General features: G+C 39.4%; 8 protein-coding genes and 2 long non-coding RNA genes across 16 annotated transcripts in view; 5 read left to right on the top strand and 5 right to left on the bottom strand.

The window, feature by feature from the left end:
- myo1cb (myosin Ic, paralog b) overlaps nucleotides 1-45357 on the bottom strand; it is a 46540-nt gene extending 1183 nt beyond the window's left edge. The window contains exons 1-32 of one of the 6 annotated variants that reach the window (XM_082180470.1): nucleotides 45201-45357; nucleotides 44930-45108; nucleotides 18729-18884; nucleotides 18523-18638; nucleotides 16701-16899; nucleotides 16114-16194; nucleotides 15679-15858; nucleotides 10943-11041; nucleotides 10701-10814; nucleotides 10488-10559; nucleotides 9871-9990; nucleotides 9538-9617; nucleotides 9006-9111; nucleotides 8606-8686; nucleotides 8424-8515; nucleotides 8227-8321; nucleotides 8038-8084; nucleotides 7850-7930; nucleotides 6622-6727; nucleotides 5667-5784; nucleotides 5160-5273; nucleotides 4971-5047; nucleotides 4731-4884; nucleotides 3470-3629; nucleotides 3298-3381; nucleotides 2756-2849; nucleotides 2580-2635; nucleotides 1393-1528; nucleotides 987-1057; nucleotides 795-892; nucleotides 558-657; nucleotides 1-473 (exon numbers count right to left, since the gene is read on the bottom strand). The exon at nucleotides 1-473 is cut by the window's left edge and continues 1183 nt beyond it. In XM_082180470.1, the coding sequence (XP_082036596.1) occupies nucleotides 447-473; nucleotides 558-657; nucleotides 795-892; nucleotides 987-1057; nucleotides 1393-1528; nucleotides 2580-2635; nucleotides 2756-2849; nucleotides 3298-3381; nucleotides 3470-3629; nucleotides 4731-4884; nucleotides 4971-5047; nucleotides 5160-5273; nucleotides 5667-5784; nucleotides 6622-6727; nucleotides 7850-7930; nucleotides 8038-8084; nucleotides 8227-8321; nucleotides 8424-8515; nucleotides 8606-8686; nucleotides 9006-9111; nucleotides 9538-9617; nucleotides 9871-9990; nucleotides 10488-10559; nucleotides 10701-10814; nucleotides 10943-11041; nucleotides 15679-15858; nucleotides 16114-16194; nucleotides 16701-16899; nucleotides 18523-18638; nucleotides 18729-18884; nucleotides 44930-45022 (3207 nt within the window). In that variant the 5' untranslated portion in view covers nucleotides 45023-45108; nucleotides 45201-45357 and the 3' untranslated portion in view covers nucleotides 1-446. Of the gene's footprint in view, nucleotides 474-557; nucleotides 658-794; nucleotides 893-986; nucleotides 1058-1392; nucleotides 1529-2579; nucleotides 2636-2755; nucleotides 2850-3297; nucleotides 3382-3469; nucleotides 3630-4730; nucleotides 4885-4970; nucleotides 5048-5159; nucleotides 5274-5666; nucleotides 5785-6621; nucleotides 6728-7849; nucleotides 7931-8037; nucleotides 8085-8226; nucleotides 8322-8423; nucleotides 8516-8605; nucleotides 8687-9005; nucleotides 9112-9537; nucleotides 9618-9870; nucleotides 9991-10487; nucleotides 10560-10700; nucleotides 10815-10942; nucleotides 11042-15678; nucleotides 15859-16113; nucleotides 16195-16700; nucleotides 16900-18522; nucleotides 18639-18728; nucleotides 18885-20471; nucleotides 20715-25815; nucleotides 27553-41437; nucleotides 42184-44929; nucleotides 45109-45200 lie in introns of those variants that run through there. The other 5 variants (XM_082180473.1, XM_082180468.1, XM_082180472.1 and 2 more) reach the window with 5 other exon arrangements.
- A 2438-nt stretch (nucleotides 45358-47795) lies between these two features.
- On the top strand, nucleotides 47796-61324 carry prpf8 (pre-mRNA processing factor 8). 2 transcript variants are annotated; one of them, XM_082180457.1, is made up of 42 exons: nucleotides 47796-47942; nucleotides 48562-48693; nucleotides 49122-49290; nucleotides 49379-49543; nucleotides 49994-50212; nucleotides 50293-50505; nucleotides 50582-50707; nucleotides 50788-50893; nucleotides 50982-51172; nucleotides 51420-51539; nucleotides 51636-51945; nucleotides 52027-52161; nucleotides 52260-52389; nucleotides 52488-52684; nucleotides 52773-52979; nucleotides 53082-53245; nucleotides 53338-53464; nucleotides 53570-53762; nucleotides 54229-54416; nucleotides 54548-54786; nucleotides 54876-55022; nucleotides 55110-55320; nucleotides 55402-55518; nucleotides 55632-55879; nucleotides 55994-56173; nucleotides 56254-56389; nucleotides 56494-56663; nucleotides 56836-56965; nucleotides 57081-57227; nucleotides 57413-57573; nucleotides 57713-57904; nucleotides 58035-58272; nucleotides 58381-58509; nucleotides 58613-58726; nucleotides 58840-59013; nucleotides 59117-59310; nucleotides 59423-59662; nucleotides 59749-59890; nucleotides 59992-60132; nucleotides 60239-60378; nucleotides 60484-60686; nucleotides 60788-61324. In XM_082180457.1, the coding sequence occupies exons 2-42, from the start codon at nucleotides 48573-48575 to the stop codon at nucleotides 60940-60942; spliced, it is 7029 nt and encodes a 2342-aa protein (XP_082036583.1). In that variant the 5' UTR covers nucleotides 47796-47942; nucleotides 48562-48572; the 3' UTR covers nucleotides 60943-61324. The 2 variants fall into 2 exon arrangements, with proteins under 2 accessions (XP_082036583.1, XP_082036584.1); XM_082180458.1 differs by having other exon boundaries at nucleotides 47809-47942; nucleotides 48565-48693.
- Nucleotides 61325-62585: 1261 nt separating this feature from the next.
- rilp (Rab interacting lysosomal protein) lies at nucleotides 62586-74366 on the top strand. The gene is made up of 8 exons (XM_082180553.1): nucleotides 62586-63300; nucleotides 64812-64935; nucleotides 66066-66187; nucleotides 67712-67906; nucleotides 69184-69344; nucleotides 69437-69559; nucleotides 69636-69725; nucleotides 72036-74366. Exons 1-8 carry the CDS (start codon nucleotides 62947-62949, stop codon nucleotides 72178-72180), a joined length of 1314 nt encoding a protein of 437 aa, XP_082036679.1. The 5' UTR covers nucleotides 62586-62946; the 3' UTR covers nucleotides 72181-74366.
- A 223-nt stretch (nucleotides 74367-74589) lies between these two features.
- Nucleotides 74590-89479, top strand: scarf1 (scavenger receptor class F, member 1). Its single transcript, XM_082180506.1, has 11 exons — nucleotides 74590-74852; nucleotides 75347-75405; nucleotides 75581-75682; nucleotides 83573-84104; nucleotides 84194-84415; nucleotides 85143-85271; nucleotides 85355-85458; nucleotides 85542-85650; nucleotides 85746-85870; nucleotides 85978-86106; nucleotides 87365-89479. Exons 1-11 carry the CDS (start codon nucleotides 74752-74754, stop codon nucleotides 88438-88440), a joined length of 2688 nt encoding a protein of 895 aa, XP_082036632.1. The 5' UTR covers nucleotides 74590-74751; the 3' UTR covers nucleotides 88441-89479.
- Nucleotides 77632-80019, bottom strand: LOC309506676. The gene is made up of 4 exons (XR_014208885.1): nucleotides 79930-80019; nucleotides 79397-79453; nucleotides 78825-78899; nucleotides 77632-78734 (listed from the first exon to the last, which is right to left on the bottom strand). It is a non-coding gene; the product is annotated as an uncharacterized lncRNA (long non-coding RNA).
- sarm1 (sterile alpha and TIR motif containing 1) lies at nucleotides 89399-103958 on the top strand. The gene is made up of 9 exons (XM_082180589.1): nucleotides 89399-89487; nucleotides 95251-96494; nucleotides 97801-98419; nucleotides 99084-99296; nucleotides 99410-99501; nucleotides 99980-100303; nucleotides 100754-100943; nucleotides 101196-101317; nucleotides 101526-103958. The coding sequence occupies exons 2-9, from the start codon at nucleotides 96037-96039 to the stop codon at nucleotides 101668-101670; spliced, it is 2163 nt and encodes a 720-aa protein (XP_082036715.1). The 5' UTR covers nucleotides 89399-89487; nucleotides 95251-96036; the 3' UTR covers nucleotides 101671-103958.
- Nucleotides 91323-94550, bottom strand: vtna (vitronectin a). The gene is made up of 8 exons (XM_082180532.1): nucleotides 94423-94550; nucleotides 94225-94344; nucleotides 93740-94132; nucleotides 93087-93226; nucleotides 92764-92920; nucleotides 92473-92625; nucleotides 91946-92398; nucleotides 91323-91859 (listed from the first exon to the last, which is right to left on the bottom strand). Exons 1-8 carry the CDS (start codon nucleotides 94475-94477, stop codon nucleotides 91738-91740), a joined length of 1593 nt encoding a protein of 530 aa, XP_082036658.1. The 5' UTR covers nucleotides 94478-94550; the 3' UTR covers nucleotides 91323-91737.
- Nucleotides 96353-97143, bottom strand: LOC309506689. The gene is made up of 3 exons (XR_014208898.1): nucleotides 97100-97143; nucleotides 96920-96949; nucleotides 96353-96462 (listed from the first exon to the last, which is right to left on the bottom strand). It is a non-coding gene; the product is annotated as an uncharacterized lncRNA (long non-coding RNA).
- Nucleotides 103327-108331, bottom strand: slc46a1 (solute carrier family 46 member 1). The gene is made up of 6 exons (XM_082180544.1): nucleotides 107825-108331; nucleotides 106092-106483; nucleotides 105551-106011; nucleotides 104558-104641; nucleotides 104303-104459; nucleotides 103327-104227 (listed from the first exon to the last, which is right to left on the bottom strand). Exons 1-6 carry the CDS (start codon nucleotides 108110-108112, stop codon nucleotides 104164-104166), a joined length of 1446 nt encoding a protein of 481 aa, XP_082036670.1. The 5' UTR covers nucleotides 108113-108331; the 3' UTR covers nucleotides 103327-104163.
- A 20023-nt stretch (nucleotides 108332-128354) lies between these two features.
- On the top strand, nucleotides 128355-141623 carry foxn1 (forkhead box N1). Its single transcript, XM_082180525.1, has 9 exons — nucleotides 128355-128519; nucleotides 133716-133853; nucleotides 134612-134935; nucleotides 135253-135360; nucleotides 136165-136283; nucleotides 137255-137351; nucleotides 137820-138027; nucleotides 139220-139684; nucleotides 141100-141623. Exons 2-9 carry the CDS (start codon nucleotides 133734-133736, stop codon nucleotides 141366-141368), a joined length of 1710 nt encoding a protein of 569 aa, XP_082036651.1. The 5' UTR covers nucleotides 128355-128519; nucleotides 133716-133733; the 3' UTR covers nucleotides 141369-141623.
- The last annotated feature ends 1462 nt before the right edge of the window (nucleotides 141624-143085 follow it).

Below are 143085 nucleotides of genomic sequence, written 5' to 3'. Positions count from 1 at the left end.
GGTCCGGGTAAGTTTGGATTGCAGGATCCATGGAAAAGCAATCACGGGTGAACATAAATAGAACCGAAGCGAATAACTAAAAATTATGAACCCTGATTTTCCTCGGTAACATGGCTGAGGTCACCTTCTCTAACAAATCAATCAACATTCCCCAAAAAAGCTAGATAAAGACAGAGTGCAGGAAAAATGCACATATATTTATATATATATTTTGTTATTTCTTGGCTTTGACGTATAAAATCATAATATTCATATAACAGTATTAAACCCCAAAACATAAATAAGTCGCTAGATTTTCACAACTGAAAGCGGAGGCCTTTGGTGCAGCTGGCTGGCGTCTCGTTGGCAGAGATAAGCTCCGCCTGTTGTCATGTGATTGATGAGCTAATAAGCATATCTGGAAGATCATGTGAGAACGCAGGAAGTGCTTGGTCATGACTCGTCCATCATCTTGAGTTGAGGCGAGGGGCAATCTGAGAAATAAAAACACACCTGTTAATTGTTTCTAATAGAAATAATTTGGATGCATTTCAATTCATTTCGTCAGCAATGCTCACCACAGAAAGGTGTCCATCCTTAGCCTTGGCTATCAACAACTCTGAGCCAGATGTGAAATCTATGATCCCTTCTTTTCCTTGAGCCACGTTGAACTTTATACTGTCCATGAGAGGGAAAGCAAAATCTTTTATTCATAAAAGTATAATAATTTCATAATCTGAGTTTCAAGACAGATTTATGTAAATCACAGAATTCAAAGTATTTTACACAATGATAATTTTGCGCCTGCAACTCACCTTCCCTGGTTAATGTTAATGCTGTTCATCTTGTCAGCACAGATGGCCACTTTGGTTAACGTCTCGATCACATGCTCATTCTGAAGCACCACGTCACCCTGTGACACCGATACAGTTCATATATTCACTCTGACAACAGGAAGTTTAGCACTTAAGGTAAATAAAAAGCAAATAATCGATCTTTAGACTTACTTTCTGCTTATTGTCTTCACAAGCAACATGGAGAACGAACATGCCGTCACTTAGAGAGCTGACAGAAATCCCTACAGATAAAACAGAAGAGGTCAGTGTGTCACTTTTTTGAGTTGTTTTTGATTCTTCTTTTTTATTTGTCATGGCTGTCTGAAATCAAAAATTCAAGTCTGCTTGAAAACGCATTACAATTCATATGACTGCAATCTGTTCTAACTGGCAAAAGTGAGCCGTTAGCGATAGCAAATAAAGTATCTTTGCAGAATCTTTGCAACTAAACAGGTAAAGCTAGTACTCATGGTGGTACACACATTGATAACGTAATGTGAAAATTGGAAGTAACGGGAACTCTGGTTCCAACCAAGCAGTCAAACAAAGTGTAAGAACAGTTTAAGACTTATTTCACCTTTCAGTGAGCTGTAGTCGATCCGCTGTTTCAGTTTGGCCTCCTCCACAATAACGGCGCTGTTCGCCGTGAGCAGGAGCTGTCGGTTGCGAGCTTTGTATCCTTTTCTATCATATTTAGTCACTGGAACAGCATACTGTGGGGAAGGACCAATGACGTTTAGATTACATTAGGAGAAGACACAATTGTTACATTCCATCTATTATCACAGATGCTTCACAAATTGTTTGGTATGTTGCCTGAGAAAACACCTCCAAACACAGTTTATCACATATTCAGTCATGAAAAATGACAGACTTCTGGCTTCTTTGGAGAGACTGATGAATGGATTTATACAAAAAGAGTAGCGAATCATAGTCTGAACTAGCCTGGGAAAACCCAGACAACTTCCGGCAAATTTAGATTTGCTCTGCAAGTAGTCTGGCAAAGAGCTCATTCAAGCCCATTTCCATGCCGTCGAAATCGCGGCACCAATCAGAAACGTTGAGGCGGGCTTTACACGATGATGATCGCTCAGATTGGTTTTAGGTCTATCCAATTGCACCCAGAGGCATTTGAGCGACGTCCACTCCGTTGGTGAAGCGCACAAACTTTTATATGCATTATTATATTCAAATTGCAAACACATGAGGACAGTCTCCATGAAAGACCCACTGGCAGATGAACGTGCTACTACATTTCTCTCCGAAACGGTAGGAAATTAAATTAGATTTAATAGAGGATTTTAACTGTGACAAGATGATTGACAGGGCAGTTTACGTGACAGGATGCACGCGACAGATCCGTCCGATAAAGATGACGAAGTAGTATGTCCCAAAGCTTGCCTACTTTTTTTGCTACACATTCAAAAGTAAATACCTTTTCTTCACAAAAATGGCGTAGTGTAACTTAGGCGAATTGGGACGCAGCATATGGCTTTACACGATGCCGATCGCTCTGATTGGTTTTAGGAGTTTTAGGTCTATCCAATTGTGCCCAGAGGCATTTGAGCGACGTCCGTTGGTGACGCCCCTTTGGAAATGAGTTATTAAAGAAGCTTTGCCAGACCATAACTCAGTTTCTACTGAGAATGGTCTGGTTTTAACCATGCTAAGTCTGATCCACATTAAAGAGAGATTTTGCACAACCCCCCCCCCCCCCCCCCCCCCCCCCAAAAAAAACCCCCACTAGCCTAGAATTCAACCCACCTTCATCTTGTCATTTCCCAGAGCCTGTAGCACTTTAGGATTGATGTCCTCCCCATCTTTTGAACACACACACACACACACACACACACACACACACACACAGAGAAAACAATTAGAATATACAGCATAGAAAATGAGTCTACAAACTGAGGCTGAAAAAGAGGACGAAAACTCACTGAGCCTTGTGCCCACAAAAAGTTTTGGGACACTTTGAGGGTAGTTGTCCTTCTTGTCCTTGAAGATTTCACTTGCTACCATCTTTTGCTCCAACTGCAATAACAGATAATAAAGCTTCATTTCCAGTAACCCAAAAATCAAGTGTATTAATAAATCATTTATATAACAAAAATGTAGCTAATGATAATTATTAATAAATTATAATAAAATAAAACATTTATCTGTGTAAAACGAAATTCTTCTATTCCAAGTTTAATCGTTATTTCCAAGAGCCCATCAAGTGAATTAATAAATATTATAATGTAAAAATAAAGAATAAAAAATGGACGAATAATAAAATATAATTAAACAAAAATAAACAAAACAAAAATAAAATAAAACTATGTAAAACGTGAGAGAGTGGTTCTGGGGTGAAGCTTAATTTCCAGTAGCCCAACAATCAAGTGAATGAATAAATAATATAATATAATATAAAATAAATAATACAAATGGACTAATAAAAAATTTGAATTAATAATAAATAATAATTAAAATGTCACACCTGGTGCTTCCATTCGGTGTTGATATTCTTGCAGTACTTCCACACCATGTTCTGCATGCAGAGTTTGCGGAGGTTCTCTGAAGCCTGTGAACAAAAGGAAGGCATAATCTCTCAGTTTATAGCCCTCAGGTCTAGAGGAGTTCATGACTGTACTGAATGACTGATATCTCACCTCGATGAGGGCGGGAGGTGGCTTTGGCCAACTCTTATCCAAAACTGTTTTGGGCAGGCTCCTGTGCAACTTCATTAGGAACGAGTAGCGAACGTAGTCCAGGAAGTACTCGTTCTCTGGGCAACGTGGCTGGTGGCGGTAGATGAAGCCTTTTATGAACCTGTAACAGTGACCACAGGCAAAAAAACAAAACAAAAGTGAGCATAAGCCGCGTTTCCACCGCAGGAACTTTCCCCAGGAACTAGGAACTTTGGGCTGGTACTCGATGTGTTTACACCGCAGGAACCAGGGGTGGGACTTGTGCGCTGCACAATCTGATTGGTTGTGTTCACGCCGCATTTTGGTTGGATGACACCACGCAGCATTTATTTATTTTTAACCTCCCTTTTTAAAAAATCTATTGCGGTTCGTGTCGTGGCTTCATGCAGTAAGAGATGTCTGTCTGCAAATATGGAATTTAATAAAAAAAAAACTGGTGGACTGGCGACGAGTTTCAGGCTTTATTAAGGGAATTTGTGGAAGAGAAAACTTTCTGCGCGTTCGTCCCAGCCATCTCACGGTCAATGTCCGCAATAGCTGATAACATAACGTTATATCTAACGTTAGCATTACGAGCTACTGAACACGCTTTATCAGTGCTCGTCTCTTTTCTGCCACAGCTTTTATTATTAAGTCATTATGTTTACACATTGCCATCTTATTGCAAGGCACTCCAAACCATGTTACAAATTTACTATAACAGGATTGAAATACAAGACTATTCACTATTTATGATTGATAGACGGGGTTCAGGCTTTTTTTTAAGCGTATTTGCGAAAGAGGAAATTTTTGCGCGTTCGTCCCAGGCATCTCACAATAACTGATAACATACGTTGTCTAATTTTATACGCATACGAGCTTTCTGAACACGCTTTAGTATCAGTGCTCGTCTATTTTGTTGTGTTAATTACCTCGTTAGTAAACCAACACATAACTGCACCACAGTTTGAATCTCCTCCATACTTATTATAAATGTGGCGCTCAAAACTGATTACTGTCCGTCGCAGACTGGGAGGAGCAGTTGCGCACAGTTTACCTTCCCGGTACTTTAGACCGCGGTGTAAACGCAGAAAGCAACCGGTCTGGGGCCAAAAAAGTTCCTGGGACAAATTGTTCCGGGTAATTTCGGTGGAAACGCGGCTATAGCCTCTCTCACTGGGCAGAATCAGATCGCATGTGATGCCGTATTAACTATTGTACAAGTCAAGTCATGCACACAGACCTGCGGATGGTGTTGGCAGCCTCTCTTCTACGCTTTGCCTTCCTGCGGGCCAGAATACCTCTCCACCATGCTTGGATCCGGATTGCTGATTGTTTCATTTTACGATATTTGGTTTTTTGACTGTAGCCTTTCCAGGATGACTGCAGTTTGGTAGCTGTGCATAAAGAACAGATTGTGGAAGTTGAGGAGCACAGCAGAGCATCCAGTTACTCAAGATATGCATTTTAATATGGCTCATACCAAGGCTGTGTTTTTTTACTTCTAGTGCATCTTCGGTTGCAAACAAGGTTTTGGGGAAGCGGATGAAGATTTTGGTCCTGTAAAAAAAAGGAAAGGTGCCTTCATCTTTTCTGGTACCACAGAAAGAATACTGATTTATTAATACTAATAAAATAAGAGTTGGCATTTTAGAACATTTGTGTAACCAACCTGCCGAGTTTGTACTCCTCGGGTTTGTAGCCAATGTGCTTGACGAGCGTGGACACTCCATCGACCAGGCGGCCATTCCAGGTGGGCCATGTGTCTGGACACAGGGATTTATACCTGAAACAGGAAACGTCAAGCAAGTTAGTTAAGTACAAACAGGAATCCTCGCTCCTTTTGACCTTCATTATCACTGAAGTCCACAGGAAGTGCTGAGCTTTTAAAAGAGGATCAGAAAGTGTGAAATGTAACAGAGTTTAAAAATATAAGCTTTTTTTTTTAGAGAGCCTAGCTGAAAAAAGCCTAAATCAGCTACATTGGTTCAGATGGTTAAGGCTAGTATAAACGACAAGTTCAAGCGTATTGCGGGTTACCACTATGAAGTATGTTCGGTCACCCAGCAAGGCTACACTTGCAACAATGACCACGTTGTGCCAATATAAGACCAGCATGAAAAAAATGGTTAAAATGGGTCTAAATTGTGTGTATTTTTTCAGTCATGTAGATGCCAACCTCTGTAGGAAGGTCTCGTAGCGACGGCGATATGCAAACCCAGCTCTCCTCACCCGAAGGTTTTCCATCAGACCAAGATACTTTACTTGGTGCCTGATGAGGACTTCATCAAAGCGCCCTATAGAGAGAGATTTCAGTTTAATAAATTGTAAAATCATGCATGTAGTGTGTATAAAACCAAAGATTTGCCGATATTTTTGAGTATAAGAGCTTATTAACGAACAAAAGATGCTAACAAATGACAAGAGCAAAACAAAAGAGCTGATGAAGTAAGAGAGAATCAGATTGAGGGAATGAATGACTGCAGTTTGAACAATGAATCCATTAAAAACAGTTGGAGAAGAAAAAAAAAATGCACAAACTCAAGATTTGAAATAAACAACCCTAAGACATCTCGTTTTAAAAAACAGGGTTTTTATTTTATTTTAAGTAATAACAAAAGAAGTACAGTTTCACTTGTTTTTATATTTTAAATTTGAATTCTAGAAAATAAAATGTTTAGCTTATTATTCATTTTAATTTAGCCAATTTAGCTTCATTTTTCCTAGACTTGTATAGCACTTTGGGTCATGTTCTGTTGTTTTTAAATGTTTAATAATGACTGTTTGACGTCAAGTTTGATGGCTTGACAAGAAAAAGTATAAAAATTCAAAGGTATTACCATATTCCGTTCAAAAAACTATATTACTAATATTTTTTATGTCCTATTGCAACACTATGTCCTAGAACTACACACATTTTTCTACATACCTTGGAGTACCAAACAAATACCATGGTTTGTAAATATGGCAATAATCCAGAACAATGGAATAAATACAAATGCCATACAATACCATACTAATACTGTCCCACAGAAAGGGAACAGTTAAAAGGAATGAGCACAAGTATGAAGTATAACGATTTCTAAGAGATAAACGGCACTAAAACTCAAGAGTATAGAACATTTCTCACAAACCTGCTTGCTTGGCATCATTAGGCTTTATGCAGCGCACGTAAGACGGTTCCTTAGACATCAGTATTTCCATCAACTTCGCCAGGCTGGTCTTGAACTGGGTTGCTGCCTGGTTGCAGCGAGCCAACGGAGCGAGGCAACAAGAAAAAGAGATGGAATAAGCAAGAACACAAGCGACAGTGTGCAAGTCCAGCCAGGCAGTGACAATGTGGGAGAAGCCAGTGGTCAACAATGAAAGCAAACAACTAAACAGCAGCCCACCCACACTCAGCCAATGGAGCTCTGTGGAGTGGGCACTGGGATCGGGGTGGGGGGTGATGCACACAGTCACAGAGTGTAGGGGGATCAACAGTGTCAGGGAATTCCTCACAGTGTAGGTGGCAAGCAGAGATTCGCTATCTCATGGACTGAGGCCAAGCTACTGAGGTTTATGTATAAATGCTACTATGAATGTGGAACTGATTCACAAACAAATTTTTGTTTTTTACAGTTCTGTGTAAGCATAAACAAACAAAAAACTGACACAAAATATGTAACCTACTAGCAAAAAGAGCAATAAATGGCAGGATGGATGGATGGAACAGACAGACAAACAAACAGATAGATAGATATACAGATAGATAGATAGTAAGACAGAGAGATAGATATATAGATAGATAGATAGATAGATAGATAGATAGATAGATAGATAGATAGATAGATAGATAGATAGAGAAATAGATAGATAGATATACAGATAGCTAGATAGATAGACAGACAGAGAGATAGATAGATAGATAGATAGACAGACAGACAGACAGACAGACAGAGAGATAGATATATAGATAGATAGATATACAGATAGATGGATAGATAGATAGAGAAATAGATAGATATACAGATAGCTATATATACAGATAGATAGATAGATAGAAAGACAGAGAAATTAGATAGATAGAAAGACAGAAATAGATAGATGGATAGAAAGACAGAGAAATAGATAGACAGATATACAGATAGAAAGACAGAAATAGATAGATGGATAGAAAGACAGAGAAATAGATAGACAGATATACAGATAGAAAGACAGAAATAGATAGATGGATAGAAAGACAGAGAAATAGATAGACAGATATACAGATAGCTAGATATACAGATATACAGATAGATAGATAGATAGATAGATAGATAGATAGATAGATAGATAGATAGATAGATAGATAGATAGATAGATAGATAGATAGATAGATACCGTCTCTGGACGCTTCTTGTCTGTGAGCTCCTCTCGGTCAAAGCAGTGAGTGAGGATTTTATTTTCGGACATACACATGACCTGAACATACAGACACATTAACATGTTTAATCATTGGAAATTTGAGAACAGATAAAGTGTGTTTTTCTTATAATATTTTTTTTCTTTTTCTGGGCCTGTTCCCTCACCTCCTTCAGGTTTCTGAAAAGGAGATCATTGTTCTTGTCCAGGAAGCCTAGAAGATGGAAAATACACAATGACGTCAGTCAGCGCTCAGCCTGGGAAAGATCTGTGGGCATAAGAGCCTGCTCTTGTTCAATGACACGCTCTCTTTTTGTTTCTTAATTTTTTCTCTGCCCCTCTGTTCAATAACTGACCGTTGACATTATAGTTGACTTCTCCTGCATAGTGGCTCAGTCTGAACTCCTCACGACCCATCACTTTACGGGTTTTTCCATCAGCCAGCTTGTGACTGTAATATAGTAATATTGTATATATTGGTCTTTATATGCTCAGGATATGATTTTAAGCATGATATTAGATAGAATGACAAAAGGAAGGTGGCGCGACTGACGTTACGAAGTGGGCATGGCCACCGACAGTGTCCTCAAGCTTCTCCAGGAAGGTGATGTCACTGGCATCTCCAGGACGGAGACACTCTTCATCCTATAGAAAAGAGAGGCGAATAATAGGTTGAAGCAGCTTAAGACAATATTTAATACATTGTTAATGAAAGTAAACAGAAAGCATTCTCACCAGGATGGAAATGATTCCTTTAAACTTCTCCTCCACAAGATCACAAATGATCTTGTTGTTAAAATATTGCACAGGCTCCCACTAGAGAACAAAAAACATGGAAAACATTCAAGATTTGTGATGTTGTTTTTGCTATAAAATTCAAAGAACTCAAAATCAAGAGCATTCCCAGCCCACCCGCGAATCATGGCCACAAATGGGCTTTCTTTAACAGTGTATGCGTCAAAATGTTTTATCGGCAGTGTGAGAGGTCAGCATTACCATAATAACAGCATGAAATAAAGCCCACTACACATGTTTGCCCATAATGTGCCCATTGAGCTGTGATTAAGACCCCGTTCCACCACCCCGCACAAGAGTCACACATGCTGAGCTGTGTATGTGTATATGGGATTCTCACCGTGATTCCCTCAGCTTCATATTCCTCCTGCTCCGACTTCAGAGTCAGTTCAATGAAGAGCTGCTGCAGCTTCTCATTACAATAGTTGATACAAAACTGCTCAAAACTAGACAGACAAAGAGAGGCAGATTGAGATATCTTTGAAAATCAAAGTCTTCCTATATACTTGTGAAAAAAAACAAAAACAACGTTAACCATAATAACCAAAATATTAAAGATAGATTTAAAAAAATGTGTGTGTGTGTGTGTATTATAATGTATGAAATATTATAAAAAATACTAAATATGAATCTATATTAAAAAAATTATTTAAAACAATTACAATATTTACATTTTTAATTAATATATTTGATTAAATATGATTAAATATAACAATATTAATGGCATTTAATTATTTATTTTAAATATTTAAATAACATTAAATTATCATAGTAATATAAAATAAATAGTGCATGCATTATTATAATATTAAACATCATATAAATTGTTAAATTGTATAACATAAATATTACATTTGATATATTTACTTTACCTGTTGATCTGAAAGACTTCAAAACCATAGATGTCAAGCAGACCAATGACAGAAGCGTTCTTACTGTTAAATGAATCATCCTGTGAAATATTAAGAGCACAGAAATATTCAGCAACAGCTGTGGGAGACCATTCAGACTAAACATCCACAGACTGTAACATCATATGGTGAGCATGTGTTCCAATAACTCCCATCAGAAAACGGGAGTAGTTATATTGTGTCATTTCTTAGCTTTCTCCACGTGGGGGCGCTAAATATTCACATTATGTAAAGGACTATCAGAGAAAGCCATATGGAGCTGATAATATATTTATTAGCAGAGTAAGTCCATACCTTGAAGGCCAGAGAGTCATTAATTTTGTTGACCAGCCAAGAAAAAGTACGACCGTATATGGCTTTAGATAAGGCATCCCGTGCTGAAGAGGCCTGCTCTTGATTTAAAGGACTCATCAGCTACAACCCAAACACAGACAGTGGAATTATGGGAAACATTCATAAACAATTATTACATATTATACACATACAACTGTGAAACGGGGAAAAAATTAAGCAACACTACTATTTTATTAAAGATGGTTTGAATACAAGCTTTGAATGGAATGTGATTTGACATTCTATCACGTTTCAAGATTTTCACATTATTAAGAAAATGTTAGTGGTGCTTTCGTATGTAATACCTGCCAGCCACCTGAAAGTCTCTATGATATTTTGTTCCTTAGAAATGACTGAGATCCCTCATATAATGTAAATCTATAGGATTTTTTTCACCCTTTTTATCATCTGCCAGTCAAAAATCATTATTATGATTAATGATTCAAGAGTAATATCACACCTCTCCTTAAACAAGTTTAGAAAAATCCCATGTCCAAGTATAAGCAATAGAAATAGTGATGTTTGTCTTAACAAAAGGACAAATCAATATTTTCCAATCTAAATGAATGGGAACATACCTCTTCTCCTTTGGCAATGATCTTTTTATGCGTAAGAGCCTCTTTAAGAACAGTGCCATCCACACCTAACAACTGCAATATCACAAATACACACACAAGCACAGTCAAAAACAACCCCCTGACATGAAAAAAAATTGCTAGAGGTTTTAACATAAACAAGAGGTCATGCACATGTGGTCATAGCCCAGTGATATAAATAAACTGTCCTATTACCCTGGCTAAGTATTTAATCTGTGTTTCTGTAGTGATATAGGCACTACCACTGTCCTCTCCTCCGTACTGGACATTCCCCAAGTGTAGTACACTGGCAATAATGTTCAGAAGCTCCTGTGGGGAAAGAGACGGGAGTGAATGAGACGAAAGATTAAGATAAAGAAGAAGAACTTTCTGTTTCTAAGAGAAGAACATTGACTTATAGTTCATAGTGTCTGTGTATTGTGATTGGTCGGTCATACCTCCACTTCATCATCAGTGAAGCCAATGACGCTGAGGGCTTTCCTCACCATCTTCCAGTCATTGCGGTCATTTATAGAGCTCACTTTGGGACAGTTGCCCTGAAAAACACACACTCACTCAGCACAACAGAGGAAACCAAGGGAGGAGGGGCTCCTCTTGACTTCCTCTATTAAACACCAGGGGAGCGAGAGGAAGGGACATTCCTGCATACTTGTGGGAGAATTTATGATGCCATTTATGATGAATACTCATACACAGGTCCAACATAAATGTATGTGGTACACTGAGCTGGACATTTTTGGGGGGCTTTATTGACATTTTTATTGATAATGAAAGCCTGTTTCCACCTAAGAGTAAAAAATAAGACAAAATGTGAAATATGAATCACATTTTTTGAAATAGTCGTAGCAGAAAATAACGTAGCAAAAGCAAGAAATACTTGCAACTGAGATAGTGGCAATAACGACAAATAAAATAAAATAAATTATGAGAAACAAATGTGACATTACCAAAGTCGCAATAACAAGAAATATAAAAATATTTAAATATTAAAAGTCACAACTGTTAGATATAAAGTCGCAGTAATATGAAATAAAGAGTCCCATTGCAAGAAGTAGTCACAATGTGAAATATATATAAGCATTGGAATAGCATTGGTTCTGGAAGTATTTTTTTCTATTAATTTCTCCCATAGAGATTTCAAAAAAGCGTGCCGAGTCCAGACGGAAAGAGACGCAACGGAGGCCACATTCTGCATACATATGGACTGACCATTAGAGCAGTCCTACATATGGAAGAAAGTAGGTCCTACCTGGAAAGGGATGGAACTACTACATTCCTTGTAGAGTGAGCTCTAGCTCCAAAGGGGCACAACATGTCTTGAGTTTGGTATGCCAAGGCAATGGCATCCACTATCCAATGGGCCAACCTCTGTTTGGAAACAGCCTTTCCCTTCTGCTGACCTCCAAAGCAGTGCTGCTCAGAGCTCCTAAATCTCTGTGCATGTGGTCCACGTAAATGTGCAGGGCACGAACAGGGCACAGCAACGAGGGTTGGGTCTACCTCCCAGGGGCATCACTTTCAAGTTCACCACCTTGTCCCAAAAAGGTGTAGTGGGAACATTGGGCACATATCCAGGGCGGGGTCTCTGGATTACATGAGAGTCAACCAGCCCAAATACCTAGCGTGGTCAGGAGCACTATCTTAAGGGACAGGATCTTAAGCTCCTTTGACTCTATCGGCTCAATGGGCACTCTGGGGATGAGGCGTGCCCGAGGAGGATTTCGTCTCCTGGTGCCTCTCAGGAACCTGATGATCAGGTTGTGCTTTCCCAAAGACCTACCATCCATTGAATAGTGATGTGCTGTAACAAACACTTTCAAGGTGGAGGGAGACAGCCTGCGCTCCAACCTCTCCTGCAGGAAGGAAAGCACAGAGCTAATCGGGCATTTACAGGGGTCCAGGTGGGCCAGTAAGACGCAACCATTCATAACCTTGCACAGTGTTTGTACAAGATGGCTCACTGGGGGTAATGCATATTTGCGTAGGCCCCAGGCCCAGCTGTGTGCCAGCGCGTTCGTGCCAAGGGATGCCTCTGTCAGGGAGTAAAAGAGCAGGAAATGGGAGGATTCCTGGGAGGCAAACAGGTCTACCTGTATGTGCCCAAATCGACTCCAGATCAGCTGGACCACCTGGGGATGCACGATTGGGCTCACCCGGAATATAAAAAAATGAGCAGCTGTGCTCGCACAACAGATCTCAAAAGTGATCGTCGAGATAGTTGAGAATACGGATGCCCACTTCCCTTAACGGGGCAAGGGCACCCTCCACGACCTCCATAAAGGTGCGGGGAGACAGGGACAGCCCGAAGGGGAGGACCTTGTATTGGTATGCTCGACCCTCGAAAGGAAAAATGTAAATATGGTCTATCAAGGCAAAATTAAAACATGGAAGTACGCGTCCTTCAGGTTGATCTCTGCATACCAGTTTTTGGGGCGAATGCACTTGAGGATGCATTTCTGCATTAGCATCTTGAACGAGGGCCCGGTTCAAGACTCGCAGTTTCAACACCGTCCATAACCCATTGCCTTTCTTGGGTACGATTAAGTACAGGCTGTTAAAACCCTGACTTCGTCTTGGCTGGAGGGTTCTCTTTTAATGCTTTGGGCAGATGGACTTGCAAGAGGGCCATAGCATGTAAGGCGGAGGCAGCCTGTCCAGCGGCACTGTAGGCCTTGGCTGCAAGCACGGCAGAGAACTTGCAGGCCTTGAATGGGAGACGTGGGCGATTCTGCCAGGTGGCAGCACTTTACAGGCAAAAATGCACCGCAATTGCATGATCCACCTGTGCAATCTCCACGTATCCTTTGGCTACCCCACCATCGAGGGTAGTGAGTAGTAGAGAAGCGGCTTCAGGCAGTAAAACTTCCACAACCCTCCTCCTCATGCACCTCCGGGAAGAAAGGTACCGGGCAGGACGATGCTGTTAAGCATGCCCCGCGCTGAGAAATTGATCGGCATCTGAGACGCTAGGTGCAGAGAAACCAGAACAGGGAATGATGGAGGGGACTTTTTGAAGGTACTCGAGTCTCAACTGTCATGTTCCCACAGTGAGAACACTGCCTCAGCGTGTTGACGGCCCAGACATGCGAGCCAGTGATCGCGGCTGTCAGATGGGGCCAGGAAGCGACCACATCCAAAAAACACACGCGTGGAATGCGAAAAAGACGCAATGTCACCTGTGCTTTGCACTTTTAGGGAAACTGCTTTTGTGTTGAAGCGTCCAGAGGTGAAATCGCTGCACTTATCTGTGCACTCATGAGGCGAAACCCCGCTGAATGCACATTTTCTGCAACGGAAGAGCATCTCCTCTCTAGCGAAGGTGAATGGCAGAACGAGTAAAGACAACCGCTCGGCTCCGAAGCAAAAAGCTGAATGAGTGACTTGCCGGCCTTATATACCCGTATGTCCAGGGGGATGGTTTGGCATGGAAATCTCACTCGTCAATCTTCATTGGCCCATTTTCTTACTACCCTTAGGTGATTGGGATCCAAAGTGAGACCAGTCTCAACTAGGCTTGCTCCGATAGTCGTGTTGACGTGTTACCGGTCTTCAAAAGCAACACCGGTTACATCACAAGCCCACCACGGCACCGCCCCCCACTGTTGATTAGATTTTTTTTTTTATAAAATAATTTAGTTCAGTTAGAGAACAGACACTACAATTAAAAACTGAACGTTTCTGCCAAGCGGCAACATTCTAATCTGAAAAATGAAGCCGACCCGGAAGTGCGAAAAACTGCAATACATCGAAAATCCGCTAGGGGCAGGTCCCAAAAGGGAGCAAATGTCCATACACCCCCATGTTAAAATGTCCGTTTTCACAGCATAAATTCATGTTTTTACAGGTTGGTCCCATGAACTTTTATTGTATTTTTCGATAGGTTCCGAGTGCCTGACAACTGTGAGGGGGGTGAATTTTTTTCTAACTCGTTAGTTTAGATCGTATTTAGATATAAAATGTATAACAAACAAGGGCGCGATTGACAGCTTGATTGACAGCTGACAACGAGCATAGGCTGCGGCGAGTGGAATTCCTGAAATTTTACGTCTCGGCCATGATCTGACACAACACATCATACTTGTAAGTTATCCTTTCTGAACATTTGTATTGAAATATGGCGCCGCCCATACCCTCCATAAACGGCCTCAAAACCGTTCTTCAGAAGTTTATGGGTGACGTCACAGACGCTTTGTCCATATTTTTTACAGTCTATGGTTTCTGCTTAATATATCGTGAGCTAAACGAGAGTCGCAGCACAGAGCAGCAGCAGGAGTCAGATTTCATTTATCATGAGATTGAGGTGCTGACTGACAAGATGATGGAGCAATATTTGGTGTCAAATCGAAATGTAAAAGCGCTTATTTATGCGAATTTGTCATTGTACTGTTTTGTTGTTTTTCATTAAGAATAATAGGCTAATGAACTCACCATTCAGGCAATCCGCCCCAGAATTGGCTCTAATTTGAAAGCGAAACTAAAATGCGCACGTGTCCACGGGCACAGAGCGAGCAGAACAGAGCGAGCGTTTTCAGTTCATTACTATGGAAAAACGTTCGCTCTGCTCCGCATTATTATGAATGCCCATGCGGACGTGCGCATTTTACTTTAGCCTTCAAATTAGCGATTTTCAAGCCCCCGCCGGTGATACCGGTATTACCGGTGGTGTCACACTTCGATTAACCAGTGGGAAAATATCCTCACCGTCACATCCCTAGTATCAACGTAACGTCGAACGTGACTGACTGAAGGGGAACGACAATCTCATGAAGCATTAACGTTATTTCTTAGAATAATGCAGGGTAACAGCTTCAACAGAAGCAAATACTATCAATTAAAAACCTCGTAGCTCACAGTAAGGCTCTCTTTATGTTGCCTTTAAGTTATTGTTAAAAATCCATTTTATTTTATTTTTTTAACTCTGAGGTAGAAACAAGCTTTCATAATTAATGGAGGGACGACAGACAGAGACATAGACATGGGAGCTAGACATAGACATAGACACACAACATCAGATTTTAACCAGCATCTTTACTTGACCAGCATGACCCAATGTGTCTGAAGCATGTGTGCTAACTACTAAGCCACAGCTTTTTCTTAAATGTACAGCTGTCTTTCCATCTCAGACTAGGTCATCTGCTGAAACCATAACAAGTGTGTGAGGTCTGTCTCTCACCTTCACCAGATACTGGTACTGTTGGGCATTCTTCTCCAGGCCCAGCCTCCTCAGGAGATCTTCCTCTCCTCCTTCAATGAGCTGATAGAAGATGTGGAAGTTTCTCTCGCCATGGCTCTGGTGTACGACGCGTGATTTCTCCAGCAGGTAATTCAGGATGTGACCCCCTACTGGAGCACCCTGCCAACGGGGACACCCAAAGGGAGAAGCAGAGGGGATAATACCGGGTTTCTGACACGCATGCAAGCACGCATAATTTCACACAAACACAAGCACGTAAACACGCAGGTGGATGCAGCCAAATCCCCAACCCAAGAAGAGAATTGTAGGGGTAAAGGTGTATCGACAGAAGGTGGATCATAGCAATTGAGATGTGAGCTTTGCTTGATGATCATGTAACAACATTAATATTGTTTAACAAATGATCAAACTCACCTTGAAGTCAAACTGAATGTCCATGTATTTCCCAAAGCGACTGGAATTGTCATTTCGTAAAGTTTTTGCATTTCCAAAGGCCTGAGAGAAGAGTTATTCAAAGGAAAACAAAGAATATGTGAGGGAAAAATGATGAATATAACAATTCACTACAGCATACAGAAAAACAATCTTTATAATTTACACAAATACGCTTATACACACACTACTAGATCCACACACACTGCTATTTTACAGGACATCTGCGAAACATCTGGCAGAACGGCAGTCTGCGCTCCTTCCGTTGGCCTTCCATTTTTAGACGTCCTTCATGTATGCCCCAGTCTTATCGCACAGATAATAACAGTGGCGTATAATTACTGGAGAGATTTATACTGAAACCAGGACAACAAACTGCTCAGAATAAACTCTGCTCTTTTCCTTGGCATCACTGAGAGTCATTCAGAGCATTTTCCGCTATGACAGCAGTCCAGGGCAACAATTACAGCACGTACTGATCTCACCACTATACACTGGCATTTGGAGATTAGTAAAATTGTATGTCTTGATGAAACATGTTAGTTTAGATGTGCTGTGTACATGTTTACCTCCAGCACAGGGTTGGATTGTAGCAGGCGATCTTTGACGGTCTGCACATGCTCACTGGCAGGGCAGGTGAAGGCGTAGTACTGCAGAACCTTCTTGGAGGCTTCTGTCTTTCCAGCACCACTCTCACCTGAGATGAGGATGCACTGGTCCCGTCTCTCAGTCCGCATGGAGCGGTACGCATTATCACCCACGGCATAACTGTATAGGGAATATGTCAAGATCATAAATGCTTAGTTACAGTATGTAGATTTCATAAAGTAGTTTTTTTTTTTTTATGTAACAAAATAAGATTACAATAATAATAAATAAAAATTATAATTAATAATCTAAACAAATCAAGTATTTCAGTTGCTAAAGTAGATCAATAAAAATTAAATATTTATATAGATTAAAATTTGCATATTTGGAATTAAGAATTTATTTGACACATTTTTATTTTTAGTATTTTAATTTCATTAATTCAATTTTATTGAATTCACATTTACTATAAGCAAAAATTAAAGTACAATAACTAAATAAGCAATAATGTAATATTATTGCTTTATTAATGTATTTTATATTTTATTTTGTTTTTGACTATTTAAATTTGTCACAAATAGTAATAAAGAATAATACACACAAAATAATAATAATAATAATAATAATACTAAACATTAAATTCATGTTTTTTCACACTGCGCTTATCCCTGGGGTTATTGTCGTTCGAAACACCGCTTCTACAATTTAGAGGCAGGGTTATCACTGCTTTTGCGGTGCCAAACTTGTACAGTGTGAAATGATGCGGCGTTAGAATGTTACAGCTAGACGTTTAGCAACAGACAACCAATCGCATACTCATATTTGCGTGCTTTAGACAGTCACGGAAACACTGCGCAACTGATAAACAATAAATTCAGCATTTGAGAAAAATGGAAAATGTCCAAAACATTGGAAAAATGTCAAATGCTAACAAAAAAAACACAACAATTTGAGTGAAGAAGAGACCATTTGTTTCTTATCTTTAAAGTCCGAAATGTCCATTCAGTATAAACTCGATAGAACAGTCGGCAATAAAAGGATGCGCAATGCTATGTAAACAGGTTGAGTGCTGCGTTCATCCAAACAAATGACAGTGACACTGCAAATATGCAAATAAGAACGTTAACCCAGGGTTAAGGAATGTACAGTGTGAAACATCACCTTATGAATACCCAGGATTAATCGTTAACCCCGGGTAATTTATGAGCAGTGTGAAACGTGAAGCAAGATAACCCAGGATTCTGTTTACCCAGGGTTTAGAATGACCCAGGGTTAACTATTTTAAGTGTGAAAAGCCCTTATGTTATGACTGAATGAGAACTTTAGTTTACAGTCCTCAATATTCCTTACAGATATTCCAAGGGAACTACTTCTTCACTAACAGAAGGCAACAAGAAAGATTAACTAGATCCACCAAGTCCATAAAAATGCAGATTAGGCATTTTTCATATTTAATTAGCATTTTCAAGCTATTGGTTCCCTCCGGAATTTTTTCTCTGTTTTATTAATTAAATAACATTCATTCATGTTTGGTTCTACAATATAAATTATACACAGTCACACCTCAAATGTTACTTTGAAGCTTCTACCGATTTTTATTTATTTTATTTTTTAAACAGGTTGCTAAATAAGAACAACCACCACAAGGATGTGAGTTTACATGGTTGACAAATCGGACAACTGTTGTAGTCCTTATTTAGCAAATAAAAACCATTAAAAACCATTAGCCTTCCCATTGGCGTACTCTACACACTAGAAGAGAGCAGAACAGTGGGTAATAATGACTTCTTGCTGATGCCTTACATGTGAGGTGAGACTTCATAGAAATTGACGCCCCTGTATCGTTCCATATGCTGTTTAGTGTAAATCTCCAGGTCTTTGTAGGGGTTCACTGACACCAGCACTGAGCCAATGTATGTCTGTGGGAGAAAGATAAATACAGAGGGGTCACATCAATAGTCTGGGCTTTGAGCTTTAAGGGTGAATAGAACAGGAACAACAGCTCTTACATAAATAAGGTTCTCCTTGAAGCGCTTGCGGAGGTTCTCGATGAACGCCACCTCGCTGGTGTGGTTCTCCAGCAGGACAAAGTCCTGCACGCCCACCCGGTCCCTGGCTGTCAGGGCGCTCTCCATCATGACCCGGATTCCGTCACTGCCCACAGCCTGACAGAGAAAGAGCAGATCTGAGAAACAGAATCACACTTGCAGCCTCTAGAGACAGAGCAGCTCGAGGTGATATATAAACACTGCCACACACACACCCTCTGAGAGCCTTGACTCAACCACTCCATCATAACTTCTCCCATTTCATATCATACCCAGACTTCAGCTCATTTGAAACCCAGCTAAATAAAGCTTTTTATTTAAAGCATTTGTATGAGGTATTTCTCACTGAACCACACATGCCATTGTGAACAAGATGTCACCATCTGAACAATGGATTTGTGTCAAGCACAATATCAGGTTGAGGTTAATACTCTAAAACACTAAAAAGTACCAGGAAGTACAACCATGACTTATTTTTAAAATAAGGTACCACACTAATACCATGGTTTTTAGAGTTTAGAATTACAATTTGGAATGCAAGAGACACTACTATTCACAAGTTTGGGGTTAGTGAGATTTTGTGAGAAAAATATTTATCAATGTTTGCAATGTTTTCAGCATTGATAATAATATGGAATATTTCTTGAGCAGCAAATCAGCATATTAGAATGATTTCTGAAGGATCATGTGACACTGAAGACTGAAGTAATGATGCTGAAAATTCAGCTTTGCATTACAGGAATAAATTGCTTTTTAAAATATATTCAAATAGATAACAGTTATTTTAAATTGCAAAAATATTTCACAATATTACTGTTTTTACTATATTTTTTATTAAATATATGCAGCCTTAGATGGTGACTCCTTTGTGGAATTGATGGACATTGAGAGTATATAGACAAGTAGCCCATGTTATTGCTGTATGTTTTTTTTTTATGTTTTTTTTATTTTATTTTTATCCAGTTGTAATGGAAAATGGAAATGCTGTTTAAACTTGTGTGACAATTTTTGACAAATAAAATTGTTGTTTCAAAAATATATATATATGCAGCCTTTGTCAACATAAGAGACTTCTTTCAAAAACATAAAAAAAAAATTAAAAAAATCTTACAGACTGCAATCTTTTGAACAATAGTGTATATTGGTGCCATATCATGTATAAGCCGATATTAAATATTTTTTAAATGTTTAAAATATTGGTTGATATTGGATATAAGCAGGTCAATATAAGATCACTAATTTGTCATGCTCATTTACCCAATTTAATAACACTGTTAAAAGTAATTCTTTAGTAAATCTCAAAATGAATATCCGTTTTTCATGCATGCATTGGATTTTAACATCAGCCATTCATTGTATTGGCCAAAAAGTTAAAATTGCACATCCCATTGTTTGAAATACCATATAAACACTGTTGTAAAGCCTATTAATACAGTAATCATCATAAGTATCATGGTACACCTGTATTTAAATACCATAGTATTACTATCTGATCCCATCATCGCTCCATGGCACCACCACAGGACTATTTATAAGGGTACAAGGCTGTTTTCTCTATCATTAACTTGATTACATTACCTTTACAAAGAAACAAGAAGCTCTAAACCAGAAATGTTCACACTTAAACCACATCTGCGGCTACATCACTGCAAACTCCACCCAAACTCAAGTGTGCTGTGAAAACAGAAACACCATCATACTCACATTTATTACCACATCTGTATCTTTAAAGTGAAAACCCTTCTCCACAATGGCGGCCTGGGTTTTCCGCATTAGATCACCAATATTTGAAAAATCCATGGTGTCGATAAAACCTAAGCTGTCGATCCTTGTCCAGAGATGCTCTTTAGCTCAGGCATAAATTAGTAGAAAACAAAAATGTACTAATTTCTAGCAGGTCACTTGTCATCTGATCAAAGAGGACTATGGGTGACACTTCCCAGCTTGAAACAGAAAAGCGCACTTACACCCACTCACACACACACACAAACACCCTCAGATGAACAAATGTGTGATTATGCATTGAAATACACACAGTCACATTGTGTGAACGCACCAGCTGCCACGGCTGTTGTTTTGCTATTGACACAGCAGCGGCCGTCCCCTGGAGGGAGAGACAGAGAGAGAGACAGATACAGCACACCTGAGCAAGCACTTTAATTAAGGTGATGTACAACAACTACAACGAGAGGGAGGCTAACGGTGGGAAAAAACAAGCAGTAAGAAAAACATAACAGCCGAGCGGGAACAGTCGACAAGTTTAGTGCCAGGAAGTGACTTCATTCCCAATCCGTCAGCCTGCTGAATGCCCCAACAGAGCTGGATCAACTCTGAAAGTCTGACACAGCTTTGCAAACTCTCGCTCTTGTTCCCCATTAGGCCGGTTTTTAATTTCAAGCTCAAATCTAGACCCACATGGAATCTAGTTTTCACAAATTAGACACAAACCACTTTTAAATGCTCTGTCTCCTGCATTTCAATCAGAACCAGATCGAAATTCAAGTGTAATTCATCATTCAGGACAAAACCCGGACAAATGCAGAAAAAATAAGCAGTGTTAAGGTGTTCAGAGAGAATAGATCATAGCTATGCGGTTGCTAGGGTGATCTGGATGGTTGCTAGGTGGTTACTTACTGGCTCAAGTGTAGTAGTGTACATATTCGATTCAAATTAACAAGAGTGCAGACACTCATTCCCAACGATGATATTTGAAAAACAAATTAGAGCAGTGTGCAGTGAACATGCGACACACTTAATCTGGTCTTAATCACATCTACTTGTTATTTGTCTGTATATTTACTGCAGTGACACAGAACTGACAGATAATAATTGGTGGTGGAGTCATAATCAAAACTAAACATGCTGGTTAGACAGACCATGACATCATCAGCTGGCCAACTCAAGAATAATATGTCCAGCCCAAAGCTTTGTTTACAAAAGAAATAACAGGTTAGCTATTAAAATGTTACATCACAATAATGGAAACATTTAGAAACGTGCCGAATGAGAGAGGTACATGAGCCCATAAATTTAAACACAGAAATATGACAAAATGCCCAGCTTGGTGAGTATTTGCTTAAACGCCGTCGGTTATGTCTTAAGTGAACATAAACAGTTGAGAAAAAGTCATATGTGTATCAGTATATTGGATCCATGCAATCGTTATTAAAGTGACAGCAGCCTAATATTCCTGCTGCCGTCTGTGTCATTAATGTTAACAAGAAAACACTCATTGCTGTTTAGTAGATTTAGTATGATTCATCTATATTTAATTTATACAGTGAAGACTATGCAGTGTTGTTTTACATTTGATTACTTTGTTGACTGTTCGTTTTTTTTTTTTATTGTTTATTTCACTGCTATGTTAAGCTCTAAGCGGTTCCTAATCACCTCAGAATGTATTATGCATGTTTCTTGCCAATAAATAAAGAGTTGTCAATTCATGATACTTTCTCATCTCTTCATTTTTTTATACTTAAAATATACTGTTGTTAAGAATAATATTATATATTTCGGTGATCGGTATCAGTGATCGTATCAGACAATATTGTTTCTACTGATATCGGTCCCAAAAATCCTGATCAGAGCACCCTTAGTTATCTGGGCATCAGATGTAAAATCCCTGTGAGCTGCCAAAAGCCAACACAAATGAATCCAACCATTCATTTACACCAATAAATATGCTATAACCAGAAGGCTTGTCTCACCAAGTCTCCTTCCTATGCTACTTTCTCAAGAAACAGGCGTCATTACACCATTGTTCTTCTTTATGGATTTGTTTTCCTGCTCCTACCCCTGGTCCCCTTCCCCATGCTTGCTGGTCTTTAAGGCAAGCTAAGACCCTTTGCCATGTGCTCATTTTTTCCAAATGCTGATCTTAAAACAAAACGACTGTGGGCAAATTATTCATTATCCATTTCACTCTAACCTTCTTTAAAAAATAAATAACAAGAAGGGAGAGATTTGTGCTTACAAAGGCACTGGGAAGAATCGAACAATAATTGCCTTTTGCTCGACCTTCCAAAATCCTTGCGATTTGCTCGGTTCTTGTGAGCAGAGCTGAGTCAGGGAGATCTGCCGAGTCAAGCTGCCTTCGTCAGCACTTCTCACATTGCAAGAAGACATTAGCAGTCTTCGGAAACAGACTGATAGGGACCAGAGCTATGATTACAAAGATCGATTTTTTGAAAGAGTGAACGAGCAAGTCAAACACTCCAATATTTATTTTCTCTAAGGGCAAGTCAGTGATTCTGTACAGTTAACAACTCCTGGTCGATGAACAAGAAGGGAATGTGTTGTGCATTTTTTTCATAGTTAATGAAGGCAGTGGATAAAGGGCACATTCCTAGATATCCAGAGCAAAGTCATGTGCTCCTCCCCTTTTCACTGGGAATGGTGAAGAATGGCGAAAAGTAAATCTTGTCTGCTTGCTTATGATTTCAAGCTTTTGAAGTTACCAACTGTTTCCATCCTGATTGAGTCATCTGGCACACTTGTTACCTCACTCTTCTTTCCTCTCCTGCTTGGCAGAAGGAAAGAACAAGGGGTGGAGACACAGAATTTTGTGGAGAGGCACAGCTACATTAAAAACGATGATAGATTCATAAAGGTGTTTTTCCAAGTATGGCCATATTACTGTCCCAGCAGAATATTAAAATATACAAAAAAGTCAACTTTTTGTGTTTATTATATTATTAATAATTATTTAATTCAATATATATTGTGTAAAAATTATTTCTTGTGTGACATTTTTTTTACCCCAATACAAAAGTATAACTGCCAAGTTAGTAGTTTAAGTTAAAATGTCATTTCCACTCCTAAGATGTCAAATACGAGGAAATGACACTGTAGTGGAAATTTGTATGATACTTCAAAATTGACAGATGCAAATTAAATAAACTGGTCAGAGTATGAAATGTTTTAGGAAACTTCATTTACTAAAATGTGCACAGGGGCCAAAGGTGGCCATATTTAAAGAAACACTCAAAGAGGCTTCCCACAACATTAAAACCAATGATGATACGTGCGAGGAGGAGTGTGGGGTTTCTTGTTTGTTTATTTTCCTTTTTTGTTTTTTTTGGAAAGTGCAAAAAGATCAGACTCCTGCGACGTAGATTCATGCAGCTGGTCAGAGGGGGAAAAACATATTTAGCACTTCTCCAAATGTAATGCAACTTTTTTGCCCCTGTTTTGCATGTCAACAATAAAGAGCTTGTTCATAGCCATGAAACTGATATGAAACACTTCTAAGTGCTTAAAACAATCAAAATCTGCACACAGAGACCCCAACATGTCATAAACATATCATCCTTTAATCAAGCCGTATTCATCAACAAATCTTCACAGAAGAGGTCTTACAATGCTCATTTAATTACCACCACCCAGATGATGAGAAATTCCATGGGTGGCATTGTAATTCACGCCAGTCTGCTGAGTCGATGGCTGTCCTTGTGTTGAGGGGCTGGTTTGGAAAGTCAGCTGGTGGCTGTCAAATCTCCAGGGGGAAAGTTGACAGACAGGTGTGACTGGCTCTGTCCAAACAGGTGAAGAGTCTTACATCACATGCACCCCCTCCACATGCCAAACTCACTAACATACTTTTTGACTTAGAAAAGATAAAGTGACCGGTTATCCTTCATTTCAGCCTGCCGGACAATGCAAGGCATTCATGTCCCGAGGGCATTTGAAGAGCATGAGTCGGGAGAACTGTAAACTGCTTAAGGGACCGTCGCAGTATTTCCGGCTAGTTTCATTCTTACAGCTTTTCCTGCACAATCATATTTAGATGTATAGCTATGGCCTTCCTAAATATCTCAAGACTAACCATTTCAAATATCCAAGGTCACTCAGAGCAGCATGTCAACATGTAAACTTAATTTCCTCTTCCCGAGATTTGGATCTTCCAGTGAGCAGTGCAGCTGTTTAGCAATTCAATGGAATCTCGTGTGAAACTGCACCAGATACCATAAATCTAATGTCAGATATTCATCAACCCTCTGCACTTATTTGCCTACGACAAAATGTGCACAGCTAAAGTACTGCCGACCGCAAGGTGTGTTTATTTGAATATGAAATGATGCTCTGCAAATGACACTCGTAGCGTTTCGTGACATTGAATGGGTGAAAGGCTCAATCTTGAGTGCTTGTTTTTGAAGTTTCTGTTGGTTTTCAGATGAAGGTCGTGGATGACACAGACAGGAAGAAATGTAGTAGAGTGGAATGGCTCGATGACAGACGCCAGTTTCAATATCTCTCTCACTCTCACTCAGAAAGATAGCCTGGAATTTAACAGTGACTGCTGCTGGTTCAAAGCCAGAGATTGCTTCACTGTGAGACGACACTATGGCATGAACATAGATACTGACTGTCAGAATGTTCAGCATGAAAGAAGGTCCCAAGATATAGGATAAGCACAAGTTAAGATAAGCATAAGTTGGTTGTTTGGACCAACAAAACTCAAAATCCTTCTTTTCAGAGGAAAAGTGATTTTCACTATTTATATCACTATTTCACTACATGACTGAGACTAGAGATTGGACGATATTCATGCCTGCGTTGTCGAAGTTACTCTTCTTTAATGAACAACCTAGACAATGGATAACACATACAAAACTGTACTTAAAAAGGAAAAAATGGTTTAATTTCAGTGAAATATCTAAACCTCAGGCGCTATAAATTACTATAACAAATTGGTAAAACTATTTACTGTATCACACATTTATATCTCTATACATGTGTGTGTGTGTGTATATATACATTACACGATAGATAGATAGATAGATAGATAGATAGATAGATAGATAGATAGATAGATAGATAGATAGATAGATAGATAGATAGATAGATAGATAGATAGATACATACATGATTCCCTGTGTGTCATACTAGCATTCCAGCCATGCTAGCAAAGCATTACATATTCTAAACACGAAATAAATTGACAACTCTGGACCAGAATCACATATTTCACTTTCATAAGACCCTCGCTGACATTGCAGAATCTCTCCCAGCTGCTTTTGTTTAGTATGGAGCATGCTGTGGTTCTTACCATGCCTCGATACTTCATCTTCCCGTTCTTCCCAGCTTGTTGCTGTAAGTGTATGAATTATTAGTATTTCCAAAACAGCGGCTCTCACTTGAGAAAGTGTACAGAGTTTGTTATTTTAACTTTGTCTGCACCATGTGTGGGAGCGTCCCAGCTGCCATTTCTTCAGCTTTAACTTTCCTCTCCTTCCCTTCGTCTCGCTCTCTCTCTCTCTCTCTCTCTCTGCCTACGGAGGCACAAGTCAGTCCTTCTGAAAAGTGACACACTCCCCCTCTCTGCCTTCCTCGACTCATTTGCTCTATCCTCCAGAAATGGGATTTACAGTGAAAGCTAAAACTTTCCAGCCCCCCTGTAGTAACCCTGCACGTGCCTGCCCTTAAAAACCATCCTGTGCCTCTTTAAGAAAATATTACAAACAAAATGTGTACGAAATAATATAGGAAAACACGTTGTCTCATGCTGACACTTCATGAGAATTCAGGGATTTGGTATTTGGAACTCGGGAAAGCTCTGTACCTAGCATTGCATGTTGGATGATATGCAGCTAACTGATTTTCCCAAGTGAATTTTCCTTCCCCTCCCTCCTTCCATGCTGCAGCAAATCTGAGGCAGATTTCAGATAGGGATCCGTCAAGGAGGTAATTAATGTGCTCAAACGTGGCTCAGTTGCCCGAGAAAGAAAAACAGGCCAAGTGCACTTCATAGTGCACAGATCACAATCACTTATGGTGCTTAACTTTTAGTTTATAACCTGATGTCACTCACAGGCATTAACACACAGATGATTTATGGCTATTGTTTCTGTGAGATAAACAGATAGTACAGATAAAATGAAGGATAAAACCAAGAAGAAAATGATTTATATTCAGCTAAAAAATATTCTGTCAAAGTGTTACGAAAGCTCTCTGCAAATCAGCGTAATGAGACTGAAAAAATGGCTATGCATCAGCACTTTTCCAGTGTAGGGCAAAGGGTTAATGTATGAAGACACACCCCATTTTCTCCTCTCCACCCAGTAAGAACACATCACACTACCTGTTCAGTCCACACTCAGGTAAAACCTTAACCAAGGTCACTTCCACTGACCATAATCAAAGCAGCGCCCTCTACTGGACACTCCAAATGACATAACTGTGCGCAGGGAAGCAGGATTTAATTTAAGTTGCAAAATATAGGAATGCAGCATTGCACACTGTGATTCATATAAATCCTCCCCTATTCTTTCGGTCCTATCAATCTCTCATTCTCTCGCTCGCTCCCTTTCCCACTTATGCCAACATAATCAGAGACCCCGCCTGCAGGAATCTAAGTAATATATTCCAGACGTATGAGCTGCTCTCTCTTTCTCTCTGGGAACATTGACATTACAGGTTCAGCGTGTAAGAAGAGCGGGCACAATTATGTCACTGGACATTATATTTGCTCTCGATCTGCATGCACACGCTTTTCTATCAGTATGTGTGCTCTTAAAAACTTTATGAATTTATGATGAGTGGCTGCAGTCAATGAATTACAATGGTTGTCTAAGGAACAGGATAAATAAACAGCGGCTTCTAAATCAACCCACTGTCTGATCCGGGTTGCCTTGATCCATCTTTCAAAAGCGGTCTTAACGCCATCCTTTAATATCGGGCAATAAGGCAATTTGTTAGCGCTCCACCTTACTGTACCTAGAACTGAGCCAAATATGATAGTGCAAAGCTCTACTGATAGAGAAGAGATGGACAGAACTTAAAGCAATTGTTGTTTTTTCTCTTACATCCCACATGAAACAAAATGCTGTTTCTTCCATACAACAAAAGCATATACGAGTCTGCTAAACGTAAAAAAATTATCTAAAAACGTATCATCTTTTATTGGAAAATTAACAACATTTGATCAAACTTTGATAATTGCCATAATCTTCTAAACAACTGAGAAGATGGTGATCAAACTACTTTTTTTTTTTTTTTTAAATCACCCGTCAAGTTTATAATATACATTGCATCAGCATATGAAAGTCAAACTGGACGACTACAGGAACTCATCTCAAGAACACTCATTTAACAAAAAAAAAAAAATCTGTCAAATATAGAACATATTCAAATCAGGATGTCAAAGAATGAAAACATGTCAAAACCAATCATGTTGAACGGTGTTCACTAACCCAGTGAAGTTTTTCAATTGGATTGGTGTTTATTCTCTTTAGCATGCAGTGTGAAGTATTTCACTCAGTTCCCTGATCAGTCCGATTCAATTTCGGCGAATGAAGAACAAATTTATACTCGCGTACATTATGCATTATGTACTTTGTTGTCTCTGACATGTTGAAGCCACTCAAGCAGCCATTTTCACCCACTTCTCGGAAAGCGATAATGTAGCCAAAACATCCGGTCTATATGCGTGTTCTCCCTGGACCTCTGTTTCTCGTAAATACTACCGTGTATTGTGTACATTATTTTTTGACAGACATCAATGTCATGCTATCCAAATTATGTGGATTTGAAAACAGATGGATCATAAGGTAATAAGTTCTTAGCTGGCAAGTATTCAGTGAAGTGATTGATGCCGATTAAACGACTGCCAGCCTAAGCTTTTGACGGACATGATAACGAGCGTGAGGGGTGAACAACGTTTGATTTTTGGGTAATTATTAGGGTTGTGCCGATATCATCGTCCATCGTGATTGGCTGACCGATGGAGAGCCACCATCGTGATGCCACGTCCCCCACACCGTCAGACCAGCCCAGTCTCACGGCAGTTCGTGAAATGGTCACGTAATTTAATCTATTGATCCGTGTACACGGACACATTTATCTGTTTTTTTTCCCGTGATGGTCAGCACGATTCCGTAGCATTAAGAGCGACTACGGTAGTGAGTAGTATGAAAGGCCGAAAATCCGGTTGGTTGGGGTGGTGGATGGGTCAAACAACACAGGGCTTTCACCCAGGAAACCAGGAATCATGTCCCGCGTGTAAAGTTTCCTAAACACAACCGACCCGTTCTTTTTTTCCTAAACCCAACCGTCCCGTTGTTCTTTTACTAAACCCAACCGTCCTGTTCTTTTTTTCCTAAACCCAACCCGTTGTTGTTCCGCGTGTCCTTTTCCTTAACTTCCGTGGGCCCATCACGGAATTTTCGGCGATTGCCCTGCTGCAGCCCGACTGGCAGAAAGAATCGTGCTACTTTTTTCCCCTTTACGTGCAACCTATTGGAAAGCCCGGATGAGTAATTAGTTGGGTTAGTAAAATAACGAAATTATAGTTAAGTAGAAAAAAATATTTATGTAAAGAGATATAGGAAAATAAAAAGTGCTTACGATATCATCGTCCATCGCGATGTTTTACTGTAAAACCGCCAATTTTTGGCAACCCAAGTAATTATAAAACGTTACTTGTCAAAAATGTTACATTAGGCTGGCGCAAAAATTTACTTTTGAGAATCAAGTAAATTTTTTACCACGAAAGGATTGATTTGATGCACAACGTTTTTTTTTATTGTCTTAGAATTATTTATTTTTTTAAACCCATGAAAAAGCAAATCCTGTTGTAAATAATACTGAAAAAAAAAAATCACTTTTTAAATCAATTGTTCCATTATTACCCCTCATATTATAATATATTACATTATAATTAAAGACCTGATAAATGTAATAATTATTATTAATTTATCGAATACATTATAAAATCATTAAATGCACATTTGATTAAATTAAATTAAGATACAATTTCCGCATTGGACCATTTATGCACTTATTCTTATTGGGGCAGTTTATTTATTTAGTTAGATATTATTCACATTACTTCATTTAGTTATTCAGTGTGTTGATTACATGTACGCAAAACAGCTACTTGGACATTCTGTAAAATATCTTCTTTTGTGTTCCTCAAAAGAAAGTCAGTCATGCAGGTTTGCAACGACATAAACAGATAATTTTTGAATTAACTTTTCCTTTAAGAGACGGCATAAAGCATCAACCACTGTGTCAGACTGAGTGTGCCAGACTCTCTGAACTCAGAGTCTTCCTTCAGGTCACTGTAAAAGCAGGACTCAGACATCCTCACATGGCGTTTTGGCGGAGAAACAAACACTCTGAGGTTTTGTTTGTTATGTGGAGCGTTCTATTCCTTAAAGTGGTCAAATGACATCCGTGGGAAATTAGCAATGGAAACTCTTGCTTTTTTCCCTGCATGCCTGTCGCTTATACTTGCATTTTAGGCCACTTTCAGGGTCAATGCCCTTCACTTCCTCTCTCTTTATCACTCAATCAACAGAACACATTCCGCATGGAGAATTTACTCATTTGCAGAATTTAAGTTTGCATATTTATAGCCCACTATGCTCTAAAAGTATTTATCTCACTTGTGATGGCATAAGTACACAACACACTTTTTAGTTTGACTTACACTACTGTTCAAAATGTTGGGGTCGGTAAGATTTTTTCAATGTTTTTGAAAAAAGTCTCTTATGTTCACCAAGGCTGCATTTATTTGATCTAATATTGTGAAATATAATTACAATTTAAAACGGTTATCTATTTTACCATATTTGAAACTGTAATTTATTACTGTGATGGCAAATCTGAATTTTCAGCATCATTACTCCAGTCTTTAGTGTCAGTGTTTGAGCGTTTTCTAAAAACCCTCTTAAGAACTGGAACGACGGGACAACAATTAATAATGTAAATCCTAAAATACATGACTTTTTTATTTAAAAAAAAAAGGGAAGTCTTGTACATACAGCCCAGCACATGTTTCCCCCAGTGCAGACGGCCTCTCAGAGAGGAGTCATAGTTAAGTCACTAGACTCTATGTTTGCCAGCCTCCTCTGAACCTCCCGCCAGCTCTCAGGAACCCATGCACAAACAAATCAAGTTTCAATCCCTTTTGTCCCAGACCACAATCATCTGTCCACATCATTTATTTGGAATTGGATCCTGGTCAGGACCTAATGATGTGGGCGAGACAGGCATTTTAATTCAAATTGTGTGTAATGAGACTTATGAAAATATTTGGTCTTTGTACTTGCTCAATCCATTCCCACCTCCTTTACTTCTTTTTTCTCTCTCTCTGCCCCTCCCTCCTTCTCTCCGCCTACTCTGTTACAAGCCTATTTATACTCTCACACTAGGACAGGTCTATTTGTAGAAGCGGTTGTGTCGGCCAGAGGATGGTACAGAGGGGCAGAAGATCAAAGCTATAAACTTTGATTGCCGTGTTATCCTTCAACAATATGGCCAGCGTTGAAGTAAAGAAAAGACCTGAGTGTACTGAATGAACTTCAAAAAAACCTAGTTGGGTTTAACTGGAATAAGCAACACACCTCCTCTCTCTTCTGGTTGACCATTCAAACAAACTAACTCTTCACCTGAAGGCGGCTGTTATTTGCTTTCTTGTGATCTTGCTTTCACTTTTCACATTTGTTCATGACTTAAAGGGATAGTTCACGCAAAAATGACCAGAAATGTCTCTCTTCCGTGGAACACAGGAGGATAAATTTTGAGCACCGTCCTGGTTGCACTTTTTCATGCAATTGCAATCAATGGGGAACTTTCAAGCTCCAAAAAAAAAACCACACAAAAAAACACCATAAAAGTAGCCCTTCGATAGGTTTGTGTAATAACCAGACCTAATTTAAGTCACTATTCGTTCACATTAATCATATAAGTCACTGACATGTTTGGGTGAACCATCCCTTAACTGTCCCTTCCTTACTGTGACTATCCCTGAGAATATGGCTGCCAAAAAATCCAACAATGACAATAAGTCCTTTTTGTTTACTAATGTGTCAGCGCCTTGAGCAATGAATGGGAGTGGTGAGAAAAGCCTGATACTGGGAAAAGGCCTAAAGTATCATGGGAAGTGGAGGATGGGAATGACATGAGGGCTGGTGAGTGAATAAAAAAATAAAAATGGAAACATTTTTACATTTATGAAACCTGCAGAGGGAAGCAGACACATACAAAGTAAACCAAGAAGTGACCTACACATTAAACATGCTATTTGAAAGGCAGTACATGAGGAAGGGAGGTGTATGTTGGAGGAGGAAAAGCAGAGAGAAAGCTGATAGTGTGTGATGTCAGAACAGAAGAATGTAATGTGGGTGTTAAACAGTTAGCACAGCACTGGGGACAACAAGAGAAAGAGAGAGTGAGAGGTAAAGACGGGGGGAAACCCATACCGTCTCACCAGAATGTAGAAATCAATGTTGTGACATAACTAAACAAGGTCACTGTGGCAACGTGCGTCAGGAAGTTGTTAGTTGACAGAGAGTGAAGCTCACAGCTTCATTTACTTCTTTCGTTTCCTCTCATCCCTTCTTCATCTGGGCTTTTTGAGTCATAGAGTACCTCACATGGTGGTGTAAAGCTTGCTCCACTCAACAGGACGAACACATTTCCAGACAACCTGGAGGCTTTAAAATGATGTGTTTTCTGGACAAGAAGGAAGGTTCCTCTCCAAAACCCAACCGGGCTCATGTCCATGGCACATTAATCATTCAGATGATTTGGAAAACCCATGGATTCAGTGTTCTTTATACAAAAGGATGCACGTTTTTCCACTTAAAAATCATACAGCTATGTTTTTTCAGATATATATTTTAACTATGTTTCAAAATATAATATAAAATATATATTCAGCACATTTGAGTTATTTATATTTTTCTCATCTTTTTTGGCCAGCTTTATATATTCAGTACGTGTATATATTATTTTATAAAAATAAGTAAGTAAATAACTAACTAACTAAATAAATGTATTTCATTGAGCCACACTGTTTACAATAAAAATTTGGTATATGTATGAAATATCGAACATACTTTTCAATCCTTTGCCGTACAAGAACAGAAGCAGGCATTTCTTTTAGGTTTTCATAATGAAATAATCCATCAAGGCTTTCCAACAGAAGTGAAATGATCTATTAGGGAAGAAATCTCTAGTGAAAAAAACAATCAATCACACTTTTCTAGCTCTCTTACCAACACATTTAGCCACCAAAAACACGCCTACTTCTGCAGCAGCCAACCGGTTATAAGGGAGGAGAAGAGGAAAGGACAAAGCATTACTTCAGCACAGCCTTAATTTTTTCTCACCAAAGAAGTTGCAATGAGGTACGAGTGGACATGACTGTACTCGTCAGAGGAACTCCAAACATCCTACTCATGCAAAAGCCCTGTACCCAACCCCCAAGCGGCCCTTCCTTTTTCCAGGACTGGTCTGGAAGCACAGCATAGCGGCGCTGCTTAGGGCCAGCTGGATCTCCCATTGCTTTCATATACAGCAGCTGGGTTGGCAATGCTTAAGTCTCCTCCTCCAAGATCTTAGAATACCCACAATGCCTTATAAGGGCAGGTTATGCTTCTGAGCGTGGGACAGGGGGTTCCCACAAGGGTTCCTGTCTCTATGCAATGCTGAGCGGATGGAGGATGGAACAGTGATGACACCGTCACCTCCTAGCTCTGTCTTTCTTTCTTTGGCCTCTAACAAGCTGTTTTAAGGGCACCTGCATCAGCCAATAGGAGTCCGTAAGAAAAGTAACTTATTAAAATTCTATAGTTTTTTTTTTTTTTTTTATTTAAATAATTGAAAAATTAAAAAAAATTCATTTTGAGGTTTGCTAAATTAGTGTTTAGAACAAGATTAATCTAATCTAAAAGAAAATCTAATCTAAATGTAAAACTAAGGGAAATGAGCATTAAATATCCAACACAGTCCAAAATGATAAGTGTAAAAAGCCTCTAATATTAGCTGCTAATCGACATGGTACCAATATATTGTGCATCCCTAGTAGTGTGCTCTAGTGTTGAGTATAAGATGTGATGATCTGAGATCTCTTCCTCTACTGACAAGTCAAGGCAGTTGAGCTGTCAGTGGTCAATTAGAGATGTTTCTATTTCATTTTCAACACCACATCCACTGGAAATGGACTGCATAACAATCCTTGAAAATACAGATAACGGACCTTCCTGTTTTCCGCTTCTTCGGGGATCTGCGACAATCAGACTGTTTCTGACAAAACACAAAGCGCGATTGCAGATTTCAGAGTCCGACGGCCTACAGTTGCCCCTCTCACCTCAAAGTGTCCCACTCAAAGGAATGTGTTTAAAACAATTATTCACTAAAAGTTCAATAGTTCTCTCAAGCACTGCAACGCTGCTTACACTACTGGAGCCAAACACCATCAAGCAACACTCAAACTTAGTCAATCTGGCTTTAGTTTAGCCAAACAAAATGATTGTATGAATAAATAAAAATACAAATAAATAAACTTCCTTACATTTCATTACAAATCTGCATCCTGTTTGTTACATCGATACAAATTTAATTCAAATTCAGGAATTTAGAAGTCATTCTCAACTCCATTCTGAATGGTGTAAAAGCATGGAGGTCGCTATGTCACAGACACCCAAGAAAGCCTGACTTACTCAATAAATGCAAAATAAATCAAATAACTTCATGAATGTTTGTATTGAATTATTGAAACCTAACATTAAAGGAGGGGGAAAAAAAGTTCACAATTCCATTGTGAAAAAATATTCTACTCCACAAGGAAAACACTGAAAAGACAAGATGGCCTATTACAACATCTCAGCTATGACACTATCATTTCATTATCCTGCATTGCTCAAATGCAAGTCATGGGGTGAGGTCAACACAATGTATCTGTGCATCGTCTAGTCGTGGACCATTTGGCACGACGGCCAGCTGCTGACCAGACACTCAGCTGCTGCACAAACGTGACAGTTCTGTGCACAGGGACCAGAGAGTCACCACACCCATTCCACACATTACAGCCATAATTATGAGATACCAGCGGTTCCTTAGGGAAGTGCAAAAGGACAAATAATTTACTTTTGGCCAGTCTTACAGCTGACCTAGTGGGACTGTATGTAGACAAACTCAGAATAGGGATGGGCATTTTAGTCATTTTGTCTAACTTTTCCCCCCCATTTTGAGTACTCAAGAGCAGGGGGTGTTAACTTGGGGGGCTATTTTTGCACCAGACAAACCTTTTTTAGCATCTTATACTCTACTGTTCAAGTGTTTGTGGTCAGTTGTTTTTGAAAGAAGTATTTTATGCTCACCAAGGCTGCATTTACTTGATGCTTAATATGTTTCAGGAAACCATGATAATCTTGTGATTTTTTGTTGTTGTTGATAAATAGAAAGTTCAAAAGCACAGCATTTATTTTAAATATAAATCATTTGTAAATGTCTTTACGGTCACTTTTAATGAATTTAATGCATCCTTGATGAATAAAAGTATAAATTTAATTTTTAAAAGGTACTATTGATTTAAAAGTTAGAACATGGTTAAAAATTAAAAAACATATCTGAAGACAATTGTAGACCTGGATGTAGTGTTGCACGGTGTACCGATACTTCAAAAGTATCGCGATACTCGGAAATTAAAAACGTCACGATTCCTAAATTTATCAGTATCGATACTTAAAAAAAAAAAAAAAAAAAAAAAAACGCCTCCCTATGGACGTATGTGTTTTTTTCCTGACGCACGCAGCAAAGAACCTGCCGCTGTCAGTGTCATGTGACAAAACACTACAGCGAGATGGCTGCATGTGCGAAGTGGTCCACGACTCGTAGAAAAAGATGACGCGAGGAGTGACATATGGAAGTACGTTGCCTACCTTGCTCTGTTGCACGGTGCACCGATACTTCAAAAGTAAATCGGAAATTAAAAACGTCACGATTCCTTAATTTATTAGTATCGATACTTCTAAGAATGACCGCGTTCCAGATTTGTAAGGCCGGCGACAAACTGGCTGCGTGTCGTGTCCGTTTTTATTTCGGCTCGTTAACTGCCTGCGTGACACACGCGTCTGGGCGCAGCTCGAGACGCGCGGAAAACGCGTGTATGCTAGAAATAGAACCGACGCCTATTTTTCACGCGACACGCAAGCGTGTTGGAAGCGTTTCCAGGCAAAATAGAATAGGAAAAGATGTTTCTATGTCATTTTGACACGAATACATATTAATAAATGACATTTTGATGTTTGAAAGTTTTGACATAATGTAATTTAAAAAAATATTATCGATTTTCAAATATTGCACCTGTCAATACAGAACGAATTATTCTGTAGCCTATTTTGCCCTACAGTCTATGATTTTGCCGTCAATACTGCCATATATTTGTTTAACATGAAGTATAGGCCTTCCACAACTCTCCCCATATGTCAAATAGATCACCAATGAGGCTTATCATATATGTTACCAATATTAAACATTGTTTAATATAATCACTGTTCATATTTTTATTCAAAGTTCAGAATCAAGATAAAGCTCTTATGTTTCTTATGATAAAAGAGATAATGCACTAAATTTATTTAAAAAAATTACCCTTGAATGTCATTGCTCCAATTTATTTTTTATATTTTTATATTTCATATTTTGTTCAAATGTTTAATATATCTGATGTTCATATGTTCATATTAGTGTGTTATATGATTAGTATGTTGTCCCGGTTTTAAAATAAAGTACAGCAATGATATTTGAGAGTGTTTCTCCCTTTTCAGGAAAAGTATCGAAAAAGTATCGAAATCGCAATACTTGACTTGGTATCGGTATCGAAACAATAATTTTGGTATCGTGACAACACTACCTGGATGTGCTCAATATCTATGACAACAAATCCAATTCTAATGACATCATACATCCATTCTTTTCCAGTGAATGAATACACATATATAAAGACCTTTCGTTGTCTGGAAGAGCTTATTACTACATGTCTTACATAGTCAATCGCTTGTTTTTTTAACTGAGTCACTCCACGTCTGGAAGCAACTGCCATGTGTGGGAAATGAGGTGCTTTAATGAGGTGAATCTAAATCTGATGTTGAACGCTCTGAAACATGCCTGGACTAAGTTTTCACACACTTCCTTTATCTCTACTGCGATATCACCAAAATCAACATGCGATAAAATTCCTAAACATGCCCCCCTATAATAGGGTGCAAGAGCCTATGAATTGTGACTCTTCTAACTCCAGTAAAACTAGTAGCCTATGACATACTGTATACTGACTGTATATACTAACTCAATCTTTTTCTCAAGGTGCGTAATATTTTGCAAACATGGCCAGTAGTGCATTCACAGTGAAAAACAAGTACACCAACCAGGCTAAATGTGCTAAAGTTAGCGGCATCACATCAAACCTTTGAAACGTTATTTCGTTCAACTGGAAGCACCTGTTTCAGTGCAGTAAAAACTGTGCCAGTCAACTAGCCTATATAGTGACAACTTTTTTAGCATTACTTTACTCTATGCTTCTGAATCCATCCTTGATTTTCCAACCATGACCATAGTGGAGACAATATATTTTGTTAAAATGGTCAACAGTTCTGGAACGCTCAGGCACAATATGCACATTTCTGCGGTCTGGGTGCAAGGCCACACCTGGCCTGGATTGCATGACTTATCTCCATGCAGGAGTGAGCCTGGTTAAAGGTTAACCCATGCCTTACAGATCTCACCATGATCGTGAGAAGTGAAAGGAGCTCATAAAGTTTTCACTTCAAAGGTCTTTGATAAAGACTAAGACTTGATTTATCCTGAGCGGTTAACAGGATGAGGACGTAAGCATGTGAAGGATGGTACCATGAACAAGATAACACATAATGGCTTTCGTTCTCATGCTTTAAGGGCACCATGGTTTTATCTACAGTGGGTAAGGGTCACAAAGGTCATTGAGGCTCGGGAAGGAACATGGAGCAGAGCTCCTGCCTTGTTCGTGTCTGTGGAGCATGTGTGCTGGAACACAATGGATGCAAACAGGCACGAACAAGCTGATGTAAAATAACATGGGGGCACAGGGAAAGGATGCAATCTCTGCTGTAATCTCATCTCTAAGTGCACCTCTGGAAGAAGGAATGTAACCTCAGCTCATGTTACAATAATCCCTCAACTCCAGCCCCAGTGTCCGCCCTTGTCAATCATGGGAGACTGTAATCCCAGGGGAAAGGATCCCTGATGGATTACAGAATATCTAACACCGTCAGGTTAATCAGTAGTCTGTGTATGTGTGTCACTAAGCAAACCGAGGATCTTAAGCTCCTAAAATCCACAGTCAGCACAAGATAAGTATAAGCATGTAAACATATCTGCAATCTCAAATAACAGCCATTTAGCTTAATATATGAGAAATGAGAAAACGTTTGACTGATTAGAAAGTGTCTGACTGACTCTCTGGTAAATCTAATGCACTGAAAGTCAGATTTTTTTTAATAAATGTTCAAAAGTTCAAGGTCTTATGATGTTAAGTCGATTAGAAATAGGGATGCACGATATATCGGCCACCATATCAGTATCGGCTGAGATATGTTTTTAATGTTTCAGTTATCGGCCCGATAAGAAAATTTGGCCGATACATTAAAGCTGATAAATAATGGATTATTTCCTTTGAATGAGACACTTAAGATGCGCACTGTTCGCCATGGAGGTTTTGAATTGCTTGAAATATGATTGAATCACTTCAAAAAGGAAAATGCAGTTCAGTGCAACATGTGCAGCACAAGTCTGTCATTTAGGCCACATATAATTGTAATGAGAACATCATTAGAATGTTGTGCTTGTGACATGGATTTAATGAAGATACTTTTGTTTTTGTAATCAGGCTCTCAAAAATTAAACTAAATTTTTTTATTTATATTTATCGACCAATATATCGGTTATCGGCTTTCAAATATCATGAGTTATCGGTTATCGGTATTGGCGAAAATTTTCTTAAACGGTGCATCCCTAATTAGGAATCTCATAAATGTTGATTTAGTGCTCTAGAAATATTTCTTAACAATATAAAAACAGTTGTGCCGCTTAATATTTTTTGTGGAAACAGTGATACATTTGTTTAAGAACAGCATTTATATGTAACATTATAGATGTGTCTTTACAGAGAAAAAAAAATGTTCTGACCCTAAACTTTTGAACGATAGTTTCAAATAAAAATGCCATTAAAATAAACCATCCAAGTTTTAGAGCTGTAGATAAAAGTTTTTGGTCTGGCCTTTGCCATTTTTCCTTGATATGGAGCAGAATGGAGTCCAAGGGCAGGGCCTCGATGGGAAATTTCAAGTGGAAAAGCCACAGCTAAATTAAGAAAAACTGCAGATCCTGCAATGAGCTCATGACTCACCACAGGGCATAAAGACATTTACAACACAAGTCCACAGTCTCTTTCTTACCGTGTGCTCCCTATAGTTCTCAAACTAAAAAAACTAGATTCAAACCTGCTTTGCTGAGCTCTTTATAATGTAAATAAAGGCTATCAAGTCGAGCGCCACTCTGTTCCTCTGTACCGCACAATTACACGAAGAACCGTTTTATCTACTGAAGAAAGACTTTGCAATGTTGAGCTAAAGACTAAATGTTTAAAAAGTCAACATGAAAGGCGTTTGCAACCCATTTTACTCCAGTAATGTCATGCATTTCCAAAACAGGATATTGAACGAGAACAAAAAGTAGTGTGGGACTTGAAGAGGCTGAATATTTTGATGAATGAATACTAAGATAAATTAATCATTCACAATGAAACCAGCAACGCGCATTACAAAGTAAATAGGGTTAAGTTCAACTTCATGTAAATCTAATGCTACAACAAATGAACAGTCAATTAGGTGCAGAATGCAGCTTCAGCTTAAAGCCGGGTAGAGACCCGTTTATGTGGTTGGTTAACCCTGAGAACTTCCTGTTCTGAGCATTTCAGACACAGGTGTATCCCCTCTGAGATCTCTCTGGGACACGTTGACAGACCAGCAATGAAGGAAGGGCTGGGTTTGCTTTGCACAGCCACATATGTCACCAGCCCTCCCACTCTGAACCAAATATTCCTCCGCAATCTCACCATCTTCATAAACATGATGAATAGAGTAATTGGAAGATAAAGAAACAGACTAAACAAGAAGTCTCAACAGTGGATAAAGCAAATGTTTCGGCCTAATACAAAGTTAGACTATGTTTCCTTGCACAATGGAAAAGTGGACACACACGGCACACTAATATGGCTCGCTGCTGACAGACGTAGAAACTTAATTGTCTGGGGACAGCTGGAAAATTGTCTCCCGGCCTCCAACCAAAAACCAGAGTCCCGTTGAACTGAAAATATGCTCCATCCCAAAGTATTTGGCACAGTTAGTCGCCATGTATCAATTACAACCCTGAGTTAATAAGGCTTGCAGGGATGTCTTACTTAACAAGACTATTTTTTTTGCAACACAACCATTCTAAATGAAAATAAATGTTGTAATAGTTCTAGGAAAACACACAGCAAAGCTTAACTGCTTATAGCATTATTCATCCATAAGCATAAGCAACTGTCAGCTCCTAATTGTTGTCAATTATACTAGTTACACCATACATGCAATGTTGCACAATAAAAAAAAAAAACTGCACTGCAGGGTCCCATTGCAAGCAATCCATTTAATTTGACAGGCGTATCTTCGTTAGGTTTTGCAACACATGGAAACAGGAATGACACAGGGGGGATGTGAGTAAGGACACTTGAGGACATGACCTGCCACCGACCTTAAGATGTCATCAGTGCTGGGCTGCTAGACCGCACAGGTGTGTGCTATGTACTCTTATTTACATTTACATTACACCCTACACAGTATAGTAAAAAAAAAATCACGCATTCTACACAAATTTCACAAGCCTGGTCTCTGAGGGTGATGCTGATAGTATATTCCCAGTGGAATTCCCAATGTAATTGGACTGAGGGAGGTTAGTTTGGCATTTAAGTTATTAACAGCTGGTCTCCTTCAACTCCTCTTGTCATCTCATCTGAGTCACGGGAAAAAATGCGGTCTGAAGCCGCCCAAATCACTCCCTAAGAAATGGAGCTCAATGTATATGTTTTAAAGCTTTTGGAGATGGGGGATTGTTTGTATAACCATCATGATGCATTTGAATCAAGATCTGAACAGGTCAGGGAAGTTATTTCATGGATAACATGGAGTCAAGTAACAGGTGAGATCCATGTGGTCATAACACTTGACAGTTGCTGTGCATAAAACCCTGTTGAGCTGCCATGCCATAAAATGCTGTCTAAGTAGGGATCTTACAAGCCTAGTAAGCGAAAACATCAAGTCCGACTCTTTTTCGCGAATCAGTTCTTTCGAACCGTTTGTTACAAAAAAAAAAAAAAGCTTCAAAAAGTTATTTTACATTATGGCGTACGTTAGTCATGTGGTCGCTTTTATAGCGTTTTTTACAATAAACGAGTGCGTCACATATTTTTTCATAAATATTTCTGTTTTAGTTCGAGTATTTCGCCATCAATTAATCCTCGGTTGCCTCTCTTCAAATGCTCTTACTATCAATGCTTCTCGGCTTTGGTACTTTTAAAAACTGCTTCTGACTAATTCAGTCCGATTTGTCAGCAATTAGTCAAGTCTGATTCTCGAAAGATCGTTCAGTCCTATTTGGCGAACCGTTTCAACCGATTCATTGGAAATATACGACTCGTTCACCAATCGGACATCCCAAATATGCAAGAAACCCAATCTTTACGAAATATTATCCGCACCTTGACACTCACATACACACACGTGTGAATTCAACACTCATACGTCACGTAGCGTACACTGATTGTGCTTTTAAAATGAATGGCACGCAAAGTAACGTTACTCACTTACCTTGATTAATAAAGCACACCAACTTCAGTTCCCGCAATGTCCAAAAGCACCGGTCGCTCACTGTAATACTGCATAAGAGAAACTCAGCAGTGATGTGAAAACTTGTTCTCAAACTTGAGCTGCAATCTGGACTCGTCCCTTGTGTGAATGAATCCCACCGACCAGAATATTTACCTCAGTGTGACACAGAAGTCGCTTAGATCACTTGAGCAGATGTGTGACTACTGGAGATTTATGTGTTAAATAAACAGATAACTTTAGCCATGCTCTAGTTTATGCCATAGGTAGGACATGTACTCAGTAATGGTTTGAAGCAAATGTTAGAAATATTACCAGCCGGCAGGCACCCGCCCTCCTCTTTCTCTCGCTCACTCGAACACGCACGCACGAGAACTGTACCAGGAAGTCCCTGACCAATCCCACGACTAATACAATATTTCTTTAACTCTTATTTCATCACAGTAAAACTATGAGCTTTTAATCCAAATTAATAGGGCGTTTCGATTAAGACTAGCCTGCTTTTTTTTTTTATAAAATAGCATGATTTTAAATATGTAAAAGCAGAAATAACAGTAGGCTACTGCTTACTTTCCTCAAAACAATAAGCATAAGTGCTTATTCAGAACGAGTAGACTCGTTTGTATATGTGATTTCTGTCAAAAATAACTATACTTTTTACAAATAAATATATAAATCTTGAGGTATGATAGCTTGAGATAAGGTGTGCGTTACTCGAAAGCACGCTAGCGTTATATCGCCCTCTACTGACAACACAGAAGAAACAGCAGCACCTCCAATGAATGCGTAAACGAGGTCTTCAATCTTTCTCAAGGGCCCTTGGTGTCTAGATTGCAGTTATTTTAGTATCATTAAGATACTATTTATAATATTCTGACTTCATTTTTATATTTTTGATTTCGATTTTAGTTAAAGATTTAGTCATTTTGTTATGTTTTTGTCATTTGAATTTTTTTAAATGTCTATACTGTTTTTATTCTTTGTTATTTTAGTTTGAGTTTCAGTTTGTTTAGTACATCAAGCTTTTTTATACTTTTTTATATGCCTATACTGTGTGCCATTTCAGTTCATGTTTATTTTATTTCAAGTAACAAAAAAGTTTTTTATAGTTTCAGGTTTTAGTTCTGCTTAGTCCCATCATTCATTGCAATGTATGCCTACTGAAAATCACATTTCAAGTCTTACAGAGCTTTACTTCTGGCATTATTGTGCTCAAATCAACCATTTTCTCAGATTTTATTGCACTGGTCTTAATTTTATTATGTCATTCAGTAGCCAGTTAAATGTGTTGATGTGATTTGAGGGACAGAATCGCAGCCATTCATTCTGAGCATATTTTTTTCAGTTCACACACACACACACACACACACACACACACACACACACACACACACACACACACACACACACACACACACACACACACACACACACACACACACACACACACACACACACACACACACACACACACAGTATGTAACGCATTCCCTGTGAAAGGAAAGCCGTAAACATTCCACCATATCAATAAACACTGCTGAAACAAAAAACCCCATGTCAAGGTGACCTCACGCCTGCTAATCCAAGTCAAGTGCAGTGTCATGCTATAGCCAGAGGGTGAAGTGATCGATTCTGCCCTTGTGCTCTTCAAATTTCAGACCACCAAACCCTGGACTGACATTAAGCACATTTGTGCCGACCGGCTGAACCGAGAGGAAAGGTTGTATCCTGTTTACAAGGCAATGTTGGACAGACAGGCTGTACTAAAGGGTGTGTCACCAGTCAGGTGGAAATAGGCATTACACTTATTGTTCCTTTCTTAGTACAGTGTAGGGGTGTAACAATATATCATATCACAATATATCGCAATACAAAAATGCACCAATATGTATCGTGGATAGTGACAATATGTATCGTGGATGGTTCACCCAAAATGAAAATTACTATGTGAGAAAAAAATCAAGTTTTCAGAGTTTTAGAGTCAGTACTACATTAAATTATATAATGTTGAATATAATGTATAATAATGCAATGTGGGGATATTTGTGGGTCCTGATAATGCCAAATGTCTGATGTTACCAGTAAAAAGTGGCCTACATTATTTTAAATACATCTAGTCAGTGACAGAGAACAAGCATATTCGTCTAAAATAATTCTGTATTTTCAGCTTCAGAATTATCAATATTTTTATTCTGGTGTCACTATTGTCCTGTGCATTGGGTTTCCAGCACCAAGATCAAGCCTATTCATTTACACCCACAATGTAATATCAAATTTAGCATTTTAATCAACAGTAAAAAACAATTTTTAACCTTTTATCATATGTCTTGGAGTATCGCAATAATATCGTATTGTGAGTTCAGTATCGTGATGTATATCGAATTGTGACATGAGGGTATCGTTACACCCCTAGTACAGAGTTTTTTTCTTCTTATTAACGTACCTCCCTCTCTTTTTCCCACTCAGACCCACTCATACTCAAACACACCCAGCAAGGGTGACACGACCTTGCCAGAAAGTCAGGAAAAGTATGCTGTTCCGGAATTTTCTGTGTCATTTCCTCACCAAAGTAGCATTCCATTCCAACCGCTATTAAATTCTGAACTGTGTGGTTTTTAAAAGTTTTTTTCTTAACAAAATAAGTGCAAAATATATTATTATCAGCTAGATTCCAGCATTACCACTAGACCAAATGAACCATAAAGAAAGATCTTCAAACAGAGCGAAACGAGTCAAAAGAATGATTTTCAAACTAAGCAGGAAGAAAAACAAAGCATATTTGAGCTAAAGGATTGTGACACTCATAGGCAACACCTTTCCTTTATGCCAACCAGACTAGGAACATTTATGCAATCCATAAGAAACATTCAAACTTCTGTCAGAGTTAATGGTCATTTTCGTTGCACACAGACAAGTTTTAGTGTAAACCTCACATTCCTTGGACTGTATTATTAGATGGAGCAATCCAGACCTATTCCTCAAAATCATTATATGGTCAGTGGAAAAACCTATAGAGATATCCAAATATTAACTATACAATCCATATAAAAAAACAAAAAACAGCTATGTATTGCTGCATCTTTCAATGAGTTAATAATCAGTGTATTGATAGTTTGGTATTTTTTCGAAAGGGTTATCACAATCTAAACACCAAGCATTTATTGCAATCACTTGCAACTGTTGCTTTTATTATAAATAAGCATATGCTGAAAATCATCTTGCTTACAGCATGGAAAATTCTAATGAGCCTCGGTTTTAGGGCATGCAAATCTATGATGACATGCTTTGCTGAGCACAACATATCCTGACAGCTATTCACAATAAGCAATTTGTTAAGAAATTGCTGGGTGCAGTTGTCTTTATTTAGTTATCCAAATTAGTTTTGAATGCTTTTCTGATACAGTTGCAGAGTCTGTTCTTGTCTTAGAATGACACTTATTCATTTAGCAGGAGATTTGATCTAAAGCGACTTACATTATTGCAGCTTTGGCAGTAACTCTCTCCATTTTTCCCTGGAGACAGTATGATTTCTCCTGTGGGTACCAGCTGGATCTTCAACTGCATCATGATGTGTCTCTTTGACTTTCTATGAGTGTCCTTCCTCACTAGCAGCCACTGTTGTGAGGGGTTCAACCCTCACTGGTGCTTCTGCTCTATTGGATACAGAAGAAAGAGGGACGATATTCATAAACGACGAGATATAAACAGAGAAAGATGAAGCAAATCAGGCTGATGTAGAATTTACCCGTCGCCAAACAGAGTCAATGCAGGCCGTTATAGATGTGTAAGGGGAGTCCAGGACTCGTCTCACAGCCAGATGTGCACTATAATGATGAGTTCCCTGACGCTGAGCTGCTCTGAGCGCTGAGAGTCTGCCGTCAGGGCTTCCTCTAGGCTTCAGCATCCTGTCCTCGACATTCCCGGGGTAAACACCGGAGGAGCCCACTCCATTTCCCCTGCACACACTTCAAGCAGATTTTTGATGATGACAAGTTAAAGGAAATATCTTTTTTGAGGGGAATGGAGGAGGGTATTGGGGGTTGAATGTAACATATGGCTTGACAATATCTTACATGCTTTCTTTATGGATTTTTAAGTATATGGATAATGAATTAGCTAACAGAACGTTGTGGGAATGTTCACCCCTTAATAAAATGTTACTAGAGCATTAGGAATTGGTTTCCATAAAAATAATATGCTAAAATTAGGGGAACGTTCTTTTTGCTGGGAAGTTATTTTTAAGTTTTTAAATGAACACATGAAGGCCTTTACATCGGAATAAGATTCCCCAAAAACGTGTCAATGTTGGCTGTAAAATATAGCTTGCTGAAGGGGAAATGACAGAGACACACATCCTCTGACCTGTGACATTAGTAGAGACATTCATGATTTCTGGGCATCAACAGGAAAGAGTGGCCTTGGCATCACATGCACAATACGATCTAAATCTGGATAAAGACATGGATCTCTGTTACATAAAACTGACTTCTGAAGGTTTTTATCTGTTGACAGTTTAATGACTTTAGTTGTCTTGCCTCCATATAGCATGCCGTGGTCACTAAAAACAACAGATGGTCAGCATAAGAGCAAAGAGAAATGACAGACAGAATGAAAGATCACAATCTAACACAGATCAACTGCAGATGGTTTAGACTATGAGACTGTAAACGCTGGAGTAATGATCCTGTTTGTAAAAGAGGGACATCGTGGACTCATTTGAGGTGTGGTAGGTGAGAATGGGTGAAGGGCAGGGTAAAGATAACTATGGGTGTTTTGACATGGTCAACACTGCCATAGTTATGTAACAGGCCATTTAGAATAGCACTCTTGAATATAACCGGCAACAACTATTTTAGAGGAAAAAGGAAACATCACATATATCAGTGGCATCCTATTTCCTCTGTCATACAACTATTCTTAAGCAACTTTTACTGCAGTATTCCTCTCAAATGTTGTAGTTTTCTTAAATCTGACCAATAAAATAAATAGATAAAACGTATTTCGTTTTATCTCATTTACATTTTTCCGTTCCCTTAAAATGTGGCCATGGTATTTCTCAAATTGCATGCAAATCTGAACATATGTTTATTTTAGGCCTGTACTATTAATTATTAAAATAGTATTAATTTATTTGCAAGCAGCACGGATTACATGATAAAGTTTAAAGGGATAGTTCACCCAAAAATGAAAATTCTGTCATCATTTACTCACCCTCAAGTTGTTCCAAACCTGTATGAATTTCTTTCTTCTGCTGAGCACAAAAGATGAAAGAAGAATTGAAGAATATCGGTAACCAAACAGTTGATGGAACCCCATTGACTTCCATAGAATGCTAAAAAATAAAAAATAAATACGATGGAAGTCAATCAGGGGCTCCATCAACTCAGTTCAATCAAACAGTTGGTTACCAAACTGTAACTAAACAGTTGATGGAGCCCCTGATTGACTTCCATAGTATTTTTTTTTATTATTATTTTTTACACCATTCTATGGAAGTCAATGGGGGTTCCAAAGGTTTGGAACAAAAGTGAATGATGTAAATGACGACAGAAGTTTCATTTTTGGGTGAACTATCCCTTCTAAGTAAGTCTGATTGATTGATTGGTTGGTTGTTGATGTCAACATATGCATCAGCACCACCTGCTGGCGCGTTTGGTTGTGCTTCCATGACGAGAAGAGTAAATTTAACCAAGTTATTCCATATTGTTCCTTACAATTAGAAATGTTTTGAGTTTTCTTTTTTTGTGCATTTGTGGGCGTGTAAATGAAAATGTTTAGCCTGTTTTACCACTTGTTTCTGTAAAATGCGTTTTGTGGAAATGCAAATTAATTTTAGTTTCAGAGTAAATTAATTTAAGTTTAAGCATTTAGTACTGTTTTGTATCCTTAGAGATATAGACATTTAAAATGCTGGGGGAGGGACAGTAATTTTGAGAAAAATATCAGGTCAAGTGATTCTGCCGTTGTTTTCATATGCGTTACAAACTGTAAAATGCTAAAAAGGAAAAAAAGAAATTGAAAGGAAATATTTTGTGGAAATAGTCTTAAAGTGTAGAAACACTGTAATAAATAACATAACATATCCTGCAAATTTAGTAGTTATATACGTTATAAAATATACATTAATATTATGTCAATAGAAAATTTGCTATAATTTTCTTATAATAATTCATTTCATTCAAAACATTAACACATATTCAAACAATCTTACCAGTTTACAACTATGAATGAACTAAAATAACAGGGAACATGAAAAGGACAAAAAGAGCACTTTTCATATCCGGTGTCATATCCGGAAGTAGGGCCCTACGCATTTTCTTACGTTCTGTTCCGTAAATACATCATTTCCGTTGAGGTAGGATCTTCCAGATACGTAAAGCGCATTCGTGAATCGAAAGACCATACGCACAACGTGCATGGTACGCCATTCCGCCGAGCACAAACCAAGCACACAACTACATTCATTGGCGAGAAACTGCATTTAACAGTAAGCTATTTTGATTTACACGAGCGCACGCTGCTTCTTATTTAATTGTTTTTTATTTGAAAAAGTATTACTTTATCTCTGGCAATGCTTGTTTGCGGAAACAGTTTGTTTGTGTAATATGCGGTAAGCTAAGCTAACACGCTAACTCCTGCTTTATTGAGGCCGACGAAACGAATAGTATTACGCATCCATGCCTACTAATCATAAATATTTTTATTTGAGCTGCAACATGTCTAACCTGAAAAGTGTAGTGCTACCTGTCGGTTGTATTTAATCAGTAAACATTGGCTTGCAAGTTTCTATCCGATAGCAAAACAATTCAGGCGCCATAGTCAAGTTAGTCGGCTAGGTTAATTGATGTGGTTTAGGTAACAGTTATTTTGTTAAAGTAACGTTAGATGGCCAAACTTGTGCATTTTAGTTAGTTTTCTTTTACAACCAACAAATCTGCCTTTTCTTTGATTTCACTTCTTTTTTTCTACTGGATAGTCAGTCACGCTGTTGTGGTTCTTCTGTTCGTATGGCCGTGTTGTATTGCGATCATCTTTAACGTGTTTCTGTACGCCTGGTTTGAAGTCTGACCTCATATATTTTGTGCATTACTGTTTTTTTCTTCCAGTAGACGCTGCCATGGCAGCTGCATTCCCTTACAGAGGTGTTCCTGGAACAATGCCTCCAGGTGTTCCTCCACCTCCTCCTGCTGTTGCTCCAATACCAGATTACATGACCGAGGAGAAACTGCAAGAGAAAGGTGAGTTCACATCATTTGATCATGCAGTTCATTTCTAACTCACCGTCCCACACTAGCGTTTTTAAAAAGTTTCTTGTACACTGAAATGTTGGAAACCACTGAAATCATCTTACTGCGCAAAGCATAAAATGCAATAAAAGCTCCCAGAGATGATACAGAGAGACCAGATATAATAAAGTGCTCAGGCTATTTTTCTGGCACAATTGTTTTTATTAGCACTATCTCATTACTTAATAATGCATCCATATAATCCATTCTTCAGAAAGCTCTGTTTCGCATGACAAATGTTGTCAGCATGGATGCAAAGCCAAAACATATAGGAAACAATGCGTTTTCAAATGCAGATTTGTGTAGATGTAGCTTAAGTTAAATACCAACTCTGAATGTTTAGTGACATGTTTCTCTTTTTGCTTGTTACTCTGTTGTAGCTCGGAAATGGCAGCAGCTTCAGGCCAAACGCTACTCGGAGAAAAGGAAATTTGGCTTTGTGGATGCTCAGAAAGAGGACATGCCACCTGAGCATGTGCGAAAAATCATCAGGGATCATGGTGATATGACGAACAGGAAATTTCGTCACGACAAGAGGGTCTACCTTGGGTAAGCACATTACATTACAAACATTATTACGTAGACTTATGTTTTTATGTATGCTCATTAGTAACATTGTGTTGCTTTTTGTTTGTAGGGCACTGAAATATATGCCCCATGCAGTACTCAAACTGCTGGAGAACATGCCCATGCCCTGGGAGCAGATCAGAGATGTTCCTGTGCTCTACCACATTACAGGCGCCATTTCCTTTGTAAACGAAATCCCATGGGTTATTGAGCCGGTGTACATTGCTCAGTGGGGGTAGGTGACAGCATACAAACAACACTTTCAGAAAAGAGATTGAAACTTAGGGCTGCACGATCTGTGGAAAAAAATATTGAATTTAGATATTTCGTATAAAATTAAAGGTTTGTTGTAGTTTTTAAGGCTTCACCAATAATTATATTAGTACAAATTATGATGATTTAATTGAATATTAGTTTTAGATTGAATATACTTTTTTTTTGGTATATTTAACTGTCAAATAAAAAGTGTATTTAAGAAAGAAGAAAAATTCCCACATTACAACTGAAAAAACCCATTACTAATATGTATGGCTATTTCCATTTCTTAATTTTCAAGCAATAAACCATCAAGCTTTCATTTAAGCGGAAAAATGCTTAGAGCCCTTAAAGCTTTTCTTCATACTGCAATTTCAGTTATGTTCAGAATTATCATGCAGCCCTTCAAAAAAGTCTTTTTTTTCACCAGCACAATGTGGATCATGATGCGTCGTGAGAAGAGAGACAGGCGGCACTTCAAGCGCATGCGTTTCCCCCCATTTGATGATGAAGAGCCTCCATTAGATTATGCAGACAACATCCTGGATGTTGAGCCTCTGGAGGCAATCCAGATGGAGCTGGACAATGAGGAGGATTCTTCTGTTGTAGAATGGTTGTATGAGCATCAACCTCTAAAAGATACCACAAAGTGAGTGTTAGTGACGGTTGTAAAAATATGGTTAGCGTGTATCTTTTGCTCATGATTTATCTTTTCCCTTCCCTTCACAGATATGTGAATGGGACCACATACAGACGCTGGCAGTTCACTTTACCAATGATGTCCACTCTGTATCGATTGGCTAATCAGCTGCTGACAGACTTGGTGGATGGAAACTACTTCTACTTGTTTGACTTGAAGGCTTTCTTCACCTCCAAAGCTTTGAACATGGCCATTCCAGGGGGGCCCAAATTTGAGCCGCTTGTCAGAGACATTAACCTCCAGTACGTACTGTGTCAATCCTGTAGCATTTTTGATTGTTTTATTTTCTCCAGAAGACTTAACTTGTTATGGTTACAGGGATGAAGACTGGAATGAGTTCAATGACATCAACAAGATCATCATCAGGCAGCCAATCAGGACCGAATACAAAATTGCATTCCCTTACCTGTACAATAACCTGCCACATCATGTGCACCTCACCTGGTACGAAACATTATCATACCTATGATTTTATTGTTCTATTCAAATTCTTGTGCTGAACCAATATCTGTTGGTCCATGCAGGTACCACACACCAAATGTGGTGTTCATCAAGACTGAGGATCCTGATCTGCCTGCCTTCTACTTTGACCCTCTGATCAACCCCATCTCTCATAGGCACTCTGTTAAGGTCAGAAATTAAACTGTTTAATTAAACTGTGGATGTAAGTTTCTTGGTTTCTTCCCACACTAATTGCAAGCTTGTGTTTTCTCCATAGAGCCAAGAGCCACTGCCAGATGATGATGAGGAGTTTGAACTTCCTGAGTATGTAGAGCCATTCCTGAAGGAGACGCCCCTCTACACTGACAACACAGCTAATGGAATTGCACTGTTGTGGGCACCTCGTCCATTCAATCTCCGCTCGGGAAGAACCAGACGGGCTATTGATGTGCCTCTCATTAAAAACTGGTTTGTTTAATACAGTCTACTGCATTTGCACACGGTAAGGGGGTTTTCACACAGAACACATTTTTGCGTTCCACTTTGCTGCTTTTCAAATTCTATTTTTTTTCCACTGCCCCTTGTCTCGTGTTATTAAACACAAAAATGTGTTCTGTGTGACTGGCCCCTAACCCATGTAGGGTTTGAGTATTGAGACCATACAAGAAGGCTATAATTTCTGATTAGAGGCTCTTGTTTCTCCAAACACCTTCAGGTATCGTGAGCACTGTCCTGCAGGCCAACCTGTGAAGGTGCGTGTGTCTTACCAGAAGCTCCTGAAGTACTATGTGCTAAACGCTCTAAAACACAGACCACCTAAGGCACAGAAAAAGAGGTGAGGTTGCTATTCCAGAGCTTGTTCCATGGAAAAGTGTTTATGCATTTAATGATGATTTTCCTTTTTCCTTACCTTTTCTCCTATCTATTTTAGATACCTGTTCCGTTCTTTCAAGGCCACCAAATTCTTCCAGTCCACAAAGCTGGACTGGGTAGAAGTCGGTCTCCAGGTGTGCCGGCAGGGCTACAACATGCTGAACCTGCTGATTCACAGAAAGAACCTCAACTACTTGCACTTGGATTACAACTTCAACTTGAAGCCTGTGAAAACCCTCACAACAAAGGAACGTAAGAAGTCCAGATTTGGAAACGCGTTCCACTTGTGCCGTGAGGTTCTGCGATTGAGCAAGCTTGTGGTGGACAGTCATGTGCAGTATAGGCTTGGAAACGTTGATGCTTTCCAGGTATGGGTGGTTTCTGTGTAGCTAATCCGTACCATTGTCTAATTTTTTTTTCATTACTAAAGTCTTCTGTCTATCCTGTAGTTGTCAGATGGACTGCAGTACATCTTTGCCCATGTCGGTCAGTTGACTGGCATGTACCGCTACAAGTACAAGCTCATGAGGCAGATTAGAATGTGCAAAGACCTGAAGCATCTCATCTACTACCGCTTCAACACAGTGAGTAACACTCAATGCAAATAAATACATAATTTTGTTGATTGAATTAAAGTTTGGATTGGTGCTATGCCGTGCATCTAAAGTGACATGTTTTTTAGGGCCCAGTTGGAAAAGGTCCAGGCTGTGGGTTCTGGGCTCCAGGGTGGAGAGTCTGGCTGTTCTTTATGAGAGGCATCACCCCTCTTCTGGAGCGGTGGCTTGGCAATCTTCTGGCCAGGCAGTTTGAGGGTAAAATGAGCTTTTATTTGTATGCAAAAAGCATGTAGAAAGATGTAGTCAAATTTTACAAGTTACCAAGTGCTGATTTATTGTGTAATGCCATTTAGGTCGACACTCTAAGGGTGTTGCCAAGACTGTGACCAAACAGCGTGTGGAATCTCACTTTGATCTTGAGCTGAGAGCTGCTGTGATGCATGACATCCTGGATATGATGCCTGAGGGTATCAAGCAGAACAAGGCTAGAACCATCTTGCAGCATCTCAGTGAGTCATGGAGGTGCTGGAAGGCCAACATCCCCTGGAAGGTACATTTTTGGTCATTTGTTGTTGCCTATTAATGGTACGTTATTCAATTTCAGAGTTTACCATTAAGTGATCATTATTTTTTTTCAGGTTCCTGGGCTTCCAACCCCCATCGAGAACATGATTCTCCGCTACGTGAAGGCCAAAGCTGACTGGTGGACCAACACGGCCCACTACAACCGTGAGAGAATCAGAAGAGGAGCTACTGTGGATAAGACGGTGTGCAAGAAGAACCTGGGACGTCTCACTCGACTCTACCTAAAGGCAGAGCAAGAGAGACAGCACAATTACCTGAAGGTACATTTCTTGGGTAACATAAAATGTCCTGGAAGACTTTGAACAGGTGGCTATTACTGTGAAAGAACACATTGACGAGTGATTTAATATTTTATCTTATAGGATGGGCCTTACATCACTGCTGAAGAGGCTGTGGCCATCTACACCACCACAGTGCATTGGCTGGAGAGTCGTCGGTTCTCTCCGATCCCCTTCCCTCCTCTCTCCTACAAACATGACACTAAGCTGCTCATCCTGGCTTTGGAGAGACTCAAGGAGGCTTACAGGTCAGGCCAGTCCCATAACAGCAACCTGGGTGGATGTGCTGGTTTTATGTAGATGGCATCTTTTCTGACTTTGCTTTGTTCCTTTTAATTAGTGTGAAGTCGAGGCTGAACCAGTCACAGCGTGAGGAGTTGGGTCTGATTGAGCAGGCTTATGACAATCCTCACGAGGCTCTGTCCAGAATCAAACGTCACCTCCTCACTCAGAGAGCCTTCAAAGAGGTTTGCACACATTCAACATTTAAATGCATTTCATGTAACCACAAGCGTCCTCTAAGCCCATTACTGGTCCTAGATTGCATCTGAAGTGGTTCTTTTTCTCTCTAGGTGGGCATTGAGTTCATGGACCTTTACAGTCATCTGGTGCCGGTTTACGATGTTGAACCTCTGGAAAAGATCACTGACGCGTACCTGGATCAGTACCTGTGGTATGAGGCAGACAAGCGCAGGCTTTTCCCACCCTGGATCAAGCCAGCCGACACAGAACCACCTCCACTGCTAGTGTACAAATGGTGCCAAGGTGAGATCAATTTACTGTGGTCCACCAGTATGGATATTTTGATGGCCTATGCCAATATCTTAGAAAGCAGTATAACTGATATAAAGCTTAAATGTTGGCAGTATATGAAAAACTTAGTGTTTTCTTTTATATTACTAACAATAGAACGCTAAACACTTAAATACTTTATATACAGTTACTTTCTTTAACATTTTATATCTAATAATTATTAATCTCCGCTCAGGTGCTGTTGTTGTCAAACTGAAAGTCCCATCGCTAAAAGTCCCATTCATCATTTATTGGGCATGCAGAAACTCATCTGCTAATGCCAATAATTAAAACATTGGCAAATACCGTCAACCTATAATTGTGACTGGTTATTTTAAGACATCAAACTATTGTAATGTTATTCTAGAGATCTTGTACACTGGATAAATGAGGGTTGATTAAATGATATTTCATTAACATTTCTAATTATGTCTACTAGGAATCAACAACCTGCAGGATGTGTGGGAGACAGCAGAGGGTGAATGTAACGTCATGCTGGAGTCTCGCTACGAGAAGATGTACGAGAAGATTGACTTGACATTGTTGAACAGGCTTCTGCGTCTCATTGTGGATCACAACATTGCCGATTACATGACGGCCAAAAACAATGTTGTCATTAACTATAAGGTATGTTTATTGCACAGTACATTCCATTGATAACATTCGTATTTCCCTCTTAATGCATTTGAGAAGTTCATATTTGAAATTTCCATTCACTGCTTTGGTTGATTTTAGATGTCTGTATTTTCTCTTTGCAGGACATGAACCACACAAACTCGTATGGTATTATCCGTGGCCTGCAGTTTGCCTCTTTTATCGTGCAGTACTATGGGTTGGTGATGGACCTGCTGGTGCTGGGTCTTCACAGAGCAAGTGAGATGGCTGGCCCTCCTCAGATGCCCAATGACTTCCTCAGCTTCCAGGACACGGCCACTGAGAGTGCCCATCCCATCCGTCTTTACTGCAGATACATAGACCGCATTCACATCTTCTTCAGGTTAGTAGTGCAGATGAAGGAAGTCTCCTGTTTTTTTTTTAAGTTGCTGTTTTATAAATGTTATGATATTCTGGTTCTGCTGTGTGTAGGTTCTCTGCTGATGAGGCGAGAGATCTGATCCAGAGATACCTGACCGAGCACCCAGATCCCAACAATGAGAACATTGTGGGCTACAACAATAAGAAATGCTGGCCCCGTGATGCTAGGATGAGACTGATGAAACATGATGTGAACTTGTAAGTGCTCTAGACTTTGCTCCTTTTGAACACCTTAAATCTTAGACAAATGCATGTGGTATAATTTATTTGCTTATAATCGCACAGGGGCCGTGCTGTGTTCTGGGACATCAAGAATCGCCTCCCTCGTTCTGTGACCACAGTTCAGTGGGAGAACAGCTTTGTGTCTGTGTACAGCAAGGACAACCCCAATCTGCTTTTCAATATGTGTGGCTTTGAGTGTCGCATCCTCCCGAAGTGCCGCACTAGTTATGAGGAGTTTACACACAAAGATGGTGTTTGGAATTTGCAGAACGAGGTAAGTAGAATTACAAACGATCTGTAAAAAAACTGTTGGCACAACAGAAAGGATGGTGGATAATTGTATGTTGGTTTTTAGGTAACAAAGGAAAGGACAGCACAGTGTTTCCTGCGTGTAGATGATGAGTCCATGCAGAGGTTCCACAACAGAGTGCGACAAATTCTTATGGCTTCTGGCTCCACCACTTTCACTAAGGTATGAGCCTTGAACCTTAACAGCAAAACATCCATACTCATGTAATGTGTAATAGGTATCAGGAACTAATTTCCCATTTTGCACATGGTTTTACATAATGTTGCTCTTCTCAGATTGTGAATAAGTGGAACACAGCTCTGATTGGTCTGATGACGTACTTCCGTGAAGCTGTGGTCAACACTCAAGAGCTTCTGGACCTGCTGGTGAAGTGTGAGAATAAGATCCAAACCCGTATCAAGATTGGTTTGAACTCCAAAATGCCCAGCCGTTTCCCTCCTGTGGTGTTTTACACCCCTAAGGAGTTGGGTGGACTGGGAATGCTTTCCATGGGACACGTACTAATCCCACAGTCTGACCTTCGGTAAGTTAATTGCTGTTTTTGTTGCTGTTTCCTTGGTCTGATACAACTTTAATGAAATTAATATGCAACCACAGATTCAGGCTATTAATGATAGTTCTACTGTTTTTTGCTCAGGTGGTCCAAACAGACTGATGTGGGAATCACTCATTTCCGCTCTGGAATGAGTCACGAGGAGGATCAGTTGATTCCTAATCTGTACCGTTACATCCAGCCATGGGAGAGCGAGTTCATCGACTCTCAGAGAGTTTGGGCCGAGTACGCCCTCAAGCGCCAGGAGGCCATTGCTCAGAACAGGTACTGTCCTCTTAACCAAAGCCAAATCTTGATGATGTTGATGTATTCAAGCTTATTAAAATGAATTTGATACTCCTCAGACGTTTGACACTGGAAGATCTGGAGGACTCCTGGGACAGAGGTATTCCACGTATCAACACCCTCTTCCAGAAGGACAGACACACACTTGCTTATGACAAGGGCTGGAGAGTCAGAACAGACTTCAAACAGTACCAGGTAAAAATCTTTCCATCTGGGAAACATTGCACGTTAACAGCAATGCCACACACCAGTCAGATTTATTTTCATGGTGTTTTAAAGATTTTTGAATATGTTTTCAGGTTCTGAAGCAAAATCCATTCTGGTGGACTCACCAAAGGCATGATGGAAAATTGTGGAATTTGAACAACTACCGTACAGACATGATCCAGGCACTTGGAGGGGTGGAAGGCATTCTTGAGCACACTCTGTTCAAGGGAACCTACTTCCCCACGTGGGAGGGTCTCTTCTGGTAAGATCTTTTTATGTTGACGTATCCAGTACAGTTAACCCAAAGTTTGAGACCCTAATATCCTTTTTTTATTTTATTATTGATAAACGCAATAAATTCAGCAGAAACTTTCAATTTAGTTAATTTTGGCAAAAAAAAAAACGAATTTATTTAACATTTTGATCTTCTATAGGGAGAAGGCTAGTGGTTTTGAAGAGTCCATGAAATGGAAGAAACTCACCAATGCTCAGAGATCTGGTCTGAACCAGATTCCTAACCGACGATTCACCTTGTGGTGGTCTCCTACAATCAACAGAGCCAATGTAAGTCTATGAGAAGCAACTGCATTTAGAAATGGGGTGGGGAAAAAAGCGTTCAAAGCTTCTTTTTTCACCCCCTTTTTATTGAGACTCACTCATTCTCTTGATGTTCTTGTAGGTATATGTGGGTTTCCAGGTGCAGTTGGACCTCACTGGAATCTTCATGCATGGTAAAATCCCAACGCTCAAGATCTCTCTGATCCAGATCTTCAGAGCTCACTTGTGGCAGAAGATTCATGAGAGCGTCGTCATGGATCTCTGTCAGGTAAAGAGATGTTTCCTTAGGTCAGGATATTATACAATTAATATAATGCATGCTTATTTAATGAGACCCTACATTACAGTGTAAGTAGGACTGGTTTTACACTTTAGACTGAACTTACTGACAATTGACTCATTCAGAGTTGTGCTGAAGAGTGCCATCAGTAAGCTTTTGTTGGCTTTCTGTAGGTGTTTGATCAAGAGCTGGATGCTTTGGAGATCGAGACTGTCCAGAAAGAGACAATCCATCCCAGGAAGTCTTACAAGATGAATTCCTCCTGTGCTGACATTCTGTTGTTTGCATCCTACAAGTGGAATGTCTCACGTCCCTCGCTTCTAGCAGACTCCAAGTATGTGACTGAGCATAATAGATATGTTTAGTTCTAAGATATCAAGAGGAAGCATGAATATAAATGTCACAAGTAGTGCTCGCAAGTATAACCAGATAGAAAATGCCTTAATCATATTTTCTTGCGTTTCTTCCTTTAGGGATGTTATGGACAGCACCACCACACAGAAGTACTGGATTGACATTCAGCTCAGATGGGGTGACTACGACTCCCATGACATTGAGCGATATGCCAGGGCCAAGTTTTTGGACTACACCACTGACAACATGAGTATTTACCCATCACCCACTGGAGTCCTGATTGCCATTGATCTGGCTTACAACCTTCACAGGTCAGTACTTTGTCATGTTGTGTAGGTGATTTTGTGTCACATAGTAAAGTACAACTTCGGTTAAACATCCCAAAAACAGTGACCGAGCAGCTGCTAAAGTATTTGATTTGTCCTCTATCTCTCTCTGCAGTGCTTATGGAAACTGGTTCCCTGGAGCCAAGCCCCTGATCCAGCAGGCCATGGCGAAGATAATGAAGGCCAACCCTGCTCTGTATGTGCTGAGAGAGCGAATCCGCAAGGGTCTGCAACTCTATTCTTCAGAGCCCACTGAGCCTTACCTATCTTCCCAGAACTATGGAGAGCTCTTCTCCAACCAGATCATCTGGTTTGTGGATGACACCAATGTGTACAGAGTCACCATCCACAAGGCAAGTGAATTTAACATCATGTAGATGTCTTTTATGGTGTTCATGTTGTCATCATCTTGGGTTGTGTGCTAAAATGTCAAATTTGTTTACATTTTATCCATGTTTTAGACTTTTGAAGGTAACTTGACCACCAAACCAATCAATGGAGCAATTTTCATCTTCAACCCCAGAACTGGACAGCTTTTCCTGAAGATCATTCACACTTCTGTATGGGCAGGACAAAAGCGTCTCGGACAGGTCAGTCTTGTGTTTTGTCTCCGTGCAGTTATTTTTTGTCTTTAGTCAGTCACTCAGTTGTTTAGGTTTTGCTGAGCTGCACTTTTTTTTTTTTTTTTTTTAGCTGGCTAAGTGGAAGACTGCTGAAGAAGTGGCTGCCCTGATCCGATCGCTGCCTGTTGAAGAGCAGCCCAAACAGATTATTGTGACCAGGAAGGGCATGTTGGATCCTCTTGAGGTTAGAAACACCCATTAAAACTGAAAGGCAAATTAACTGAGTTAATGCTCTGGAAATTAATTAAACATCTGTATATGTTAACTTTTAGATTAACAGCTTTCTGTTTTTCTCAGGTGCACTTGCTGGACTTCCCCAACATTGTAATCAAGGGCTCTGAGCTCCAGCTGCCCTTCCAGGCATGTCTGAAAGTGGAGAAGTTTGGAGACCTCATTCTGAAGGCCACAGAGCCTCAGATGGTCCTGTTCAATCTGTACGATGACTGGCTGAAGACCATCTCCTCTTACACTGTAAATCCAGCACTAATACTATAATTTTGACCTGATCATTTGTTGCTTCTGACGGTTACACTGCTCATAAGGTCTTTAACCATTGTACATTTTTGTTGCCTAGGCTTTCTCTCGTTTGATCCTTATCCTGAGAGCACTTCATGTCAATAATGACCGTGCCAAAGTTATCCTGAAGCCTGACAAGACCACCATCACTGAGCCCCACCACATCTGGCCCACTCTGACCGATGAGGAGTGGATCAAAGTGGAGGTGCAGCTCAAAGATCTCATCCTGGCTGATTATGGCAAGAAGAACAAGTGAGTGCTATGGAACATATGCTGACTTCTGAGTGCATACTGAAAAAATATATTTTGCTGTGTGAAGGTTTCCTTCTCACATTTTAACTTTTTTTCCCCCACTCCTTCACAGTGTGAATGTGGCGTCTTTGACCCAGTCTGAAATCAGGGACATCATCCTGGGTATGGAGATCTCGGCTCCATCCCAGCAGAGACAGCAGATTGCTGAGATTGAGAAGCAGACCAAGGAGCAGTCTCAACTAACGGCCACACAGACTCGCACTGTAAACAAACACGGGGATGAGATTATCACCTCCACCACCAGCAACTACGAGACGCAGACCTTCTCTTCCAAAACTGAATGGAGAGTTAGGTGTGTAAAGTTCTCCATGTCTGTCTTGTCTTTTTAGTTGTTAAAACACAGCTAGATTGAGTTTAACTGTTTTCCTGATCTCACAGGGCGATCTCTGCTGCCAACTTGCACTTACGTACTAACCACATCTACGTATCATCGGATGACATCAAAGAGACTGGATACACTTACATTCTGCCCAAGAACGTTCTGAAGAAGTTCATCTGCATCTCCGATCTGCGTGCTCAGGTTAGATGAAATGTCGTCTTAACGTGATTTCTCTTATAGATCCTCTTCCTTTGGTTCATTTAGAAGTATCCTAAACCTTTTTTCTTTTTTTATGCCTATAGATTGCAGGTTATCTCTATGGAACCAGCCCTCCAGATAACCCTCAGGTAAAAGAGATCCGCTGCATTGTGATGGTGCCACAGTGGGGTACGCATCAGACGGTTCACCTGCCCAACCAGCTGCCACAACACGAGTACTTGAAGGTCAGTGTTTTACACGCATGCATATGTCTGTAGTTTGGTGTTATCAGCCGTCTACGTTCTCCCTAGCCATATCAAACCGTTTGAATGCCGTCTTTATCTTTCATAGGAAATGGAACCTCTTGGATGGATCCATACGCAGCCCAATGAATCGCCCCAGCTTTCTCCTCAGGATGTCACCACTCATGCAAAGGTCATGGCTGACAACCCATCCTGGGATGGCGAGAAGACTATCATTATTACTTGCAGGTACATATTTAGCATACAAATGCACTGTGGCTGTGTAATGATTATCTGGTTGTAATGTATTTGACACTGCTTTTGTGAGTTTAACATTTGGTTTTGCTTATCTAGTTTCACCCCTGGTTCCTGCACGCTGACGGCATACAAGCTGACTCCTAGTGGGTATGAGTGGGGCAGGCAAAACACAGATAAGGGTAATAACCCCAAAGGTTACTTGCCTTCTCACTACGAAAGAGTACAGATGCTCTTGTCTGACCGTTTCCTTGGCTTCTTCATGGTGCCTGGCCAGGTTTCCTGGAATTACAACTTCATGGGTGAGCATAGCTTTAAATTAATGATATAATTTAAGTGATTTAAACCTTTAAAAAAAATCCTTTCAGATATGACACTGTTTCTATTCCCCCCCTCATTCTAGGTGTTCGCCATGACCCTAACATGAAGTATGACCTACAGTTGGCCAACCCGAAAGAGTTCTACCATGAAGTTCACAGACCATCTCACTTCCTCAACTTCGCTTCTTTGCAGGAAGGTGAACTCTACAATGCTGACCGTGAGGACATGTATGGATAATAGTACAAACAGCAACTATATAAAGTAAAAGCACCCAGCAAATGCTTTTGTTCTGTTTTGTCACCAAGACTCGCTCTTTATTGTTTGCAGTAATGTAAATGCTTAGAAACTCAAAGCATGTCATGTTTTTTGCTTCATCATAATTGTCTGGCATTGAGTTGATTATGCACATTGCAGAAAAGCATATTTTGTGCTTTCTGTCTGTAGATGTGAGATGAATGAATTGCCATCTAAAAATATCTGTATCGTTTTTCGTAATAATTTGTAGTATGTTGTGTTTTTATAAATCTGGCATATTTTGTCTGTACCCTGTAGCTATGTTGTGCATCTGTCATGTACACTGTAGTTCGGGTTTAAATAAAGATTACCACTTTTATAAGAATTTGAGCTTTTATCTCATTGTCATTTCCGTTGGTTTTTTGGAATAAAATCATCTGTGTCCACTGAAGGAACAGTAGCTGCTCTATCTAGAGCAAGGTCACTCTATGCCTTCAGAGCAAACCAATCTGCATGCATATGTTACAGTTCACTGAGCAGCTCAGCCCTGAACATATGAAATGGCAAGTTGTTTTAACATTTATTCCTTAAAGAGTGCTATCCGATTGGATGAAGTCAATACGATGTCAGTACATTTGTAACTTGTGTTTATTCTTAATGAAGCACCTGTGTGTGTCAAGAAAAACGGTTGATTCCGGTGCACCTGCCTCTGCTCTCCGGTGTGTTTGTGGCTTAACCCGTTTTGAGATTTGGAAATGCAATGAACGGTCATGATACTGAACTCACCCAACTTGGATATTCATTCGATGATCTGCTTTTATGTTCTGCAGAATAAAGTCATTCAGGTTTGGAACGATGTGAGGGTGAGTACAGTGTAGAATTTACACTTTTTATGTGAATTATTACCTTAAACTTATCTTTGTTGTACTACTTTAACCATCACTAGTTTGTTTCACCTTTACCAATTACATGCTAGTACTAGTCACCATCCCAATAATTAAAACAACTATTTCATTGTTTCTGGTAACACATTGCACATTTTTCTATGGGGGTCTCTGGTTCAAATATCAGCTATTCATTTCTGACTAGTAGTAATTCCAGGAAGACTACTAGTTTAGACTTAGTTACTTATACCTTTTCCAGTACTTTCTAGTATCCACTTCAGGTTTAATAGCAACGTAAGAGACGCCAGTCAGCCTTTTATTAGACTGGATGTCCAAATTATTACTAAACTTTTTCTTTTTTTTTAAACCTCTTACTAGTGATATTTTTATTTAACTAGTAGTTAAAGGTTCTGATCATTAGTCTGATTATTCATTGCATTATACAATTTATAAAAAGACTAATATTTAGAACTAGTCTTGCAGCTTATAAACAATTGTAGCCTACCTACTTAGATAAAGAAATTATAGGAATAGATGCTCATATATTCTATTGCCAAATAAGTAACAGTAATAGACTGCTATTAGAAGTACAAGTATCTAGGTAGTTAGTTACATGTGAAAAAACTAACTAAACCGACTTTTAAAATAAACTAGTAATAGATGCTAGTTTTAAGGAATAAATGTTAAAACTGCTTGCCATATGTGCTGCGTTAAAGCTCTCGGGTTGCATTGGTCAGAGGAGGAGGGAACAACCATGGCAAACAAGAACTGTGGGCAGGCATAGATGTTCCTCCGTTAAACCACGTTTTATTAAAGAACACTATGCAAACATGCACGGCCAACATTCATCTACATGCTGTGCCGTGGGCGTTGCTCTTCAAGTTATGACATGCAAGTCTTTACACTGCATAGACAAGTCGATTTTATAACTCAGCCGTGTTTATTAGAGCGTATCAACAAAGGATGTAGTTACAAAACAAACTGGAGCGAAAATGCATGCATGTTTAAAAGTGAAACAAAAAAAGATCTGCGTTCGAGCTGAATCACAACTGGACATGCTGAGATCGGACTGACAGGAGTTTCGATTGTCGCTGTTTGAGTTCAAGTTCATCTGAAGTGCGCTATGGAGACTTGCGTGATAGCCGTCGAGGAAAACCAAAACGATATCGTCAAGATACATTCGTGTTTTGCGAGGACGTTTTCGTCAATGACAGTGGACGATGTGTATGAAATCGCTAAAGTGGTGGGATCCGAATTGGAGAAGCTCATCGACAGCTATGGGAAGTCTAGTGTGGAGGGTCTGGTGTCTCACATAGTGAAAGTGTTGGAGATCTTGGAGAGTTTCGCGGCGAGAAATCAATCTCATAAATGTAAGGAAGATGACCTATTGAAGGCATTTGAAACGTTACAGTTACAGCAGCAGAAGAAACGACATGTGAAAGAATGCGATGAGAGCAGCAACAGCTTAGAGAGTCGGGTAAGAACACGACAATATGGTCGACATGTCAACACTGTTACTGTAGCACTACTACTTATTTTCAAATGTCTATGCGGTTGTCTTATGAATAACTGTGTTTTAATGTAATGGACAGAGCTGGTGTGTTGCACTTGAGGATGACGCCTAATACAGCCGGACTTTTGATTCGTATCGATCGTGATTCGCGACACGTTGATCGATTTTAGGAAATTCCAATAGGGGACACTTCCGGTCTACCCTTCCCCTCAGTAAATGTCATTTTGAGAACATCATGTACCATAGTAGTGGGGATTTTTATATGTTCTATATGCTGTAATATGTTCATTAAAATTATTTGTTCAGTGATGCAGGTTAAATATTTATGCTAGGTGGCAATCAGTTATTAAATCTTATTGAGATCTCCAAAAAGAGATGTTGTTTCTATCCTTATATATAATTTTATGTTGTTTCTATGCTTAGAGAGAAATTTAACTTCTCTTAACTCTCATTTTCTGTGTGCAAAGTTTAAGACTGAAAGCTGTTTATCTTATTTAAGAGAGGAGTTCTTAAAATCTTAGTTAATAAATAAAATCGTTTGTTAAAGGGATAGTTCACCCAAAAATGAAAATGCTGTCATCATTTACTCACCCTCAAGTTGTTTCAAACCTTGAGGGTGGACCCCATTGACTTCCATAGTATTTTATTTTTTTTGCCTACTATGGAGGTCAATGGGGTCCATCAACTGTTTGGTTACAGACATTTTTCAAAATATCTTCTTTTGTGTTCAGCAGAAAAAAGAAATTCATACAGATTTGAAACAACTTGAGGGTGAGTAAATGATGACAGAATTTTCATTTTTGGGTGAACTATCCCTTTAATATAATGAACCAGTCAAACATCTCTCAACTAATAAGATGAATGGTTGTGCTGCTTATATAACTATATGGGCCTGTCCTGCATTGTTAATACACGAGTGGTTTACAAGCCACTGGCTGCATCTGAAATCATACTTCCCTACTCTGTAGTAAGCGAAAAACAGTATGTGACAAAAGTATGTCCAAATTTACACAGTACTCACAAAAAGAGTTGGCAAAAAGTACCCGGATGACCTGCTTCTTCCTGCGAGATTCTGAAGTGTGCATATGATGGACACTTTACTATCCCATGAGACCACGGGAGAGGATTTGTGAATGGCAATGAAGCGAAGTAATAACCATAGACAGTATGGGTAATAACTGACGCTGGTAGGTCATATGATAATGAAAGCATGGCAAATGTATTATGTTAATAATACACACATTCATACTATATAGAACAGACTTTTTTTAGCGGCCATGAAGTAATTACTTATTCAAAATAAGTACCTACTCAAGAGAGTATGCAATCCGGACTCAGCCACTGTGTTCTCAAAGTGATCTGTTAAATTGTTAGGCTTTTGAATTGAAACCAATCTCAGGGTGACACCTGGTAGTCTCACTTCATGCGTTTGTGGTTTGAAAGGATTTTTGCAATGATTCGATTGTTTTCATCAGGACTGGCATCAGAAAGAGAAGAAATTGAAGGAGAACGTTGAAGTGTTACAGTCGCAGGTGCGTCAGCTCAAGGAAGAGAACCAGGAGCTTCTGACCCATTTACAATGCACACACTCCAAAGAAGGTAAAATGACCTGGGACGCACATAACAATATTTAAATGAAGACATGAGTTTGTTCATTTATACCAAAATGAATGGAATATCAGTGTAATTGTCATTTCTAGTGTATTAGTAAATGAACTACACCTTCTGGAATGGAAACCATCATGAAATGTTTTTAGTTCAGATGGTCTTCTTAATTGATTTATGTATTGGAATGATGATCAGTCTTACTAAAGTCACGGAAGTAACTTCTGTAATTTATTCTGTATTGGGTTATCGGAAAAGAAAACGTAATGCTATTGGATTTTGAGATGTGGGCATTGCACTCAAAAGTGGAGGCAGATGAATACAAGCTTGCAGTCGATTGTAAGAAAGGCGCAGGTTTAATCTGACTAAATGATTGGAGAAGTCTGTCATTTTCACTTAAAGATCCAGTTATGACATTTTGGTGACGCATTTTATTGATTTATTTTATATTTAAACATCTACATGGATAAATCCTTCACAGTCAGATCTATGACATGCATTTAGAAAATTGGGTGAATTATCTTCAATAAAATACAAAAAACTAATTTGTCAATACATCATCATAATGACAAATGTTTCAAAATATTTAATTGTTAATTTTTCAAGGAAGGTATTATCCAGAGTCTTAAATGTTTTTTTTTAATTATTACAGGCTCATTGTATTTCCTTGTAGCACCAATTTAACTTGAATTTTTATTGTTGTGTACAGTATAAACTAAAGTCCAAAATGTAATTGCTTGTCATGAGATCTTCAAAAGGAGGTGTTGCTTCTATCCTGATTTCAGAGAGAAATACAACTTCTCTTAGCAATTGAGCTCTCATATTCTGTGTGCAAAGTTTCAGACTGAATAAAGCGGTTTATCTTATTTAAAGCTTATCTTCATTTATTACTGTTAGGTCAGCAGTCAGGAATGTTGTTGTCAGAATCCAGGAGCTGTTAACATTTGCTTTTAATTTGCTTCCTGAAATTCAGGAAACTCTGACATTTATTTATGTCTTTATTTAGGGACAGTACACAATGTAAAATTCATCCGTAATTCAAACTGCATTTGAAATTTCTTATTTTACAACATTATCTGCATCTATCTGCATGCAGTATTTTAAAATCTCATCTTTTTCTCTAGACCGCACACAGCGTCAGGAACGAGAGGTGATGCTCAAGCTGAAGGAAGTGGTGGATAAGCAGCGTGATGAGTTGAGAGCGAAAGTTCAGGAGATATCCAGCATGTCCAAGGAGGTGGAAGCGGTATGTGTCTGATACAACTGCGCTGATATAACCTGGGTTGCTCAAATCAATCATCAGGGGCACCAGGTTATGAACCACGAACCTTTGGGTTACAAGGGGCTATTAATATACTCCAAAATGTTGCTTTCTTGCACTTAAAATGAAAGCAAACAGTACTTAAGGAGTGTTGGGGGGTTCCCCCCCCCCCCCCCCCCCCCAACTTAAGGAGTGTTTTTCTTTCTAAAAATCCTTTTATTATTTCTTTTCACTGTCCCTGTATAAATGAATAAATGAAATATATAAAATAAATGAAAAAACAGGTTTTTCACCCACTGTAAAACAGACTGTAATCTTTTCATCAGAACTAGTTTAGTTTTTGCAACATCAAGGTTTCTTTTGTTGAATTGAAAACACAGTGCCAACATTGTGTCACTCGCAGAGCACCTGTGACAAAATAAAAAAAGTGTCATGTCACCAGTCGTGGCCGACAAGTAGTTATTCGTGAATTGCATCAGAGACGTATACCTGTGGTTTGGAGCTGAGGTTAAAAGTTTCCCTTTTTATGTTTGCCTTGCCTTTGTTATAAAACTGATCAGACCAGTTTCAGTTCAGTTCATCAGACAATTGCATAGAAAATGAACTGCAAATTCATAGCTTTAATGAAAATGAACTTAAAGGGTTAGTTCACCCAAAAATGAAAATTCTGTCAGTAATTACTCACCCTCATGTTGTTCCAACCCCGTAAGACCTTCGTTCATCTTCGGAACACAAATTAAGATATTTTTGATTAAATCTGAGAGCTGTCTCACTTCTCCATAGGCTTCTAAGACACTATAACTTGCTGGCCCAGAAAATGCATTAAAGACATCGTTAATATAGTCCAAGTGACTACAGTGGCTCAATCTTAAGTTTATAAAGCGACGAGAATACTTTTTGTGCGCAAAAAAACACAAAAATAACGACTTTATTCCACTATTTATTTCCTTCTCTCTGGGCCTCGAGTTAGTTCACGTAGTGTTTTAGCGCAGCGCGTCTGTGTTGCACGTCACCACGTAGGCTCACTATTGGCCGACGCTGGTCATGTGTGTCATGCGTGTGACGTACAACACAGACGCGCTGCGCTTAAACACTACGTGAACTAACTCGAGGCCCAGAGAGAAGGAAATAAATAGTGGAATAAAGTCGTTATTTTTGTGTTTTTTGCGCACAAAAAGTATTCTCGTCGCTTTATAAACTTAAGATTGAGCCACTGTAGTCACTTGGACTATATTAATGATGTCTTTAATGCATTTTCTGGGCCAGCAAGTTATAGTGTCTTAGAAGCCTATGGAGGAGTGAGCCAGCTCTCAGATTTAATAAAAAATATCTTAATTTGTGTTCCGAAGATGAACGAAGGTCTTACGGGGTTGGAACAACATGAGGGTGAGTAATTACTGACAGAATTTTCATTTTTGGGTGAACTAACCCTTCAATTTTTACTTTTACATTTTCAACATTGTTTTATAAATCAGTTTGAGTGATCAGAAGTGCGTGTTTGTTGTTCAGCTCCAGGAGCAGCAGGAGCGGCTAATGAAGATAAACGCGGAGCTCAGACACAAGCAGAACATCATACAGACTCAGCTGAAGAGCGCAGTGGAGAGGAAGGCCGACATGGAGGCCGACCTGTGCGAGAAACAGAAAGAGATAGAGCGCCTGAACTCACAACTAGAAAGAGCCAGCGTGAATACTGCTGCTGAAACGGTTAGTCAAGTTAATATTACTTAGATTCTTACTAACAAATTAGCTGTCCTGTGGGTATTCATTTTGTATTTCCTAAAAGCATAATGAGACAGAAGCTTCTACGTTCCTCTTGGGGGGTTTAGGTATTGGTATGTACTACCGCAGGCGCAGGGCCTAAATTGCACTTTGGTTGGTTGGATGTGACATATATAGGTCATGTTTGCCCTCGCAGGAGTGTAACGGACATGTTTGTGCACAACTCCCCCTTCAGCTTACAAACATTTCAGGATGCTTGATTAAATTCTGACATTAAAACCTTGTCAGAGTCTTTTTCACTTTGGTTTTATCTCAATCAACAGAGATCATTTAAATTCAGAAATAAATAAAAGCTTTTAGTAATGAACAAAAACGGCAAAGGAATAAGTTGATACACTGAACTAGATCTGTAGCAGTTTAATTATTTTATTTTAATATTTACATTACACTGTTTTTATGTTTTATTTATTTTATTACTTTTAAAACTGATAGTTTAAATAACTTCATTTTAATTTAATTTAAATGTTATTAATTTATCTTAATAACAGACGAAAAGATGATTTAAATTCAGAAATCAAATAAGCTTTTAGTAATGAACAAAAACTAAAAACTAAAAAATAATTTATATAAATAATAAATATAATATATAAATATAATTATACATATAATATTTATATTTTATGTAATATAAATAAGTATAAATTATTCAGAAAATAACTGTTTTCTATTTATTATTTTACATTAAATATTATAAAACTTCTGTTATATTAATATTTATATTAAACTGTTTTTGTTTTATTCAATATTTTCAGTTTCAAAATTGATCTTAATATAAAATTAGTCCTAATTTAAATTGAGTTAATGTATCTTAACAATAGCAGAGATTATTTAAATTTAGAAATCAAATAAGATTTTAGTAATTAACAAAAAAAATTAAATAATATTGATTATATTATAAAAAATTATTTATGTATTATTTTACATTTAAAAATTATTAAATCAAATTTTTTTGTTTTATTTATTATTTTCAAATTTATGAACTCACTTAAACCTCTTATTTAGGCACCATTGTGTACCACGCTTTTTATTATTAGTTTAGTGATTGGTTATAGTAACGTGCAATATGTGTCCCGCAAACAGTGTAAAAGTGTTATCAAACTGTCTTTTTAAAAATGGAATCAGCTGCACATAATCAACTGTGCTTGAGACATTTATGGTATTTGACTCACATACTCCTATAATTCCACCTTTGCCTCCTTTAGAGCAGTTCAGCCATTGACCTCACAGGTAAGATGATCATTGACTTGAAAGATCCAAATCGGCCTTGTTTTACCAAGATGGAAGTACGGGAAATGCTTTTTGAGAGGAACGAGTTGAAGGCCAATCTCTTTCTGGTGAAAGAAGAGCTTGCATATTACCAAAGGTGAGACAAATGTATTTGTGACGCATTCTAACCTTTATATCAGCACAACATCCTTTCTCAATATATACACACATTTCTCTGTCTTTCCTTAGGGAAATCCTGAATGATGAGAGATGCCCAGGGTTTTTACTCGATGCCGTGCGCTCTGCCATAAAGAAGCAGAGGACCGTCATAAAGTCTAAAATGCTCGGCATACCTGTTAGCGAATGTAGCACGTGAGTACATGCCACAAACATACTGGTAGTATACAGTGATTAATGTTATCTTTAACCATGTTTCACTCTCATATAGAGATGAGACAGATGGCCCTTTGTTTGAGAGGAGTGGAAATGAAGACATCGACACTGACAGCAGACCCCAGGACTCACGCATCAGAAACATGTGAGTGCTGCATTCATGCTAAAACAAGACAGACCTATAGCAATAATTGATTTCAGTCCAACAATCTACTTAAATTCTTTTAACCTACTTCTCTAAAAATGCCGGGTTTCAGTAGAATTGGGTTATGGGGTAAGCCACCAGTCTTGGGTACAATAAATACATTGAGTGTGAAAGGTTTACTTTGTTTTTGTAGTTTAAGATGTAGTTTTTTGAGCAACAGCAGAAATGCTTCTGACGTGCTTCTATGCTGTAAAAGATCTGCACTTGTTATGGTCGCTGTTGAGGTGTGTCATTTTGTCAATGTTGTTATGTAGTATAACAGTTGAGTTTTTATGCAGTATTTTTTTGTAATGTATTTGGTGCTGCTAGTTGTGCAAACATTACAAACCTTTAAGAAGTAAATCTAACTGATTTTATCCTTGTAAATTACTTTAAGTTGTGTAATTTAATGCAGTATGAATGATTCTGTATTAAATCATATTTTGGGACAAATTTCATTTGTTAACAAGGTTAATTTAGATGTTACTACTTTTTTTTTTTACATTTAAATTGTTTACATTTCTTACCAGATTTTAGGTTACGTGACAGACATTTGTTTTTACATTTACTTTTTTGGTTTACATTTTTTAGGTTAGATGACAGACATTTTTACATTGTAGCCAGTGGGGCAGGTTGGGCTTGTTAAACTTTCCCTTTAAATGTATGTTGGTTAAAAGCATGCGACTTTAAGTATTGTGCAACTGACAATGTACTCATTGAGAAGCTCATGTATTACACATTTTTAAAGGCACACTATGCAGGATTTGTACCTTAATACAGGGGTTTTCAACCTTTTAGGATATGCGCCCCCCCAAGTTTGTCTTATTTCATTCGCGCCCCCCTCCCTCCCAAAGTGTGAAGAGGTTCAGTGTTTGGAAGGAAGACAGGGTCGGCGTGACTGGGACTCGCACGTTTTATTTACAAAACTCAAATCAACAAACAAAAGTCGCGCCAACAGCGCATTCACCGTGGCCTTGCTACAGCATACAAAACAATCTCACAATAAAACTCTTTCCACTCGTCAGTAACTCTTTCCACTCAGTAACTCTTTCCACACGTCAGTATTTCCACAGGATCCGCCAAACTCTCCCGTTACAGACCTCGCGGAACCACGCCCCCCTCGCCACACAGGTGAAACTCGAAAAATTCGAATATCGTGCAAAAGTTATAATTTTATGAAAACAAAATCTCCAAATTCAAAATCTCACAAAATTAGAATATTACAGGATTTTAAATACAGAAATGTTGGCCCATCATGCGCATACAGTTATATACTTAATATATTAGTTTCACCTTTAAATTTGAATTACTGAAATACAATAACTTTTGCACGATATTACAATTTTTCGAGTTTCACCTGTATTATGTGCTGCATATAGCGTGCATAAAAATAGTACAGTACATATCTAGCTTACTTAATGTGATGGCTGAGCCTGTTTCTGAGAGCATTTTATGTACTGTTCGTCATACTTTCGTCGTTTTGATGCACCCAGGCCTTTGGTTTTTGCTATTAATCCTCTCTGCGTGGAAAGCCCCGTTGACGTGGAGGGTTCGACATCAATTTGCGGAAGTTGTACGGGTTCAGTCGGACACTCTTCTTCTTTTTTGCCTGACGGTTCACCCGTTTTATCACTGGTATTATTAAGTCGCTGGCAGAATCAGCAATGCAGGTTTGAGATGTGGCACCCCGCCAGATCTCGCGAGAATCACAACTTACTTTACGGCACGACATCACATACATCAACAACATATGAAGAAGCCTCTATGGAAGACACTAGCACACATTTCAGATGCGAATCATGGCAGAGTCGGCGAAGAAAGCGCGGTCGGAAGAGTGCAGGGACGGCTCTGCGTGAGTGGTATTTACGACAGTAACGTTAAATACAAGTACTCCACAGCGACTCTAGGGGGCGCTGTTCGAGAAAAACGGAAACTGCATAGTGTGCCTTTTAAATAAGACTCTTAGTCTTTTTATAAATGGTATCTGCTCTCTTCTCTGAATATTGTATGTAGTAATTTGTGTGATACACGCACACAATTTGCTCCATAATATACTGTATATTCTGGCTCTTAGCAGCATTCATTCTATATGTTCTTGGGAAAACTCTAAGCTGATCTTAGAGATCTCTTAATCACATTTCTCTCTTCAGCTTAGTAACCTTAGTAACTGAGCGTGCCAACTAGCTACTAAAAATAGTATTGAAATCCCCCTTTGTCATTCTCCTATCAGTGATTTAACGCTCTCTTATCTCCTCTGACTCAAACCTTTAGATTTGGTTTCCTGACACGGTCCAGTCTTTCTAGGAGCTCCGGTGCCCAGTCCTCTGGCCTTCCGACATCCAGCTCCACATGGGAAATCATCGATCCAGATGAGCAGGGAGTCGAGGGAGAGACACAAACCCTCAGCTCCTCTTGAGAACCACCCCAATCTGTCACTCATCCTTACCTGGGTTTGAAGAGAGAAGTTCAAAATATGTTCTTCATCTCATTTAGGTTTCAAACGAAGGAACGGACTGAAGATTGTATTGAGAGAACTATTTCTCTATGTATTTGGTTATACAGACATGGTATTTTTATGGTTTTTGCCTAATCAGTAATTTTTACTCATAGTATAAAAAATGAGTCAGCACTTGGCTTTTGTTAAATTAGCTGATAGTTAGAGTTGAGCCTGATGGTCACTCAAGAGAAGACCTGAAGATGAGTTTAGACTGTCAGTCCCATATTTTGTTGTTAGTTGTTTACACTTCTGTTCGAAACTTTGGGATCGGTAAAATTTCAAGAGCACTAAGGCTGCGTTTTTTTAAATCAAAAATACAGTACAAACAGTAATGTGAAATATTATTACAACTGCTTTCCATTTTAATATATTTTAAAATGTAATTTATTCCTTTGATGGCAAAGCTGAATTTTCAGCATAATTTCTCCAGTCTTCAGTGTCACATGATCCTTCAGAAATCATTCTAATATGCTGATTTGCTGCTCAAGAAACATTACTTATTAATATCAATGTTGAAAACATTTGTGCTTCTTAATAATTTTGTGGAAACCATTATATTTTTCATCTTTTAGAAAAGTATTAATTTCTTAAAAAAAAAAAAAGAATCTTAATGACCCTAAACTTTTCAATGACAGTGTATATATAGTTAAAGGTGAAGTGTATAATTTTTTTTTCACTTTCTCCTATTACAGTTTAATATGCTTATACAACTGTAAGTAAGACATTTGATTGCTTTTCCAATGAGTGTAATCAATGGTATTGTGGCACTTTCAAAATATTAATATTTCAAGGCCCACTTCTAGCTCAACCAATGGCATATGTTTGGGGCGGGGCTACATATAATAAGCTGTTTAGCGAGACATTTTGGAAGGGATGTTGGAGGCTTTGGAAACAATAATTATTCCTGCAATTTCATTTGGTGGTGCATAAATGACTGCAGACTGGTGCACTTAAAAACATGGGAGTAATCTGCAGTGTTTTGATAATCATAATACACCTGGCATTATATTTTCAATGTCTGGATGGAAGCTAGAGAGAATTATAGCAGCTATTTTTATAGAGAGTATATTTAATATGGATTTTAACCAAAGAGACTGACATTGTATTACAATCACTATCAGAGATAATCACACTGACCCTTTTATGTCAATAGGGGGCATTAGAGTATTTTTTATCTAAAAGTTATTTTTTTGTGTGTGGATAAAACATTAGCTGTCCCTAAAAATTATCCATTTTCTATAAGGATAACTATAAGGATTTTCAGCATGTTTTTAAATAGAAACATTTTAATATTTGCATCTAAAAAAAATTTTTTTAAATGTCAAGCAGTGCCAGTTCTGTGAAGATGTCCACGATTGTTAACCTGGTGTTAAAAAAAGCGATGCTTAAAAGTTTAATTAATTGTTTATTGTCTGATCTGTTAAAGGGAGAGTTCACTCAAAAATGTCAATTCCGTCATAATTTCCTCATCCTCATGTCATTCCAAACCTGTTTGACTCTTCTGCAGAACACAAAAGAATTACATAAATATTAAGACATGTTAATAATTTTGAAGAATGTTCAAACCAAACCGTTTTGGTTACCATTGACTTGCATTGTACGGACAAAAAACACTGGATATCTCTCAAAACATCATCTTTTGTGTTCCACAGAAGTCAGTCAGTCATAAAAGTTTGAAACAATGTGGGGGTGAGTAAAAGATGACAAAATGTTCATTTTTGGGTGAACTATTTCTTTAATGAGTTGGCACCTCTTCAGCCATTCAACTGATCAGATATGGCGTGTGACACATCCCTTATGTTGAAATAATAAGCAAAAATGTGGATGTGATTCAAATATACTTTGTATGCGTCTTAAGGTGTTCCCTGATTGAGAGGAAGTCTGTGTTTCCTCAGGAGGAAATTAGAGATAATGGGTGCCCATATGTTTTAAAGGCCCTTAGCTGAATTCTGTATTCCTTAGCTCTCTGTGACTCATCTGTTTATCTTTGGACCTTTGGAAATAAAAGTTAATGAGTCTTATACTGACCTTTTACTGTTTTATTTTTGCAAACATGTTTGTTACTAAAAAGTGCTATAAAGCTAAATAAAATCTTTAGGGGTTATTGTGATGTTTGTGTGTGTGATTTTTGACCTGAAGAGATCATTGTATTCTGAACAAAAGTTCATTTATAGTCAGTAAAAACATTTTTACATATGAAAGTAATTGGTAAGGATGAGAAAATGTTGGCAGGCAGACTGACCATTAAAAATATCCAACTCCTCCCCGAAATTCTGGGCCTTGATTTTGTCTTTAAACAACCAGTGGCTTATTGAATTAGAGGAAGCTGGCTTTTCTTCCTCAGGAAACTTGCAGAGGAAACAAAGGGAATTGGAGAGCTCATTTTGTTACAGAGACTGGACTGGATCTTTTCTGTTCCAGAAGTACAGAACTATCCTGGACTGGTGCCGTGGTAGGAGAGGGGGTTCGGTTTTGGTCGGTCCGGGGGGGATGGACACCTTTCTGACCTCATTTGGACTGATGCTCATGTGTGTCCAATGCTCAGCTCAGAGACTCTCTCCAACCGGGAAGAATATCTGCCTCAGTATCAGGTACTGGCCTAGAATTCAGTTATGCTGAAGTATCAATGTCTCAGATGTTTCTCCTAAAATGAATGTGTCACTGTTCTACATATAGGCCAGTAATAATAGAGAACTAGGCCGAACTATAAAATGAAAGTGAATCGCATTGACGACAGTTTTATAGTTTCAATGTGAAATGTTTGATCAAATAAAAAATCATAGATATTGGGACATTTTTAGATCATTTTGAGAGACTACTGAAATCTCTTCTGAAACTCTAGTATTTTTGTCTGTAGAAAAATCTGAGACATCTTTAATTTCTTTCAATTTAATCTCAAACTGTTTAAGAGAAACAGAGGAGATCTTAATGGATATTTGTGATTTATAAGAGGTTTCTTATGTTATGAGCCCTATTTTTATTTTTCTCTCTATCCTACTTATAAACTGTTTTCCCTATTTATTAGGACAGTAGATTCATTCAATACATTGTAGCATATATAATGTCTGCTATATTTTCTAAACAGGGATTCTTCTCCCATATGTTGTTCTGGATGGGGTCAAAATGGTGATGAATGCACTGTCCGTGAGTATTGATACCATCTGTAGATGTATAGTTTAATAAAAAAAATATATTACATTGTTGTTTTATTGATGACACACACAAGGCCCGTTTCCTGTGGGCCTGTAGATGTCAGCAGTTTTGTGAAGCTGCGGTTTCAGTTCTGTTGTCTGTAAACTCTCCCTTTTTGTTTTCTCAGCCCTCTGTGAGGGTGAAAGAGCCTGTCTGCAGGACGAAGTGTGTGTTTACCCTGGACTTTGTCGATGTAAACCTGGATTTTACGGGTACCAGTGCAAAACCCGTGAGTAATATCATCACCTAGGTTTCTGATTTCAAGACTACCTTTGTACAGCTGTGGCCTTTTGGTTAGAGATTTGAAAAACGAATGCCTGATACAAGTGTGATTCTGCTTTGTATCAACAACTAGCCTATTTAGTTACCTACATTTTTAGACACAAACGAAGCTTTTCGAAACTCTGAATCAATTGCTTCGCAAAACGATTCACTGTTTATAGAGGCACGCGAAACAAACAGGCTCGGCACCTGGGGCCTGTTTCAGAAAGGAGGTTAAGTGAAAACTCTGAGTATGTTAACTCTGAAATGAGGGAAACTCTGAGTTTTCTGTTTCAGAATGGGAGGTATGTTAAACCTGAGAAAGCAGAGTAAGTCAAGCCTGTTTCAGAAAGAGAGGTAACTTATACTCAGATACCCCTTTTCCACCAAGGCAGAGCTGGTGCTGGTTCGGAGCCAGAGCCTAGTTTCAAATCGGTTCTTTGTTTTTCCACCGCCAAAGCACCAGCTCCGAACCAGTAAAACTGGTTCTTAAGTAGCACCAAATCATTGCAGGGTCTAGAACGGAGCCAAGAAAGAACCGCTTGCGTCAGAGGCTGGGGGCGGGGTTATCGTGGCCAACAAGACTGAAGAGAAACTTGTGACCGCCATTTTTAAATAGCAGCTAGTCGAGCTAATAGCGGCTCGATTATAATATCCGTCTATGTAAGTTACGGCGAGCTGCACGAACGCGTTGGATTCGCCGTGTTTGGATGCCGATTTATTTTCGCAAACCCATGAGCATCCATAGTAACGCAACGTCTATTATTGTTGATGCCTTGTTCGAGATGCATCGGAGCAGCGTGGACCGATCAGAGCTGCGGGAGTGTTTGGAGATCATACGACTCCTTGTGCTTTTTGATCGCTTTCGCAGTGCTTTGATTTCATGTGCTGATCGTTCTGCGGGAAGCCGATGCATCTCGAACAAGTCTGGTGGCTGCCGCACTAGCGTTGATGGGCAACATGATACGTATGCAGTGACGTAAGATATAGCTCTGTTGTGGCTCTCTGGCCGGTGGAAACGCAAACCGGTTCTTAGTAAGCTCGCCAGTCGAACCAACTCCGAACTGGCAATAGCTCTAGCTCTGAACCAGCACCCGGTTCTTGTTGGTGGAAAAGGGGTAAGAGTCAGTTACCATGGTAACTTACTCTGTGAACCTAAGCAGGTTTATTTCAGTAAACCCAGAGTTTCTTTCGGTCTCCTCCCCTTTTTAAAGAGGAAGTGGTGTTTAAACACCGCATTCATTCTTTCAGTACATTTTTATTAATAAAATTAATCTTTTATTAATAAATAAAATATTGCTTTTTTTTTTTTTTAAATAAGATGAAGTCTATATAACTCCTTAACTGGCAACTGAAAACACAGTAGTATATTAGAGTTACATAATGTAGTTCTAAACAAATTCTACAGAATTAAACTGTGGCATTTACTGGAAATCACTGAACTGTTCATCTGTGCAACAGAAGTGGATGGACCGTCCTCCTGCTGTTCTTCCACACTCTGGGAGCGCGGGGAGAGATAAGAATACCCGTTTATACTTAGATTTAAACTTAGATTTAGACTTAGATTGAAAAGTAGCTTTCCTGTAGCTCAGTGGTAAGAGCACTGCGTTAACAACGCAAGGTTGTGGGTTTGATCCCACACTGTAAAAATAAAAGGTGTCTGGAGGAACCTTTTGGGGTTCTTCACTTTGCCACACCGGCGGAACCGTCTGTAGATCCTCTAGGCACTCTTTAAAAAGGGGTGGTTCTCTGAAGAACCACACAAGTTTCCCGAGGAACTCTTACATAAATCACTGTGTGGAACCACTTTGGGTGCCTCCAGGAACCAAATTTCATTTTTTTTTATATTTAATTTCATGTTGTAACTATGGTTACCTTTGACTATGGTTACTATTATAATAAATAAATTGAACCAAATACAAAATAAGAATTGTTTATTACATATTTTATATTCATTTTTATACATACACTTCCATACACATGGGAAAAAAGCTAACTATAGATTAATATCAATGAATACACAAAAGAATAGTAAAATACATACGCAAAATGAATAATCAACCAAGTATATGCAATAGGCTATACAAGAAAAGACATTTCAACAAAATGCATGGAAATCTCTGATGATTAGTTATTCAGCTATTTTGAATCATAAAGTGTTGAAGTCTGGGATGCCGTTAGACTGGAGACTGTAATGAACAGTATGCCTTTTGAAAAGCTTAAAGGACAAGTTCGGTATTTTACACTTAAAGCCCTGTTTACAGATCGTATCTGATGAAATAGAACGGTTAAGATTAAAATTTGGACACATGCTCCTGTCCCGAGAATTTTAGGTTTATTTCTAACTAAATATAAGCGAAATAAACCTAAAATTCTCAGGAGAGCAGCATGTGTCCAAATTTTAATCTTAACCGTTCTATTTCATCAGATACGATCGGTAAACAGGGCTTTAAGTGTAAAATACCGAACTTGTCCTTTAAATGTGTGACTTGAATCAACAGGGTTCATAAATGGTTGTTGAGTATTCTGAAACAAGATAGAGGAAGTAGAGGTAGAGATGGAGAAGTAGAATTCCAGTCATTTCAATAAGAATCCACACGATCAGCAATTTCGTTTGTGGTCAAAAATGTCACTATGGGACCAAGTTGGTTACTGGAATTCACTGGATTTGACCAACAGAAAGCTGCTTGAAAGTGACTCCTGTGTGAGCTGTGCTTCATACATTACGTCGCTACATTGCTGACAATGATCAATGGACGTTTCTGCCCGTGTAATTTCACGAAATTCAAAAATGTGACCGCACCTTTACTCGCTGCAACATAAAATGCAATCAATAATAAAATCCTCATAAGGGACATGTGAGGTACTTAAAGAGTTAGAAAAGTGAAAAGGTACAGCAGATTCGTTTTCCATTTGTTTTTCCTCTTTTCTGGTGGATGGTCCAGGCACTTCAGTGATTTTCGGGTCTACAGGAGGATTTTTATTCTTGTTCAAACTTGTATTTCAGCTTACCGAGATCCCTGCAAAGTACAACATTTACTGTTAATAAGGTTATTAAAGTGATAGTTGTCAAATTTAAATAATTTCCTCAGCCTTGTGACGTTCCAAACCTGTTTGACTTTCTGTCTGTGGAACCCAAAAGCAGATCTCAGGCATAATGCAACCCCAGTCACCGTTCAATTTCACTGCATGAAACACAAGCAGAAAGAAATTGTGTAAATCATTCATGAAACCATTCTTATGTACACTTGTGTAGTTCAATTCAATGCAACAATTTATGTAAAAATGGTTAAGCTCCAAAAATGTCCCAGAAAAGATCCTAAAAATAATCAATGAGTTCACAACTCATGTGTTATGGGTTGTGTTGTAAGTCTTCTGAAGCCATATAATAGCTTTTTCCTCTTTTTTTTGTCGAAAAAGACTAAACTTGAAGTTAATTCAGAGTTAAAATGTCTTATATTCAAATGCAAATGATAAAGATATAAGAAAAAATGCATAGCATTATTGGCGCCAAACCTGTGATATTATTTTTCTGAGTAACATGAATGAGATTTGAGAGCATGAGGGAAGATTTTCAGAGAATAACTGATTAAAAAAACACAAGTACACAGTCAAACAATACAATTTCACAGAGAAAGTTCATAGTAATAAAGTACCTGCATGTGGTGTATAGGTAACTTACTGTAATTCAATATTGCCACTGAAATGTTCAGATTATTTTAGAAATGTACTGGCAGTTCTGGAGAAACAAAAGAACAAAGCTGATTATTCACAAATATTTATTGACCAGTAAATGGCTTTAAAATGGTATTTGAGAGAATGAGGGCACCTGTAGTAAGTAAAGTTAGCAGTTAGGCTAAACAAAAACAGACCAAACTATATTAACCTGCTTTTGTTATTCATAACAAACGCCAATGACGACAGCAGGAATCAGCTAAATTAGTTAGGCTATATCAGCAATTTTAAGACACAGTTGTACATAATATGTTGAATTGAATGACTAAATCAATCTAAGACAATAAGTAAATAATTTCCATTTGTTCATTAGATCAACGTATCGCGGCTAAAACCGTCATACCATACTGTGCAATAAACGAGTGGTAAACACTGTAAAAATCTGCAAGTATTGTATAATAAATTTAGTTTATATATGTGTGTGATTGAATATATAGTGAGTAGACTCTGTATTTATATTTATTTGGCGAGTTTACAAACCTTGTAACGGAGAGCCGAACAAACGGCGGAAGCTTTGATGAGAGGAGCCGTTACTTTCAATTCAAACCCGGTGACGTCGATCAGCTGAGCTTGGATGCGCGCGAGCAGCGCGACAATTGTCGGTACACGATCCGTTCCACCTGCACGACAATTGTCGGTACACGATCCGTTCCACCTGCACGATCCGTACACGCATGCGCGTAATTTCGTAGTAGAAAACGTCACGGTTTTCCTACACTATCGGAACCACGCATGCGATGGCACAACTTGCGGCATATTTGTGTAACGTTGTATTGTGTTTAACATTTCACAGCGGGTCTATTTTGATGCTTTTAAATGTAGCTTACGCTATGCATTACGATGTGTTTACGTGGTTGCCAATCCAAAAATAATAAAGGAGTTGTGAGTTGTTACATTAACATACATGATCAGTTTCCTCCATAGGCTACTCTCCTTTGCGATTCACTGCTGTATGGTATTAGGCTTAACTTGCCGTGTTTTGGTCTGAGGTCAGTAGTATTGTCAAAGACGGTTTGTGTCGTTTTTTTATTATTAAAAGCTGCTAATATTAGTTAACTTTTAAGTTGAGTAATTTTGTATTAGTATGGTATGGGTCTATATAGGCTAATATATATCTAATCTAAATGAGGAAAATGATCCCTTCAATGTTGTTTACAGAAGACAATTAATAAGGAACATAATATGCATTTCTTTTTTTAAATAATATGCATTTCTGCCTAGACAATCTGCACTTACATGAAGAAAGAACTACGTGGAACAGATCGTGCAGTGTCGTAAATCGTCGCAAAACAGAATTATCATTTGCGCATGTGCGTTTTCTACTGCGTCTACTACGCATGCGTGAAACGGATCGTGCAGGTGGAACGGATCGTGTACCGACAAGGATCACTGAAGCGACGACAGCAGAGGAGAGAGCAGCAGTTTCGTGACAGAATACAACTTTTAACTTAAAACTTTTCTCCTCCTGGTTCTTCTTCTTCTTCTTCATATTATTAATATTATTATTATTTAGTGTTGTAGTTTAAGGTTTAAATTAATCAATAAAATAGGCCTAGGTACTAAATAAATGTAAGCTACTACCCAGGTGAAAAGACGTAGGCTACTGTTAAATGTATTACAAATAAGAATATTTGTATTGTAGGCCTATACTAAAAACACACTCAAGTACATTTTTAATACATGTAATAGTAGCCTACGTCTTTTTCACCTGGGTATGTATACTGAATCAAACTTCAGTAGCCTATAATAATAATAATAATAATAATAGGATATTAATAACCTTATTCTGGCCTTACTGAACTATTGGGTTCCTCCAGATGCTGGCTTTAACATAAGAGATCTTCCAGGAACCACTTAAATGTTAAAAGATCTTCCAGTAACCCTTTTATCGCATTCAAGTTCCTCTATTTTCCCCCAAAGCACTTCGAGGTCTCATGGTAATGAAAAGGTGACTCCAGAACCTCTGAACTAAATACAAAGTGCTTAAAGGATCCCATTAGTTCCAGCAAGAACCTCAAAGATTGTCAATGCTCCTCCAGTAACCCTACTATAGGAGAAAGAGCTTTGAGGCACTTAAATTACATTTTGAAGTTCCTTGAGTATCCGACAGGATATTTGAGGCTCCTTTAGTTTTTACAGTGCAGGGGATTGCACATACCTATGTATAAATGTATAGGATAATGCAATGTAAGTCGCTTTGGATAAAAGCGTCTGCCAAATGCGTAAATGTAGATTCTATAGGCTACTCCACGTGAAAAAATGTGAATGTGTAGACACATAATATTAACATTACCTCTGTAGCAGCAGAAACTCTTTATCCCCATGTGATGAGCATTTGGTTGAGTACACTTTATAACACTATTTGTCATAATTTCTGGTGTATTGAGTAGGCTACTTACAACTGCCTGGGTTTCTGTTGGGACAGGAGGCTCCAAAAGACAGATATTACCATCAGAATCTATTGGGACCAACAAAAATCCTAACCCAAAGTAAAATAAATGGAAATATCAAAAATAGCCTATATAAAAAATAACACATATGTAAACCTCTTACATTTTATGAAGGCCCTTGGATCTTTGGGAGTGACTGGCTCTGAAGTCCGTCCAGGAATTCCCTCAGCCAAAAATGCTGCTGCACTGCTAGACACTGGATGCTTTAGTTATTTAATATGTCACATGTTTGTAAAGTCAGGTAGATCTACACCTATGATATGCTCAAGCCTTACTTGACTGAATTATGTTTTTATATTTAAATTTCAGCTGCTCCCATGTTCTTTTAATACCTGCAGGATTGCCCCTACATGAAAATTAAAATTAGGTTGAATAACATACTGTTCTTCCAGTTTCACCTCTGATATTATAACAGTTGGGCAAGTTACTTGTATTACTAACTACAAATGACATCTTCAACATTGTAATTAGATTAATGTAATTATGACTATCTTTAGAAATTATTGGTCTACTTATTACTAATTACTAAATCCCATATCAACCTTAAACAAGAACAATACAAGGAGAGACAAGAAACAGCACTGCTTTCAAATAAACAATATAGCCTACAATTGCATGAATTATTCTTGAATTGACCAAAGTGTGTAGAGGGAGAAGGTTACATTAAAAATATAACTTAAAAATGTATGTTAAATAGCCTATACAGAATTGTTCTATAGTCTAATACAATTACATCAGATTTAACTTTAAATTACAGAAGAATTAAGAGTAATCCCTTTCATTAAATGACAGTATTTAGATTACTTGGTAATTAATTACACCCAATACTGTATAACAGTAATTAAAATGTGAAGAAATATGCAGACCTCTTTTTGTCTGGCGCTGTTGCCATGGTGACTCATAATATCTGCGCTCCATTGATAATGGCTTTTTATAGTTGTGGTGCACGCGCTTAACTCAGAGTCAGTCAACTCAGAGTTGATTGAACTAACTAATTTCAGCTGTTCTGAAACCAAAAACTCAGAGTTTCCCATCTCAGGGTAAGTCAACTCAGAGTTCAAGTTTTAACTCAGAGTTGGTTGAACCTCTTTATTGAAACAGGCCCCTGCTGCTCAAAACTTAGCATAAACATGTATGGAACTTAAAAACCAATTAATATTTTATTTTAATTAAAAGTGTAATGTTTTAAATATAATCTACATGAAATATAAATTAAATACTATTAAATATAAAGTTTCTATAATTTTTTTATTCTTTTACAACCTAGTGCTTTTTGTCTTATTAGACAGGGCTGTTTTTTAACAAAAATAAAAATATTCATAAATGTTTCAAAGCTTCATAAATCAGTGCACACACAGTAGTGGCCATAGACATATACTATGGTAGTGGCGTTCCTGAATGAATCACTGTGTTTAGATGAATCTGTTGAATTAATGATTCAGTGACTCACTCGTGACGTTCGTTTGTTGCCACCTACTGGTGTAATTATGTAATTGATGAATTCAAATTCAAGGACAGCAACTAACTGTTCTATAAAAAGGATCTTCTCTGACAAAACAAAACTGAATAAATAATTAATATATTTTTTCCATAATATTCATATTATTTTCTATTGTTTTCATTGCAGTGCGATTCTAGTTAATGTACGGATCTGAATTCTTATTTCTCCGCAGGCTGTCCTCGTGAATTTTGGGGGGCGGATTGTCGTGAGCTTTGCCCCTGTCACCCTCATGGGGTCTGTGACCCAGTTACGGGTGAGTGCTCGTGCCTGTTTAACCGCTGGGGCAACCTGTGCCAAAACAGCTGCAAATGTACACGTCATGGGAAATGTGACCCTGTCCACGGCAACTGCACCTGTGAGGAGGGCTGGTGGACGCCCACTTGCTCCAAAGCCTGTCAATGCAACTCCGCCACATCCACCTGTGACCAAGCCACAGGCCGCTGCTTGTGTAATGAGGGCTACTGGGGCCAAAAGTGCAGCCTGCGATGCAACTGCTACGTGTCCCCTTGCCAGCAGCGCACAGGGGCCTGTCAGTGCATTCGTGGCTGGTGGGGTCCGTCCTGTGACCGCCGTTGTAATTGTAATCTCAGCCATTCCGACTGTGACCTGCAAACTGGCACCTGTTTGTGCTACTCGGGTTACAAAGGCTCTGTCTGCAATGAGCCTTGTGAGAGTGGAAAGTACGGCAGAGGCTGTAAGGAGAGGTGAGTGAAAAGGCAAGATTAAAAAGATAACATGAATTTTTGGTTCATCCATGATTTCTGTGTTCTCCTATCTGTGTGTGTGAGTGTAGCTGTGGACACTGTGAAGGAGGCAGGTCTTGCTCTAAACAGGACGGCCTGTGTGATGATGCCTGTGCACCAGGGTGGAATGGCACTCGCTGTGACCAGAGTTGTCCTGCAGGTTATTATGGCCATCGCTGCCAAGAGGTTTGTCCGCATTGCAGAAATATGGACCCATGTGACCCGGAAACTGGAGCATGCTTACACTGTGATTCTGGGTGGACTGGACCAAGGTACGGATCTGTTGGGATTCAGCTCTGAAAAGAACATCCTATTATCTTATTTACTGTGGCAAACTACAGTGGCCTAAAAAGGACAGTTATAATGTATGCACTTATACACATTAGATGATAAACCTTGTCGCAGAAATATCTAGTTCGCTCATGAATCTCTAGATGTCCTGGCTGATAGGTCCTTAGATGACTAGTGTAGTCTGATTCACAAATGACTCTTAGGAGTGAATCAGAAACATCATACAGTGTGGCCAGAGTAGTTTGAACAAATGAATCTTATGAGCTGTTTCTTTAAAGTGAATCAACAACATACAGCACAAACAGTGTCCCATTCACAAATAAATGACTCTTAATAAGCTAGTCTATTTAATAGTTCAAAAAGAAGAGGTTTAAATAAGTCAGAAACACTGCATGGCATAATTTACAGCAATACATTTCTTTCCTATGTAAGCAAACTTGATGGAACAGAATGTACCTAAATTAATATGAATTTGATCAAATGATAATGGAATATGATAAATGTTAATTTAAAGCCTAACGAGCATTATTATCTACAGATATTTAATTAAATATAAAATATCCAAACACTTTTTTGGGCCACTGTACACATTGTATTTTTTTCTTGTGTGCATAATTCAATCTAGCTACTGAGTTTTCTTAGATTTTGACACGGGGTGGTTTTTATATCTTTTAGTTGACTTTATTTTGGGCTTCTCCCTCTCTGCAGATGTGACAAACCCTGCACAGATGGTACTTACGGAGATGGCTGCCGCTTCCTGTGTAAAACCTGCAATCATGGCCACTGTGACCATGTGACAGGAAGTTGCATTTGTCTTCCTGGTTTCCAGGGTGAGAGGTGAGGGTACAGTGGTATTTATAGGTTGTTTTTAACTTGGTATAAGATTCAAATGAGTGTCTCTCACCGTTCAATCTCTGTAGCTGTAACAGCTCATGTCCTCTTAACCTGTATGGCGTCAACTGCTCCTCCACATGTGACTGTGGGAATCATGCCTGCCATCCATCTACAGGGGCTTGTCCAAACAGTATGTACAGACACTACAGTTGGTTTTCACAGCTGGTATCCACATCCCCCTTAACCATTTTTTTGTGTGTGTTTGTCTGCTAGGTAGCAGAGCAGGTCTCATTGCAGGGCTTTTGATTCCTCTGTGCATTTTAATCCTCGCCTTGTTGTTCTGCTGCTGCTGTTGCGGCAGGCCAGTCGAAGGGAAGGAAGGGTATGAATCTGTTATCTGGCAGCTGATATAATACCAAAAAATGTCCTTTAATTTTGTAAACCGTAAGAAAATCTTCTGCTAAATCTGTCCTTCAGAGTGGCGGTTGGGGATGGGAGCCCTACAGTCCGCATGAAGCACCATGTTTACACTGTGTTGGCCAACATGGGTTCAGCCATGCCATGCATTACTCTTTGGTCATCTGGTTTACCCAGGGTTACAGGTAATGCATCTATTTTCATTTGCAGCTGTCACTGAGAAACATATGCAAGTGAGATTGTGTTTTGGTGAACGTAAGTGGACTTATAATGTTCTCCGCTGTGTCTTCAGTCTCTCATCATGATCCCGAGCTCACATTTAACCACAGCTTCATTGAGCAGCCATCATCCGGCTGGGTGACTGATTCATTTGAAACTGATGATGAAGGAGAGGCCATTTACTGTGAACCACCCAGGGAAGGTAAAACAGTTATATTTCTAGTCTCAATGTCCTTTTTACTCTGTAGTTATGGCAGCAGCTTTGGGTTTTGCCTTGGCTGTTCCTTTTTTAGTTGTTATTGTGAGCTCCCATAAGACAATCCCTCTCTTTAATCTCTTTAATAAATCAATTATATTTAATAATATTTGATATGTTATAATATTTTGTTGTTATGTTAAATTTAAAAAGTTCATATTAAATTATTAATAAGAACACTTAAATCTATGCACTGTAACCTAATGTGAATATATATATATATACACACATATGCATGTGTATATGTATACACCATTCATACATAATTTTGACGATTAATAAATAAATAAAATTTATTTTATTTAATCAAAAATACAGTAAAAACAGTAATATTGTGTAACATTTTTTAAATAATATTTTTCTATTTTATTGTTTTAAAATGTAATTTATTCCTGTGATGCAAAGCTGAATTTTCAGCCTCATTTCTCCAGTCACGATCCTACAGAAATCATTCTAATATGATGATTTCGTGCTCAAGAAATATTTCTTATTATTATCAATGCCGCTTACTTTGTTTGTGTTATGTTAATGTTACCATTTATTTGAAACAGAATTATTTTGTAACATTATAAATGTTTTTACAGTCACTTTTAATCAATTTAATGTATCCTTGCTGAATAAAAGTACTAATTTCTTCTTTTTAAATAACTCTTACATATCCCAAATTCATAAATCATAATTTTAGAATTCGCACCAATTTGCATTTATTCCACCTCTGACTGTTTACACTAAAGCCACATTGCAAAAAAAAGAAGTCATATTTAGTATAATATTTGTTATTCACTGTCAAAAATCAGATCTGTGTCACTAGCTATGTTTCCATCCACCTATTTTTAAGCGCATTTTGGGATATCGCTTAAAAAAAACCTGCTGGATGGAAACAGCAAGATGTGCATGCATTTAAAAAAATTATGCGCTCAATCCTCTTGCAGCAACTTCCATTTTTATTTGTGATATTTAGTGCTAGTTTATCAGGAAGTGACGATTTCGTTCTCTTCGACTCATTGGATGGAAATGCTGCTTTATACACCAATGTTTTAATGCGAAAATCCATTTTACCGCTCAAGTTGAATTTGCAACTTTGGATGGAACCACAGCTATCGTGAGGGAAGAAAGTCAGATTTGCGCCATAATCAACTGCAATGTGAAAGTATGTAAGAGCTACTTCTGAGCAATATACTGATGTTTACACGCTCTCTCACAGATGTTCTTAAAGTGGCCGGTGGAGAGCTTCAGGAGCTGAACTCCAAGTGTAACTTCTTCCCTGACCCATCAACCTTCAGCAGCGAGGACATGTCACAAGATTTTGGTATCCCTCGTACCTCCAGCATTGCCAAATCCAAACGCCCTTCAGTATCTTTCGCAGAGGGCACAAAATTCACCTCTAAAGAGCGCCGTAGCTCGACCCAAGATCTGCCAGGAACTACTCGGAAACCCAAAGCCTGGGGTGTGCTGATGATCTCTGCCCTGCAAGGAGGACAAGGAAACCATAGTGAGATAGAAACAGAAAAAGAAGAAAAAAACAACGAGGAGAACATCTCCTCTGAGGAGCAAGCAGCTGCCTCTGAAACATCCCAATCTGACTCGATAAGATATAGTTCTGGCCCGCTCAGGACTCACCTCACTGTGCCCGGTGGGAGACGACGCACACTTTCCAATACCAGGAAGAACACCCAGCCTTCTGATGGCAGCCAGGATGCAGATTCAGAGAAGTTAACAACTGTTTATGTCACTGTAGGTAAGACCCAAAATATGGCTAAGCAAGAGCCGCCTTCGGAAGGGCCCGTTCAGGCGATGCTGCGCAGACTAAGCAGCCTCCAGAGACAAAAAGACGAGGCTGCCCAGCCCAAAGGCAGGGGGCAGGCGATTGCCAAGCCCCCGCGGAAGAAACTGGGAGCACGGGCCAGTGCCTGGGAGCAAACTTCTGGGTCCAGCCAGTCAGAGGTGGTCATGAGGAAACCTAGTCGCAGGAAACACAGCTCCCTCAGCTCTCCCTGCACAGTAGGGGCAACAGACTTTCCTCAGGAGAACAGCACCCCAAAGAGGCCCTTGTCCTCTATTTTAAAAAGTGTCCCAGAGAGCGAAACCCTCCATAGTTTAGAGGTGGAGCAAGATACTGAAGTAGATTGTGAGACAGACGCTCTGACAGAGCACGCTTATGAGACTGTGGCTCCGTCTGATGGGGTCTCCACCTCTTCAGAGATTATTATTAATGAAACAGTTATGGACCAAGCAGAAAATGAGCCAAGTTATGAGAATGTTTATGTAAAGCATTCGTAATATTCCTGAATCTTAAAGTTATTGATTTAAAGGGCAATATTTCCATTTTAAGTTGTACTGTATGTAAGTTTTGCATAAACATATCTACATTGAAAATTTTGTTTGTTGATATATTTTCGTTATAATTTCCATTAAATTACCTTATTTAAAAAATGTGTTATCAGGATGCTCCCTTTATAACCCATAAGTAACTGTTTACATACACTGCTTGAGGTCAGTATGTTTCTTTTATTTTTTAAGAATTAAAACTTTCATTCACAAAGGATGCAATAATTTGATCAAAAGACTTTTGACAGTAAAGACTTATATTGTTACAAACATTCTGTTCTACTACTTCAAAAACATAAACAAAAAAATCGTACAGACCCCAAACATTTGAACGGTAGTGTAAATCGGTCCTGAGCCAAGATATGAACCCTGCAGCAATTATGAATGAAATAACTTTCATAACAATATAGAAAAAATATTATTGGATAGTTTAATATATACAAATTTGGTTGGTCTAGTCCAAATAGTCTCTGAGTAACTGAGAGAAATGCAAAAAGTGTTGCAACCGTCCCCAGTCTCCCCTAACTTTCATAATGTCGTGGAAATTTTAAACTGTATATTAAACCATGTTTCTAACATCTAACCTTATTTAACATCTAACATTTGAACAGGATGTACTGTACGAAACCAATGGAAAACTTGTGACTTTGAGTGTGTGTGTGTATAAATTTATTTAAATAGTTTGGGAAATGAAACTAGACAGTCTGTTAGAATCTTGTGATTAACAAATGAAGTCATCATTAAAACAAAGTTTGAATGACCTAGTAACAGAGGGGTTTGCATATGAAGAACCAATAAAATAGTGGGGAAATTTTGTAATGCAGCATGACATTTATGCCATACCTCTATACTATAAAAACTGTTGTATTCTTGTGTACTGTGGGATTCTCAATGGAATTTGTCTGAGATCCTCCGGCCTTGCTTCTTGGGAGAGATTCCCTGAGAACTGCTCGGGAAGATATCCTGGCCGTGATTAAAGCATTTAAAGGACGTTTGCAGGTCTGTTTGTCGATTTATTCCTGCGCAGGAAGCTAGTTTAGGAAGGAAGCTAGTTTAGGGGAACAAGTTAGTTAGGTGACTATTATTGAATGGGGACGTCGATTTGTAGACGAGACCCAGATAGTTAGGTTTAGGGAAAAATCCTTTACAATAACAATATAGAAAAAATATTATTGGCTTGCGTCTTGGTTCTCCTCAAAGAGCATGTTATCTTAAAGCCGTGTAAGTGTGTATTTGCATTACTTGGTTTTTGGCATCGAGATACATAAGGATTAGTCTTTACAAGCATCGCTACAGCACAGTTGTTCTTGGCAGCATGACACTGATTTACTTGTAATATTGGGTCATGTAGATAAATTCAATTGCTTGATATTGGCAGTACTCAGTCTTTGGATAGAGCAAGAAACCACAATAAACTGATGAAATGTGCCAAAACACTTTCTGGAAATTTGAATTATATTGGTAGTTGGCAGCAAAAATGACAGGAAACACCCTTTTACTGTGCTGGAGAAGCTAAACCTATGAACCACACCTGGTTTTTGTTCTTTGCTGTGAGGCACTTACCTCTGAATGCATATATAGAGCCATTTTTGAGCTCCATGAAGGCCCACTGCAGACCTCAGCGTTAGGGTCTTTGGCTTTTGTTGGTGTGGGATCAGCAGTTGAGGTTGTTTGTTCAGTTGTGGTTGGGGTCTTGATGGTGGAGGGTAATAGAGGGTAATGTGTAGTTGGAGTGGCAGCAGCAGTGGAAATCACTGGTGTTGGGTCATCATTTAACGTCGAATCCAAGACTTGAGAAGTTGGACTAAATCAGTTTTTAAAACAGTTGCAGTTTTGTACAATAAATACAGGCTTAATAAAAGTTTGTTGCAATGCAAATTGTTCAATTCTTCCTGTCTGACCCTGAAATATGGAGAGATTGAATAGCATCTGTAACACCGGCACACTGAATCTATGAAGACCTGTGTTCTACACATGAACAAAACTCAATAACTGTTATTTGATAAATATGACTAAATAAATAATACAATAATATTATTGTATAAATAATACTATAATATTATGGTAAAACAGTTAATATTTTCTGAATTCTATGCACATTGAGACAAAAAGCTAAAGTTAATTAGTGAAATTTAAGGTGTTTTTAACGTTGGGTTAAAACTTATTTTAACCCCTGGGTTGGGGTCAGTTGCAACATCTGGCTTCTTCCATTTATATAAATACTGTGAACAATATGTCATATGCAATCATCTTTAAATGGTATGGGTAATTAGCAGACAGATGCAAGTTTAACATACAAATTTGGTTGGTCTAACTGAGAGAAATGCAAAAAGTGTTGCAACCGTCCCCAGTCTCCCCTAACTTTCATAACAATATAGAAAAAATATGATTGGCTTGCGTCTTGGTTCTCCTCAAAGAGCATTTTATCTTAAGGCCATGTAAGTGTGTATTTGCATATCTTGGTTTTTGGCATCTCTTTCTCTATGCGGAATACATAAAGATTAGTCTTTACAAGCATCACTACAGCACAGTTGTTCTTGGCAGCATGACACTGATTTACTTGTAATATTGGGTCATGTAGATAAATTCAATTGCTTGATATTGGCAGTACTCAGTCTTTGGATAGAGCAAGAAACCACAATAAACTGATGAAATGTGGCAAAACACTTTCTGGAAATTTGAATGACATTGGAGGTTGGCAGCAAAAATGAAAAGAAACACCCTTTACTGTGCTGGAGAAGCTAAACCTAGACCTTTTTAAAGAGATTTCTTTTCATATTTTTTTCGAGAGGACTTTCAAAGGCACAACCTAATAAGCTGAAGGACTGCACAACTGTTCCTCACTAAAAACATTGTTTATTGAAGGATTGCACAACTGTTCCTCACTAAAAACATTGTTTATTGAAGGATTGCACAACTGTTCCTCACTAAAAGTTGTTTGCGAAGCCCTTGGCAACTTCAGCCTTTTGTAAGCATCAGTAAATTCCTCTCATGCAATTGCTTTTATTCTCATTAAATTCATATATCTGTTTATTCGAAATGTTATCTTTTAGACTAATAACTGCATGGTGTCCACTGAGCTTAATCAATCACAACAATCAGGAATATTTATGAATGATGTTGTTCCATTTGTGTGGAAATCTGTGGAGAGTAAGGCCTTACTTATCACCCTTATTTTTAACCTTACAAATGCAGCTTATTTCTGTATGCCTGTAAATACTATTAAACGGCAGTTGTTTACAGTTGGACTCATCTCCTTTCTGCTCCTGGTGTGTCTTTGCAGCCAAGCCAGTATTTTCCAATAGGTCTTGGATATGGAGGGTTTGCATAGTCAACCCGCTTCGTTCGGAGATTCACTCTGTAGTACATATCTGTGAAGAAATTTTATCACATACTTAAATAATATAATATAAATATACTGTAGGCTAATATAATACTATCATTTCAATTTCAGTACCTCCTTTGAAGAAGTAGACACTCTGTAAGGGCTGACGCCTGTGCAGCATGTCATGGACAATGTCTTCCGAAGGTTTGTATCTGTAGTCAGAATCGTAGTCATTTTGTCTATGATAATAGTCTCTGCGTCTGTCCTGATCTTGCCACCTGTCCTGCCCAAACCTCTGAGCATACTCATGTCCAATGCTGATGCCCCTCTCTGCCATAGTCTCCCAGTATGGTGACCTATTCTGCCTGCGCCTGGAGCCCCACTGCTGACCCCACTGCTGACCCCACTGCTGACCATACCGTTGGCCCCACTGCTGGTCCCAATCCTGCCGATTTCTGTCCTGACGCCTTCTGTTGGGCCATCTCGGAGTGACGTAGAGTCTGCCGGCTAGCACAGCATCCACAGGTGATCTGATCCCAATCCAGTCTTTGTTGATGAAGTGATGGCCACCGTGATGACTTTGGGCTGGAAAAAAAAATAGTGTTATGGAAGCTTTCCCAGGTGCATAATATTGATAGCTTGCTCTAAAAACGTTTTACCTCCACCAAAGAGCTGGCTGAAGTGCTCAAACCATCGGTCGTAGTAAATATCAGTGTATCTGCTGAAGAGTGCTGAGGGAGATCTCAGTGACATCTGAATGCACTCCTTATGGGATGGCTGGTGCTTGAACTCATACTGGTAATACTGGTCTCCTAGAAAGAAGAAACATATACTTTGTTTAGTAAAGATGAATGAATATGAAAGTAAATTTGAATTCAATGTGAATATATACATGTATATGTACATATACACACACACATATATATATACATATTAAAGTTAGGTCTGACCTTTAAAAAAATAAACTTTCTCTTTGCCATGATGGCTGTGAGCAGGAATGGCAAAGGCAGCATCAAGATGGTCTGGCATCTTCTCAAATCCCACAGATATGTCCCGTGGGAAGTCTTCATCTAGCACTCCATCATCAAACCTCCAGTATTTATTACCCTGGGAATAATATAATAAAATACTGTCTTTTTCAATCACGGATTAAACAGATTAAATAACTTGGATTAAAAAAATTTGAATTGTGACTATTTTGGCTACTGTATTGTAAATAACACAAATAAACTTTTCACACTGTATAAACTAAATCATTTGAGGTCATTCATACTTTGAAAATGTAAGTCTTTCCTTGGCAGTTTATGCGAGTGAAGGCAGCATCTATCGGACCTTTTATTCCCCAGATGTCTTCAATGAGCTTTGGGTACCCCGGTAATACTGATTTCTCATCAAGCTCAAAAAAATATTCTCCTGGTGACAAACATATCAAATTTTTTAATAAAACAAGCAAACTTTTTAAACTTTTGTCTTTTATTTTCCCTTTACGTACTTACCCTTTTTTAAAAATAAATTTATATATATATAAAAAAATCTACCAGTAGTAAATATAATTGTATGTACATTTTTATATTGCTGTTGCAACGGTAGGTGGGTGTCGTGGCTGACGACGAAGGAGTAATGAACAGAAAGCGTCTTTAATAAATCCAACAGGGAATAAACAAATACAACCACGTAAAACTACGATGATACCAGACAATAAAACACAGCAAACTGAAGGCTTAAATACACAGAGGACGATTGACTAAAACAGAACAGATATGGAGCTAATTAATAACCAAGGAAACTAACTAGGAACTCAGGCAGGTAAAACAGGAATGGAACAGAAAAACCAAAACCAAAACTGACTACACGTTACAACTGTAAAAAATGTAAAGTCATTTTGTATACTGTTTACAGTTTTGTTCTTTGCTGTGAGGCACTTACCTCTGAATGCATATATAGAGCTGTTTTTGAGCTGCATGAAGGAGTCAAAGGGTCTGCCACTGCAGACCTCAGCGTCAGGGTCTTTGGCTTTTGTTGGTGTGGGATCAGCAGTTGAGGTTGTTCGTTCAGTTGTTGTTGGGGTCTTGATGGTGGAGGGTAATAGAGGGTAAGGTGTAGTTGGAGTGGCAGCAGTGGAAATCACTGGTGTTGGGTCATCATTTAACGTCGAATCAAAGACTTGAGAACTTGGTGTTAATAGTCTGAATATATCAGCAAAGGTTGCTGGAGAAGGGGTCAAAATTCGTTGCTGTGATCTGGATCTGATTGGTACCTCTGAGCTATTTGTCTCCTCATAATCATCCTCAGGGTAAGAAGGAAAGGTGTCTCCACGGGCTGTAACAAGAACAGTTTCTCATGCATCTGTTTTGATCATTGCATTTCACATGTTTATGAAATGGTTTATGAAACCACACTGGTAAACTTACTCCTAATACGACATAAGGACTCATAGTCCGTGCAACAACTCTTGTAGTATGCGCACATTGAGTCACACTGGCAGTTCTTGGTGGCGTCAAACCCATTTTCACAGCGCTCAATACACGACTCTGACAGGAAGAAGAGCACATTTCCAACGTAACACAGAAAATATATATCAAATCGTTATAAAAAGTAAGTGTTCTCACCTTGCTCAGCCGCATATGTGAAGCAAAGCAGTCCTAGCAGCAAAAAAAGCCTCATCCTGGTGTCTATGTGACTGAAGAACTGAGACCATCAGGACCAAAGAGAAATCAGTGGATCAATAGATTCAGAGGTCACTCACCCTCTTTTGTTTGCTTATTTTTTGCAATATGTTTTCGTCTTTGTTCAAATGTAATCATTAAAACCAGACAGGGATTGTTTTGCTTTCTAATAATAATAACAAAGACAAAGCTATTTTATGAGGACTACTTTATGTAACATTTCTTTAACTTGAATAAAATTAACATTAATAAATACGATCAAAGTAAATGACTTTGGATGTTTTTGTAGATTACACTATTTTGAGTGATCCATTTAAAGGTATTACAAAACAAATAATGCTTGTTTACAACTTTCTAAATGTAAGATATAGTCTGTTTAACAGAGTCCACCATGACATACTTTACTAGACTAATGTTGGAATGCACTACTAAGGACAAATAACCCTGTTGACTTCTGTGAAAAGTGAATGATTAATAGGTCCATAGGACCGTTCTGTAACCTGTCAGCATCTACACACAGACTTGCACAACTGCTTACAACAAACATGATAAACATGTTATATATTTTATTTGATCTATTATGTTTTTATGTGGTCACTAATGTGTTCTGTATGTTTAAGCGTGTTGTTGTGCAGTTTCAAAGGTGTTTTATGTGGTTTCTGATGTGTTCCGACGGTGTTTACCATGTTACTCACTATGCGGTTGATGGGTGTTATGAGGTTGATACACCTCCGGGCCTCCCCCTTAATTGCTCCACTTTTGTTTTGGTAGGTTTGGTGCATTATCGTCTTTCTCCAGCAGGTGGAGCCAAGCATTGCACTGAACAACACATGCTACTGAATATCGAACCACACCCTAACTCTATCCCTCCACCCCATCAGACGTCCAGAGAGGAGGAGCTGGACATCATTTGACTCTGCAGTGACTCAGTGAGCACCACTTTGACGCCGAGGTTGATTCTCCACATCACTGGGCGGGTCTACAAACGGACGCTGAGGATGCTTGAGCATCCATTATCAACAATCTTGACTTCATTCAAAATATGACAGTATCATATTGTTATTTAACAAGTAGCCTAGCCTATCGCTTTAGTTGGTTTTCACAGTAATCTCTCCGAATGTGGCAAAAGGACAGTGGAAATATTCGTCTTTGTCTGACAAGATCTGATCGATTGCCAATGTAGCCTGCATCAACAAACCGGCTAATTTTGTCTAATTTTTCCTCAAAGATCAAGTCATTCTTACAGCTTCATCTTGGTATTTTATGGTTTTTAAACAAGCTTGATGGGCCTTTCCTAACGGTGGATTCGTAAAGGGTATCTTAAAGGCTTTGTAACGTCTCTGACGTCATTTGCGTTTATTATTATTATTTTTCCCTGACATCAGCAGGATTCTGTCGTTTGGTGCAAACAGTCGCTGTTAATGGATTAAACTGTTTCGCATTAAACGATTTGATAACGTAATGAGTTAACCGCGACGTGATTATTTCTTTGTTACAGCTGAAAGACACAGAAACATCAGAACTGTTGTAACAACAGACAAACACCTGGTATCCTACATGTTTTTGTCCCTCGTCGTTTATATCAGCAAGATTTGCCGTTATTTCTCCATGTTTAGCTCCGACAGACTCACGGTTCCTGGATATGTCAGTAGTCGGCTACACAACCGGAGGACCGGCTCCGACCACAGGGCTGTGTCTCCGGGGATCAGCACCGACGTCCAGGACGTGTTGGAAGTCTCTCTTCCTGCGTTGCGCTCCGCAATCAAAACGCTGAAGTCTTCCAAAGATACAGGAGATATGGAAGAGACTCGCCGAGCCATTGCTGAGACTTTCCAGCTGGTTGAGGAGGCCTGGGTTCTGCCCACAGTGGGTCGACAGGTAGCAGAGGAGATCTGTAACAGGATCCGGCTGGATGGGGGTCTGGAGCTACTCTTGCAGCTGTTGCAGACCCCTGCAGTAGAAATCACCTATGAGTCTGCCAAGCTGCTTGAGCAGATATTGGTCTCAGAAAACAGGTAAGGAACATAAAGTATGTTGTTTAAATGGGCCCTGAAAAGTATTTGAACGTCAAGTTACAGTTAAATATGAATGAATGCCATTGAACCCAGCTAACAATTTTTGGTTCCCCGAACGTTCTTTTAAAGGTTTGTTTTTGGTTATAGCCAGGAAAGTTTTCTTAGAAATAGAACGTAGTTAAAGAACTGTATTATAACGTTACTTTAAGGTTGCCCTAACGTTATTTTTTAAATAAGATTAAATGTGTCTATACGATTTAACGTTATAGGCTATTTAACGGGGTAGGCTATATCCAGATTTAAAATTTCTTCAGCAACAAATAACTTTAACGCAATATGGTCTTTATGTAAATATATTTACAGACATTACAAAAATTTAAAAACAATAATTTGGCAATGTAGGGTATAGTATCAGTATTTCTTACCACAGTTTAGCGGGACATGCTTCTTTTGGTCTGTAAACAAAAACTTCTTGATTAGCATGATGTTCTTTTCAATAAATGTGTCAAATCTATTCGAAATCATATTTAGCCTACTAATTGTAAGTAATTATTCAATAAAGATATCGATAAACGTATGTTAGTCAGCAGTAAAACGAAATTTACCTTAATGTGCACGGTTTTCTGTGGAAGACACAAGTGGTACTCACTCACCGCAGAGTCAAATGACGGACAGCTCCTCCTCTCTGGAGCTCCAATGGGGTGGGATTAGTGGGATTAGTCCAGCTCCTCCTCTCTGGAGCTCCGGTAGGGTGGGATTAGTCCAGCTCCTCCTCTCTGGAGCTCAAATGGGGTGGAGGGATAGAGTTTTGGGTAGTAGGTTGGGTGTTGTTGGATATTCTAGCTCCACCCATTAGGCCCAAATTACATTCGCTCCTCCTCGCTGGAGCTCTGGAGCTCCACGTAAGCTCCACCCATTTGCGCTGCAGTGATCAGCTTCTCGGAAGACAGGAGAAAGCTTGTGCTGGAGAGACATAGCCTACATAAATGGCCAAAGCATAAATGCTGTAAGCCTATTAAACTAATTTCAGAGCCCTGTATAGATATTGGATAGAATATTAACCTCAATTGAAATAATATAAAAGAATATAATAAAAAAAATAATTATAAAAAAAAAAAGTTGTACTACTTTTGTGAGCTTAAGGCCACTTCATACATCCACTAAAAAGTAAAAGGTAAATACAAAAGGTAATATATTTGTAGGTGCCAATTGGTTGGATGGATTACTATAGGCTAGTGTATTTGTTGGACAGAAGGCTTTTGCATCAGAATTCTTTTAAATGCTAATTTCTTTTATTTCTTTGCAGGGATTATGTGGCACGGATGGGCCTTGGGGTCATACTGAACCTGACCCGTGAGCAGGAGGATGCCCAGCTGGCACGGAGTGTGTCGGGCATCCTTGAGCACATGTTTAAACACACAGAGGAGACATCTGCACAGCTCATCACCAACGGAGCACTGGACACCCTCCTGTACTGGTGCCGTGGAACAGACCCAACTGTACTGCGGCACTGCGCTGTGGCCCTGGCAAACTGTGCCATGCATGGCGGGCACAGCTGTCAGCGTCTGATGATCGAAAAACAGGCGGCCGAATGGCTGTTCCCTCTAGCGTTCTCCAAAGAGGACGAGCTGATCCGGTTCCATGCCTGTCTGGCCGTAGCTGTACTGGCAGCCAACAGGGAGATAGAGAAAGAAGTGGTGAAGTCTGGTACTCTGGAGCTGGTGGAACCCTTCATCGCCTCCTTAGACCCTGATGAGTTCGCACGCAACCTTTTGGACAGCGCAGACAGCATGCAGGGCCGCACGGCGACAGACCTGCAGCAGTTGCTGCCCCTGCTGGACGGCACACGTCTAGAGGGGAAATGCATCGCCGCGTTCTACCTGTGTGTGGAGACTAGTATCAAGTCCCGTCAACGTAATACCAAGGTCAAACAGACACTGTATTCGCTTCTCTAGGCCTTCCTCAACTAACAAAAATATGTTCCAATGAATGCTTTGCTTATGTTCACATTAAGTTACGTTATTTCTGAATGTTCTCAGAGCATTGATAACATAGAGTTCATACATAGAGAAAAAATTCCTTGGCTTGGTTATGTGAATGTTAGAGAAAACATTAAGGAAATATGTTATCTATTTTATCATTTTGCAAGTACTATGGGAACGTTGCATTTGAGTGTTCTCTAAACCGTTACTGGAAGAACACTTGCTCATAACTTTGTCAGAATGTTCTGAGAATGTTCCCCCGTTAGCTGAAATGTGTGAGAGCATGTGTCTTAGTATATACTATATATATATAAAATTGTATTTAATTAATACAGATATATAGTACTAAAACATGAGAATAAGTAATATATAAAATAAAATATTCATACATTTAATAAATCAGGTAAAATCCTGGATCTTTCTACCTGGGTATTTCAGGGTCTGAAAAAAATAAAATAAAATGTTAATTAAAAAAATCGAATAAAAATGATTATATAATATAAAAACATAACATATAATCATATAATAACTAAGGCACAAGTATACAAAATATATAAAGCATATTCATACATTTAATGAATATTAAGTATTGGATCTTTCTACTCAGATATTTCAGGAGATTGGGGCTGTCCAGAGTCTAAAGAGGATCGTCATGTACTCCAGTAATGCCACTGTCTGCTCTTTGGCTAAGCGAGCCTTAACAATGATGGGTGAGGACGTCCCGAAGCGTATCCTGCCATCTGTACCCAACTGGAAGAGTGGAGAGGTGCAGACCTGGCTTCAGCAGATTGGCTTCAGTGCATTCACTGAACGGTTTCAGGTTTGTACACAGCTCCTATTTCCTGTTCAGCTGAACAAGATAATGGTGAAAGATATGATCATGCCGATGTTTGCTGTGGACTTAATCACAGTTTTCGGCACCATATCTCTCAGGAACTGCAGGTGGATGGAGATCTACTGCTCAATATCACAGAACAGGATCTGATCCAGGATCTGGCCATGACATCTGGACTCACTCGGAAGAGGCTAGTGCTACTTAATTCTTGGAAAAGTATTCATTCTTAAAAATATTTATAGAAATGTTTATAATCATAATTAGGGTCTAGAAGATTAAAAATCTAATTTAAACCTGGAAATAAACCTGGATGTTTTAGGATTTTGAGAAATGTATGAGAAACAAATGTTATAATGTACACTGGCGGTCAAAAGTTTGGAATAATTAAAATGTTTTAATGTTTTTGAGAGAAGTCTCTTATCATGCTCACCAAGGCTGCATATATTTGAACAAAAATACAGTAACACAGTAATATTGTGAAATTATTACAAATTGAAACAACTGTTTTCTATGTGAATGTATTTTCAAATTCCTGTGATAGTAAAGCTGAATTCTCAGCAGTCATTACTTCAGCCCCAGTGTAAATTGAAACGAAAAAAAAAAAAAAAGAGGCAAAATAGAGGCATTTTATCATAACCTGTAGCAATTCTCTGATGACCTCTGTACAGGTTTCTTAGAGAGCTGCGTGTACTGAAGACCTACGCCAACTACTCCACATGTGACCCCAATAACCTGGCAGACTGGCTGGCCGATGTAGACCCGCGATTCCGTCAGTACACCTACGGCTTAATTCAGTCTGGAGTCGATCGGAACAATATTGCCAAGATTACAGACGAACAGTTGCTGTCTGACTGCCATGTAGAGAATGGCATCCATCGTGCCAAGATCCTTTCTACCGCCAGCTGCCCTGCTAAACAGCTAACTGATTCCCAGCCTGCAGGCCCTGATGTGTTCATCAGCTACCGTCGCACTACGGGTTCACAGCTTGCCAGGTCAAACCACAAATGAGATGGCTCTTATCCATCTCATCATCATCCGTTCAGTTACCAAAGTTCCATTTTAATGACAATTAAAGGATGCAAAATATATCGGTAGTATAAATGTGCATGCACATTTATCCTATTTAAAAAACAAAACATTTTGATTACTTTGACCATGTAACTCTTAAAGTTAATCTTTAAAATCAGTTTTAATTTAATAACGCTGTTAAATGTAATCTTGACTGCTCTCTTGAATTGTCAAATGCAAATCTCAAAATATAAACCCATTTTTTCATACTGTGCATACTGTGAAAATGGATTTACCATTTGTGATTCACTTGTAACTTTTTTAAATCATTATTTTTTCATTTATTTAGACAAAGTAGTACAGAATTTTAATATCAACCATTTTTATCGTTTTGAAATAAACCCTAAATCTCCTGTTCTTTTCTTTCTCTGCAGCCTACTGAAGGTGCATCTACAGTTACATGGTTTCAGCGTCTTCATCGATGTGGAGAAACTGGAAGCCGGCAGGTTCGAGGAGAAGCTGATCACGAGCGTGCACCGAGCACGAAACTTCATCTTGGTGCTGTCAGCCAATGCGTTGGACAAATGTATGGGCGACGTGGCTATGAAAGACTGGGTTCATAAGGTTAGAGGGAGAAGCTTTACTTTTATAAATAAAGTCATTTTACACTGATCAAGGTTCAGTTCATTGTACAAAAATGCTGCACTTCAACTGGAAAACTCACTCCTGAAGGCTTCAGTCATAGTCATCATTACCTAAATCCCTATTTGAGAATCCATAAACCATGCCAAAACGCTCTTCTGCAAACACATTGAAGTATGTAATTATGTGTATTAATATTGTCAGTGAAGTGACGATTTAATTTGTTATCCACAGGAGATTGTCACTGCTCTGAATGAGAAGAAGAACATTGTTCCTGTCACTGACAACTTTGTTTGGCCCGATCCGGCCACTCTGCCGGAGGACATGAGGACCATTCTCAAATTTAATGGCATTAAGTAAGTCAACACTCTGTCTCACTAAACATGTTGGTGCAGTTACTTTTTAACATATAATATGTACTGCTGTAGTTTGTGCCTGTTCAGTAACTTGCCGTGATTAAAATTATACACCAGATCCATATCCAATAAGAGCTTTTATTGTAGAGATTTGCTCTAATCTAATTGGAAAAATAATGAATGTAAATCTTTTCTCTTAATGTCACAGGTGGTCCCATGAGTATCAGGAAGCCACTATCGAGAAGATTCTGCGCTTCCTACAGCCAAGACGCGCTTCCAAGACAGCGCAATGCCCCAGCCAAGAGCAACCAGATGCTGCCAAAACAGACAAAAAAGAGCAAGAAATAAAATAATGTTGCGTTCCCAATAATGGCCATCATGTAACCTGAACACTCCCGTTAACCATCAGAGGTCAGTGTTTCCTTTGGTTGTATGCATGTAGCTGCTCTAGATAGATTACGGTTGAATTTTCTTGGAGAAAAAAAAATGTAATAAATGTAACCTACCCAGAGACGCAATGGAACTTTAAAGGTGCGGTCGCATTAGGGACATTTTGGCAAAATTTGGCATCAATAGAGTAGTGATGTATGATTCACAGCTTACACAGAGTCACTTTCAAACAAGCCAGCTTTCTGGTGGTCAATGTGGTGAAACTTGAAACCTGTTGTCAAATCTACATAGGGAAATCTTTTACCCTTACACAAAATTCGCGATTGCGTTGGATTCCGAACAACAATAAATGTGACCGCACCTTAAGGATTATTCTAATTCTAAGAATATTCCTCAATTGCAGTAATCATACTTGCTATGTACTGACCATGTTCCCAGAACTGTGTGGGACATTTCTGTAACTCAGGAAGTTTAATCGATTTCTGCATTATCAATCGTATTTATGACATCAGCATAAAGCATAATCAGTCTCTGTTTATATGATAGATACTACTAGATAATCTTGCATCATAGCATTATCAATTGAAATATAAAAAAAAGCCTTATGAAATGTTCATTTTTAATTTTTCCGAATTGGTTTGCAGTAGGTTATAAAAAGCATCAAATACACTGTAGTTTCATAAAAAGAGTTTCTGTTATTCTTTCGTGACTAATTACTGGTTTGTGCAGTTTATTTTATACCTTGCATCATTCACAAAGCAAATAACAATTTTTTCACATCTAAATCATAATGGTTATTCATCACCTCATGCAGTATTAGAAAAAATCCTTTTAGACAGTTACATGACTTGAAATACTGCTGTAGAGGCTTTCTTAGGATTTGCAAGGATATTATGCAGCAGATTTGAGTCACTGATACATTTTCAGACACTGTGAAGATTCAACAGGTCAAGGAAAATGCTAATGAACATTTACTAACACCTCTTGACACCTCAAGCTTTATCCTGCTATTGATCTCCCTACTGTTGCCTTATGAAGTGTGCCAGTCTGTCTTTCATGTCTTATACGACGTGTAAAATCTGTACAATGAAATGTTCTTTTTGAGAAATAAACAGCAATAAAACTGGTTTTGGAAAAACATTATTAATATTCATATATGTAAATCATACATATTCTGCATGTCCAAATTCTTGTTGCACTTTATTCAAATATTCCAATACAAAACCGCTGAGATAAACGATTTGACACTTTCAGACAAGCACAAAATGTAATTTTCACCTTCTGTTAGTATACTGCAAACGACAGACAAGCCATAATCTCAAGAGTCTCCTCTCAAATCCCTGTAATTCTCAGATAACTAGAACACAACTAACATGGGGAAGCATTTAAATGTTGTGAATTAATGAGTAATAGTAATAAAAGTATGTTTAGTGAGTTGTCTTCAGTAATAATAGAAATATTGTAAATTGCCATTTATTATGTTGTTCAGCTTTAAGAATAAATTTCCCATAATGCTTTGAGGGGGAGAGTGAGAGTGCACAGTGAAGAAAAAAGAAGTGAGAGACATGACTGATTCAATGTGTGTGCACTGCATCCCTGTACAAATATACAAAAGAAACTTAAGTAAACAGTTTTTTTAATGAAAGTGACAGTGGTCATTATTGCTTAATGCTTACAAAGAAGAAAAGACACAAGATTAAAAGGGTTGACTTTAACATGATGAGGAACAATACAGTGATTACAGTGAGCCATGACCAAACAGGTTTCTCAAACACTGCCTCGGCACCCAGTGGTCGACAGATAATTCCGACCCAAACTCACGCCATTGGCTGAGCTAATGTTGCTGTGTCGGGCTGGTCAGGACGCTGAAATAATGTTTAGATAGCACCAGTCACAGTGTTCACACTTTTTGTGGAAATCCACATACCTATGGCTCACTCACAGTTGTCTCTACACACATCCGCTTAAAAAAACATGTAATTTATTCCTGTGATCCAAAGCTCCAGTCTTCAGTGTCACATGATCCTTCAGTGTCACATGATCCTTCAGAAACCATTCTAATATGCTGATTTGGTTCTTATGCTGAAAACAGTTGTTCTGCATAATATTTTTGTGGAAACAATGATTTTTTTTTTTTTTGATGAATAGAAGGTTCAAAAGAACAGCATATATTTGAAATAGAAATATTTTATAATATCATAAAAGTTTTTACTGTCACTTTTGATCAATTCAATGTATCTTTGCGGAATAATTTCGTAAAAAAAAAAAGAAGATTTTGTTCTTGGCAAAAATCACGGCAATCTGCATGCCCAAGTCATCACGAATTGAACACAAGTCCATTTTGTGCGCTCAATTGGCAATCAGCTTTAGGATCCCAGTTGTGCAGAAAATCATTGCTTATTCTTGGACTCATTCTGTCCTTTGCTGCTCTAGAAAAACTCTCACAGAGTCAATTGTCAGGATATTCCAGAGCCTTCACTGTTTGTTCTGCTCTCTCTCTTCTCCTGGCAACCCAAGCCCCTGTACACATCATAATAAAAATGTTATTCATTCTCGAACTGAGAGTCTAAATGACAATCATTGAGGGGGTCTTACCCAATAATGCCAGCTGGAATGAGGAGGATGACGGCCCCAAAGAGGAAAGGGAATCCCTTCATGAAGTGTAGTGTGGCAGGGTACAGAGAGTTAAAAACCCCACTAGATACTAGTGAGCACAGACCTTCCACACACGCCACTGAAGCAAACAGAGCACCTAAATAATAACAGTAAATAAGACAAAATAATAAAACATGTTATTCCATTTAATTCTAAAGGTTACTAATTTGTGACAAAATGCTATCCTTGTTTCACCTTGTTCTGAAGGGTCCACCAGCTTGGACAGTTTAGATCTCAGGACTGGGGTAGAGGCCATAAAAAGGAAGCACAGGCCATATCCTGACAAAGATAGATAGATAAGCAACTTCTGTAAGTTCATTTCCTTGATTCATATTTACCTACTTCAGCCACTGGAGGACAGCGTGAGGTTGCATCAGCACTGCATATATTTCGAAATGTCAAGAGAGTTTCTTGAACTTTCTCCTGTAATATAGGCCTAATCTAAACAGTAGAACATTAACATAATGTCTTATAGTCACTCTGGAAAAGTGTCAGTTAAATTTTCAATCAATGTTTTCTGACATTTTGTTGTACCGTTTTGTACAAGTAAACTTTCAAGATCTTGTTAACCAGTAAATAATCAGTTTTAAACAGCACAATGCATTATATAATAAATACATAAACATCCATATACAAATATAACTATAACATTCATAATATACATTTTAATAAAATTGTATTATATTATATATTATACATAATTATACACTACACTTATAACTACATGAGTTGTAATATTTGTTTTAATATTTGCATTACAAAAATCCTGAAAGGATGTTACGGTCTCTTTAAAAAATATTAAGCAGCACAACTGTTTTAAATATTGATAATAATAAGAAATGTTTCTTGAGCACCAAATCAGCAGAATGATTTCTGAAGGATCATATGATAATTCAGATGGCTGCTGAAAATTCAGCTTTGCCATCACAGGAATAAATGGAATGTTTACATATTAAAATAATGAATACATTTAAAATTATATTTCATATAAATAATACTACATTATAGTTGATATATTAAAATACAAAACAGTTATTTTAAATTGTAATACTGCACAACATTACTGTTTTCACTATATTTTTGATTAAATAAATGCAGCTTTGGTGAGCATAAGAGACTCTCAGTTAAAATCTTACCGACCATAAACTTTTGAACGGTGGTGTATAAATTGAATATAGAAGATCTTACCGGTAAACATCAGAGCTGTAGTGTCAGCGATCGAAATCACAATCAAGCCGACAATGTTAGAGGTAAGGCCCACCACAGCCACCCAGGAGTCCTCCAGACAGCATTGCATGGCCCTGAGCCCCATCAGGCTGGTGAGGTAGGCCAGATTCTTGGCCGCAGAGCCATAACCAATCATCTCTGGACCCCAGCAAAGCGGAGCACTCAACTCATAAAGCACATAGAGGTCACTGCAGCCCAAATGTACAGACACCACCAAAAAGAAGCAGAAAATGTAAAACCATAGTTTAGTTCTGCGTCCCTGTGGCGTGTCAGATTCATAGAGGTGGTAGATGGCCCGGTGATGCCTGGTGGAGAGGAGTTTTGCCCCGGGGTCAGGGGTGACAGTTTCAGGCACAAACAGGTATGTGTAGAAGGCCGCTGCAAGATTTGTGGCCAATACTAGCCAGAAAGGGTTGATATACCTGGAGGAAAACATGACGTTGTTGTTGTTTTTTACAGAAATATTAAAATTGTATTTTATGTTTAAAAAGCTGCTGAGTACCCTTGTGCCCGTCGCCACAGTCCTCCGATGATGCTCCCAAACATGCCAGCCAATCCCAGACAAGCCTCTAGTATCGCCACACGAAAGGTGCGAGAACCCATGCCACTCGTGTCGGCCACATACGCAAAGCAACCGGCCAAAATGGCGTTGAAGTCCCCGGAGAGGCCGCTGCAGATCCTCCCAATAAGGAACCAGAACACAGGCAGCTTCAGGTACATTACAATCAAATAAACGGCCGCCTGAACAGCCAGGCCAAGGGATGGGATGATCAGAACCATACGCCGACCTGCATGGTCACTCCACGAGCCCAACAGGGTCACCATAATCAGCCCAACTAGAAAACCACCCAAATTGATGTACAGGCTCCAGTGCGCAGTCAGAGTCTCGACTTCCTAGACGAGGGAAATAAGTTACATATTAAAGGTCCCATATTGTACACTTTTGGAAGTTTTATTTTAGGTTTTGATGTCCTTAAGAATATATATTTGCGGTATAAGTACCTAAACCATCTCAAAATATTTGTACTGCTCCTTTCTCAGGAGCTCTGCCAAGAACAGGTCGATTTTGGCCTGTCTAATTAATATTCATGAGCCTCTCTTCTGATTGGCCTGTGGTTTTCTGAGTGACTAGGTAACTAGGGTCATGAATGCTGTAGCCTGCTGTGGCTTGGTGATGCTCACAAGTAAGGTAAATAAAACACCTGTAATGATGGTGATAAATTATTTGTTATTAAAGCATAAACATTCACAAACCACTGTTAATTTAACATAAAAGCAAGCATAGGCTACTACGTGCATGGTTTGGCATGACAGAAATAGCGCAAAGTGCGCTCCCTTAATAATTCCCTGATATCTCAGTTCATCGCAATCTCACAAAGCTCCGTTATTATCAATGAAGCTGACTGAACAATAAATCTTTCATAATGTCAACACTTCGTTTGTTATAAGCAGAGGATTTGCCAGCAGGCAGAATTTAGCACTGAACAAAACGACACTCGGTTACTAACGTAACCTCGGTTCTCTCTAGAGAGGGAACGAGTGTTGCGTAAGTTTAGCTATCTGATGATCTGATGCTACTGCGAAACCGTAGCCAATGCGACATCTAGTGTATATATCTATACCCGCCCGCGCTCTCAGATCATTTGGACGCAGCTGTGTTCAAGAGGTAAAAACGATATAAATACTGTTCGTTTTCTCACACAAACCGCTCGTTTCGTGTCTTAGGCCATCAATGTGTACTTACGATGGGGAATTGTTTAATTTGGACGATGGGGAATTGTTTTAATTTGGACTCTGTGCATGCTCTTTGAGACAGTGACCATCGACCTGCATTATATGACTGACAGACAAGAACGGTTTGACCAAAAATATCTAAATTGAAACTACTGCGGAAAAAAAGACACCTACATCTTGGATGCCCTTGAGGTAAGCTAAAACATACCAAAATTTAATTTCAAAGTGAACTATCCCTTTAAGAGCTATATTAAGTCACTGAAAAAAGAGAGGCTCATAACAGTCATTCGTTCGGGAATCGAACTACACTAGATGCGCTATTCTGTGTGTGTTTTTGACTCACTACAGAGAACCGACTCAAAAGTGTCATTCGTTTGGGAATCAAAATACAATAGGCGCGCATTTGATTCACTAAAAGAACCGACTGATTTCGGAATGAAAAACGGTTCTTCTCCGTTTATGTTTCCAAACCAAGACGACAACGAGTCAAATATCTGTTACCTTCAGCAGAGGGTCGTGGACCGTAGATGCATTACATCCTCCTCCCTTTGTTCCATTATAACCCACATCTTCACTGAGACGTTCCCACAGGTACTGCGTGTATAGAGGCATCTGGAGAGCTATGGAGAACATGGACAGGAACATAACGGGCTCCACGGTCACGGAAAATGGACACGAACACGGCGGAGGAGGTTTGTTTTGTGTCACCTTAAAACAACAACAGACTTTGCTGGAGTCACCCGACTCCGAGTCCTCCGCAAGAATAGCGCTTGTATCTGATTCATCCATGATTTAAAGCTTTCCGAGTCCAAGTGCTGAAATCACACACACGACAAAAGAATGTTAACATAACTTAGTCTGAACAGACAGCAACCGCAAACAGCTGACAATGTGACTTCCGGAAGCCGCCGCGTCTTCAGCAGTTTGCCGTGCTTCCGGCGGCTCCTTCTGAATCACATAAACTGACATCACAATCTCAATAAAACAGACATATCCTTCCTTAGACCAAAAAACTTTTGCCTTTTTTTTTTTTAAAGTCATTTTTATAATGTTTGGTTAATATCCTATTGTAAAGGCTATTATATTATATTATATTATATTATATTATATTATATTATATTATATTATACTGTATTATGTATATAACTTTCACAAAAATTTCCAGACATGAGTATAGCACATTTTATCAGGCAAAGTAAAAACATACTGGAATGTAGCCTACTAGTAAAACAATTCTATAATAATGGGAAAGAAATTTTTATTTATTTGTTCATTTACATTTACGCTAGATTATGATTCAAGTAATAATATGATTCAAAAAGCTTTTGAGCATGAAATCATTTTTAAGAGGAATGCCCCTGGTTTAACCTCTCAAATAGGATTTGCAGATTTCAGGCTGATATGATATATTGATTTTACTTGCACACAGGAATTAAAAAAAAAGAAATTATTCATGAAATCCAGTTTCGAACTAATCTACTGTTTTATGTATAAGTAATTTCCTTTGCAATATAATGATTAAGATTATTGATTTATTTAAATGTGTATTCAACTGGATATAGAATAAATAGTTTTTGATTCTCTGAAATGTTTCATGGAATGCTTTAACAATAGGAAATTATATGATACTAATCTATAGACAGATTTAAATATGTTAAGTTAATAGGTTTTGTGTGTGAGTTTGAATGTAGACTGAGGACTTGAATTATTATCAGAGGAAATAAAAGGTGAAATCCATCCATGGGAAATTTAACACATCACTAGAAAGTACTTTAAAATAACTTGCATTTTCAAGACATTAAAATGTTAGCAGTAAAATATGTGACATTGTCCTAATATGGGAGTGCCATGAGAAAGTTTTTTTTCTTTTCTTCCGTGGGACCTTCAGCTCCTTTGATAATATCTATGAGATCATGTTGCAGCAACAGAGAGAACGAAAGATTACTATTCCTCTTTTAAGTGCACTTTGGCATTTGATGAAACCAAGGTAATGACAGCTATTCAGTTCAGCTCCTCTTTAAAGACAAATTGCAGAGACATACACAAACACTTGAGATTCTTCTTAAGATAGACTTATATATTCTTAATGTTCTCAAGAAACATAAATGGCATGATGCTGGAAATGTTTTTATGTTGTCATGAGCATTTCAGACAGTTTAAGAATCCAATACAGCAACATCAAACTGTTTAGATTTATGCTCAGCAAAAGATAATGGTTACATGTTTTATCTATCTATCTATCTATCTATCTATCTATCTATCTATCTATCTATCTATCTATCTATCTATCTATCTATCTATCTATCTATCTATCTATCTATCTATCTATCTATCTATCTATCTATCTATCCTGCCTCACATGCTGTATAGGTTCATCTTTTGACACAACACCCTACAAATGAAACATGCAAAACTAGTTTATAAACTCTTCAAAGATTTGTTTAATTTACCCAATCACAATAAGTCCTAATCCACCATTAACATACAAATTATATTGTGAATATACCTTCTAACATAAAAAACCCTTGGCCTGCCAGTAATAACAATACATAAATATATATATATATTTATTTCACATTCAATCTACCTTTCTGTCAAATTGTGTAATCAATAGTGTGTCTCCCCCTTGTTTAGCCCTTTGCTCCACCCATGCTGTCAGTTTGTCACATAGTGGGAAAAGAGCTCTGTAAGTTTGCCAGAGGCATTCTCATTTTAGTTGCTGTCTTTCAACCTTTTACCTTTATAAATACAAGCATTGTTTTTAACTAAAGATGGGGTTTTTGGATTGAGAGATTTTTGTGTGATTTCCTCTTCATGCATGTGCTAGACTATGAATTGGCAAATTTGGATATTAAAGCCCAAACAGTACAGAATAAAGTAATGAACAATATATTTCCAACACTGTAAATCTTTAGGCTTGTGCATTTTATTTACAATGTATTGTTGAACCCTCCCTCACCATTTATGAGTCTAGCATGTTTGTTTGTGTATGCCACATATCTTTGTATCCTTTGACAGAAAATATTATTGAATATTCTAGGTGACTGTGGTCATTCCTGTTAGACACCTTATTGCACTGTTTCCCATCTCACTTTCTGGTGACTTCAGTTTGAAACATATAGAATTGTATAGAAAGGTACTTCCAGAGCAGAAGTACTTGCAGCTCTCAATAGGGATGAGCCTGAACGTGTGTTATGCTGCCAGCACTGACGGCACAACTGCCCTCACCAGCACACACACCCCGAGGGCCCGAATGATGAGTAAGAACTACATTATGAATCAAATGTGTCTTCATATCTCTAAATATATATATCTAGCTATATAGCACCATGACAGGCTGTAATTATTAAGTATATTATGTCTAATACGATGGATCTAATGTCATTCATATGCTAACGGCAACCATCTGCTCCAGGTTGTTTGGATTTACCTGACTTCTTCTGAATGGCCTACATGTTAACAGAAATCTTGTATTTATTGTCAAAGAAATCAATGTAATAATAATTATAATTAATTAATAAATAAGTAAGTTACTAAATAATTAAATACAATTATAATATGTTACATGTTATAAACATCGATTAGTTAACGTTGGTTAATGCAACTAACAATGGTCAATATATAGTATATGTTACAGTATTTATTAATCTGTTAACGTTAGTTAATACAACTTCCTTTTTAGTTCATGTTAGCTCAGTTTCATTAGCATAAATATTATTTACAGATGCATCTTTTTATTTATTATTTATTTTAATAATAGGCTATTAGAAAATGTTGAAATTAACATCAACTTAGGCCCTGTTTACACCTGGTATTAAAGGTGCACTGTCTAATAAATACGTTTAAATACGGAAGCGGATGCACGCACCATTTGTTTTTCGCTGAGGAGCCGAGCGGAGCCTGGAGTCAGCGGTGATCCAACAATAGTGGGGACGGGACTACGTCTCCATTCCCTCTTTCAGGGAACGAGGGTTACATACATAACCGAGACGTTCCCTTTTAGTTCCACCAATGCATACGAGTGTTAGGCCTGGCATCGGACGCTCCGCCACATCCGTTGCCGAGGAGTGTGGAGGAACTCAACAGGGTTCGGCTAAAGGGGAACTCTACTGGAGCAAGAATGGTGTACGTATCCAGTCCATAGGAGGGGAATGGCGCAGCAAGCCGACACTTCGAGCGGGGCTTACAGTGTTGACTGACTTCTATGCGTAGAGAGCACACAGGATGGGACAGAGAAAAGCCAGGGCTATAAACTTTTTTTATAGACAATTCTGCTGCCCGCAATGGCTCAAAGGGAGGTCTCTGCAATGCTGCCAGCACCAGAGATAAGTCCCAAGAAGGTATTGGGGGGGATTCAGTCTCCTCGTGCCCCTCAGGAACTTGACGATCAGGTCGTGCTTCCCCACGGATCTCCCATCAACTGCATTGTGGTGTGCGGCAATAGAGGCAACGTACACTTTGAGGGTGGTGGGAGACAGCCCTCGCTCCAACCCATATTACAGGAAGGAAAGCACAGTACAGATCGAACATCTTCTGGGGTCTTCTCGGTGAGAAGAACACCACTCAACAAACAGGTTCCACTTCAGGGCGTAAGCATGCCTCGTAGAGGGTGCTCTCGCAGAAGTGATGGTGTCTACAACAGCTTGTGGTAGATAACCAAGAACCTCCGCGTCCCATCCAGGGACCAGACATTAAGTTTCCAGAGGTCTGGAAGCGGGTGCCATACGGTGCCCCGTCTCTGAGAGAAGAGGGCCTCCCTGAGAGGAATGGGCCAGGGAGGAGCTGTCGAGAGGAGCATCAGTTCAGGGAATCAGGTCTGTTTGGGCCAATAAGGGGCAACTAGCAAGACCTGCTCCTCTTCCTCCCTGATTTTGCACAGTGTCTGTGCGAGAAGGCTCACTGGGGGAAACGCATACTTGCGTAGACCCCGGGGCCAGCTGTGGGCCAGTGCATCCATGCCGAGGGTCCCCTCGGTCAGGGAGTAAAACAACTGGCAATTGGACGAGTCTGGAGAGGCAAACAGATCTATCTGTGCGGCCCTGAAGTGGTCCTAAATCAGCTGGACCACCTGGGGATGGAGTCTCCACTCTCCCTTGGCCACAGGCTGTCGTTAGAGCTCGTTGGTGGCACGATTGAGCAGGCCGGGGATATAAGTGGCATGAAGCGACCTCAGATGCTTCTGACTCCATAGGAGGAGATGGCGGGCGAGTTGCGACATGCAAGGGGAGCGTAGACCACCTTGATGGTTGATGTACGCAACGGTCGCAGTTTTGTCCGTACGGACCAGCGTTTTGAGACGTCTCAGAGCAAGTTGTGCTGCTAGTAACTCAAGGCAGTTGATGTGTTAATGCAGTTGGGGGCCTGCCCAGACCCCCGCTACTGCATGCCCATTGTACGTGGCCCCCCAGCTGGTGTTGGAGGCCTTCTGTGGAGACCACAGCATACCTGGACACTTGTTCTAGGGGCACTCCGGCCTGGAGAAACAAAGGGTCTGACCAGGGGCTGAGGGCTTGGCGGCAGGCCAGGGTGATTGTCACACGGAGCGTGCCGCTCTGCTACGCCCATCTTGGGACTCGGCCGTGAAGCCAGTGCTGAAGCGGTCTCATATGAAGCAAACCCATTGGCGTTACTGCGGCTGCAGATGCCATATGCCCCAGGGGCCTCTGAAAAGGTTTCAGTGGGACCACTGTTCTGCTCTTGACAGTATTCAAGCAGTTCAGCACTGACCGGACATGTTCCTCTGTGAGGCGTGCCGTCTGGTGGACCGAGTCCAGCTCCATACCGAGAAAAGAGATCCTCTGTACGGGGGGGGAGTTTGGTCTTTTCCCAGTTGACCCGAAGACCCAACTGACTGATATGCTGGAGCAGCAAGTCCCTGTGCTCGCACAACTGCTCCCGAGACTGAGCTAGTATCAGTCAGTCGTCGAGATAGTAGAGGATCATGACATAGGAACACGACACTCTCTCATGGGACTAATGGCCGCCTTCGTGACCTTCGTAAAGACGCGGGGCGACAGGACTTTGTACTGACATGCTCGACCCTCGAACGCAAAGCGCAGGAATGGCCTGTGTCGCGGGAGGATGGAGACATAAAAGTACGCGTCCTTCAGGTCAATTGCTGCAAACCAATCTCGGGGACGGATGCATTTGAAAATGCGGAAGCTTGTAAAGGGCCCAACTCAAGACTTGCAGGTCCAAGATTGGCGGTAACCCACTACCTTTCTTGGGTACAATGAAGTACGGGCTGTGGAAGCCGGTCTTCATATCGGTGTAAGGGACCGGCTTTATCGCATCCTTTGCCAGTAGGAATGTGATCTCCGTGTGCCAGACAGGGGCACGTTCGCTCAACACCGAAGTGTAACAAACACCGCTGAACTTGGGCGGATGCCGGCCGAACTGAATCGTATAGCCGAGTCTGATGGTGTGGAGGAGCCAGCTGGACCGGTTGGGAAGCACTGTCCAGGCTTCCATGAACCGGGCCAGGGGGACCAGAGGTACCACAGATGTACCCGGGGTGGGGCAGCGAAGTGGATGACAGGGACCCGACTCGGAAGGCCCGGGGGTGGCCCGAAGAGAGGTCTGAGTGTGCGGTGCAACACTTACCTGTCTCCACAGGTCGACAGGGGGTGCGTGAGAAGGATTAATCAGATCCTCAAACCGCACCTGGCTGCCAGCTAGCGTTACAAGAGGGGGTTGAGGGTGGCAAGGCTTTACAGGGTCGCACACTGCCAGTCTGGCCCTCTTGGGACCCAGGAACAGAGGAATTTGCTCTTTCTTTGAAAATGTGGGCCGAACAGAAACAGAAATCTGGGGGAGGGAGTGGTGCGGTCACCATCTCCCAAAGAGCTTGTTCCTCCATCCCTGGGTGGCCCGTCTCAGGGACGCTTGTGCTTACGCTTGCCACCTGGCCTGGCAGTGCCTGAGACGGGCTGGGCGGCCTTCCTGCGGCTGGCTCCACACTGAGGCCTGGGTGAAGGCTGCTGCTGCAGCCTAGCGGGAGCCAGAGCACACAGGGGAATGACTGCGGCAACACTGACTAGGGATGGTGCAGCCTGTATCAGTGAAGCACTCACTTCTTCGCCCTCTAACCAGCCATCAAACAAACAAACACAAAGAGAATGCTGTTAAAACAGCAGTTGAGAGCTCAGAAGCTCGCAATCACCACTGCACTCGCGCTGTAGAACCACCAGCACCAGGAGAGCCTTCCAGAAGAAGCGCCGACACACTCGCTCATTGAAAGTATCAACACTCTTCAGAGACATCGACATGAAGACTGATCGGCTCGAAGCGAAAGACAAATGGTGCGTGTAGGGCTGTCACGATGTTAGATTTTTCACACCACGGTTATTGTGGCCAAAATAATTCACGATATCGATATATCGCGATATCTATAGAATCTATTTCGGGTAGTTATCAGTCAAATTAATTTTTACTTTGTTTATATAGTTTTTCTTTTTTACCCAACAAACATAAGGATACTGATAGACAAGGCACATGCATTTTTTACTTCTTGCGTACTCAATCTATGGCAAATTCTTGTGAAGGAAGACAAGCATGTGAAGTTTATCTGGTTTCAAACTGAAGCAAAACACTGTCTGAAGGTTTCCTGAAGAACTGAAAAGCTCTTAAACCTATTGTTGCACCGGCGCCAATAAAGTCATGCAGATAGCAGATTTGAATAAAAAAAATCAAGTGCAAATACAAATACAAAAATAAGATGAGTAAAGAAAACGGGGTTCTTAATTTTAATAATCACCCTTTATTAATATATGAACACAGAAACCCCCTGTTAACAGTTAATGTCACGTTTCCCATTCCATGAGTAGTAAAATAATAGCCGCGTCGCGTCTATGACAACTCGAGGTATCGCACACGCACGCGTGTTTATGGCTTCAGTTTATGGCCAGCAATATCATTGTTTAAGGACATTATGGAATTGAGATAATGTCTGTATGTTATGATTACACTGTACAATTAAATAATAGTTGCTGAGTCTGTGATCTGAACACTTTACCTCAGAGCGTCTGTTAACTGAATGAATTGAGAATATCACCTGAAAATCCGATAACATCAGCAATTTTCATTCAAGCAGCTGATTTCTGTAAATTAATGTAAAATTAAATGTATATTGCAGCACAGGGTGAAATCATTTACGATGATTTGAGACAAATATAATGTAAAGTTAATATAAAACGATGTAAATGACGCTCTGTGTCGCGGCAGGATTTTGAACATGGTCCTGAGCCGTTGCTGGGCGTCGCGGCCGCCGGTGTGTGTACACTCATAGAGAATGTGTTCGAATTTTAAAGACGTGGCGCTGCGCTTCTCGTCCGGTGTGCGACCACCTGGTGCTGTTTTCTTTGAAGCCGAAGAACTCTGTTCTTAATACTGGCGAGCTTACTTTTTTCTGGTGTGGACAGAGTGTTCCACTCTAGCTGCGCGGGCGCGGACGAGCGCTACGTCGTCTTCTTATTTGACAGGTGTCAGCGGGTGCAATACTGCCACCTGAGAGGTCAACCAGGTACTGGCGCTGGAGTATTTACGTGTCATGTTATCATAAAAGTCCTATTCATTTTAAACATTGTGGTTATCGCCAAAACCGGTATATTGTCACACTCTAAATTAACACGATGTCGATATTTCATGCTTTGAATATCACGATTATCGTCAACACCGGTATATTGCGACACCCCTAGGTGCGTGCATCCGCTTCCGTATTTATACAAATGCAAATCTCGCACGCCAATGTGCATTGGCTCATTTTATCAATACTTGAAGATAGTGGTCGACCGACATATCGTCAAGGCCGATATATCGGCCGATATTTGACACTTTTAAAATATCGGCAGATAAGTTTTTCTGATTGGCTGATGTGTTGGAAGCGGGACTTTTATTTTGACGGCGCTCCTGACTTTTATTTTGACGGGCGGCGCTGAGAACACCAGCGCCTGATCACTAGCGCTGTAGCGCTCACTCACATTCTCCGTCTTCATTAGTTTACGATCTCTGTCAGTCATATCTAATACTTTGTTAGACAGAACTGGTAAACAAATAAAGTAAATGGTATGCGAAAAAGTTAAGTGTTGCTTTTATATTATTTGTTAGAAAAGGCAAACAATTAGGCTAAAATACTTTCTCATTTACTGTCAACATTCAGCAAATGCGCATCTACATCATTTAAACAAATCTCTGAATATCTAATAAACATTACATTTCACAAACTTTGCAGATTTAATGGAATCCAGCTGTGATATCTTGTGAAGTGTGCATTTGTAGCCTAAACGTGTTACTGCGAGTGACGGTCGGTCCGTGCGAAGTGAGTGAATGCAAACAGAAGATCAGCTTCACACAGGTCTGGACTGGGTCAGAAAATCGGCCCTGGCATTTTGGCCCAGACTGGCCCACTATATATGATCATAAACACCACCCATCTTTGCACGCCCTTGAATATGTTTTTGTTCAACTCCTATTCATTAAAACCACTAATGCCATGCAATGAGTGAGTATAAACGAGTGAGAGTTAAAGGGATAGTTCACTTTGAAATTAATTTTTGGTATGTTTTAGCTTACCTCAAGGGCATCCAAGATGTAGGTGTATTTTTTTCCGCAGTAGTTTCAATTTTTATATTTTTAGGTCAAACCGTTCTTGTCTGTCAGTCATATAATGCAGGTCTATGGTCACTGTCTCAAAGAGCATGCACAGAGTCCAAATTAAAACAATTCCCCGTCGTTCAAATTAAACAATTCCCCATCGTAAGTACACATTGATGGCCTAAGACACGAAACGAGCGGTTTGTGTGAGAAAACGAACAGTATTTATATCGTTTTTACCACTTATACACAGCCATGTCCGAGTGATCTGATCTGACGTGTGCGCAGACTGGTGCATAGATATATACACACTAGATGTCGCCTTGTCTATGGCAGTTCATTGGAACGAATGTCTTGAAGGCGACATCTAGTGTATATATCTATGCACCAGTCTGCGTACACGTCAGATCAGATCACTCGGACATGGCTGCGTATAAGAGGTAAAAACGATATAAATACTGATCGTTTTCTCACACAAACCGCTCGTTTCGTGTCTTAGGCCATCAATGTGTACTTACGATGGGGAATTGTTTAATTTGGACGACGGGGAATTGTTTTAATTTGGACTCTGTGCTTGTGTTTTGAGACAGTGACCATAGACCTGCATTATATGACTGACAGACAAGAACGGTTTGACCTAAAAATATAAAAATTGAAACTACTGCGGAAAAAAAGACACCTACATCTTGGATGCCCTTGAGGTAAGCTAAAACATACCAAAAATTAATTTCAAAGTGAACTATCCCTTTAACAGATGAAATAAGTACAAAATTGTAATTTATTTATACAATTGAACTATAGTGATGCATCCAAAAAACAAGCTATAAGCTGCATTGGCATAGCAATACCAGTGTTTTTCACAGGATTTTTGGTAAAACTGTGGTGGGTGGACCTAAGTCTTTCCAGGGGGGTTTGGGGGCATGCTCCCCCTAAGAAAATTTTGTGCATTTTAATGTTAAATTCATCAATCTGGTGCAGTTTGAGGGTTTAAAATTAAAAGCTCCAACCCAAATTCAGTGTGCAAATATAACAAAGAAAAAATCAAACCTCTTAACAGTGTCTGTCTATATTACACTACTACATAATAATAGTTATAATATTAACCTCATGGCAGTAGCCTAATAGCCATATATTGTAAAAACAAATGCACTGAAAAATAAAGAAAACTTTCATAATTAGTTTTGTAGTTAATTTCTAAACTTGAAAGAGATCAGCACATCTTTTATTTTGACCGAAACTGCATCAAGCTTTTATTTTGGCGGAAAACATGGATAAAAACGCGTCTCATTAAACTTCTAGTAAATTTCTGTAATCGTCAACTATGCAGATGTGGAAATAATGCGTAACTGGGTAAGGGGTTCCTACACTCATAGCCAAAGTGTTTTGAAAGTAGTTCTGCTTACCGCGCGCGGACTCGACACTTTCTCATCTCTCTCACCTCCTCACTATCATCAGCCACGGGAGCTGATGAAGGTCCTGCTGCTGCAGAAAACATATATATTTTGACACATTTTACAGCGTCTGCTATTTCTATTACACGCTATTTCTCTGCACATTCCTTGCGTTTCTTCTCCATTCCTCAGACTATTTTGACAGATACACACTTGACACTGCACGCTCACTCAAAGCCCAAAGGGGGAGGTTTTTAAAGCTGTGATTGGGCCAGTCCAGTGTCGATCAAGAAAACAACCAATGGGCCGCTGATCTACGCGTTTCATGGGCCGGTCTGTCAGTGGAAAAAAAACTAACGCTTACTTTTTTTTGACCAATGCATTACACCGGCACTAACGCAGCACCGTCAATTAAACAAAACAAAAAGAAAGGGCCGCCGATGTACGAGTTTTATGGGCCGTAAAAAAAAAAAAAAAAATTATGAGATGTATCGGCCCAAAAAGCACGTCGGCCCACCGGGCATTTGCCCGGTATGCCAGATTACCAGTCCAGCCCTGGCTTCACAGGAGACGTGATCGAAAAACTTTAAATCCTTCATTTTAAAATATGCTGTGCCATATCCAGTTGCCCACTGTCATATTCATATCGTTTTCACTGTGTGCTGTATGCAATATTAGCATTACCTTGTCTTTATTTGAAAAAATATTATTACCAGTGCGCAAAATATTACCAGATTACTGAGTGCAATGTTAGTGTTTACTTCTTTTTTATTCACATATTAATATATTTTTAAACAATTACTTTATTTGTGAAAAATACTGTAATAGGATTGCAGATTCAAGAAGTTGCCATCTGAAGTATAAGCATGTTTATTTTAAAGATTTGTTTTCTCATTTATTTAAAATTGATAAAATATTGATTAAAATAAATATAAAGTATATAATAAAAATATTGGCCATCCTGCTCTCTAATGGCGCTTTTCCATTACCAGTACCAGCTCAACTGGACTCGACTCGTCTCGGCTCGCTTTTCGCTCCGTTTTCCATTGCAGATAGTATGCTACCTCCACAATAGTACCTGGTCGTCATAGCGACGCCGCAGGAAACTGCCGTAAGATCTTCTACGCGACACACACCCGCAACCCACACACACAGGACAATGGAGGAAATTGAGTGTATGCTGTTTTTGGATGTTTCTGTTTTTGTTTTTGCTGTTTTTTTTCAGGATACTCCGTCTGGCGTGTGCAATGATGACACAGTGAATAGTGACGATTCTCTCTGACCAATCAGCAGTCTGCCGTGTTACCACGTCACATTTTAGTATCGCCTCAACTCGCTCAGAACCTCGCCGGAGGTGATACGAAAAAAAGTACCTGGAAGCAGGTACAGGTACAACTTTTACACAGTGGAAAACCAAACAAAGGCGAGTCGAGTCGAGTCGAGGCGAGCAGAGGCGAGCTGGTACTCTGTAGTGGAAAAGCGCCATATGATTTCGGCATCGGCCATCAAAAAATCAATATCGGTTGACCACTACTTGAAGCTGACAGGCTCCCTAAGCGTGATCCCAGTATGGTACGTCCGACTACGTTGAACGTGACCGAACTGAAAGGGAACAATAATATTAGCAATAACATCGATTTACTGAATAATTAAGTTATCATGATTTCTTAATTTATCTTGGTAAAGAAACCTCATTGCTTAACTGGCTACTCTTTGCTGTCTCAGACGACGACATATTTTCCTGTCTGCCACTGTAACTTCTGATGATTGCAATTCACAGCCTCACCACTAGATGCCGCTAAAAATTACACAGTGCACCTTTAAGACGCGTTTTGGTCGATCGTATCCAGTCTATGATCGTATCTCAAGTAGACGAGGCAGACACATACCCGTTTAAACCTGGTGTTTTAATCCGTCTCTATTGTCCACTTTCGGCCACTTCTGTCCTGATGTCTTTGAGTGGAGGGTCTATGGAACAAACAGAGAGCAGAAGCATTTATTTCTGCTCTGACAGCCGCATAACCATGCCGAACGTAGTGTGAAATCAGGAATGGTGAAAGGAACATTGTGTTTGGTAAATTTTTCATCTTCAAACCGAACTTAGGTCTAAAGACGACAAAGTTTAAATCCCGTCTGTCTAGCGCTCTTCCCATAATCTTTACGCATTTGGTCAGTGCGGCCTTTTGTGGCTGCTCGAATGCATTCGACCACATAAAAGTTTACTCTATGAAAGCAATCCGGTCGAATGTGTTTTCGACTACCTCTCGAAGTAGTCAAAAGTGGACAAGCTCAAAACTTTTTAGACCCCGTTTACATCTGTATTTAGTGCTTCCACTTTTAATCCGATTGACCAAAACACATCTTAAAACCAGATGTAAACCTAAGATTAATAAATGCTTTATAAGTATTTTTCATTGTTAATAGTTGACAAATGCCAACAAATGGAACCTTATTGAAAAGTGTTACCATAAAAGCAAACAAAACTAAAAACAAACAAACAAAACACGTGATTACTGTGTATTCTTTTTTGTTGATGTTTAAAAAAAAAAAAAAAAAATGAAACAAAAGCTAGATAGATAGATAGATAGATAGATCTAGATTTTATTGTGCTTTGCTGGTCATGTCCCCTTTTCCAGCTCCAGAGACCTTGATTGGTTTTGACCAAGTGGATGGGACAGAAGGCAAATCCTTTCATGTAAAGAGATGAATTGAGTTGATGAATCTGGGTTGAGGTAGACTATAGGCACTGTTAACCTCATGACCCTAACTCATCTGGACTGATCCAACAACCTGGAAACCACATCCTCTCAGTAAAGTGATAACTGCGCAGGTTACACAACATCACAAGTTCTCTTACGAGAGGTCTCTCGTACTGCGTAAGATATCTTACGCTAGGGGAAAATCCTTTTCCGCGAGATATTGAAGCCAAAAATTATCCTTAATTTTGTAATAATGCAAAACGCGTTGCAGCAGCATTGCAGACATAGGCGAGACAGCTCGCGCGCCTATTGGCTGCTCTGCGGCAACTGCAGCAGCCTATCGAGCGAGGCCTGGCGTGACGTCAGACCCAATCAGGGTACTTCGCGCCCGCTGCGTCACGTCCCGCCGAAATGGGCGTGGTCTAGGCCTATAAATATCGCTCGCAGGCAGCTATTATCTGATTTTTCATCCTTCAAGCGAAGCACACGCATCGCTGGAGCTGGATAAGAAGCCGCGCCGTCTGAAAGAGAGCACCTTCAGCGGGACGAGTCACTGAAGTCGCTGGCCGCGCAGCCTTCCTTGCCTTCCTGCTGCGCTATCCGGTGTTATATCCTTTCTCTGCTACTGTGTTTATGTATGTGTGTGTGCTCGCCGCCGCGACACACACTCCCTTTGCACTAAAAGAGCTGGGCGTCTTTTTCAAGACGCCCCTTTTCCTGATCACGCAGCTCTCGCACTCGCTGACGGCGACTGCCCTCACTGCGAGTTAGTTACTGCCTATGGTGACTCTGAGGACTCACCTGGCATCCTTCTCCGAGACTGCTTCTCCGCCCCCCCCCCCCCCCCAACCCGCAAAGCTTGCCGGTTCGCCCGCTTGCCTTGCCTGCTTGGGGGACGATACCTGTTCTCCCTCTGTTCGAGCCGCGCACACCGCGCCGCTCACAGAGGATGTCAGGAGCGGGCGGTCACGGGGCTAGCTTTCTCTCTCCCTCTGTTCAAGCCGCGCAAACTGCGCCGCTCACAAGGGAGGCTGGAAGCGGACGGTCGGGGTTAGTTTTTTCTTTACGTTATAAGAAAGCTACCCTGCCTTCTGCGCCCCATTCATGCGTCACTCACCGGCGAAAGGAGAAAGGTGTGTTTTTAATCCCTCCGAGGATGGACTGACCTTCAATTTCTCATACATTTCCCAGTTCCCTGATCATGCGACTGGAAATATCAATATTGCAGCAGGCGAGCCTGTTTTAATACAAGCGCGCCTGCAAGCATACGCCGAAGAAAGCATGTGACGCTCTTATATGCTCGTGCATCCGAAAACCTTTGTGTTCCCCCCTGTGGCTCAGTGGCGGAATCATTGGTTTTCCTCACGAGAGACCGGAGTTCGAATCCCGGTCTAGCGGCAGTTAAAATTATGCCGCCAATGCTTCGCTCTGTCAGTTCCCTGAAAAGCGACTGCAGATGTGCATTTTGCAGCCAACGAGCGCGTTGCACAACCCGCTCGCCTGCACCCAAACACCGTTTCTATGGTTTCCGTGCGTCACTGGCGAAAGGAGAGAAGAGCGTTTCTGGTCCCCCCGCGGACGGACCGACCTCCTCTTTCTCGTACATTTCTCATTCCCCTCTGAAGTTCGGGCGACTGGAAATGTCAGTATTGCAGTGAGCAAGCCTGTTGTAATACACGCATGCCTGCAAACAAACGCCAGCACGTTGACGCTCTCTTATAATACTCGCGCTAACTGAGTTACAATGTGTCTCCCCCTGTGGCCCAGTGGCAGACTCTCAGGTTTTTGCACGCGAGAGACCCGCGTTCGATCCCCGGGTCTACCGGCAGATAAAATTATGCCGTCAATGCTCGCTCTGTCAGTTCCCTGAAAAGGCGACTGCAGATGTGTATTTTGCAGCCAACGAGCGCGTTGTACAACCCGCTCGCCTGCACCCAAACACCGTTTCTATGGTGTTCCGTGCGTCACTGGCGTAAGGAAGAAAAAGGGAGTTTTTCTGGTCCCGCTGCGGACGGACCAACCTCCTTTTTCCTATACATTTCCCATTCCCCTCTGGAATTCAGGCGACTGGAAATGTCAATATTGCAGTGAACAAGCCTGTTGTAATGCACGCAGGCCTGCAATAAACGCCAGCATGTTGACGCTCTCTGTTTCTATGGCAACTTCTCGCTCGTTCAGTTCCAGTAAATGTGACTGTTCCAGTGTATCCTGCAGTAAACAAGTCGGTTCTGTCACCCGCTTGCCTGCACACAAACGCCGTTTTTACGGCTACCCAGATAAATCCCATAAGTGTGAATTTTTCTGGTGTCCCGGCCACGGCCGATGGTGCTTTATGTGTAGAAAGAATGCCCACTGCCCAGTGCCCATCTCTACACACAAGTACAGCCCGTCACACAGGGCTCGCGCACATGAATCGACTCAGATCGATTGCGCTTCAAACATGGTGAATGTGCCCACTAACACCACGTTATGCATGTCTCACGGTTTCTGTAAAAACGAAACCAACGTGCATTCGCTTCACTCAAGCGAACGATGCTTTCAGTGTGGTAAATGTGCCTGCTGTCCCGCGCCCACATCCACACATAGACATGACAGTTCCTACGGGAACCGCCCAGCCCTCCCCCTCGCGGTTGACCACCGCAGAGGAGTCGAGCGCGGGCAATCTGCCCGCTGTTATCAGCGCGCCCCATGCCTCAAATGTCACGAGCGCGACGCTTGTGTTACAGCACTCCGAAGCCTCCCCATCGCTGAGCGAGCGGAGCGCGCTTCGTATTCAACCCCTAGCTATTCATGCGGACGCATGGGCAAAGCTGCCCGGGGTTTCGAAGTGGGTGCTGAACATTATAAAAAGAGGCTATTCGCTACAGTTTCGCCGACGCCCTCGCCGCTATGTGGCGCGCGTCGAGACCACGGTAAAAACAGAAGTAGCACATTTACTTCGAGCCGAAGTGGCGAAACTATTGAGCAAAGGGGCCATAGAGCCTCTCTCTCAAGTTCAGAGCGAAGGAGGGCTATATAGCAGATACTTCCTGGTACCGAAAAAAGACGGGGGTCTCAGACCCATACTAGATCTAAGGCAACTGAACAAAGTGCTTGTGAAGCGACAGTTCAGGATGCTCACGACCAGACAAATCCTTGTGCAGATTCGCCAAGGAGATTGGTTTGTGTCAATAGATCTGAAAGAAGCGTATTTTTCAAATACAGATAGCGTCACGTCACAGGCGATATTTGAGATTCGCCTTCGGGGGCCAGGCATATCAGTACACAGTCCTGCCGTTTGGTTTGTCCCTGGCACCCCGTACATTTACGAAGTGCATGGATGCGGCGCTCGCACCCCTCAGAATGAGAGGCATGCGAGTACTGAACTATTTGGACGATTGGCTGATTCTAGCGCAATCTCGCGCAGTGCTCATAGAACACACGACCATTTTACTCGATCACCTCGAGGATTTGGGTCTCAGTGTCAATTGGGCGAAGAGCTCTCTGTCACCCAGTCAGAAGATATCTTTCCTGGGTACAGAATTGGACTCGCTGTCCATGATAGTGCGACTATCACCACAGCGCGCGGTAGACATTCAACGCACAGCGAACTCGTTTCGCTGCGGCGCGTCTGTCCCGCTCAAGAAATTTCAGAAGATGCTAGGTCTCATGGCCTCAGCATCATCAGTGCTCCAGCTGGGCCTGCTCCGCATGCGCCCGCTGCAGTTTTGGCTGAAAGCGCGAGTCCCACGCAGAGCGTGGGCATCCGGTTCGCTTCGCCTCAGGGTCAATCAGAAGTGCGTCACAACTCTGAAACCTTGGAGAGCGAACGACTGGTACCAATCAGGTGTAAGCCTGGGGACTTCCTCGAGGGTGAGAGTGGTGTCCACGGACGCGTCCACCTCGGGATGGGGAGCGCTGCTCGAGGGCAGACCGTTCTTCGGCCAGTGGTCGGAACGGGAAAAGCTCCTGCACATAAACTGCCTCGAAATGACCCACAGACAGTCCAACTGCTGTGGAAGAAATTCGGCAGAGCGGAAGTAGACCTGTTTGCGTCTCAAGAAAACGCTCACTGTCCGGAATTTTTCTCCAAGAGCAGGAACGCGCTGGCCCATGTGTGGCCCCGCCGCCCGCTCTATGCTTTTCCCCCCGTCTCTCTCCTGCCTCAGGTGATAGAACGGATCAGGGAAGAAGGATGCTCAGTACTGCTGGTAGCTCCGTTCTGGAAAAACCAACCTTGGTTCCCAGTCGTGATGCAGTTAGCAAGTACTGCCCCGTGGCCAGTACCAATGAGGAGAGACCTCCTCTCACAGGCCCGCGGCTCGATCTGGCATCCTCACCCGGAACTATGGTCCCTTCATGTCTGGGCCATCAACGGGTACATGTTGGACTCCCTAAAGGAGTATTAAACACGATCACGCAGGCTAGAGCTCCGTCTACAAGACGACTCTATTCTTCGAAATGGTCGGTGTTTTCGGGCTGGTGCACAGCCCGTGGTGTGTCACCCACAAACTGTGGTGTGACGGAGGTGTTTTCCTTCCTACAAGAGCTGTTGGATGGGGGCAGGGCCCCCTCCACGCTCAAAGTTTATGTGGCGGCTATAGCAGCGTTCTCAGAAACAACGCTTGGTCAGTCAATAGGAAGGAACGATTTAGTCATCCGCTTCCTTAGAGGGGCTAAGAGACTGAATCCTCCCAGACCTCCCTCAGTCCCCGTATGGGACCTTTTCTACGGTTCTGGAAGCCATGAAAGGTGCGCCATTTGAGCCTTTACAGTCAATCGATTTGAAACACCTGTCTTTCAAGACGGTGTTTTTGCTGGCTCTCGCTTCAGTGAAGCGCATAGGGGATCTGCACGCGCTCTCTGTGAGCGCGGCGTGCATGGAGTTTGGGCCCAATGACTCAAAAGTTATACTCAAACCTAAGCACGGTTATGTTCCAAAATCCCTCAACACACCGTTTAGGGCGCAGATTATCTCCCTGTCAGCCCTACCGGTCCCTGATGAGGAAAGAGACGCGAGCCTCCTTTGCCCAGTCAGGGCATTACGAGCTTATGTGTCTCGCTCGTCTGTTTTCAGACAGACGGAGCAGCTTTTTGTTTCGTTTAGCGGACGTTCTAAGGGACTAGCCGCGTCGAAACAGAGCCTATCCAGATGGATAGTTGATGCTATAGCGCTGGCATACGCCTCCAAGGGCATGCAGTGCCCATTGGGTGTCAGAGCGCACTCCACGAGAGGCATGGCCTCTTCGTGGGCCTGGTCAAGTGGGATTGCCTTGCAAGATATTTGTATGGCGGCAGGCTGGGCCTCCCCGTCTACATTTATAAGGTTTTATAACCTAGAGGTTCCCGCCCTGCAGGCCAGGCTGCTGTCGGTCTAAATTTACCAGTATTATCTGACCTGATGCGATCAGCTCAGAATGCTGCGTCTGCTGAGCACAGCTCAATGTTCGACAGTATAAAGCTGGGCAAACTGTGTAAGACCCACATTTCCCCATCAGTTCAGGCCGTACCCCGCCCTGTCTGTATGATGAAATTCGCGTCCCATCGACGCTACTATATGTGGAAGAGTGAGGCTGCACCCCTCCCTCTTCCCGGACTCCCTGTGAGTTCCCTGAGTGATTGTGCACTATATGTACCCCGGGCTTTCGCCTTTGGGTCTTTGGTGTCAGATCTCAGCATGCACGGCGTTTTACATTGGGTCCCCTAGCGTAAGATATCTTACGCAGTACGAGAGACCTCTCGTAAGAGAACGTACTCGGTTACTAACGTAACCTCGGTTCTCTCTAGAAGAGGGAACGAGTACTGCGTATCTTGCCGTGCATGCACACGCTCTGGTTGCTTCGATGATGAAAAACCAGATAATAGCTGCCTGCGAGCGATATTTATAGGCCTAGACCACGCCCATTTCGGCGGGACGTGACGCAGCGGGCGCGAAGTGCCCTGATTGGGTCTGACGTCACGCCAGGCCTCGCTCGATAGGCTGCTGCAGTTGCCGCAGAGCAGCCAATAGGCGCGCGAGCTGTCTCGCCTATGTCTGCAATGCTGCTGCAACGCGTTTTGCATTATTACAAAATTAAGGATAATTTTTGGCTTCAATATCTCACGGAAAAGGATTTTCCCCTAGCGTAAGATATCTTACGCAGTACTCGTTCCCTCTTCTAGAGAGAACCGAGGTTACGTTAGTAACCGAGTACGTTCTCTTATAATGTAGCCAAGTTTCTTCTGTGTCTATATGGGATGCGTTACGTCAATAGCAAATTGAACCTACATGATCAATGATGTCACCGGAGATACCGTGAGCATCATTTTTGGCATTACATTTTTGCCTTGATTACATTTCTAAAAGATAACTTAAAATACCAAGTCATAAGACGTAAATAGAAATACACACAGTTGTAAGCCGTAAAATCGATGTAAACATCTCAGCTTTGGATGACTTCAGTTTGGAACATACATGATAGGGAAAACGTTTAGAAAGGTTCTTCCGATCATCAACATTTTCTTGCCCACTACCAATACTTATCGATTTTCAGCACACTACAAAAGGAAAGGGTATTCTTTATGTGTGGTTTTTTTTTTTTGTGGGAAAAGACTAGAAGATATGTCTCCGTCAAGTGTGCTTTGTTGTGCCATGTCCTGGTGCCAAACTATTCACCATGATCAGTTACACCATCGCAGGGCTTAAGGCATGTTATTTCAAGGATTTCTTTGCAGAACACACAAAAACAAGACTAATCAAAGAGGGATTACTTGAAACATAATATAGTAATGTATTGTTTTGAACAAGTACTGCTGAAACATGCCATTTTCTGCATATTTAGTGCAATGTTCTATCTATCTATCTATCTATCTATCTATCTATCTATCTATCTATCTATCTATCTATCTATCTATCTATCTAAGAAAATCATTCTATTTCATTAATTTCTTAAAACAAATTATTACAATCTATAGATTAAATCACAAAGCATAAATAAATAGACACGAATAAAGAAACACTGCACTTAATACAATTTTAAAGTAAAACTACATGAAATAAACACAACGACAGTTTCAACATTCTGTCATTTTGTCTCATTCCCTCTATAGTTTTGACTGCCTTATGAACAAACCCCAAGCAGCAGTGTAGCATAAGCACTTAACTGAGCGATTCCCTTTTACTATCACTATTTTAGCTTCTCTCCACCCTTCTTGCCATCTCCCATTCACATTAGAATATGATTTTAATACAGCAGCTCAGGAGGGCCGTGGTTCTGCCTCCCAGGTTCACTAGGAGGGTAGGGGAAAAATTCACCTGCATTGACATTCATTTTCCCTCCCTCCCTCGCTCTTTCTCTCTCACTCTCTAAAGATATCTGTCTCAGTTGTTTTTCTTGTCAGCAGTCAGTCAGTCAGTCAGTCAGTCACTATAAAAGCAACTCAGAGAGGCAACTCAGAGAGAAATCTGAAGAGATCTACAGCCGGTTTGCAGGTATCTGTGTGGACTCTTGACTGTCTTAGATTTACAACTTGGGCCTGGAAGCACCGCACACAGCGGTAAGTGTTTTTTTAATTATTTTTTTAAACTTAATATGCACTCCAAAGTCATCTTTGCAAGCTATAATTGTTCTGCATCTGGTACATACTAGGATCAACATTGTGATAAGGTCTCATTGACAGCAAAATAACATGAGATAGATCTGAGCTAAGAAGTCCAAAATTAAAGGCGTACACATGTGTAAACATCTGTGGAATCTTACTTTTCATTTACACAGATACTATTGTACAACTGTTTCCCTTTTGGCACCAATAAATAAGGCATCATGAGATGTCCCTCAGGCTCCTTGTTAGGCTTGTCTCCACCTGGATGAAATCTCCGCTGAAATTCATAAGAGAAGAAGAGAGGGATACAGGAGAGAGAGAGAAAATGAGAAAGAGGGCAGGGCAAGGCAGGTGCAGCAAGGTTGTTTCCCTCTGGGTGCTGAAGTTCGGCAAAGTGCCCATTCTCTCCGGGTTATGATTATGGATGGGTCTGATATAACATTTAAAATATGTTCTCATTATGATCCCAGCTGCCAGTGACCCAAGTGTGTGTAGCCGTGCAAACACGTGTGCACATGTGTGTATTGGAAAACCTGTTGCAGCAGGTCTGTCCCCTGTGGGTGTGTGGCTCCCATAGGTTGGCTGGGGGCCAAATGGACTGAGCCTTTTACAAATTCCCTGTTAAAATCTCAGAGCTGAGCTCAGATTTATTTTACAAGGCGCAAGCAATTAGATGAATGCGATTCATTATTTAATGAGTAATGTTACAAATGTATGATCACAGATATGGTTTCCAGCTGTGATCTAGAAACCTTGTCATACATTCCTTGAGTATTAATTGAGTTTTTTTCCCCCATCAAAATAATGCTGATGGTTTAATATCTGTCTAATTTATTTGAAGTCATTTGGACAGTTATTAATTCACTGATCAGATATGCAAGCTAGATAATGACAAATTTTTGTAATATAATTAATGATAATCTTGTATTGTCATATTTAATGTTCATATTTATATTTAGTATAAATATTATACAAAAAAAAACATTATTTATATTCAATGTTTTATTTATATTTATTAGGGTATGCTGTTAACAACTTAACAAGTATTTCTGTCAGGTGCAGGGTTTAGTTTAGTATGCTTTCTAATTTCATCACATTTTATCAATGTTTACAATACACACTAGTATTAAACCGATTTTCAGAAACCTTCATTATAAGATTTGCAAAGCTCAACGTTCAAAGCTCCAACAGCGTTCCTGGCTCCAATGTTTTTCATCTCTAGGATTTCCATTTATGCTGGACAGTGATCTTAAATCTCTAGTGTGCATTATAAATTACATTATTTACTCACCCTCATGTCATTCAAAACCTTTATGATTTTCTTTCCCCTGGGGAACATAAAAGTGGATGTTAGTCAGAATGTTGACACTGCTTCTTTCCACATAATGAAAGTACATGGTAACCAGGGGCTGTCAAACTTAAAAATACACAATCTTGCCCTTTAAAATCTCTGGGTTTTTTTTGGGCTTTTTGTTCATATTATGTGTCTTGTAAGACTTGGAATGAGTTCACTAGAACTTCTTTGGATTTGGACTACCTTTTTGGACCTTTAAAATAATAATAATAATTCTGACAGCTCCTGGTCACCATTTACTTTCATTGATTGGAAAACAGCAGCATCAATGTGCCTTTAGAGAGGATTCTTTATTTAAGGAAGTAAAGTACTGTTTTTTTTTAAACGCTTAGATGTGTTTCCACTGAAGTGGAGTGAAAGTGCTATTGTAGACATACGGGAAGAAATCCTACCAATTACTTGATGGATGACGGTGTAAAGGAAGATGCACAGTCCATTTGAAATGCCACTCAAGTGTGGTGAGAGTGCAGGGGTGGGGCTGTATAGACATGCAAGAGACCAGATCAAAGTGAGATAAATGTGATCATATTGAGAGAGGAAGGAGTCTTGAAATGAAGTACTTTTACATTTATACCTGTTTCAGCATTTTTATTCTTACTCACTCCAGATGATCTTTTCAGTCACACACACACACACACACACGCACACACGCACACACACACTTACACACCCTGGTTTCCATGTTTTGTGGGCACTTCTCATAGACGTAAAGATTTTTATATTGTACAAACTGTATATTCTATCCCCTTACACTAACCAGACCCCTAAACATACCCATCACAGAGAACTTTCTGCATTTACATTTTCAAAAAACATCACTTATAAGCTGTTTTCCTCATGGGGACCAAATTTTGGATATTTGGATATTGGATATTTTGTCCCCATAATGTAGGGTTTACCGGAACCACACATACTCACGCACATTACCTAGTACAGACACACACACACACACACACACACACACACACACACACACACACACACACACACACACACACACACACACACACACACACACACACACACACACACACTTGTTTTCTTCTTTATATCTTGGAGCCAGACCAAATGGCCCCACACTGTCAAAATGTTCACATTTTACTGTATTTGTGGGGACATTTGGTCCTCTCAATGTAGGTTAAACAAGAACACACATGCACACACACTTTATCTCCTTTTTTATTAGAGGATTATATAGCATGGCTTACTGACCTCAGTCAGCATTCTGACCTTTGCTCGATGTTAATGGAAAACGGAACATGTTCATCATGTGAATTTTCTAGAGCTTCTCAATATATCATATAAAAAATTGTGCTTTAAAACTTAAATAGTGCACAACACGATCAACTATTATTAAATATAACCTTTAAGAACACTTTTTTTTTTAAACACTTGCTTTAAGCAGTATTTGGTTGAGCCAAAAGTAGTAGTTAAGCTCTTTATACAGAACGACCCGGGTCCATGCAGGAATAAATGAATTTGCCCTTTTTTAAATAAATCAAGTAAAATTTTAGCTCTGTCCCAGTGGATGTATTAACAGGAGCAGGATCTCATTTGATACCATTTTAGTTAGTGATTTCACTGACTTGATTAAACTGACTTACATTTTAACTTGAATCTAATCATGCAGTATATAACTACTTTCTATTGGCTAAACACTCCTAAATAAGACTCACATGACAAACATTTTAAAACCATCAGTTTTATTTTTTATAAATCACATTTTTGTTGTTTAAGATTTGTATGTATCCATTTTACACACTATATTCAGAATATACATTTGCATTCAGAAATTGTATTTCTTTTTAGTCTTTGTTCAGAACATACTGTATATTTTGTAATATAATTGCTTTAAATGTATATATTTTTTTATCTTACCTGAATGTTATCTGAAGGATTCCCCTAAGAAAAAATTGTCCACTATACAATGTACAAAACAATCAGTTTAGCGACAAGACGAGCACAGCAACACAACAATATCAATTACCCATATGAGGCTGGACTGCAGATGACCAATCAGAATCAAGTTTTCCAAAGAGCTGAGTAAAATTTTTGAAATACAAAATGTAGTTAAATAATTGTTTACAGTAAAAAAGACTTCAAAAAAACATATACTTTAAAATTATATGTAGCATAAAATCCAGTTATCATGCCTCATTTGCTTGCCTAATCGTTTAAACACATAAGAACCCAATAACCTTTTTGTGTATACTCAGCTGTTTTCTCTCAAGAGTGGAAATGGCTTGTATCTCGACCGTAACAGGTCAAAGGATCAGTTTAAAAGTCACAGTGATAAACCATAAAGGCCAGCTCAACTTCCTCTCCAGTACTGAATTACACTCTATGTTTCAGATGGAGCAAAACTCCCCCATCTCCATTTCATGTCACTAACACACTTCTGCTTCTCCTTCATGGTTTGTTGGTGATTTTAATGAGTTTTTGGCTCAAACAGCACTGTCTGCTGACAGTAAATGAGAGTAGCCCGAATTTCCAGGAATACCAGATACTTATGTGGCCTTATGTTTTACCTGTTTATGAACAGATAGCAGCCAGGGCAATGATATATACAGCATTTTTCACTTCAACTGGGAACATGGACCATCAATGTTATTGAAAATGCTTACTAGACAGTTGAAAAGGGATTTTCAATACAGGCAGTTACACATAGACCATAGGTTTGCCCAAAGACCAAATAGCTAGAGAGATAGATTGTTTGGAGACATGGAAAATACCTTTATGACATAGGGCCCTATTTTAACGATCTGAAACGCAAGTATCAAACGCGAAACGCAAGTAACTTTGTGGGCGGATCTCGGGCGCTGTTGCTATTATACCGGCGGATAAATTACTCTTGCACCCGACGCAAATCTAAAATGGGTTGGTCTGAAGTAGCTACATTACTCATAGGTGTGGTTTGGGCGTAACGTGAAATAAACCAATCAGAGCATCATTTCACATTCCCTTTAAGAGCAGACGCGTTTGTTCCATGGCGGATTGCTATTATCACTGCGGATTTGCCAGGCGCACACCAGGGGCGGTTTACAGACGAGGAGACCGACAGACGTTCTCGTCAGGGTCGTAAAAGACAGAAAAGTGACATTGTATGGGGATGGGAGAAACCCACCCAAATTAGCTTCGGTCAAACAGGCGTATTGTAATTTTGGTAAATGTGTAAGCTAGATTTATGCCTTTTTTTCACATCTACATGGACACACTACAATGATTTCCCCCGTGAGGAATATTTTTCCTTGTAATTATGTATGGTTTGCAAAAATGGCAACTGCTGCGTCTGCGTGTAGATGAGAGAAGCAAAGTGTATGCGCATTGTGCACACGCTACATTATGGCCAAGCATGCGCCCTTAAAATAGCATCTGAACGCCACTGAAAACGTGCCACTGACTTTAGACTATGTTTTTCCTGGTCTGTGGCGGAATTGTTTTCTGGAACTGCAAAATAGCACCAGGGAACGTTTGCGCTGGAACACGACTCCTCTTTTCGCTGAACCGCCCCCCGGGAGCGCAAGTTCATTCCCTAATTTACCGACGTGCGTCTGTCGAGGGAAAAGTCCGCTGACCCTTGCCAGGTATTTTGCAAGGGTCAAGCTGACAATTCATATCTTTAAAACCACAGCCCCTGACACTTTAGTGTAAATGTTTGAGGGTACATTGTGCTGTGTTTTACATGCTTTAGCTTACAGTAGCTTAAGGGATCACATTTGCATATTACATCTATTTGATTTATCTTTCTATCTACAAATAAGGCTAAAAACCTGATGAACTGTTGTGTTGTTTTAAAGAGGTAGGTTGAAGGGACGATGTCCTCTGAGTCCCAGGGCCTGTCTTTAAGCAGCAGCAGCTCACCAATTCCTTCTCCGTGTGAACTACACTCCTTTGACCCTCTTGGGTCGCCCTGCTTTCAGATGCCAGAGTCACAGGTATTAATCATTTAATTTATTAATTTTAAAACATTTGTTTTAATCAATTTAGAAACACAGAACGATACATAGATAGATAGACAGATAGATAGATAGCCAGACAGACAGACAGATAGATAGATAGACAGATAGGTAGATAGCCAGACAGACAGACAGATAGATAGATAGATAGATAGACAGACAGACAGACAGACAGATAGACAGACAGACAGACAGACAGACAGATAGATAGATAGATAGATAGATAGATAGATAGATAGATAGATGATGGATGGATGATTGATCCATACACTGTTCTGAAGTTGCCGCTTCTTAGAAACTGCTGCCTGCCATCTGCTCTCATTATGACAGTGTCATAATTATTACTTTTTGATGAGGACATGAACCTCCGCACAAGGCACTATTCAAGGACAAAAGACCCTGTGGCAGTAATAGAAGAATTTCATCCTGCCTTTTTACCAAATCCTTTTGATTAAATATTAATTAATTATGGCCCCTAGGGAAGGCTGTATGTCACATTAAATGCATTTATGGGCTCTTTAGCAGATCAAAGATCTTTACGTGCTACTGCATTTCCACTTGGAAAACTGCTTTATGTTAAAGAGTGCATTAATTAGAAATGAAAATGCAGCGTTGCTTTACATGGAACAGCCTAGGTGTTGCATGTATTAGGCAATTTTAGGTTCTAGGAATTTCATATTGGTGAGCTAATATGCATGTTTTATAGTGTTTTTGCATTATTTTGTTGTTCAATCTAGTGTCACCAGAGCAATGTTGGAGAGGGGTTTGCACCGTACTCCCAAAGAAAAAGCGTTCCCTACAGGCAGAAGAGTGCTATTGCCGAGCGCTTTCGTAGACACAGTATAGATGGAAGCCCTGTTGAACAAGAGTCTGGCCTGACGGAAAACTATCACTACCATCCTTACAGACGTCAATGCAGCGAAGGGGCCATCGGTGAGGTTCAAACCTTCAGTTGTCTCAGAAGACCTGGACAGGCTGGGAAACTCACCACAGCCGATGGATTGGAGGAACAATCCTCTTGGAGTCCATTAAGCACTAATGTGGAGACAACTAGCATCATGGTGAGACTGAGTGATTGTTTAAACAGAAATTTTAAGATTTCTTGTTCAGATAAAAAAAAGAAAGAAATATTTTTAAAGGAATTTACACAGTATTCAGTTCTGGTGGATTTCGTTTAAAAGGGCCTTCAAGGTTATATATATTACCTTGTAGGCTCTTTTAAATTCTTGCCAGCATATTTAGGCCAGAGGCAAAAGACATGGAAAGAAGAAGACCTGCCAGGCAGATGTGCAAGCAGATGTCCTTATTACACTTTCTAAAGAAGCATTAACATATGATATGTTAGAACTAAGTAAATCATGGTCTGCTCTTGGGGCAGGGAACTCAACACCCCTACAGTGAGCCTCAGATGAGCTCTGAGGATCCTCCCGACTACACATCAGTTAACCATCAGACGTACAGTGCCATCAGTCCTCTACAACATCAGGTACTCCTGAAAGAATGTGTGATATACTGATTATATACACTACCGTTCAAAAGTTTGTTGATTTAGTTAAATTTGTAAAAACATCAAAAGTTGTTTTTTTGAAAGTCTCATATGATCACCAAGTTTGCATTTCTCATTTCAGGATTATTTGAAATAGAAATCTATTGTGACATTATAAAAGTCTTTTGATCAATTGAATGCATCCTTAGTGAATAAAAAAAATTATTCTTACTGACCCCAAACTTTGAAAAGTAGTGTATATGTAAATTAATTGATATGACTACTTGTAGGTAAACTTTGGCAGGTGTAAGAAGGTAGAAATGATCAAATGATAACAGGTTTTGGACGCATGTTCAGTCAAAACATTGGCAGAAAGTTCTACTACATCCTTAGACTGACAAATAACAAAGATTCGCTCTTGTTGAACATGGTTGTAGTATGTAATGGAAGCTTAAAAATTAAACGAGCAAAAATAATTAGTGCTGTCAAATCGATTAATCGCGATTAGTTGCGATTAATCGCAAATATCAAACGTTTGTGTGTATATATACAGTATATATATATATAAACATATATATGTATACACAATTACACACACACAAACATATATGTATATATATTATATTTACATAATTACTTTTGTTACATGCAATTCATCGCGATTAATCGATTTGACAGCACTAAAAATAATATACTAGATTTATTTTTTTATTACACAAATAGGCATTTATCCCTCTACAGTATATTGTCTTCAACAATTTTTAAATTAAAGAGAGTTATTTTGTGTGTATGTACTGTCTCTAGTTTTACTCTTCAAGAGGAATAGACACGGCTTCTCACTACTATAGCCAAAGCCTCTCATCACAAACATCTCAAGACAGTTCTGCCCAGACACTCTACCCTAAACCCGTCTACTCTTACAGGTATGTATTTGCACCTGTATTATCTAAGACATATTTTCAAAAATAAATCATTTTCTGAAACGTCATCAGAAATTACAACAAGTACAGTGTTTAGTACTTGCTTGTACAGTTTGTCACTTGCTTGAGCAACATAATAGGCCGATATAAATCTATAAAGTGATGAATGGAATAACACATTTATATATATTGTATTAAACGTGAATACTTCTATGAAAAATAGTGTTAATGTATTGTGTATTGGCGCCAAGTGACTGAGTGAGTCAATGAGAAAACACTGATTCGTTCAGAAATGTACAACATAACTGCCATTCTATCTAAAATGTTAATGTTTAAATGTTAAACGCAACATCATGCCATTGATCTAAATATCAGCTGAGTGTAAATATGTGCAGCTTCATACAAAAAATCATGAAAACCAATATCCAGCATTTTCAAATTCAACAATTTTGAGTTTTAAACAGTAGAGCGTTGCCACTTGCAACGCCAAGGTCATGGGTTCGATTCCCAGGGAAAGCATGAACTGATACGAATATAAATGTGTACCTTGAAATGCAATGTAAGTCGCTTTGGATAAAAGCGTCTGCAAATTGTAATATATCAAATTATACTAATTAACTGTATTAAATGACAAACAACAAATATTTGTTCATCAAAATGTCTTATAAAACTGATTTAATCAATACAGATATAGTTACAAATAAAAAAGTACAACTAAACTGCTGACAACTGCTAAACCACAATCAGTCATCTGTTATGAAAAGACTCAATTATTTACTATACCACATACTAATAAAATATATGTGAATGCAGTGCACTGTCACTTTGGCAAGTGCCAGCCAAGCGCATGTGTAAAAGCATACAAAAACATGATCACAACTGACAATTCTCCCAAACAAATCAAAATAAACCAATGCATCACAATAGTCATGTTTGATTGGTGATTTTTCATTGTTAAATATATTTGTTTGCAGTATTCTCATCTTCCTGGCTCTGAGGAATAGCAAAACGGGCAGTCTACCAGTAAGTGAGATCTACAGCTTCATGACGGATCATTTCCCCTACTTCAAGGTAAACTGCACTACCACTTCTCAGAAAAAATTCGACATCTATTATACATTGATCTACAGTGAACAGTTATAGAAGAGGAATGTAACAAATACAGAATGTAAACAGATTTGTTCTTCACACTGCTTGTTATGCCTGTTATGGCATGATCTCTGTATGCCTGTTCATTTAATTCACCCTCCTCTTGGCGCTGTGTTGGTAAAGGGATTTAAAATGTGACATTATTTTGGCTCATCATTAGGTAAACATGCAGATTCGTGTATTCGATTCGACAGATTCAATCCAGTGTTGACTTCACTGAGGGAAGGGTTGTAAGAAAGATATTTCTTAATTTATTTAGAGAACTGACTGGTACAATCTCTGTTTTAGATTCATTGTTTTTCGGCGCACACCCTAGAATACCCTTAGCCACTGCCTCGCAACAGTTTAGCGACCACTTCACAACCTTAGGTTCTATTTGTGATTCCTCAGACAGCTCCTGATGGCTGGAAGAATTCTGTCCGACACAACCTCTCTTTAAACAAGTGTTTTGAGAAAGTAGAGAACAAGAATGGGAACTCCTCTCGAAAGGGCTGCCTGTGGGCCCTGAACCCAGCGAAGGTAGAGAAGATGCAGGAGGAACTTCACAAGTGGAGACGTAAAGATCCGCTGACTGTACGGAGGAGCATGGCCCGACCAGGTGCGTGTATTTGTTTGCCTAATCCTAACCCAACCCCCTAATCCTACTATACCTCCCTACCTAATCCTAAATCTACCCATACTGGCGATTATACTGAAAATAATTATCCGGCGAGGGTCAGAATTTGGCACAACTCCGGTCCTACCTATACGCAAACTACGCAAGGGCCCCCAAACCACCACAGATTATTTAAGTAGCATGTAAACATATTTTTTATAACATGGAAATATAAATATGCATTCAAATTTAGCGGAGTCGTGTGGAAATTTATTTTTCCGAATACTTAATGATTAAATTTATTTAATAACTGTTTTGGACTCGGACATCATGCAGTGCGGCTGAAGTGTAGGACCGGCACTGAAGGTCCCATTTGTTGGTGTGTAAGTTAAAAGTGTCCCAGATTACCCAAATTCACATATGCGATATGATTATTGTGAATGTATTTTATGCTTATGCTCACCTGCAGTGTTCAAAACTCAAAAATGCTAAAAACAAATGATTGAACATTGTATTTATAAACATTTCTGTTTTAAGAGAGAATAATGAAAGGCATTTTATTTGAGCCATTATATAAAAACATTGCATGTATTTATTTATTTAATGTTTCAATAAAATGATATACTGTTTGGGGAACGTTTTTTAGTTTTTTTTAGAAGTCTCTTACGCTCACAAAGCTGCATTTATTTGATCAAAAATAGAATAAAAACAGTAATATTGTGAAATAGTATTTCAATTTAAAATAACGGTTTTGTATGTGAATATATTTTAAAATGTAATTAATTCCTGTGACGGCAAAATGAATTTTCAGCATCATTACTCTAGTCTCAGTGTCACATGATCCTTCACAAATGATCCCAATACAGTTATTTTGTGCTCAAGAAACATTTCTTTTTATTATTATCAAACAATTGTCCTGCTTGATATTTTTGTGAAAACTGCGATCATTTTTTCAGAATTCTTTAAAACAAAGTGCATTAAATCTACTGTCACTTTTGATCAATGTAATGCATCCTTGCTTAATAAAAGTATAATTTTTTTTTTTTTTTATCTAACTGACCCCAAATTATATTTCGTCTATAGATATTACACTATATTACTTTCTTTTATATTGTATAATATATATTTATAATATATATATTAAAATATGTGTGTGTATATATATTGATAGTTCCCATTATGCTCATTGTTTTAGAGGAGCTGGAACGTCTGCTTGGGGAGAGACCTGAAAAATTGAAGACTCTTGGAGCTCACTTCAGTCTACCAAGCAGCCATACTCATTCTCAGTCCTTAAGAGTTTCCATGCATCCTACCTACGGACACCAACCTGTCCATGAGACTAGTGTCCTGCATCAGAAGTCTCTCTACAACCCTTTACCCTCTCAAACTGTCATCCCGCCTCCCCCCTACTTACCTCCAGACACTTTAGCTTTCCCTTACTACTCTCCAGTCACCCATCAGCCCAGTGCTGGGCACCCCTCCAGTCCCAGGACAGGCAGCTTGGATTCCCCCTTACAAGCACACACCCCACCAAGCTACAGCACCGCCCTGCAGGCTGGTCACAGCACTACAGCGAGCATGCAGGAGCTTCTGCTGGATGGAGAAATCAGTAATGATGTTGATGCATTAAATCCCAGCCTCACAGATCTACAATTACATGGTAAGATTGAGTTTGAAAAAATTAGCCATGTTTGCGGTGGTTGAGCACTTTTATCTGCGTTCACGCTGTCAGTGCAGTGATTATTTGTGCATCTCATTGGAATCTGATCTAAATTATTGTATCGCATATTTGGTTTGCAATAGAGTGCAACAGTGGAAGTATTTAGTTCCAGAAGTATTTATTCCATTTATTTTTCGCATAGAGATTAAAAAAAAAGTATTTGTTCAAGAGTTATAAGCTATGAACCAAGCCAACCAGCTACGAGGTGAATCACACTACAAACTTTGATTTGAAGCAAAAAAAGTTTTTGAAAACCAGACAGAAAGACAAAGGTGAAGCCTGTGAACTTAATGGCTTTAGTGATAGAAAGAACTACAGTCCCGTGAAGCATTGCAAACAGCAAAATCAAATTAAAAACGACGGAGAAATATAAAACTGCTCATTTACAAATGCTAATTATATATAAAAACAAAATATTTGTTTATTGCAAAATATGCATATATGTACAAACATTTAAGTATTTTGAAAGCGTATGGAGATTGCCTCGATTACGTCATTTGCAGTGCAGTGCAAGAGTGGGAGGAGCTTTTTTCGACGAATTGCCATACTGTATTGAACTGATATTACTCTTATATTTCATAAATTTAAAATATACTGTAGTTGTACTATAAATATTTTACCGCTGTAACTTAAATGTTTACTGGATCCACTAGAGGGAGACACAGGATAAGGAATATTTTACGCCTATTACTTTTCTATCTGTTTCCATCCATTTGAATGGAAATACATGTATTTAGTTCATTTGTGTAACTATAGTGTTGGTTACAGTAAATCTGTGAAATGCTTATAAATAATTAAATCTTTAACTTTTTAGACACCATTGAAACACATTTTTCAACTTGCCAGACACAATTAAATATATAAAATTGTCTCTTCATTTTAAATGGACATAATTATGTATTTTTTTCAATAATATAAACTTTCTATAAAGACATTTATTGTTGTGGTATGAATAATAAAACAAACATTTGTGCGTTAAACTGCAAGCATAAGGTCAGGAGGCAACACATATAGAAATAAATGATAAAAATGAAAAGGTAAACATGTTTCAGATAAATAAGGTTTTGAGCTGCAAATTATCTTCACATTCATTTGAAATTGTCCTGTGACATCCTATGACGTGATTCAAGAGAAAAAGCTAAAGGCACAAGAGAAAAAAATTAAATGACGGTATTGAAGACAGAAAAAGCAATTTCCACAATTAAAAACGATATTACATTAGGGACATCTCCACACTTCTTTTTGGAATTTTCATTGTGAACACACTACTCGCACTAATTATACTTAAAAACATCATAGCAAATTGGTATGCACCCCTGTCTATTGATGTTCATGTTCTCTGTCTTTGTTTAAAGGGAATCTTTGGGAGGAGCTAAGGAATGACAGCCTCGCTCTGGATTCACTGGTAGTTATGGACACAACCCCTTTCCTACCCCAGCTCAGTCCCAGTCAAGTACGGGATAGCGTGGGGGTCTGTGAGGGTCTAGCGGAGACTGAAGGTGGGATGCAAGGCAGCGTTTCTGGGCTGTATCTCAGCGGGCTCTGCACAACCACGTTCACCAGTACAGACAACATGTCAGCTCTCCTTTCTTCTTCAGGAAACACTCCCATTCCTCTTCTATGAGAAAGTTACCTCTGTGTAGCATCCCATCTAGCCATCTCTACTTTTTCCAAAGTAGAAAAGGTTATATTTTTGAATGTCTAAAATGTGTGACTTCTATGCTGAATGGTGCGCTTGAGTTATGAAAATGACATTATAGCTTTAATGTTTTTATTGCATAAATTCCATCCCAATATCCAAGGCTCCCATTCCATTGTCCACAACAATATTCAAAGACCCCATGATTGTTTTTAGTCATTTACTGGATGAGGGTTAAGGATACATAAAAAAATTAATAAAAAAAGATACCTACCTGATAAAATATACTATAGTCATAACTAGTGAATATGAATATAAAAATGAATATTTATAAACTGTATAAAACTGCCCATGCAATTTTTTATTAATTCACATGACCACAAAGTTCTGTAAGCATTTAATGCTCAAAATCACTTTAATGTGGCCTACATTGAACAATGTCTAATTTTTTGTTTTGTTGAAGTTTGCTGAAATTCAACAATATATTAATATTATTTGCTTTTGAAAAAAAAAAGAAGTTTTTTTTGTTCTTCAAATCTATAAAAGTGTTTCAGTTGGTAAGATTTTAATGAAACGTTCTGGACTTGTTTTATAGTCAGTATTGATTGTTGTTTGCATCTGCCCTGACAACCACTGGGGGGTGTAGTTGCCTCTTTTTTATACTGTCTTTCCACAGTAATGCACATTAAAGGCACTGTAGTAAGTTAAAACAGATCTCCTGAATTGCAGGATTTTTACTGTCTCTGCAAGTTATTTTTTGTTTGACAAAATTATTCAAATGGTTCATAATTTTTGATTAAGCAAAAATTAGAGCCTTCTACTCAAGTCCATCAGGTGGTCGATCTATTATCTACCAGAACTGAACCTCACAACATATAAGGCATTTGAGTTATGATACATTATATACAACAGATCTATGCAATTTGCTGTAATTAGACTTATTAGAAAATATAGTAAATGTTTATTACGGTAAATAATTGTTATAGCCGTTGGTTGTATTTTATATTATTCTTTTTAACTATCTGTATACCATTCAAAAGTTTGGGGTCAGTAATATTTTATTTTAAAAGAAATCAATATTTTTTATTCAACAAGGACACATTAAATTGATCAAAAGTGACAGTAAAGACAGTTACACAAACTTCTATTTAAAAACAAAAACAAAAAACAACAACAACAAAAAATTTTGTAATGTTTTTTGGAACTTCCAGTTCATCAAAGAATCTGGAAAAAAAGTATCAAAAGTATGAAAGAACCATCATTAACAGTGTTGGGGTAACGCATTACAAGTAACGCGAGTTATGTAATCAGATTACTTTTTTCAAGTAACTAGTAAAGTAATGCATTACTTTTAAATTTACAATAAAGTATATGAGTTACGTTTTCAAATAATGGAAGTTGTTTTGTTTTCCCAATTATTGACTGACAGTTCTGTCCCCATGTTGAGAGAAATCAGGAGTAAGAGGCAGAGGTGTTGTGTACGCTGTGATAACATAATGCTTAGTTCTAGACTAAATGTGCGCATGCATTTACTCATCTCACTTACACAAAAACAGATGAATGTTTCCTAAAAATGAATACAAACAATGCAAACTCAGAATATTACGCAAACCAGCAATAATGAATTATGTTAAATTACACAAATACACTATGTATTTAATCTCACTTTTTTAACCAATGCCTTTGCCGCTGACTTTCGATG

The sequence above is a fragment of the Leuciscus leuciscus genome (assembly GCF_965113295.1).
Source record: "Leuciscus leuciscus genome assembly, chromosome: 9".
Classification (NCBI taxonomy): domain Eukaryota; kingdom Metazoa; phylum Chordata; class Actinopteri; order Cypriniformes; family Leuciscidae; genus Leuciscus; species Leuciscus leuciscus.
The sequence above is the reverse complement of the archived record's forward strand: the minus strand, read 5'-3'. Positions and strand labels throughout refer to the sequence as shown.

Bases quoted from the DNA above. Each gene is read 5' to 3' on its own strand.
- prpf8 (XM_082180457.1), top strand. From the start codon at position 48,573: ATGGCAGCTGCATTCCCTTACAGAGGTGTTCCTGGAACAATGCCTCCA. The intron at 50,506-50,581 runs GTACGTACTGTG...TTATGGTTACAG, and splicing joins GTCAGAGACATTAACCTCCA to GGATGAAGACTGGAATGAGT. The intron at 52,162-52,259 runs GTGAGTAACACT...CATGTTTTTTAG, and splicing joins TCTACTACCGCTTCAACACA to GGCCCAGTTGGAAAAGGTCC.
- rilp (XM_082180553.1), top strand. From the start codon at position 62,947: ATGGAGACTTGCGTGATAGCCGTCGAGGAAAACCAAAACGATATCGTC. The intron at 69,560-69,635 runs GTGAGTACATGC...ACTCTCATATAG, and splicing joins CCTGTTAGCGAATGTAGCAC to AGATGAGACAGATGGCCCTT. The intron at 69,726-72,035 runs GTGAGTGCTGCA...TCAAACCTTTAG, and splicing joins GACTCACGCATCAGAAACAT to ATTTGGTTTCCTGACACGGT.
- scarf1 (XM_082180506.1), top strand. From the start codon at position 74,752: ATGGACACCTTTCTGACCTCATTTGGACTGATGCTCATGTGTGTCCAA. The intron at 84,416-85,142 runs GTACGGATCTGT...CCCTCTCTGCAG, and splicing joins TCTGGGTGGACTGGACCAAG to ATGTGACAAACCCTGCACAG. The intron at 85,871-85,977 runs GTAATGCATCTA...CTGTGTCTTCAG, and splicing joins TGGTTTACCCAGGGTTACAG to TCTCTCATCATGATCCCGAG.
- vtna (XM_082180532.1), bottom strand. From the start codon at position 94,477: ATGAGGCTTTTTTTGCTGCTAGGACTGCTTTGCTTCACATATGCGGCT. The intron at 94,345-94,422 runs GTGAGAACACTT...TCTTCCTGTCAG, and splicing joins CACATATGCGGCTGAGCAAG to AGTCGTGTATTGAGCGCTGT. The intron at 92,626-92,763 runs GTCAGACCTAAC...TCTTCTTTCTAG, and splicing joins GAAAGTTTATTTTTTTAAAG to GAGACCAGTATTACCAGTAT.
- sarm1 (XM_082180589.1), top strand. From the start codon at position 96,037: ATGTTTTTGTCCCTCGTCGTTTATATCAGCAAGATTTGCCGTTATTTC. The intron at 99,297-99,409 runs GTTTGTACACAG...CATATCTCTCAG, and splicing joins CATTCACTGAACGGTTTCAG to GAACTGCAGGTGGATGGAGA. The intron at 99,502-99,979 runs GCTAGTGCTACT...ACCTCTGTACAG, and splicing joins TCTGGACTCACTCGGAAGAG to GTTTCTTAGAGAGCTGCGTG.
- slc46a1 (XM_082180544.1), bottom strand. From the start codon at position 108,112: ATGGATGAATCAGATACAAGCGCTATTCTTGCGGAGGACTCGGAGTCG. The intron at 106,012-106,091 runs GTACTCAGCAGC...GTTTTCCTCCAG, and splicing joins CTGTGGCGACGGGCACAAGG to GTATATCAACCCTTTCTGGC. The intron at 104,460-104,557 runs GTGAAACAAGGA...GTTATTATTTAG, and splicing joins GGTGGACCCTTCAGAACAAG to GTGCTCTGTTTGCTTCAGTG.
- foxn1 (XM_082180525.1), top strand. From the start codon at position 133,734: ATGTCCTCTGAGTCCCAGGGCCTGTCTTTAAGCAGCAGCAGCTCACCA. The intron at 133,854-134,611 runs GTATTAATCATT...TGTTCAATCTAG, and splicing joins TTCAGATGCCAGAGTCACAG to TGTCACCAGAGCAATGTTGG. The intron at 137,352-137,819 runs GTAAACTGCACT...GTGATTCCTCAG, and splicing joins ATCATTTCCCCTACTTCAAG to ACAGCTCCTGATGGCTGGAA.